At 48.7% G+C, this 138,353-nt stretch overlaps 8 protein-coding genes, 1 long non-coding RNA gene and 1 other non-coding gene across 17 annotated transcripts in view; 4 read left to right on the forward strand and 6 right to left on the reverse strand.

The window, feature by feature from the left end:
- Positions 1-628: 628 nt before the first annotated feature.
- On the forward strand, positions 629-24,641 carry MED24 (mediator complex subunit 24). 6 transcript variants are annotated; one of them, XM_055575964.1, is made up of 28 exons: positions 629-681; positions 1,102-1,290; positions 1,378-1,460; positions 10,192-10,230; positions 10,581-10,654; positions 11,018-11,250; positions 11,393-11,449; positions 12,899-13,010; positions 13,136-13,286; positions 13,592-13,705; positions 14,166-14,213; positions 14,819-14,901; positions 15,208-15,294; positions 15,582-15,693; positions 16,170-16,312; positions 16,828-16,865; positions 17,303-17,385; positions 17,717-17,895; positions 18,021-18,120; positions 18,430-18,605; positions 21,172-21,436; positions 21,692-21,873; positions 22,040-22,130; positions 22,433-22,532; positions 23,432-23,512; positions 23,783-23,931; positions 24,090-24,176; positions 24,329-24,641. In XM_055575964.1, exons 2-28 carry the CDS (start codon positions 1,161-1,163, stop codon positions 24,365-24,367), a joined length of 3,036 nt encoding a protein of 1,011 aa, XP_055431939.1. In that variant the 5' UTR covers positions 629-681; positions 1,102-1,160; the 3' UTR covers positions 24,368-24,641. The 6 variants fall into 6 exon arrangements, with proteins under 6 accessions (XP_055431939.1, XP_055431938.1, XP_055431936.1 ...); XM_055575963.1 differs by lacking the exon at positions 629-681 and adding an exon at positions 702-932; XM_055575961.1 differs by lacking the exon at positions 629-681 and adding an exon at positions 702-932 and having other exon boundaries at positions 1,152-1,290.
- LOC129651969 (small nucleolar RNA SNORD124) lies at positions 17,120-17,223 on the forward strand. Its single transcript, XR_008714458.1, has one exon. It is a non-coding gene; the product is annotated as a small nucleolar RNA SNORD124 (small nucleolar RNA).
- A 1,261-nt stretch (positions 24,642-25,902) lies between the features above and the next one.
- CSF3 (colony stimulating factor 3) lies at positions 25,903-28,139 on the reverse strand. Its single transcript, XM_055579621.1, has 5 exons — positions 28,127-28,139; positions 27,871-28,025; positions 27,378-27,485; positions 27,086-27,232; positions 25,903-26,857 (listed from the first exon to the last, which is right to left on the reverse strand). Exons 1-5 carry the CDS (start codon positions 28,137-28,139, stop codon positions 26,693-26,695), a joined length of 588 nt encoding a protein of 195 aa, XP_055435596.1. The 3' UTR covers positions 25,903-26,692.
- Positions 28,140-35,219: 7,080 nt separating this feature from the next.
- PSMD3 (proteasome 26S subunit, non-ATPase 3) lies at positions 35,220-48,753 on the reverse strand. Its single transcript, XM_055575967.1, has 12 exons — positions 48,356-48,753; positions 45,926-46,116; positions 43,983-44,120; positions 42,633-42,769; positions 41,583-41,773; positions 41,315-41,418; positions 37,811-37,925; positions 37,589-37,708; positions 37,150-37,253; positions 36,751-36,906; positions 35,786-35,836; positions 35,220-35,662 (listed from the first exon to the last, which is right to left on the reverse strand). The coding sequence occupies exons 1-12, from the start codon at positions 48,573-48,575 to the stop codon at positions 35,585-35,587; spliced, it is 1,605 nt and encodes a 534-aa protein (XP_055431942.1). The 5' UTR covers positions 48,576-48,753; the 3' UTR covers positions 35,220-35,584.
- Positions 48,754-55,025: 6,272 nt separating this feature from the next.
- GSDMA (gasdermin A) lies at positions 55,026-64,508 on the reverse strand. The gene is made up of 11 exons (XM_055579969.1): positions 64,295-64,508; positions 63,932-64,112; positions 61,538-61,703; positions 60,272-60,368; positions 59,592-59,639; positions 59,174-59,200; positions 58,627-58,647; positions 57,568-57,722; positions 56,988-57,102; positions 56,057-56,130; positions 55,026-55,541 (listed from the first exon to the last, which is right to left on the reverse strand). The coding sequence occupies exons 1-11, from the start codon at positions 64,506-64,508 to the stop codon at positions 55,299-55,301; spliced, it is 1,341 nt and encodes a 446-aa protein (XP_055435944.1). The 3' UTR covers positions 55,026-55,298.
- Positions 64,509-70,767: 6,259 nt separating this feature from the next.
- On the reverse strand, positions 70,768-73,642 carry LOC129651261 (uncharacterized). The gene is made up of 3 exons (XR_008714076.1): positions 73,522-73,642; positions 71,802-71,919; positions 70,768-71,499 (listed from the first exon to the last, which is right to left on the reverse strand). It is a non-coding gene; the product is annotated as an uncharacterized LOC129651261 (long non-coding RNA).
- Positions 73,643-84,156: 10,514 nt separating this feature from the next.
- LRRC3C (leucine rich repeat containing 3C) lies at positions 84,157-85,976 on the reverse strand. Its single transcript, XM_055579622.1, has 2 exons — positions 85,702-85,976; positions 84,157-84,958 (listed from the first exon to the last, which is right to left on the reverse strand). The coding sequence occupies exons 1-2, from the start codon at positions 85,974-85,976 to the stop codon at positions 84,157-84,159; spliced, it is 1,077 nt and encodes a 358-aa protein (XP_055435597.1).
- Positions 85,977-86,719: 743 nt separating this feature from the next.
- GSDMB (gasdermin B) lies at positions 86,720-117,906 on the forward strand. The gene is given in 13 exon segments (XM_055575973.1): positions 86,720-86,756; positions 103,961-104,047; positions 105,269-105,511; positions 107,728-107,820; positions 109,180-109,351; positions 111,200-111,370; positions 112,073-112,158; positions 112,678-112,716; positions 113,696-113,722; positions 114,570-114,729; positions 114,831-114,970; positions 115,338-115,408; positions 115,850-117,906. Coding segments are annotated over 11 exon segments (1,332 nt in total). The 5' UTR covers positions 86,720-86,756; positions 103,961-104,047; positions 105,269-105,282; the 3' UTR covers positions 115,994-117,906.
- ORMDL3 (ORMDL sphingolipid biosynthesis regulator 3) lies at positions 96,873-103,242 on the forward strand. Of its 3 annotated transcripts, none has more exons than XM_055575970.1 (4): positions 96,873-97,027; positions 100,169-100,368; positions 101,063-101,214; positions 101,636-103,242. In XM_055575970.1, exons 2-4 carry the CDS (start codon positions 100,195-100,197, stop codon positions 101,769-101,771), a joined length of 462 nt encoding a protein of 153 aa, XP_055431945.1. In that variant the 5' UTR covers positions 96,873-97,027; positions 100,169-100,194; the 3' UTR covers positions 101,772-103,242. The 3 variants fall into 3 exon arrangements, with proteins under 3 accessions (XP_055431945.1, XP_055431947.1, XP_055431946.1); XM_055575972.1 differs by having other exon boundaries at positions 96,970-97,101; XM_055575971.1 differs by lacking the exon at positions 96,873-97,027 and adding an exon at positions 97,350-97,576.
- Positions 117,907-131,407: 13,501 nt separating the features above from the next.
- The window catches only part of ZPBP2 (zona pellucida binding protein 2), a 10,350-nt gene continuing 3,404 nt past the window's right edge, over positions 131,408-138,353 (reverse strand). Inside the window, exons 5-8 of the mRNA XM_055575968.1 lie at positions 137,265-137,483; positions 136,361-136,443; positions 133,924-134,104; positions 131,408-133,210 (exon numbers count right to left, since the gene is read on the reverse strand). Of these exons, the coding sequence (XP_055431943.1) occupies positions 133,116-133,210; positions 133,924-134,104; positions 136,361-136,443; positions 137,265-137,483 (578 nt within the window). The 3' untranslated portion in view covers positions 131,408-133,115. The remainder of the gene's footprint in view (positions 133,211-133,923; positions 134,105-136,360; positions 136,444-137,264; positions 137,484-138,353) is intronic.

A 138,353-nucleotide genomic window follows, 5' to 3' on the forward strand; every position in this document is an offset into this window, starting at 1 on the left:
TCATGTCTCCTTAGGCCCTCTTGATTGTGACAGGTTCCTAGACTTTTCTTATCTTCGATTTCCTAAACCTCAGTTTCCTCCTTACGTCTCCCTTAGTCAAGCAGTTGGCTGGGCCAGGAGATTCCGAGAGAACTGCCAGATTTTAGGGTGAAGGGGTGGGTGAGGTGTGTTCAACTGACAGAGACTCAGTGTCGCTTTGGAATATAGTTGTGGAAAGGAAAAGAACTCTGGGAAATCCGGGGTTTCGGAGGAAAAAAAAAGCCAGGAAAGAGAAAACCTATGGATGAATTATGCCACACCCGTGTTGTGCCTACTAACTAGCGGGCAATGAAAGGGTGTCAGAATTTGATTTAAATGCTAGGTCCACAGTGATGTCACTGGAAGAAACTTAATTGCGGTAGGCCTTTTGAGAGCCTTTCCCCCTAAGCTTCCTGAGTCTCCGAGATCCTCAGCTCCTACTCGGCTTTCCCTCAAGGAGAGAAACAATGCGGGCTGACTAGCTTCTCGTAGCTTCCGAGCTAGCTGAGTCCAAGGAACTGCAATTCCCAGAAGACATAGTGGTGTGACCGGTGCCTCGCTGCCTTCCTATTGGTTCATGTTTGTTACTGTCAGCCAATAGAAAGCTAGCTCTTTTATAAGTGCCAAAATGGCGACACCTAGGATCTAGAACTAGATTGTCCGGTAGGCTTAAATTTGGGGAGGTGATGGATGGAAAGGAAATAGGGAATTATAGTTTCAGGGTTGGGGAGGGTGGAGGAAGTGGTGGGGAGAAATTTGGATTTGGGGTAATAGTGGCTGAGGGACGCAGCCAGAGCTAAGGGCATATTTAGGCAACCGGAACTGGCTTAACCCCTTACTGCCCATTTATTCTTTGTATTAAGCACCTTTGACACTCTCTTCTTATTACGCTTGTTTAAAGAAGAATGGTTCAGGTGGGAATAACCTAATAGGATCCCTGTTTTGCCCCTTTCCCCTTTTTTTCCTTTCTAGTTATACTTCCCTTGAATCTTCCTATATCGACTCCATTCCATCTAAGTCTGCGCTCCATCCCCCATCCCCGCGCCTGGTTCTTTTCCTCAGAATCCCTTTCCCTTTCTCTAGCTTGATTTCTCCAACCTCAAGGCTGACTGCTACCGGCCCGGTCTCCTCAGAGTGAAATCATGAAGGTGGTGAACCTGAAGCAAGCCATTTTGCAAGCTTGGAAGGAGCGATGGAGTGACTACCAGTGGGCAGTCAACATGAAGAAATTCTTTCCCAAAGGAGCCACCTGGGACATTCTCAACCTAGCAGGTCTTAAGTGAAGTAGGAAGGAAGGATGGGAGGGCTAAACCCAGAAATGTTGTAACACTGAGTCTTCCTTTGTTATTCTCCTTGCAGAAGCACTCCTGGAGCAGGCCATGATTGGACCTTCCCCCAATCCTCTCATCCTGTCTTACCTGAAGTATGCCATTAGTTCCCAGGTAAACTCTTCTATCTATTCCAGGCAGGGTTTGAAGGTGAAAGGCTTGGAATACAGTTGTCAGCTCAAATTTTCAGGTGAATTTATTTGAACACATCATTTCCCTGAGCCTCAGTTTTCTTGTGAAAATAATAATACTCCATTGGTTATGATGAATATTACATTAATTTCTCTATCAATAAATACTCACATATGCCCTGGGGATTTAGCTGTGAACAAGGTCTAATTCCAGCGCACAGGTATTGTGAGTAATATAGGTATGTGAATAAGCAGTCAATCACAAGATGGGATTATGATATAGGACAGAGTACTATGGGAGTACATGGGAGGGATACCTAATCCCAGGTTGAGCAACCAGGGAGGAAGTGATGTTTAAACCAAGACTGGAGTGTTGAGTGGGAATTAGCCAAGGAGATTGATGAGAGTGCACAAAGCAGAGAGAGAAGAATATGCAATGGTTGGGAGACAAACATCACATGATATTTAGGAATTGAAAATAATGTGATATGGCTAGAGTAGGGTAGGCTTCCCTGGTGGCTCAGTGGTAAATAATCTGCCTGCCAAAGCAAGAGACACCGGTTCGAACCCTGGGTCAGGAAGATCTTCTGGAGAAGGAAATGGCAACCCACTACAACATTGTTGCCTGGGAAATCCCATGGACAGAGGAGCCTGGCGGGCTACAGTCTATGGGGTCTCAAAAGAGTTGGAACACCACCTAGCAACTAAACAATAACAATGGCTAAAATAGCAGTTTTGGCCTTAGAACATTTTATACTCTTAAAAATTGAGACTCCTGCAGAGCTTTTGTTTATATGTATTATATCTATTCGTATTTACCACTTTAGAAATTAAAAAATTAAAAAAATACTTATGTATTTAAAAGTAACAAAAAAGTAAACCCATTGTATATTAGTATACATAACGTTTTAATGAAAAAGTAACCATATTTTCCAAAACAAAATGAGTGAGGAAAGTGGCATTGTTTTACATGTTTGCAGATCTCTTTAATTCTGGCTTAATAGATTACAGCTGAATTCTCATAGCTGCTTCTGCATTCAGTTGTTACAGTAGGCTGTTTCAGCTGAAGAAAATCTGGCCTTGCACATCAGATATTTAGTTTGAAAAAGGAAGAATATTTTAATAATTCTTTCAGATAAATGTGGATATTCTGAAAGGTTTATTAAAATATTCTTCCCTTTTAATTAACCTTGAGTTTTAGTAACTTTGTATACCTGTGTCACTAACATCCAAAATAAGATAGACCATTTCCATTCTCCCAGAAAGTTTCTTTGTGCCCTTTCTAGTCCATCTTCCTATAACCACTAAATGTTTTCTATTCAGTTCAGTTTAGTTCAGTCACTCAGTCGTGTCCGACTCTTTCCGACCCCATGGACTGCAGCACACCAGGCCTCCCTGTCCATCATCAACTCCCCAAGTTTACTCAAACTCATGTTCATTGAGTTGGTGATGCCATCCAACCATCTCATCCTGTGTCGTCCCCTTCTTCTCTCACCTTTAATCTTTCCCAGCATCAGGGTCTTTTCAGATCAGTCAGTTCTTCGCATCAGGTGGCCAAAGTATTGGAGTTTCAGCTTCAGCACCTTTTTCTATACCCATAGATTAATATTGCCTGTATTTGGATTTCATAGAAATGAACTTGTATTTAGTATTAACTCTTAATGCTCTGTCTTCTTTTAACATAAATGTTGTTGAGCTTTATGTTATTGTATATGTCAGTAGTTCATCCTTTTTTAAATTTGCTGAGTAGTATTCCTCAGTTGGCACGTAGTTCTTATGCTTCCTCTTTCCTCTTGGCATCAAGTCTCATTTCCATGTTAGCACATATTCATCTACTTTGGTTTTTTCTGGCTGCGCTGGGTCTTCATTGTGGCATGCTGACTTTCTCTAGTTTTGGCTCTCAGGCTTCTCTAACTGCAGAGCACAGGCTCTTGAGCACCGTGACTCAGCAGTTGCAGGCTCTCTAGTTGTGGTTCACAGGCTTAGTTGCCCCTTGGCATGTGGGATCTTAGTTCCCCAGCCAGGGATCAAACCTGTGTCTCCTTCACTGGAAGGCAGACTCTTGACCACTGGACCACCACGGAAGTCCCTACCTTGTTCTTTTTAACTGCTGTGTACTGTTCCATATATACTTAATTTCAGTTCAGTTCAGTCACTCAGTCGTGTCTGACTCTTTGCAACCCCATGAATCGAAGCACGCCAGGCCTCCCTGTCCATCACCAACTCCCGGAGTTCACTCAAACTCACGTCCATTGAGTCAGTGATGCCATCCAGCCATCTCATCCTCTGTCGTCCCCTTCTCCTCCTGCCCCCAGTCCCTCCCAGCATCAGGGTCTTTTCCAGTGAGTCAACTCTTCGCATGAGGTGGCCAAAGTATTGAAGTTTCAGCTTTAGCATCAGTGCTTCCAATGAACACCCAGGACTGATCTCCTTTAGGATGGACTGGTTGGATCTCCTTGCAGTCCAAGGGACTCTCAAAAGTCTTCTCCAACACCACAGTTCAAACATCAATTCTTCCACGCTCAGCTTTCTTCACAGTCCAACTCTCACATCCATACATGACCACTGGAAAAACCATAGCCTTGACTAGACGGACCTTTGTTGGCAAAGTAATGTCTCTGCTTTTGAATATGCTATCTAGGTTGGTCATAACTTTCCTTCCAAGGAGTAAGCGTCCTTTAATTTCATAGCTGCAGTCATCATCTGCAGTGATTTTGGAGCCCCGAAAAATAAAGTCTGACACTGTTTCCACTGATTCCCCATCTATTTGCCATTAAGTGATGGGACCAGATGCCATGATCTTCGTTTTCTGAATGTTGAGCTTTAAGCCAACTTTTTCACTCTCCTCTTTCACTTTCATCAAGAGGCTTTTTAGTTGCTCTTCACTTTCTGCCGTAAGGGTGGTGTCATCTGTATATCTGAGGTCATTGATAATTCTCCCGGCAGTCTTGATTCCAGCTTGTGCTTCTTCCAGCCCAGCATTTCTCATGATGTACTCTGCATATAAGTTAAATAAGCTGGGTGACAATATACAGCCTTGACGTACTCCTTTTCCTATTTGGAACCAGTCTGTTGTTCCATGTCCAGTTCTAACTGTTGCTTCCTGACCTGCATATAGGTTTCTCAAGAGGCAGGTCAGGTGGTGGTGGTTTTAAATTTTTTACCATTGTAATCAGCATTTCATTGTATGTTCTTTTTTTTCATTGTATGTTCTTATACTTAATCTCTCTGCATATCTGTCACTGTTTCCCTAGAATAGATAAACAGAAATGGAATTGCTGGTTTGAAGAGTGCGCATGTGTTAAATTATAATAGATCCTGCAAATTGCCCTCAAAAGATGATTCTCTCAGTTTACACCTGCTCCCTAGTGCTTGAGAGTATTTCTCCACACCTTTTCCAGTGTTGAATCTTTTAACATTTTTTTTTCCAGAGAAACAAAAAATTACAACATATTATAAGATGTATTTCCACGATTGTGATGATGAGTGTATTTTTTCAAATGCTTACTGGCTCTTTGTATATATTCTGTGAATTAGTTATGAATTTCATTTGCCCAGTTTTTTATCATTAGTTTGTTTTCTGTATTTTTTAAGTAACAATTTTGTGTGTGTACGTAAGTGGTAAGTCGCTTTAGTCGTATTTGACTCTTTACAACCCCATGAACTGTAGCCCACCAGGCTCCTCGGTCCATGGGATTTCACGGGCAAGAAGACTAGAGTGGGTTGCCATTTCCTTCTCCAGGGAACCTTCCTGACCCAGGGTTCAAACCTGCATCTCCTGTTTAGCAGGCAAATTCTTTACCACTGAGAAACCTGGGAAGCCCATAAATCACATACCATACATTTTATGCATTTAAAGTGTACAGTTCACTGATTTTTAGTGAATTTAGAATTGTGCAACCGTTACTGCAGTCAACTCAGACCATTTTATCACCCCAAGAAGGATTCTTACTTACTGATTTTTGTGTCTTTTAATATGTTGTATCTTGTAATTATTGTCTGTTATTTATGTTTTAAATTTTCTTTCTATCGGTTTTTAAACTTGTTTTCCTTTCTTAGCATGCAGAATTTTATCATATTTTTTGCGGGAGTGCAGTGCCACGTGGCTTGCAGGATCTTAGTTCCCCAAACAGGAGTTAAACCCAGGCCCTTGGCAGTGAAAGTGGAGAGTCCTAACCCCTGGACCACCAGGGAGTTCCCTAGAATTTTAAAAATGTATTTGTTTTCAGATTTAATTGCCTTTTTTTCTCTATATGACTTTTGTCTTTCATAAGGGCTTCCCTACTCCAAGGATCAAAATATAATCTTTAATTTCTGCCACGACTTCACTTTGTTTAACCCATTTAGAATTTATTCTGATATGAGAAAGAGATCCAAATTTATTTATTTTTCTGAATAGATAGACAATTAGCTTAACAGCCTTAATTGAATAACACATTCTTTTTTATATCTTAAATTCTCTGATAGACGAGAGTCTATCTCTTGACATTCTAGTATATTTCATTAACATATTTGTCTTTTCTTGGACTGTTGCTTTACTATTTTAATTACTATACCTTTGAAGCATTTTTGATGCTTGTTAGGCAAGTGTTCCCTTAGTTGTTTTATTTTTCAGAAATTTCTTGGCTGTTTTCAGGCATTTTTCTTTTCCAGTCAGATTTTAGAATCAAGTTAAATTCTTAGAAAAGCCTATTGCATTTTGATTGGAGTTTCCTCGACTTCGTGAATTTGGGGAATTCGTAGGGTAATTTTGGAAAGATCACTCCAGTTGTAGTTTGAAGAATGAGTTGGAGAGAGGTAAGACAGAAGAAGGCAGAAAGACAGTTTAGTGTGGCTTTTTTTTTTTTTTTCCTGTAAAGGACCAGATAGTAAATACTTTCAGCTTAGCTGGCCGTATGGTCTCTGTTACCACTGTTCTATCCTTATTGCTCAGAAGCACATACTGGTGACATATAAATAAATGGATGAGGCTGTGCCCTGACATAACTTTATTTACCAAAAAAAGGTGATGAACCGGATTTAGCTTGCAAGCTGTCATTTTCTAGCCCCTGATTTCTGCTGTTGCAGTGATTTAGGTAAAAGATGATACTGGCTTAAACTTGAGAAGTGGCAGCAGAAAAAAAAAAAAAAACAGATGAATTCAGGAACAATTTAGAAAATGGTACTAAGAGGATTTGGTGATTAATTGGATGAAGGGTGTGCAGGAGAGGAAGAAGTGAAGGCTAGTGTCTCAGTTTCTGATTCAGATATCAGATGGCTGATGGGATCTCAGGAGACAGTGGGAGAAGAGCAGGACCATTGTCAGGGTTTGGTTGCAGGTGAGGGTGGAGATGCCTTATTTGATTCTGGCCTCATTTCATGGAAGGTGCCTCCAAGAGTAGACACTCAGTACGCAGTTGAGCATCAATGTTGGAGACGCAAAAGGAGAGGTGGATGCTGGAGTGGCAGTTTAGGAATTGTCAGCCACAGGTGACAATGGAAGCTATGGGCATGGATGAGATTTACCCAGAAAGAGCGTGCAGAGGGAACAAAGAAGTGACCCAAGCCATATTTCTAAGGAACTAGTCACATTTCAGGAACATACATAGGAAAATAATTCCTCATAGGCATCTGCAAAGAAGGGACCAGTGAGGAAAGAAGGAAAGCAAGAAGGTGTGATATTAAGAAAAGCCCAGGGGGACTTCTCTGGTGGTCCAGTGGTTAAGATTCTGAGCTTCCATTCCAGGGGGCACAGGTTCGATCCCTAGTCGGAGAACTGAGATCCCACATGCTGTGCAACGTGGCCAAGAAAAAAGAGGAAAAGAAAAGCCCAGGGAAGGGAGGGCGGAAGGATGAGGAGGTGTTTCCTGGTGTGAGATGCTGCTGAGAGGTCAGTGAGATCAGAACTGAGAAGTATCTATGGGGTTTGACAACAAGTTTGTTGATGAGCTTAATGAGAGATTCACGCAGTGGTGGTGAGGACAGAAGTGATTGGAGTGGGTCACGTTGAGAACGGAAGCTGGGGAGGGGAAGGGTAGAGAACCCTTATGACTGAAGAGAGCGTGGTGGTTAATTGGAAGTATATGGTCTGCGGGAGGTTCTTGTAAAAATAGAAGAATCTTGAGATATGTAAACTGATGGGAAAGGCAAGAGAGGGTGGAGGCTGAAGTGCCAGTGAGCGAGAAATAAATATATTTGAAAGACCTCCCTGACTTACAAAGTGCAGTGCAAAATTAGTAATTTTTCTCCCCTCAGAGTCAAGAGGCTCTTTGGTCCAGTGCTATCTATGCATGTAGAGGGCACTTAGGAGCAGTTGAGGGCGTTGAATATGAAGAAGAGAGAGGGGATTAGAGAGCAGCTGCAGGGTCCCTCTGGGCTGGCCAGGTGTGCTCTGGGCCTTGTAGATGGGCTCCAGCCTCGGGGGCTGGTGGTAGGTTAGAGCTTCTGTGTTGATAGATATATTAGGACTGGGATAGGTTATAAGTCCTGCTGTGAAAAACAGTTCACCATGTGGAAAGTATTTTTAGGTCTCTGAAGTAGCAGGGCTGTCTTGATACTGTTAGCAGAAATTGACCGAACAGAATTCTCAATTTGGAGACCATAAATTCATAGTAACTGATGGCATCCCTTAAACGTACAGATTTGGGAGTTTCCTCTTGTAGTTTGGGGTCAGTTTCCAGTGGGAATGTCCAGCTCCCCCTTCAGGTCGGTATCCAGCAAGGTTCAGCTCACTGCCAAGCTCTTGCTATGGGGACATCAGTTATAAATAAACACACGCTCGCCTGGAACGTTACAGTCATCCTGCCCAGGCAGGCTCCCAACTCTCTGGCCACCGTCAGACACCAACTGTGGCTTCACGGCATGACCCGCTGAGAGTGGCACTAAACACCCATTTGTGTGCTTAAGTCTTCTGTGTGTTTTGCTCCTCTTTATCCAAGAACACTGGTTAAAAAATGTCTGAACGGGGAGCAGCCTGTTCACGTGATGGAGAAATTATACATGGAAGGCATTGCCAAGCATGTAAAATTCACCATACTGAGTCACTGAGGGTGACTTAGCTTTCTTTTAAATCTTTGGAAATTTCTCTTCTTCTATGAGGCAGGTGATTAGCCTGACAGTTTCTATCATTGTATTCTGCTTTTTATTTTGATATATTTTGCTACTGATTTTGAGTGTAGAGTTGGAACTATTTTCTGTAGTCTTATTCATATTTGATTAGCATGCTATAATTATTTTTTTAAAAATACGACAACTTAAAAGCTGTCGGTAAAATTTGGTTTCATTCAGGCCAGATTATTTCTTTTGAACTACGTCTCCGATCTTATAATGGTGATAAGTAGGTTTTACTAATAGAAAATTGTGTTAAGGTGAAAGTTTTTTTAGAATGCTAGTTACTAGAATTCGTCAATTGAAAGCAGTAAAAACTTCCTGAGGACCTACTATGTGATAGTCCTTGGGCTAAGTTCTGGGGAAACATAAATTTTAACACTGTTTCTATTCTCAGGGAGCTCACTGTTCAGGTGGCATTTTGCAAAACATGCCTTGCAGTTATGTTAAATGAGATTCCTTGGTCAAATAAGTTGGAAAAGTATTGCTTGCCTCACCTCCAGTGATCTTAGAGATTTTCATTGTGTACAAGTTACACTAATGGGTAAGAGGAGTCCTAAAGAAAGCTCTTTACTGAAAGAACCCTTTACTTTATTTAAAGATAGCTCTTTGTGTGTTTATTTCAGAGTTTCTCAAACTCATATTACACACAAGCTCTGTGTGTAGATGTATAAAATTTCTTAACATCTTGAGGACCCTTTGGAGCAACATCTCCCAGTAGAACTTTCTACAATGATAAAAATATTCTACCGAGTGCAGCCAAATAAATAAATAAAAATACTAAAAAAATGTTCTATATCTGCACTGTCCAGTACAGTAGCCACTAGCCCCATGTGGCTGATGAGCACCTGAAATGAGGCTAGTATGACTAAGGAATTGCATCTGTAATGTTATTTAACTAATTTAAACAGCCATGTGTGGCTGGCTGGTAGCTTCCCTATTGGACAGTGTGGCTTTGGAAGCTACTTTGGGAAATACTGCTCTGAGAGTGTATCTTTACTTATTCATTCTGCAGACATTGTAGAATGAAGACATGTAGACTGTCTTCAAGGAGCTTCTAGTTTGGTGGGGCAGCAGGTGTCCACGGTGTCATGACGGGTCTAAGGGGATTGCTTAGAGCACTGAAGGGAGGGTTTCAGCTCTGATGTCCCAGAGGCGTCCTAGAGAATGAGTGTGTATAATGAAATTCACTACCAATTTCAAAGTGTAAATGCTACCTGTTCATTGAGGGACCAGTTTGTATGTCTCCAGTTCTTGTCCAAATAAAATCACTCTTGGTAGGAGTTATAGCAGTATCATGACCTCACGTGTTTCCATTCTTCTGCCCACCAGCAATCAGACCTTGAACTGAGTGGTGAACAGTGAGTGGCAGGTGGGCATGAAACACGGCCCCTTTGACTCCCCCAAACGATCCCCCCATTTATGCTGGTGCTGTCAGTCACAGTGAGTTTGACAGAAGCAGGGATGGGCACAGTGCCTGGTGTTACTGCCTGTCTTTGGGGCTTGTGGAAGGCCTCTTGAAGGGGTTGAGATTTTCAGATAGCTGCAGCAACTTTAAGTGTCAATGTTTGTTCCTCTCGATTGCACACACCAGTTGTTTGAACTTTATCTTTCTTCTTTCCCTCCAGATGGTGTCCTACTCCTCCGTTCTCACAGCTATCAGTAAGGTACGACCACAGCCGCTCACAGCCTGGGTGGGGGGCAGGGGACAGAGATATGGTGGTGGTATATGGGGCCCCACCTCCTTGACTGCTCTGATCACATGACCTCTGGGCCTGGACCATGAGCATGCGTACCTCTGGCTGGCATGGCCGCCTCCCATTAGAGAGTGGGGGATCATGGCAAGTGGGGGCTGGCAACTAGGAGCCAATTTCCAACACTGAAAGGATGTCGAGTGTGAATCTTGGGGTTGGAGGAAAGATGAGTGGGGCTCCTGAAGGTGCCAGCTGCCTCGTGGGAGACAGGGAGGTGGGGTGGCCAGGACACTCTTATCGCATCGCCTCTGTTCTCTCCACAGTTCGATGACTTTTCCCGGGACCTGTGTGTCCAGGCTTTGTTGGATATCATGGACATGTTTTGTGACCGACTGAGGTAATGGCAGGAGCGAGGGGCTTGCAACCTTCCAGCATTATCTGAGTGTAAAGGAGAAGCTCCTGGCATGCAGGCTCAAACCATCTCTGTGGGTTCCCACACTTGTCCCCCGCTTGCTCTTCTGCACCCACCCATCCCCATCTTTTTCTACTTACTCTCTTAGGGCTAATGCCTCTGCTCTATTTGGAGTAGCTCATTTGAAATCTTATCCGGTGGAGGCCGACAGGGCAGTCTTCCCCAGGACTTTGCTAGCTTCCCAAGTCTCTTCCCTAGTAAGGGAGGGTCAGGCACTCTGGGGAACATGGGTGTGGGTCGGATTTCAGCCTTTGGAGCGGAGACAGATTTTGCATCCTTTCCTGGTAGCTGTCACGGCAAAGCGGAGGAGTGCATCGGGCTGTGCCGGGCCCTGCTCAGCGCCCTCCACTGGCTGCTTCGCTGTACTGCAGCCTCTGCAGAGCGGCTCCGGGAGGGGCTGGAGGCTGGCACCCCAGCGGCCGGAGAGAAGCAGCTTGCTATGTGCCTGCAACGCTTGGAGAAGACTCTCAGCAGCACCAAGAACCGGGCCCTGCTCCATATCGCCAAACTGGAGGAGGCCTGTATGTCCCTGGTTCCTTGAGCCCCACCCGCCATCACTCCCATAGCCGGGTCTTTAATTGAGAGGGGAGAGGCAGGATGCCATCCCACTTTTTTCCAGGAGGATCTGAAATCATCCCACTTCCTTTTTTTTCTCCCCATAAGCATTGCATACATCCCAGGGACTTGGGCAGGGTGGCACCCGAGCCAATCAACCAACAGGTATTTACTGAGCATTATTGTATGCCCAGCACTGTGCCAGGTGCTGGGGGTGGGGGGTGGGGGGCTACCAAAGGAGCATGTGGCAGGGTCCCTGCCCTCGACGAGCCTACCTGCTAGTGGGGAGCAAGGCTAGTGTCTAGTATACATGGGAAAAAATGAGCAGACAAGACAAGCACACCATCCATCCTTGTGTTTGTCTCCATGTGTTTGTACTCATCCTCTGAAAGCAAATGACGTTTGTGTTTGAGTGTTGCCTAAAAGATCCCTTTAAATGCAGTACCAGTCTGCTGTCGGGCCTGTTGTGCCATTTGCCTCTCAACTCAAGTGCAGATATTAAATCCTGGAACCCTCCAGAGCTTGGGGATCAGACAGATCACCTGGTGGGAGGGAAGACGGGTATTGCTGGACATGGGGCCCAGAGACCACAGTCTTGCTGATGAGGCTTGGGATCACGGAAGGAACTCTTGTTCTTTGTAATAAGAGTGCTGGAATGGTTTACACCCAGATAGATCTTTAGGACCTGGTTGTAGAACGAGTTCTAGGATTCGTGTATTTATCACTTCTGAAAATACGGTTTACTGCCTGTGAGAAGTCCAGAAAGATGATCACTATGAAAAAATGGGCTCTGTGGACGGTTTCTTATCTATCTTGAGCACTTGATGAATGTTTACTGGCTGAAAAATGAATGAATTTTTGACTTAATTTTATTGGCTCTCAGGTCTTATCTTTTTCTTCTTTTTTTCCCCGCTATGCTACATGGAGGTTAATGGGCTAGTTGGTGCCATTATTCATCATTTGACCCTCTGGAAGTGTTAACTAGGATAAATGACTTACAATTAAGAGCTAAACTATACAGTGTAGACCATGAGTTCAGGCATTTAGGAGTAGGAGATCAGTGGGTTGGACCAGTTGGGTAAGTTGTTAAAGGAGCTGGGGCTTGAACAGTGACTTAAAGGGTAGTGAGAGTGTGAGAGGCAGAGGTGAGTGGAGGGGCTTTTCGGAGGGGCCCAGCGAGAGCAAAGGCCCAGATAGGGAGTGGCTGAACACAGAGGCTGTTTAGGAATCCAGCTTGACTGGGGTGGAGAGCAGTAGCCACTTGCAAGGCTGGCCCACTCTTGAAATGACTCAGGGTCACCTTCTTGTTCCGGCCACTGGACTCCAAGCCCACTGGGCCTCTCTCCGTCACTGCCTGTGTTCTGTCGTGCCTAGTCTCTGAAGTCAGCTGCGGGTGACCCCTAGAAGTCGGGCCTCTGGGAATCATTTCTAGTGATTTCATCATTAGTGCTCACCCCCCTTCTGGAAACAGTGCATGCTGCCCTCAGGTTCCCAGCCTCCATGCCATCCTTAGGGGAAGCCTCCCCACGTGGTTCTGTGGGCCCTGGGGTTTGGGGCCAGTCTCTCCCTCTCCTCGGGTTCCCATCCTCCTCCGCATTTCCTTCTCTCTGCCAGCCTCCTGGACGGCCATCGAGCATTGTCTCTTGAAGCTTGGAGAGATCCTGGCCAATCTCAGCAACCCCCAGCTCCGGGGCCAGGCTGAGCAGTGTGGCACGCTCATTAGGAGGTACCCGTGCTTGGGGTGACCCTGGGGAAGGGAGGGAGGGAAGGCCTTCGGGGTGGGAGGGCAGATGTGGCCCCTGGCCCCCACCCCTCTGCCCTCACCGCGCCCCCTGCACTCTGTCCCCTCAGCATCCCCACCATGCTGTCCGTGCACTCTGAGCAGCTGCACAAGACTGGCTTCCCCACAGTCCACGCGGTGGTCCTGCTCGAGGGCACCATGAACTTGACTGGCGAGACGCAGCCCCTGGTGGAGCAGCTGATGATGGTGAAACGCATGCAGGTGGGAGGCCGGGGTGGGTTCTCTGTCCCCACAGCGGGCTGGCCATGGCGGGCAGGAGGAAGGAGTCTTCTGGTCTTCTCTGGGAGATACAGGGTTTCTCCTGCTTTGTGGCAGATCATGGATCCCCATCGTGGTGGTTCTGTCCGGTGGAATGGCTCTGCCATCTCACCTGCTGTCCCTGGCTCTCACTCAGGAGTCAGGGAGGTGCCTATGCTGCCTGGCTCTGACCTGCCGGATCCCCAAGGGTCAGGAGACTGGAGTGGGATGGGCACCCTCTTCTTCCTCACCCTTGGGTCTTCCCACAGCATATCCCCACCCCGCTCTTCGTTCTGGAGATCTGGAAAGCCTGCTTTGTGGGGCTCATTGAGTCTCCTGAGGGCACAGGGGAGCTCAAGTGGACAGCTTTCACCTTCCTCAAGGTACCTGGGCTATGGAAGCCATAGAGCCAGTGTTGGGATGGTTCTCAGGAGGGTCGGCAACCCCCTGGACCTTTGCCCCAGGTTTCTCCCCTCCAGCTTCATCCCTAGCTTGCCAGGTCCCCATTGTCCAAAAGCCCCAAGGCTCTTCTGCCCGCTTGGCAGGCCTCTTCTGTGTCTTGGCACACAGGTGCCATGAGAGCAGTCCTCAGGTTAGCATGGGGCAGCTCTGGGAGCCCACTCTCACAAAGGGTACTTCCTCATTGAGCCGTGGAAGCGAGGCTCCCAGGTTCTGAGGCTGAGCGCTGGCATGTCTGATCTGGCTCTTAGAATGCTGTCACTCCCAGGGCAGGAGCGGCCCTGTCTCCACCCAGAGCAGGGGGACTGAGGGAGTGTGCCTTTCGTTCTGGGTGAGAGAGAGAGGAGATTGAGCTTCCTGTTTTTCTCCCGCCTCACCCTCCAGATTCCACAGGTTTTGGTGAAGTTGAAGAAATACTCCCATGGGGACAAGGTGAGTTAAAGAAATGAGATGGTGGAACTTCCCTGGTTGTCCAGCAGGTGAGATTCCACACTTCCAATGCAGGGGACCCAGGTTCAGTCCCCGGTCAGGGAACTAGATCCATGTGCTGTAACTAAGAGTTTGCATGCACCACTAAAGATCCCATGTGCTGCATGTAAGACCTGGCGCAATCAAATAAGAAAAAAAAAGAAATGGGGAGTGGGCATGGGAACAGGTGAATCCTTGGTTCAGCTCTGAGAAAAGGGCCAGGGAAGGGTCGCAGGGCCCGAGCTGGGCAGCAGTGCATTCTTGTGAGGAGGCAGGCTGGAGGCGGGGCCTTCCCTGAGCTTCTGTGCATCCACACACAGAAGGCAGCCAGGCCGCGCTGGAGGCGAGGGTGCCCGAAATGCCTGGGGCCGGAGTCCCAGGGCCAGGGCGCAGGACACTGACGCCCCATACTATTCCCGTTCGGTCACTGGAAGCCAGTGGTGGCCACAGCCGACTTATTGGCTACTGTACCCAGCAGTGTGTCCTTGTGAGCCTACAGTGCAGGCCGTGGGTGGAACGGAGGGCCTGGAAGCCAGGTGGCGATCTCTGGCTTTACTTTACTCTGGCAGGACTTTACTGAGGATGTCAATACAGCTTTCGAGTTCCTGCTGAAGCTCACACCGTTGCTGGACAAAGCCGACCAGCGCTGCAAGTACGAGGCCCCCGCTCACCTGGCTCTACTGGAAGGAGTTCTGGCTCTCCCCCTGCCCTTTGTGCCCGTCAGTGCCAGGGGACCGTCTGCTTGTTTGCTGCCCTTGGCAGGGGCAGGAGGCAGCCACTCCGTGGTTGCTGAGTGCCCGAGCCCCTCTGCCTTCCCTCAGGCGCTCACAGTGTTCGTCCTCCTAAACAAAGGAGGATGTCTGGCAGGGCCTCATTTCCCACCCCCGCTGCCCAGTAATCCCTGCAGCATGCCCCAGGGATGTTGTATCCCATCCCCCATGGTCTTTTTCCCTCACAGCTGTGACTGTACAAATTTCCTACTGCAAGAATGTAGCAAGCAGGGCCTTCTGTCTGAGGCCAGTATGAACAACCTCATGGCCAAGCGGTAAGTGGGAACTCCCTGGGCTGGCCCAAGGGCCCCTTGACCACCCGCCTAGTGTCCAGCCTGGGCCACTGGGTGCCTTTTCTTTCCTGTCTAGAGTTTGAGTGTGGGTGACAGGAACCATGCCAAGGGTTGCCAGGGACAAGAGACACTGATTTCTGCAGACCAGGGTTTTGCACTGTTAGGGTTTTAACTCTCATCCTCCTTTGCTTCTGAACTGGACTAGGGTATGTGTCAGGAATTATCTCTGTTCCTCTTACCTTCTCTGGACCAACTGGTCCTGGCTACAGCAAAGCAGATCGGGAGCACGCCCCTCAGCTGAAGTCAGACGAAAATGCCAACATCCAGCCCAACCCCGGGCTGATCCTCCGCGCGGAGCCCACAGTCACCAACATCCTGAAAGTGAGCTCGCCCATCCCTGGCCACCAGGGTCAGCCCTTCCCTCTTTCCAGGTTCCCTCTACTGCCAGATGAATAAGCAGGCCCCAGACCTCTCTCTCTTCTATTTTCTTTGGAAGCTGAGAAAGGAGGAAGGTGAGGGAAGTGTCCTGGAAACGAGTGTGTGTTGAGCATCGCCAGTCAGCCTGGCGCTGTGGTGGGTGCTTTGCTTGCTTATGTGGAAACAGTGCCGAGTCTCCCAGCAGAGAGACCCCAGTCTGGCTCACACTGACCCCACTGCCCTCACCCCAGTCTAGTTGAGAAGGGTGGATCTGAGAGCAGAGGATTCAAGGAACAGATTTCCAGCTTGGAGTCAGTTGTAGGGTAAATTGCAGGTCGTGGTCTCCCATAGAATGGAGACAGGCAGAGAAAGAAACTGTGGCTAGGCTGCATCTGGGAAGTTCAGTGTTCTCCAGGACCAGTGTCCTGTCTCGTCCCCAGACGATGGATGCAGACCACTCCAAGTCCCCGGAGGGGCTGCTGGGTGTCCTGGGCCACATGCTGTCTGGGAAGAGCCTGGACTTATTGCTGGCTGCTGCCGCTGCCACTGGAAAGCTGAAGTCTTTCGCCCGGAAATTCATCAAGTAAGGAAGGTCGAGCCCCTGACCAGGGTCTGGGAGGCATGTCCAAAGGAGGAGAGGGCAGAAGAAGGGCAAGGTCTCCCCAGAGATGCCAGGGCAGAGAGCATCCTAGCCGGAGACTGGGGAAGGGCTGGTTTTCTGAAGTGAAGAGTGTTTTGCTTTTCAGCCAAGGCTGGTGCAGAGGAGGTGTTTCGTGAGGCCTCGAGGTGTTGAACAGTGATGGGGAGAGATGGCTTTCATACCCACTTAATAATAAGGAGCTCTCACATTCTGCTGACCTTTTGGATTGACCTGGAATTTGATGTATAGAACATGGCTCCATTCAGCAAGCAGTTCTCTAGGGCTTGGAATCTTTTAAAAATAGAAAGAGTTCTTGTCTCTGTAGCAGTGGTGTTCCTTTTAAGTTGAACCCACAATTCAGACTCCAGTGATCGCCTCTGAGTGGGCAGAGCCCCCGACCCCAGCCTCTGCTCAGCCCTCGCCCTGGTTGATGCCACCTGTCTCCATTCCTTCCACAGTTTGAACGAATTCACGACACACCGCAGCGAAGAGAGCAGTAAGTCAGCTCTGCACACTGCAGACCCAGGGGCGCCGAAGGAGGGGTGCAGGGGGAGAGAACAGGGGAGGAAGAGGAAGCCTTTGCTCATCCTGGGGAGGCTGTGTGCTCCCCTGGGGATGGCTGGAGCTTTTGGGGAGCCTCAAAAGAGGGTCATGCTGGGAAAAACATTCTTCCCAGACCACCGTCTATCTCTCTCCATCAGCATAATGATTTGGTCAGGTGTTGTGGGGGAAGGAGGGTTTAGGAGTCTTTGGTTCCAAGGAAGGGATGATGTTCCAATTGAAACTCAAGAAAAGGATTCTGAGCCTCAGAGCTTTGAAGGAGCCACTCGTTCCCTGACCTTCCTTGAAGTAGTTCCTGAGCCCCTGGCAACCCAGCCAAGGCCTTCGGGCCCGTGCCTGAGGCCACGGGGTCAGCCTTCTCATCCTTCACAGCCAAGGCGGCCTCGGTTCGAGCCTTGCTCTTTGACATCTCCTTCCTCATGCTGTGCCACGTGGCCCAGACCTATGGCTCAGAGGTGAGTGAGGGGGAGCGGTCAGGATTGGGGCACCAAGTGGATACAAAGGAAACATAAACAACCAATAACTTTTCCCACCTCACCCCTGCCCCCTGTCTGTGTCCCAGGCCAGTTAGTTCTGGTGGCAGAAATCAGGTGCCAGCGCCCCGAGTCAGTAGATGCTCCCTTGTCATGGCCTGAGTGCCACATGCACCACCAGGTGGCAGCAGAGCCCCTGTCTTCCTCCCTTAGACCAGTTAGTCCCCGGTTCCTTAGGCTGGGAAAGGGGAGGCCAGTGGGCAGGACACGAGGTCCACGAGGCGCTGCTGCGCCCCCACCCCTCCTTTCTCAGGTGATCCTGTCCGAGTCGAACACAGGAGGGGAGGTGTTCTTCTTTGAGACCTGGATGCAGACGTGCATGCCCGAGGAGGGCAAAATCCTGAACCCCGATCACCCTTGCTTCCGGCCTGACTCCACCAAAGTGGAGTCCCTGGTGGCTCTGCTCAACAACTCCTCAGAGATAAAGCTCGTGTCAGTGGCTGGGCGCCTGCTCCCTGGGTGCTGGTGGGGGCAGGCTTGGACCCTCTCCCTCAGCCCAGCTCACGCCCACCCCCTGCCCCATGGTGATGTTTTCTCCTGCCCCCACCCCCATGTAGGCAGATGAAGTGGCACGAAGCTTGTCTCAACATTTCAGCAGCCATCCTGGAAATCCTCAACGCCTGGGAGAATGGGGTGCTAGCCTTCGAGTCCATCCAGGTAGCCCCCCTTTTCAGCAGCCTTCCCTCTTCCCTAAGGCACAGCCAGTCTTTAATAGTTTGCTACATCTCATAAAAACAAAACGACCCTTCCTCCAGGAGCCTGTGTGTGGGCATTGGCCTCCCCTGTAGTCATAGTCTTAGCTACCCCCTCTCACCAGGTGACTTTAGGGAAATCAAACTTGTGGTGAAAAGAGGCGTGGACGTGGCCCCAGACCCCACTGCTCTGCTGAGTTGTTCACGGAGGCCGGGGCAAGTGATGGCCAGGGAGGGGGCGAGAGGCCCCAGTCACTCTTTTTCCCTCGCCCAGAAAATCACAGATAATATCAAGGGGAAGGTATGCAGTCTGGCAGTGTGCGCTGTGGCTTGGCTCGTGGCCCACGTGCGGATGCTGGGACTGGACGAGCGTGAGAAGTCGCTGCAGATGATCCGCCAGCTGGCAGGGCCACTGTACAGCGAGAACACCCTGCAGTTCTACAACGAGAGGTCAGTGGCCTGTCCCCTCCCTTCTTGAACTCTGCAGGTCTGTTGTGAGAAGTCAGCCCCTCCAGTAACCACTCTTCCTCCTCTTCTCTCTCCCTCTTTTGAAAAATCATTTTTTTATTGATTTAGGCTACACTAGATAAATTGGGTCTTCGTTGAGGTGCACAGGCTTTCTCTAGTGGCGGCGAGCAGGCGCCACTCTCTAGTTGTGGTTTGAGGGCTTCTCACCTCAGTAGCTTCTCTTGTGGCACGCACGGGCTTAGTCTCTCATGACATGTGGAATCTCCCTACACTAGGGATCAAACCCGTGTCCCCTGCACTGGCGGGTGGATTCTTAACCACTGCACCAGCAGGGAAGTTCCGCCTCTGCTCATACCTCCCCAGACATTCCACTCGCCTGCTCACTCACGTTCTCAATCACATCTTCACTCACTGACTCAGCAGTGCTCGTGTGTGTCTTCATGCTGGGCGTGTTTATAATCCAGCATCTGTGTTTATAATCCAGCATCTGCTGTGTGTGTGCCGAACTCCAAACCCCAAACGGCCAGGATTCCTGCCCTCAGCGAGCTTGAGTGCCAGGGGACTCGCTGGTGGGAACAGGGCTTGTCTTAGCTCTGTCCCTCTCTAGGAGCTGTAGAGCCCCTCTATAGTGTACAGGCTGTGGGCCTGTCCACCGCCTCCCTACCCTGCCCCCACCCCCATCTTCTGTGACTTTTTCTTCCCTGGACTTTTCAGAGACTTGAAAGACCTCACTAGCAACTTCAGCTATGTTGAGTTCAAGGGGTGTGTGTTTGTTTACTCATCCAGTAAGCTTTTTTAAAACATTGTGGTAAAAAAATACATAATCTAAAATTTACCACCTTAGCCATTTTTAAGATAACAGCTCATTTTTATTTTTTTGTGACTCTGCTGAGCCTTTGTTGCTGCACATGGGCTTTCTCTAGTTGTGGTGAGCTGGGACTACTCTTCATTGTAGTGCATGGACTTCTCATCGTGGTGGCCACTCGTTGTGGAGTGCGGACTATGAAGGGCGTGTGGGCTCAGTTGTGACTCTCAGGCCCTAGAGTCTGTAAGGCTTCAGTAGCTGTGGCGCACAGGCTTTCTTACGCTGAGACATGTGGAATCTTCCCAGCCCAAGGATCGAACCTGTGTCCCCTGTACTGGTGGGTGGATTCTCCACTGTACCACCAGGTCCAGCGGTACGGTTCAGTAGTGTGTTAAGTATATTCACATTGTTGAGAAACATCTCTAGAATGCTTTCATCTTGTAACTCTGAGCCTGGACCAACAACACCCCTTCCTGTCCTTCCCCCAGCCCCTGGACCCATTACACACCACCCCTTCCTGTCCTTCCCCAAGCACCTGGACCCATTACACACCACCCCTTCCTGTCCTTCCCCAAGCACCTGGCAGCCACCATCCTAGCTTCTGTTTCTGTGCATTTGACTACTTTAGATCCCCCATGTAAGTGGAATCATATCATGTTTACCTTTTGGTGGCGGGCATATCTCACTTTGTGTAATGTTCCTCAAAGTTCAGCCACATCATGGCACGTGTCAGGACTTGCTTGCTTTTTTAAGGCTGGATGACATTCCATTGTATGTATATGTTGTATTTTGCTTATCTGTTCCTCATCTGATGAACACGTGGGTTTCTTCCACTTCTTGGCTGTTGTGACTAGTGCTGCTACGAATGTGGGCTTACACCAAACCTTAAGTTATGAGTGATGACCCACAAGGTAGCCATCAGAATGTCTTTTAGGGGAAAAAATGGAAACACAGCTGACATGAGATCTGGAGGGTCTTTTCCCCTGCCTCCTTCTCTGTTCCTCCCCTCCTTCCTCATCCTCCTCCCACAAATCAGGGGCTGTTTTCTTTGATATAATTAATTCTGAGCACCCTCACTGCTGTCTGGGAAATCTGTGGCTCCATCCTGCAGGTGGGAAAAGTGGCCACGAAAGTCATGGTGACTTTCCCAGAGCCACGCAGTGTTCCCTGAACAGTTAGCTCTCAGGCCCAGGCCTGCATTCACCATCAGGGACTCCTGTCATGAGGAAATTCCTGGATGTACTTATATTTGCCCGGCTACCAAGGGCCGGGAAGAGTCTTGTGGGGCAGCCCTTGGGCCCCTGTCCTGGAAGTAACAGTTTACTCTGGGAGGAAGCCAAGGCCGGGTGGGGAACCCCCCTCAAGCACTCAGCCGAGGGAAGTGATTGTATTTATCAATATTGACGCCAGAGGATTGGCAGGCCTGGGCCTGGAGGGTGGGGGAAATTGGAGGGAGAGACTGAGAGAGAAAAAGGATGAATATGTTGCTGAAATGACCTGAGAGGCAAGTGCCCCACCGACCCCCCATAGGCTCGGTGCTGGCACAGGGCTGGTGGGGTCACATCTGCTCGGGGTTTGCAACTTCCTCTTGTCCCCTCCCTCCCTCAGCACAGAATGGGGCTGATTCCCCGGTTCGTGGTTCCGTAACCCTATCCTGGGAGGAGTGGGGCCTGGATGTTTCCGCCCCGACTCTCACCCTGGCTGTTGAACCTGCACCGCTGGCCCTCTCTCCCTCCCCCGCAGGGTGGTGATCATGAGCTCCATCCTGGAGCACATGTGTGCCGACGTGCTGCAGCAGACCGCCACGCAGATTAAGTTCCCCTCCACGGGCATGGACACCATGCCCTACTGGAACCTGCTGCCCCCCAAGCGGCCCATCAAGGAGGTGCTGACGGACATATTTGCTAAGGTGCTGGAGAAGGGATGGGTGGACAGCCGCTCCATCCACATCTTTGACACCCTGCTGCACATGGGTGGTGTCTACTGGTTCTGCAACAATCTGATTAAGGTACGGGAGTGCTGGGGGTGGGCTGTGGGAGCAGGCATCCTCAGACTGCCAGAGACAGGCCTGATGGGACTGAGCTAGGTCTGGTTGTCTGGCTCCCCAACCCCCAGCCTGGCGAATCCCAGCTCGAGAAGGTTCCTTGGGCTCCAGAGGCCAGTCCTCGCCTGGGGCACTCCTGGGCTCTGAGGGGAGCTGTGGGATGTCATTACCCTGTGTTGTGGGCCCTCAGCTCCTGGGTCCCCCTCCCCTGCCCCCCAGGAGCTGTTGAAGGAGACACGGAAGGAGCACACACTGCGGGCAGTGGAGTTGCTGTACTCCATCTTCTGTCTGGACATGCAGCAGGTGACCCTGGTCCTGCTGGGCCACATCCTGCCAGGCCTGCTCACTGACTCTTCCAAGTGGCACAGCCTCATGGACCCCCCTGGCACCGCTCTCGCCAAGTAGGGTTCCGTGTGGAGCCTCCAGTCCCCCAGCCCGGTGTTGGGCGCCCCACCTGGGCCCCACCCCGGAAGCTGGACTGTGGGGAAGCCCTGTCGGGTGGGGCCTGGTCAGCGGGCACAGAAGCCCCCTTTGATTTCCCCCCCATCTCCTGGACCCCTTTACCAGGCTGGCCGTCTGGTGTGCCCTGAGTTCCTACTCCTCCCACAAGGGGCAGGCATCCTCCCGCCAAAAGAAGAGACATCGGGAAGACATTGAGGTATGAGGGCACCCCTTCCCATTCCCTTGCCCACATATGTATGCTGAGCCTTTCTTTGAAAGAGGCGCCTTCCTGGGCACAGGCAGCCAGGCATGGCCCCTGCCCCTGGGCCACTGTGTTGGGTGACTGTGTGGGAGGGTTTCTCCCTAGGGTGGTGGGAGGGTGGCGAGAGGGAAGGTCCCCCTCCGGAGATACTGCCTGTGGCCTGTAGGGACTTGACTCCCAGCTGAGTTCCAGCCACCTTCCTCATCCTGGGAGATGTCAGGGTGCAGAGGTGGTGACGTGACTCCTCTGCCCCCCAGGATTACATCAGCCTCTTCCCCTTGGATGACATGCAGCCCTCGAAGCTGATGCGCCTGCTGAGCTCCAATGAGGAAGATGCAAATATCCTTTCGAGTCCCAGTGAGTGTGTGGACAGGGCCAGGTGGCCGCTTCCTTTCCGGGAGCTCACGCCTGCAGAGAGGCTCTCTGCTCCCTCTGGCTGGCCCAAAGGGGCATGGTGGGCGTTTTCCCCACTCTGCCCCCTCCGGCTGCTCAGTTTCCCACCCTGGAGACACTGGAGGCTGCTGTGATCTCTCCCTCAGGGTTGGCACTCTCCTACCCAGATCCCAGCCCAGCCCAGGGTGCACAGCTGACCCCTCCCCACCCCTCGGCCCCAGTGAGTTCACTGCCTCAGGCACAGACTGTGCCCTTGACTCAGCCCTGACCTTCCTTCCCCTGAAATGGGCCCTGAGGCCTGGAGCAGCCTGGGCTGGGGCTGGACTGCTCCCCACTCTTCCTGTCAGGAGAACAGCCCTCCCCCACCTGCTTTCCTAGATGTCCTCACGCCTCCCTGCCAAGGGGTCTCCTGTGGCATTTAGTTTTTCCTGTTTCCAGAGGTTTCTCCTGAGGCTGGGGGTTATCTGGGGCCTTGAGGGATTAGGGGACCAGTGTGCTTAAGGAGAGGAAAGGTGAAGGGTCTGCCACGCACAGACCCCTTGGCTAGTTAGTTGGCTAGTGACTCTTGGCTAGTTAATTAGCAAATCTTAGCCTCTGCTTCTTTGTCTGTAAAATGGAGATGTGAGGATTTATCGGTTTCACCTGTGTACAGCCTGCAGCTTGGTGCCTGGTGGTGCTGACCTAACGTTAGTTCTTCTCTCTTATCTGCTTGTGCCGGTGTCTGTATTTGGGGCCCATGTAACTGGACCCAAGGACCTTCTCTGGGTGGGCCCTCCACTCCTGAGGGGTGAGAGCTTCCCCTGGGACAGTGGTTTTGATTACAAGAAGCCATTTCCTCTATGCTCCCTCATTTGTCCCCACAGCCGACCGGTCCATGAGCAGCTCCTTGTCGGCCTCCCAGCTCCACACAGTCAACATGAGAGATCCACTGAACCGAGTTCTGGGTGAGGCCTCCCACCCCGGTTCCTGAACCTCGTCTCCTCTGCCTCATTCCCTTCCTCACCTCTGGCCCATCTCCCCTGAGTGCCAGCTCTCCTGTCTCCCCCAGGCCCCCATCGAGTCCTCTGGCTCGCCCTCAGCTTTCATAAGTACTTTTTCTCTTTGATGTCCCCATTTTGGGGACACCCTTGGCACTTCTTTCTTCTTCCAGAATCTGACTGCTTCCCAAGCCCTTCTCATGGGATTCTTCTCCTTCCCCCCTCTTTGCCACATAGCCAACCTGTTCCTGCTCATTTCCTCCATCCTGGGCTCTCGGACCGCCGGCCCCCACACGCAGTTCGTGCAGTGGTTCATGGAAGAGTGTGTGGACTGCCTGGAGCAGGGCAGCCGAGGCAGCATCCTGCAGTTCATGCCCTTCACCACCGTGAGTGCCCCCCGCCCCCGGCCCAGCCAGGCCCCGTCTAGCTCAGAGCGGGTCAGCAAGTCTCAGGAGAGCTCAGGGTCCAGTGGCCAGTGGGAAGGGCTTGTTCCCCCAGGCATCGTGCCCACCACCGCCTGGCTCAGCAGCTGTCTGTCTGACAGGTATCGGAACTGGTGAAGGTGTCGGCCATGTCCAGCCCCAAGGTAGTTCTGGCCATCACGGACCTCAGCCTGCCCCTGGGCCGCCAGGTAGCCGCCAAAGCCATCGCCGCCCTCTGAGGGGCTTGGCGTGGCCACGGGGGCTGGCGGGAGGGTTCCAGCCCCGCGCTCCTCTGAAGGGAACGCGCAGAATGATGAGCCATCGTTGCTCACATGCACATGACGTAGCCTCCCCTGGTCAGTTTCCAGATCTTCCCCTGGTCCTGACTTCTGATCTCTAAGACGGCTCCCAGTTTCTTTCATAATTTCCTGTCCCCGCTGCCAGTACCTTCTGTGCATGAGCAGCCGGCTTCCTTCACTCAGAGCAGGCTCGCTTCAACACCCCCCACCTCACCCCCACCCGCCTGCTTGTCGCCTTCCAAGAGTGGATTTGCCTCCGAGGAGCTTTACGGGTGTGGGGGGGTGTGTGTGTTTGTGTATATATGTATATATATTTTTTTACATGAGGTGTGTTTGCCTCCTCTCAGTTGTAAATAAAGGCTTCGTGGATCCCTTTATAGTCATTGGTGCCCGTGTCTGGCGCGGGTGGAGAGCGCTGTCTTCTCCTTGGCCCCGTGCAGTCTGGTGGTAGAGGAGGCAGGCGAGGAGTTCAGGGGAGGGCTGGGCTCAGCTTCCCGTGTTTGTCCACTCGGTAGGGGCAGGGCAGGGCACAGGAGCAGCTTCCCTTCCTCATACCTGCCAGCTGCCTCCGCCTGCTCGCAGAGTCTGATTTACTCTGCAAAGGGAGAGGTTTTGGCTGAGGCCCCGCTGGTGCTGGGGTAGGGTGTCTTGTTCGTTCTGATGTTTCCCAGCCCTTCGAAGCCCCACCCAGAGTCTCACTGGCCCGGAGCTTCCTCTCCGGAGGAGGACTGACTTGGGGGATGAGGGGTGAGGCGGGCTGAGGGACCACGGGGGTGAGGGCAGGAGCTCTGTTTAACCCTTCCTTGCCTGTGTCACACATCTCCAAGCCCTGGCTTCTTCAGGACCAACCAAGGGGTAGGGGGGCACCCTGAGCTGCACAGCTGGGGATTCTAGCCCTCTCAGCCCGACCCTGCTTCTGAGGAGCCAGTGGGGAAGGGGAGTGGGAGGTGACTCGAGCCAAGGATGGGAATCTTGGGAGGGGGCCCGGGGACTGGTTGGCTGTCTGGGTGTTCTGGGTCTGCTGGCAGCAGCCCAGAAGCACATGTGCGTCCTTGGCCGAGAGGTTTGCCTCGGACCTGTGCTGTGAAGCGGCCCCTCCATTCTCCCCAGATGTGAGTTCAGGCTGTGGGCTCCCTGCCAGGTCAGAAGCAGAGCTCAACGAGGGAGAGAAGTGCAGAGCCTGGAATTTGGGGTTGGATCCAAGCTGTCGCCCTGACCCTGGTCTGTAAAAGGCCGTTCATAATCCTATCTTTACGGGCAGCTGTGAGCACAGGAGGGTGAAGGTTTATGGAAGGTGGTAGACTGAAGCGAATACTAAATCTTCCCTTGCATCAGGCCCATGTCCATCTGTGTCTGGACTGTTGAGCGCCCCCAGCCCACTCTCCTCTCCCGGTACCGCTGACCTATCTGCTTCCTGTTCACCCGCTAGGCCGTGGCTCCACGAGGGCAGGGACCACGCCTGCCTCATTACCGCTATGCCCCAGCACCCGGCCTGGCGTCTATACCAAGTGGGTGCCAAGGAATGACCGCACCTCCTCTTCCCTCCCTCGGGCCTCGCCCGCCATTCAACTCCCCACCCGCAACCCTTGGCCAGGCACCAGCTGGACTCAAGAAGGAGGAAGGCCATTTACTGGAGACAAACACTTTATTATCGTGAAGTTTGGCTACAGGGAGAAAGTGGGGGCCCGGTGGAAAGTGAACAGTTGAGTGTTCTCTCACACCCCGTCACACAAGCTCCCTCATCTTTCCTTTCCACTTTCCCAGTCTCACCCAGCAAGGCAGAGACACACGACCATCTGCCCAGCCCGAAAGAGAGTCAGAATCCTGCCCCTAACCCCAGTAGGGTGGAGCAAGGTCATGACCCTCATGGCGTCTCTAGTGCATCCAGAAAAACAAGAGGCGTCACTGATGCCTGGGCTCCCCACACGAGGAGGCAAAATGTGCTTGAAAAAAGTCTTGAAGTTTCCCCAGCAAATCTGTGGGACCCCAGAGTCAAGCATCCCACTCCAGCTGCCTCTGCTGGGCTTCATGCCCAAATGCAGGGCCAGAGCCAGGGGGCAAGGACCCAGTTGGGGAACACTGCTGTTTAAATATTAAACAGAGCTGTCTCATCTCCCACTTGGGAGACTTCCCGATGCTTCCAAGGGCCCCGAGGTGGGCATCCTCAGGTTAGGGGTTCACTGCGGCTCTCCCCAGAACCCACCACAGAGCCAAGCCTGGAGCAGCCACAAGAAGTAATACTTGGTATTTACCAACTCCCTCCCAGTCCCAGTATGCAAGACGGGGAGTTTTCCCCACATGGAGGTGGAAGGAAGGACCCAGGAGCCTGGGGCTCCTTTCTGTGCTTCCCTGTCTTTAAATATTAGGTTTAAATAAGCATAAATATTAAATACAGAGATAAATACACGAGAGGGGAAGCGCTGTGCTCAGGGCTCAGCAAGGTAGCGCAGGCCACGGTATGCCAGCTCCAGGAAACGCTGCAGCTGGGAAGCAACCAGGACCCCTCCTGCTCTGCGTTGGAAGGCTGAAGTGAAGGTCAGCATGGCGCCCTGGGTGGGCTGCACAGCGGGGGCCACCCCCAGGTCCTCCATCTGTGGGGGAGGATGAGGTCAGCAGTCAGGGCGTGTTGGCACAGGAAGGGAAGGCCAGGGGCTGATGGGCTGTGGAAGGTTCAGGGTTCACGGTGGAGCCAGGACAAGAACCAGGTCCAGGGACTTGGTTCAGCCCTAGAGAACTCCAGGGCCCCAGGCTTGCAGCACCACCTTTGGGGACCAGCTCGGTTCTGGCCCTTAAAGCCTGCTGCTCCCAAGGAGACTCACCTGCAGCCAGATGTTGGTGGCAAAGTCGGTGACGTCCAGCTGCAGTGTGTCCAAGGTGGGGGCCAGCTCTGGGGAGATGCCCACCAGGGCCTGCAGGAGGCCCTGGTAGAGAAAGAGGCCGCCGTGTAGTTGGTTCAGGCAGCTCGTCTGGGGGGTCAGGTGGGAGAGTCAGGGTACGCTGCCTGGGGTGCTCCCCTCAGGGTCCCCGCGTGGAGCCTAGAGAACTGGGGAGTCTTCCAGGTCAGTCTGCCCTCCCGCCCCCCAATCTCCCTTCTCCCCTTGGGACACTCACCAGCTGCAGGGACTGGCTGGAGCAGCTGCTTAGGGGAGCCTGGGGGATGCCCAGAGAGTGCCTGAGCAGCATCAGCTCCTCCGGGTGGCACAGCTTGTGGGCGGCACACTGCGGTGGGAAGGATGCAGGGTGAGGGGCCAGCTCCTCCTCCCCGAGCGCCCCCACCTCTCCACCTCCACATCTCTGCCTCCCCACCCCTCCTGCCAGGCTTCTCAGCCCCCTTTTTCCATCCAAGCTCCCAGCCAACCCTTCCCAGCACTGTCGCCTAGAGGCTCTTCCCCCAGTTCTTCACCAGCTGCCCTCTGGGCTGGGCCTCTCCTGATTGTCCTTTTCCCCCAGTGTCCTTTCTCACCGTGCGTTCCTTCCTGCTGCCCTTTCCCACGCTGCCTTCAGCCCCGCTCTCTTCCTCAGCTCCCCCGTGTGCCTCCTTCCCTCCCTGCCCTGCTGGAGCATCTGTCCCCTCCCCGTCCCCGCGCTGGCCTCCCTCACTCACCAGCCTCTCCTGCAGCTCGGCGCCATCAGCCTGGATTTTCCTCACTTGCTCTAAGCACTTGAGCAGGAAGCTCTGGGGCAGGGAGCGGGCAGGGCCAAGGGGGGCGGCTTCTTGCACCGTCCAGAGCGCACTGTGCCAGAGGAGCAGCTGCAGGGCTGAGAGCAGGCGGGGCTCAGGAGAAGTGCAGACCTTTCTGGAAGCCCAGGCACCCCTGCCCGCTGCCGCAGCTCTCCCCTCCCAGGACCCAGACACTCACCCATCAGCTTCATGGGGCTCTGGGCAGAAGGCTCAGCCAAAGGTTTGGGTGGGGCTGTAGGTTCTGGGTTCTGTCAGGGACCAGCTCCTGGGGCCTTTATACTCAAGCCCATGGAGGTCTGGGAGGAAATTACCTGGTGCTGCGACTAACGCTTAGTAATAGCTTCCCAAGTTTTATGCAAATTGGTTGTCCAGGACAATGCAGGGGGGTTGGGACCAAAAAAAAGTGTTTGCGAAAGTTTTGTGAAATTGTGGAATCTCTGATTCTTCTTTGACGTCTTGCCCCTCAAACTCCCTTCCTCCCCTCAGCCCCACCCAGGTCTGAATTGCCCCAGAGTGTTTGAACTGAACCTCTGAACCAAACTGAGCTAATGATAAAAGCCCGGGAGGCTGGAGTCTGGTTGAACCTCAAGGAAGAGGCAGGCCTGGGGCCCTCCTCCGTCCCTCCCTCCCCTGGCATATCTCCTCGGTCAGCCCCATTAAGCCACTCTCTCTCGGGATCCTTAAGCCACCTGCTCCCCAGGCCCCCAATTTGGAGAAGGAAGAAGCTAGTTGCCTCATTTCTATCCCCCCAAGTCCCAGGCGATAGAAATTGCCTCTCTGCCCTCTTGAGGGGCCAGAGGCCTGAAGTAGGGACGTTGGGATCTGGCTGCCTGTCCCCACACCACACTCTGATGGGCATCCTCCTGGACTCCATCCTGAACTGATTAGCTGGGAACTCCCCAATCCCCCCATGACTCATCCCTTTGCCCCCGGAATCCTGGCAGGGACCAGAGGAAACCGGATGTCTGTCCCAGATGAAGCAAGACCCTTCGAGGCTCTTGGGCCACCTGACCTTGTCCCCGCTCCTCCTCTTGCACTGACCGCCCCCCACCCCCACCCCCTGCTAGTGCCTCAGCGCTTTGGAGTTGAGGGTCTGGGACAGGTGGCTTCCCTGGCGGGGTTCACTGCCAGCGGGCGAGTGTGTGCTGCCCAGAGGGGAGAAGGGCTGGGGTGAGAAAGAAGAAACCACCTGGCCTCAAACCCAAGAACCACACACTGTCCAGGCTGGGAGAACTTGGGCGTCTGTTCCAACACGGTGAACTGGGTCAGTGAGTGAAGAGGCTCGCCCAAGGTCATGGATAGCAGAGTCAGAGTTATAACCCAGACTTCTGCGTCGGGTCTGAGCGTTTTCCACAGGCCATGGGGCCTGCCTGGGGCAGTGTGGCCAACTGCATCTGAGACTGTCCCTTTCCCTCCCAGTTAACCCCCCCAGGTGCCAGAACAGTCTTGGGAAGAGGAGTGGGTGTGTCTGACTGGTCCAGGCCATCTCTGGGGTGGAGGTGCCCCCTGGTGGTCACACCTGGTAGGGCCAACAACTGTGAATCAATTCACGTCCTGCCTCTGGTCCTGGCCATGCCGGACAGCCCTGGCCCTGACTCTACCTTAGGCCAGGTAACTGATTAAGCCCAGTTCTATGCCCACCTTCATGGGAAGAGAGGGGTGAATTTAGCAGAACTGTTGAGAGGCAGGGCAAGAGTTCTCACAGTCATGCCTCCTCTCCCTCGCCTTAAGAACCTCCAGAGTACACAGCCCACCACAGATAATGTGTTGGTCAGTCCCCGTTGTTGTCGCTAAATCAGGTCAGACTCTTTGTAACCCCATGGACTGCTGCACAGCGGGCTTCCCTGTCCTCTGCAGTCTCCCGGAGTTTGCTTAAATTCTCGTGCATTGAGTCCGTGATGCCATCCAACCATCTCATCCTCTGGCACCCTCTTCCCCTGCCCCCAGTGTTTTCAGCATCAGGGTCTTTTCCAGTAAGGCAGCTCTTTGCATCAGGTGGCCAAAGTATTGGAGCATCAGCATCAGTCCTTCCAATGAATATTCAGGGTTGATTTCCTTTAGGATTGACTGGTTTGATTTCTTTGCAGTCCAAGGAGCACTTCCTGCACATTGGCAAATGCACTCTTTTAATAAGCCTTATGACAAAGTTACCAGAAATATCTCCCCCTTTACAGAAGATGAATCTGATCTTGAAGAGGTTAAATGACTTGCCCCCAAATAGCAGAGCCAAGGTCTGCCCTGTGCCAGAGTCTTCAGCTCTTAACTATTGAATCTCTGCGTTCTGCCTTCCTCACCTGTGACCAGGCCAGCTCGGGACCCAAACTTTAATTTTCACTTACAGTGCAGGTGTTTCAGATGTTGGGCTCAGAAAATGCTAATTCTAACAAGGGTGGCCAGAATGGTGAAAGGATTCAAGATGTTGATTTGAAAAAAAAACAGAGTTTTCTTAAAAAAAAAAAAAGTTTTTTGGTAAAGGGGCTGTGCCATGCGGCATCTTAGTTCCCAGACCAGGGATTGAACCTGAAACACAGAGTCTTAACCACCGGACCACCAGGAATGTCCGCAAACTGGCAGTTTTGTCTGGCAAAGAGGAGAGGGTTGTTGCATGGTTTCAGAGACCAGAAGTGGGATAGGGAGTGGACGCAATGGCCAGTCAATTTTCAGCTCAAGAAGAGAGTGTTCTAACTACCGGAGGTGTTGAAGGATGGGGTGAGCTGCTTCCAGAGAAAGTGGGACTGTCTGGCCAGGGAGGTGTTCTGGCCTCCATCCCACACAGAGAGAATCTGAGTGAATGCTGGCTGACAGTTACAGGGCACCTCTTACATGCCAGGCACCTTCCATGACACGTTCGTCTTTCATCCCGTCAACCGAGTGTGCATAGTCTCCATTACAGACAAGGGTTGGCTTCAGAGAAGGGAAAGGCCCAAGATCACAGAACAAATTGGGGGCAGGATTTGTGGCCACCCTTCCTGAGCCCCCGTCATTCTTACTACACGGCCTTCCTATTCAGAGAGATGTACTTTTTGGATGACAGCTCAGCCCAGGTTTCAGCCCCACCCGTGAGAGAGTAAAGAGCAGCCAGAGAGATAGTTACTGGTTCTGATACATGTGGGCTGAGCCAGACTGAAACGATCTCTCAAAGGGCCTGGCCCCAGAGACCCCCAGCTGTTATTCACCCTTCCAGCTTCCTCAGGGCTTTCCCAGTTATTTCTCAATAGCCAGAGCGGGTGATAGCTTCCACTCACACTTCCTGTTTTCATCTGGAACTGGGCTTGGAGCACTTCCCACCCACCCACCCCCCTTTATTTTTGGCCACAACACGCACCACATGGGGATCTTAGTTCCCCAACTAGGGATCAAACCTGTGCCCCAGTGGATGCACTGAGTCCTAACCACTGGACTGCCAGGGAAGCCCCAGAGAGTCTTTATACAGGCTCTGGAGTAATGCCTTTGCTGCAGACTTGGCCTGTGGGCCGAGATATGTACACCCCAAGTTGAGAATGAGTGTTACATTTTTTTAAATGGCTGGAAAAAAATCAAAAGAATATTTTATCACATGTAAAAATCACGAAAAGCCAGTGTTCATAAATAATTTGTTCAGGACTTCCCTGGTGGCCCAGTGATTAAGAATCTGCTTGCCAATGCAGGGAACACGGATTCAATCACTGGTCTGGGAAGATCCCACAGGTCGCAGGGCGACTAAGCCCGGGTGCCACGACTACTGAGTCTGTGCTCTAGAGCCCACAGGCCACAACTGCTGAGCCCACACAGCGCAAGTACTGCAGCCTATACACCCAGGGCTTGCACTCCAAGGCCAGAGTAGCCACCGCAGCGAGAAGCCTCTGCACTGCACCTGGAGAGCAGCCCCTGCTCGCTGCAACTAGAGAATGCCCCCTCACAGCAGTGAAGACCCAGCACAGCCCAAAATAAATAATTTGTTTACATATTGTTTACGTAGGTCCCCTTTCAAGAAGGGCAGAAGTGAATAGTTGTGACTGCGGATATGGCTCACAAGTCTAAAAAACGTACTGTCAGGCCCTTTAAGAAAAGTTTGCAAGCTGTGTACACAGGACACATGTACAAAGGGACACACAGAAATGTGCTCTGGAATGTTGTTTGTAACAGGAAGCCAATGGCCACCAGTAAATTAATAAATTGTGGCCCATTCACACCACGTGTGCCTCCCCACCCTTCCAGAATAAAAACCCACGAGGAAAGGGGTTTGTTTTATTCAGTTGTATTCTTAGTCCTTGGAACGGTGCTGGGTGTGGGTTTAAACATGATTAGACTTCAAAACCCATATTGAGTGAAAGGAACTTACTTTCAGGTGATACATCATTTACAAAGATTTAAAAACTCAAGACAATACTATATGTTGTAGTAAAAGTAGAAAAGTGTAAACCGGAAGGCTACCCATTGAATTTAGCAGAGTGGCTGTCTTGAGGGAAAGATGGGCTTTAAACTTATATTTAAAGATGGGCTTTAAACTTATCTCTAAAGATGGGCTTCAAAATTATGTCATGTTATTCTTTGTACTTCTCTGTAGTTTTCTAACTAAAAAACAAAACTGGGAGGTAGAGAACACAGTGAACTCTCCAAGCATAAAAATAACACTGAATTTCTCCAGGAAAAGAAAGCCAAGCCAATGAGGATGAATTACAAGAAACTTCCAGATACTGAGCAGACAGAAAAATGGCCCATAGACTCAAGGTGGGTGAGAACCAGGAAATCATGACAAATAACCCCAACTCTGTGAACAGGATTGATACACTCTGATGCATTACCAGCCAGGAAAGGGTCTGGGGCACTTTGGGCTGGTGGTGACTTCAAGACTTGTCATTTTGAATAATAATAATTACAACTAATTATCACACACTCAGAGTCATTTTATTTATTTATTTTTGGCCGTGCTGCATCTTCGTTGCTGTGTGGGCTTTTCTCCAGTTGTGGTGAGCTGCGGCTGCTCTCTAGCTGCGTTGCAAGCGCTTCTTATTGTGGTGGCTTCTCTTGTGAAGCGTGGGCTCCAGGGCGCGTGGGCTTCAGTAGTTGGGGCTCTGAGCCCTGGGCAAAGCCTCAATAGTTGTGACACATGGGCTTAGTTGCTCTGCAGCATGTGGGATCGTTCCAGGTGAGGGATAGAACCCGTGTCTCCTGCATTGGTAGGCAGATTCTTTACCACTGAGCCACCAGGGGAGCCCCAGAAAGTCATTTTAAAGGTCAGACAAAGTGGTCAAGGGCCAGAAGGACAGCAATGGGAGGACAAAAACCAACCAACCAGCAAGAAAACAGAGCCACAGGCTGAGACTGGAAGGCTGCACACACCCCACAGAACGGGACCCTCACTTGGCATCACACAGGCCAGGGTTCACAGCCCACCTAAGCCTGTCCTCACACCCTGGAAGGGCATGGGGGCGATGCTCACTGTCAGTCCTCATCCTTTCTGGAAGGGAACTAAAGATCTATTAGATTTTTGAATTGGCCTATAAAATGGGGAAAAGATTGAATCCTTAGAAAATAAAGTTTGGATGCAAGGAACTAAAGCAAGGCCAGTCTAAAACATGCCTTTGATGGGATTAGGGCTATCCCCAGATGAAAATGCAGTGCGTGCATGCCAAGTCGCTTCAGTCACGTCCAACTCTCTGCAACCCTATTGTATGGACTGTAGCCCGCCAGGTTCCTCTGTCCAGGCAAGAATACTGGAGTGGGTTGCCATGCCCTTCTCCAGGGGATCTTTCTGACCTAGGGCTTGAACCTGCATTTCTTTTGTCTCCTGCATTGGCCGACAGGTTCTTTACCACTACCACCACCTGGGAATATACAGCGGACCTTGCCTAACGAACAAGACTTTGTTCAACTCAGTGTGCTAAGCACTGGGCAGTCCTGGAGGCACAGATATGCCTCAAGTTCTCTAAGAGTCTGCAATCTAGTTGGAAAGATAAGGCTTTCATACAAACGACTTCCTAAGAGAAGAATTCCATTATCAGTAAGTGAGTGGTTCAGAAGCTGGGAAGCTGAATCACTAAGAGGCAGGATGTCTGGAAGACGTGTAGAGATCAGCAAGGTGGAGGGACTTCCTTGGTGGTCCAGTGGCTAAGACTTCCCACTCCCAATACAGGGGGCCTGGGTTCAATCTCTGGTCGGGGAACTAGATCCCACACGCCGCCACTAAGAGTTGGCATGCTGAGACTAAAGATCCCGCGTGTTGCAACTAAAAAGACAGATCCTACAGCTGCAGTGAAGAGCGAAGATCCTGTGTGCAGCAACTGAGACCCGTGCTGTGCTAAGTTGCTTCAGTCGTGTCTGACTCTGTGCAACCCCAGGAACTGTATGTGGCCTGCCAGGTTCCTCTGTCCATGGGATTCTCCAGGCAAGAACACCGGAGCAGATTGCCATTCCCTTCTCCAGATCTTCCAGACCCAGGGATTGAACTGGTATGTCTTAGGTCTAACCTGCATTAGCAGATGGGTTCTTTACCACTAGCGCCACCTGGGAAGCCCAGTACAGCCAAATAAATATATATAAAAAAAGAAAATTAAAGAAATCAGCAAGGTGGAGAGCAAGAGAGGGATTGCAGCCGAGGGAGAAACCCATGAGGCATCGTTCAGATAACAGAGCTGGCAGGAAGGTATGGCACACGTACGCCCCAGGTGCCAGCCCGAGAACACGAATGTTGCAAATGACCCGAGGGGAGCGCCACTGGCCGTGGCTGAAGACTTGGAGAGCCAGGCAGGCCCACTGTCTCACCATATGCTGCTGGAGCAGGTGGGGTGGGGGCCAGAGAGCCCCCTCGAGCCCGACCACTCCTCCCTGCTCTCAGGGAGGAGCCCATCCTCCTCCTCAAGGGCCAGCTGGGCAGGACCCTGCTCCCAACACGGTGCAGCCTTGCTGGAGACCCTTCTCTCCTCACTGAATCTCACCTGAGGGCCAGACTCTCACATTTTGTTTGATCCATTGGAAGCCTAGATTCCTAGTTTTAGAGCCAGGAGGTCACTGAGTATAATCATTTATTTGACAGATCTGGCAAAGGGGCCTGAGAGGTTTAGAGAGTTGCCCAATTATTTGAGAGCCAGTTAGATGCGTAAGGGTAAACCCAGGCCCTTCTGACCCCAGATCAGAGTCTCTTCACCCAGCCCCTGGCCGCCACCTCATCTACAGCAGCATCAGGTCCTCAGATCATGCCTGGGGCTGGCACTCCCAGGTCAGGAGAAAAATCTGGGCCTGTTAACACTGTACCTGTGAGGGCAAAATAGAGTAACTGATACACAAGGAGCTTTGGGGAAATTTTTATTGTTTAAAAATCATAATTGAGGCTTCAAAAAACATACAACCTAACACATGTCCCAGTTCTGGTGCCCCTGGAGGAGAGCGCTCCCCCATCGTGCTGCCCACACCACTAGCCAGGACCCTGCCCTGGGAGGCTGCCCGCCCACCCGCCTGCCCCCGTGTGCTAAGTCACCGGCTGAGGAGGGGCCCTGGGATGAGGTGGGGTGACCGGCTCCCTGCACCCCTCACCCCCTGCACATAGCAGTCTGTGTGCCCCACGTGGGAAGAGGAGCCAGTTCCCCGGGCAGGGGACCCCCGTGGGGGAAAGACAGAGCCAGTCCCCACTCACCCCACCCCTCCCCAGCCCCCCAGCTCAAGGGAAGCTGTCGTCGTCATCTTCTGCCATCTCCTTGGCAAACTCCAAGTCCTGCTGCTCCCGCTCTCGCCGCTCCTGGGGAAGAGGGCAGGGGGGCAGGGGCTGAGGACCAGCCGGGGGCTTGTGGTCTGCACCCAGCCCGACCCATCCAGGCTTTCCAGAAACTTCCCCTTCCACCCAAAGCAGAAAGCAGCTTACCTCTGCAGACTCCAAGTCCTTGTTGTAGGATTTGGGAGGAAACCTCATGGCCTGAAGCACAATGGAGAGAGGAGTGAGTGAAGAGGAGGCAGGCATCTGGGCGCCAGGAAATGTACCAGACAGGTGACACTCCCCAGTTTAGTCTGCTGGGGGAGCTAGGCATGGTGACTGACTAAAAAAGAAAATCCAGAGGGACAGACGACCAACCCTCCCAGTCAGGCAGGGAGGCGAACTGGCAGTGAGAAGGAGGAAGAACGGATGGCCTACAGGAGTGGAAGGAAGGGCATTCTAGGCAGAGCCATTCAAGGTGTGAGAGGTTAGGCTGGAGCTCAGTGGGGCCAGCTGGGAGGCGGGGAGAAGCGGGGGAGGGGCTGACGGGAGCGGTCCTGGGGAGTGAGGCTAGAGACACAGGGGGCCAGTCACCAAGGGCCTTTCATGCACAGCATTGGCCTGATTTCAGACAAAGTGATATCCCTGGTCTCCTGGGGGGAGAGACCAGGAAAAACGGTGCCCGACAGTACCAGCACCTGACCCACAGAGGCTTAGGAGCCTTTTGTGGACCAAGATGGTGGTCCTACCCTTTACACAATTCAGACTTTGCTAAGTGCCCCAAGACAGTGATTTCATCCAATCTCTACAACTCTGTGAAGCAGGCAGGGCAGGTAATACCTCACTATCAATCTCACAGATGGAGACATAGAGACTCAGAGAAGGTAAATGACTCAAATTTGGCACCAAATCCAGAACCGTGCACTCTAAACCCCAGTCTGATCCTTCCTGGCAACCAGACCCTTTAAGTCCACAGAGGCGTTGTGGTCCCACAAGCCAAGTCCTTTGCCCCTTCTGGACCGCCAGTGTTTTAGAGACTGGGAGCTGGGCCCCAAACCAAGCCAGTCTTCTCTAGGAGCCTGGGGGTGTGGCAGCGTGCTGCTGCCCAGCTGGCTCTGCAGCTCAGGGCCCCTCACCTTGACAGACATGTTGTGAATATCCAGGCAGAAGGAAATGCGCTGGTGGAAGGCTAACTGGGGCTCGCGGGTGGAATAGATGTCAATCATCTCCTTGGACTGGACGTAGCCCTTCTCGTGGTTGATGCTGGCCTCAATGACGCCATCTCGAATGGCCTGCAGGCCCCAAAGGGAGGAGAAGTCACCAGAAAGTCCATCTTCTAAGTCTGAGAACATCCCGTCTCATCTCTTTGTCCTCCCTGATCTCTCCTACATCCATTCGTGCACACACAGACACTCCCTCTGGCTTCACTGGCTTCCTGGCTTCACTGTAAGCTGGGCATGCCACCGCTTTAGCTGTCAACCCCCTCCCGCCCCGCGCCCGAAACACTGCATCTGTGGTCCCCAAACCAGGCCCACCTTGGCAACAATGAACTCTGCATCCTCTGGGCTATCAAGCTGCAGCTTCTGGGCGATGTCCGCCAAGGAGATGCGGGAATAGGAGAGGCTGATCATGCGCACACCTGGGAGGAGGGCCGTGGGGAGGAGAGGCTGGGCACAGACCCTTCACCCGCCCAGGCAGCCACAGCGCTGTCCCAGCCCCAAAGAAGCCAAGTCCTAGTCCTGCTTCCAGGGCTCCCTCAGACCCTGATCCACACTCGTCTTTTTTTTTTAAGTGATCAGGTTACCTTTTCTTTTTTCTAGTTTGGCTGCACTGGGTCTTCGTTACAGCACAAGGGCTTCTCACTGTGGTGTGTGGGCTTAGCTGCCCCGCAGCACGTGGGACCTTTGTTCCCTGACCAGGAACTGAACCCGCGTCCCCTACCCTGGAAGGTAGATTCTGAAGCCCAACCCACACCTGTCTTGATGACGTTGTGCCGCAGTCGGATGATGAGGGTGTAGGTCCCATCTGCTTGGAACTTCTCCCCAAACTGATCCAGGACCTGGTTGAACTTGGCTAGGTTTCCTGTCCTGACAGCTGCGGTGGGGAGAGGAGTGGGTCAGATGCTGCCCGTGGCACATACACCAGAGGGGACACAGTGCCAGGGGGCGGCACACCCTGGGAGGGGACCGGCCTTACCCTGGGTCAGAAGGAAGTAGGGCATGAGTGAGCGCTTGAGGGATGGTTGACGGAACTGCAGCCGGTCTGGGATCTCCCCCAGCAGCAACTCCACCACAATCAGAAGCTTGTGCACCTGGAAGGCAGTGGGCAGGGAGCCCCACAGGGTGGGAGGAGAGAACCAAGGGGGCTTCAACTCAGCCAGACACACTGGACAAGAAGGACAGCGGCACTGGACTGGGCCCATGGAGGGGAAAAAACCCTCAAGCTGTGCTGCATGTGGAACCAAAGCTCTGCCTTGGGGTCTGACCCTTTGACTACACCGGGCCTCAGCTTCATTTCACTTGGCCAGTCAGTGCACAAAGCTCCAAAATGGCAAAGCTCCAAATTACAGGCTGGATGGGCAGGTTCTATGGCTCAGAACCAGTGAGGAAGCAGGGCCCAGAGGCCTCGGGGATGGGATGCAAGTCAGCCTAAGATGCTGGTTACGGAGGTGAACCATATGTAAACTAGTCACATGGGTAGAGGAAGAAGCCCAGCAAAGGGCCTGCAGAGCCTTGGTGAATGAGCTGGGTATGAAGGACAGGGTTGCCTGGGAAACCGGGCCCCTCCTCCTGATGCAGCACCCTGCAAGGGAGACTGGGAGGAGGGGACAACTTCCCCCACAAGCAGGAGGGACAGGAGCACAGAGAGCTAAACCGTGGGCAAGCAAGCGTCACAAAGGAGGCCAGCGGTTAAAAATGGGGTGGGTGATGGTGCCCACACCTGGGCAAGGAGGGTCCTGCCTTCCGGGGTGGTCCCCTCGCTCACCACTACCCTGTCCCTCTGCGTACTCCATGAGTGAGGGGAAAGCCATGGTGATGGCAGAAATTAGCATGAGCTCTGAGGATTCTTTTAAGCAATGGCAGACTGGTACTTTTTTGGCCACACCTTACAGCATGCAGGATCTGAATTCCCTGACCAGGGACAGAACCGGTGCCCCCTGCACTGGGAGCACGGAGTCTTAACCACTGGATCATGAGGGAAGTCCCAAGCCTTGAGGATTCTGATGAAGCAGAAAAAGGAGGGAGAATGCCTCAGCTAAGGGGACAGGTTGGAGAAGAGGCCAGTGTACTTGAGGGAGTGGGAGGGCTGTCAGGTGAGATGCCTGGGGCATGTCTCGGGACACCCAGTTCTGAGTGCCAGGCTGAGTTCTGAGCTCGGAGACAGAATGCTAGTCTTTACTTGCCAGCTAGAAATGTCGAGTCTCTGGATTCCTCCTCCCTAGAACGGGTGTAATAACAGTAATACTACCTGAACTACCTGATCCACAAGACCCACAGTACTTTACTGGGTAAGAAATGGGAAAAATGTGAGCTTCCTGGACCAGGCAGACTGGCCAGGACCTCCACCGAGTCAGGCAGGGGAAGCTGGGCTGGTGGAGGGGAGGATGGTGACCAGCAGTGTTGGTGGCTTGAACAAGGGCACGGGCAACATCAGAGAGGAGATGACTACCAAAGCCGTCAGGGAAGTCAACAGGCGACTCAGTGATGGGGAAGGTGGGGACAAGTCCAAGATGACCCAAGGCTTCTATGCAGATCAGGAGAGCAAGAAGGACTGTAAAGGGCACACAAGCGGGTCTGGACAAGGTAAGCGTGAGGAGCCAGCAAGTATCTTAATGGAGATGTTTGTTGAGAAGTGGAATTTGCAGGTCTGGGTTCGTGAGAGGGCTCAAAACTTGTATTATGAGCTGAACTGTGAACCCCAGATTTTTATGGTGAAGCCCTAACCCCTGACTACCCCAGAATGTGACTGGATTTGGAGCTAGAATCTTTAAAGAGAATTATGAAGGGAATATGAAGTCATGTGAGTGGGCCCTTATCCAGTTATGATTGGGGTCCTTACAAGAAGAATTAGAGATACAGATATGCATAGAAGGAAGACCATTTGGAGACAGCAGAAGATGGACAACTCCAAGCAAAAGAGAAGCCCCCAGAACAACTCAGCCACACTAACATCCTGAATTTGGACTTCTCACCTCCAGAAATAGAACAAAATAAATTTCTGCTGCTTAAGCCAGCCAGTCTTGCTACAGCAACCAGGCAGATTAAGACAGATTAATGGACTTTGGTGACGCATTGTGGAGGTGAGAGCTAAGCTGTGAAAGCAAATGAGATCCCCCAAGACGAGAACGTGGAACAGTTATGGACGGTACACCTTCAGCCTGCTCTGCTTTAGATGCCACGTTAAAGTCCAGGACTGTCTCAAACCATTCTCACGCTCCCTGTTTTTACTTAAAGCCGGCTCTCCACTGGGGCTCTCTAGCCCATCCCGCCTACCTCTCCCCAGGCCTTGGCTCGTCACCTCTCTGCTTCAGCCTCTCTGGGTGGGAAGTTCCCCTACCTCTGCTTCTTCACCTCTCGAGCAGCCCTTCCACCTCTTTCCTGGCCCCTTCACCAACAGTCCATGGGCAAGACCTCACTCCAGCTCCCTCTGCTCCTTCTTGCAACCTGGGTCTACCACAGAAAACTCTGAAACCTTATCCATCCACAGCTAAATCTGGTTTGAAAACACTGCTTTACCCCATGACACCTCTCCCTGGTGTGCAACACAGCCTATATGTCAATTACGTGCATTTTTACTGATTTTTAGAAGGTTTAGTGTGTGTCCTACATTGTAAGCAATCTCACATTCTGCAATATACCTTATGTGTCTGAAAAACCACCCCTTTCTATGAAAATTCAACCCATCTTTCAAAAACCAGATCAAATATAACTGTTTAAAGATTTCTTTATTTTACCACAACTGAATTCGCCTTTCTCTGAACTGCTGAAATGAAACACACCAGAGCTCCTACCACACTGAGCTCGTCGGTGTACATGCTCATCCTGCTCTCTTTCAAGGGCTAGGAGGTATCTGTGTGTGGGAGCAGTCATCTGTGGCCGGGAAAGCTGGGTCCTAATTCTGGCTGCTCGGCTCTGTGATTTTACACAGCCTTCAAGCCATTCTGCTTCAGGTGTTCTGCATCCATCTCTCTGAGTGCAAATACCATTTCTAATCCTTCTTTTCTATCCCTCACAGTGCCCGGTATCAAGGTCAGCACTCAAGAAATATACCTGGGGACTGACAGCTCTGACATGGCCAAGGTTGACCTCCACCTGAGCCGGCCACCTTAAGGAGGGCCCTGGGTTCCCTGGCCAGACACCACTGCTCCCAAAGGGGCACCTGGGGGACTAGATAAGGAGTCCAGAGCTTATCAACACAAACAAGACCCTTGCATTAAAAAACTATAGGATCTTCTGCGGAGTCAGGAATATTTTAAACCTACCTACCAGGGAGAAGACTGGGGATATATACTGCCAGAGGTGCAGGCAGTGTCTGCCTACGGTGCCCTGAACAACGTTATGTGGAAACAGACACGCGATGCCACCTTTAGGGTGCGAAGACAAAGTAAGGATGCCTTCCTGGCTCCTCAGATGGGGAAACGGCACTAACATGGTATCAGATGAGTAAGGGGGTCAAAGGGGAGAGAGAGCTGCTGCTCACCGTCTGTTTGAAGCCGACAGCTGTGTGCTGAGGGGCCTTCCGAAGGGCGTTGGTCATTGTTCTTCGGGCCTCTGAGTACTCCAGCTGGATGGCTTTGATGCGCCCTGGGTGTGAGAAGAGGAGAGCTGATCAAGACAAGAAGAGCATTATCCAAACCTTGGTCCCCCACAAACCAGAGCGCCTCTTAGGCACCACGGGCACCACATTCTTAGCAAATTTGTGCCGAGTGAGCCTGAGACACCTCCCGGCTGGCGCGGGCCCTGCTCACCTGTGTAGTAGAGGTACCTTGCCCACTCGTTGTTGTTGGCCTGCTCGGGGAACACGGACTTGGACACCAGCTTCTCGGCCTGGTCGTACAGGCTGTAGTGCAGGTAGTTCCGCAGCAGGAGGTTCAGCAGCGTGGCCTGCCCGTCCGTGTCGTGCCGCAGGGTGGCGGTCCGGAGCCGAGCGTGCAAGAAGCTGCAAGGAGAGAAATGAGGTCAAGGCCTCAAATAACAACTCTGAATAGTCAACTAGTAGAGCACCAGTCTGGGTGCACAGAGGATGGAGCTCTGCTTAGAGAACCTGCACTCAGAAGGGGGAGACAGACAACTCTCATGATGAATAAGTGTACCGTGAGGATGACAAAGGGTGGGGGTGGGGGGTGACGCAGAAATCAGGGTAAGTGCGACAGGGGCGAGCAGGACAGGAGGGAGTTGTGGCTTTCAACAGCCCGGTCAGGGCAGGACTCACTGGGAAGGCTACAGTTAAGCACAGGCTTGAAGGACGCAGGGAGGAGGGCACTCTCGGCCAAGGGAGGTGTGCGCCCGTGGAAGAGCGAGGCGTCGGGGAGCGGGGGCCCAGACCCTAGGAGGCCTCAAAAGCTTTCATCAGGAGGGCTCTGGCTTTTCCCCGAGGGGAATGGGGAGCCACCACGGGTTCCAGGCAGAGGAGTGAAAGGCTTTCTAGCCTGTCCTTGTACTTTTTAAAAACAATCTTTTATTTATTTAATATTGGAGCACAGCCAATTAACAATGCTGTGGTAGTTTCAGGTGCAAAACAAAGGGCCTCAGCCACGCCGCCCTCGTACCTCGGACCCGCTGAACAGTCCTCCCTGACGTGCGGTGAGAGGAGGAGCCCAGGGGACAGGACTTAGCGGGCCAGTGGTCATCTCTGTCTCGGCCTCTAGAGCCCTCCCCCAGCTCAGGGCGTGTTAACCGTCACCCCTACTTCCTGCTGGGCCCTTGACATCCCCCAGGCCTCAGCCCTCTGCAAGTCCACAGCTCTGACCGTGCTGCTGACCCCAAGGGCCGCAAGCGAGACCCTTGGCCACTGGTACCTGCGCACCACATCCAGCTTATCCAGGAACTCATAGACCCGGGCGTGATAATAGTAACACTTGGCAGCCACAAGGTCCAAGGCCCGGCGGTTCTGAGTGCTGATCTTCTGCATCAGATCATCAGAAATCTTCTGTGCCTGGGGAGGCAGCCAAAAGAGAGTCAAGCGGCAGTGCTTCAAAATTTAAACACGGAGATACCACGTGAGCCAGCAAGTCCCCTCCTAGGCAGAGGTCCAAGAGAACTGGAAACATGTTCACACGAAAGCTTGCACACCAATGTTTGTATCAGCATTTTTCACAATAACCAGTAAGGGGAACTGGCCCAAGTGCTTATCATCTAATCAATGGTTAAACAAAATGTGGTATATCCATATGATGAAATATTACTCCTCCATAAAAACGAATAGAGTACAGATACACGCTACACCGTGGATAAACCTAGAAAACACTAAGCACGGAAAGAAGTCAGACACAAAAGGCACATAGTATCCATGGGACACAAAGTAATAACAGATTACTGGGCTGGGGGGAGGGGAGAACAAGGTGTGATTACTAACAGGTATGGTGTTTTTCTTTGTGGGGGGCGGTGAGGGTTGGTGGGGTAGTGATTAAGCTTGTCTGGAATTAGACAGGAGGGCAGTTGTACAGCCTTGTGAATATACAAAAAAACCCAATCAAGTGGGTGAATTATAGCTAAAGAGCAACCAATTAAACAAAAACCAACCAGTGGCAAAGCGAGGAAAAAATAAAACAGCAGACTGAGGCCTAAGACCTGTCACCTCCTGGGTGTGCCCCTGGGAGAGAAGCTGAGCCTGCCAGGGCAGCTGCCCCAGCTGGAGGCTGTGTTGGAAGAGTCGTATCCACAATGGAGCCTTTCAGATCCACAGTGAGAGCTACCATTTATTAACATGTTGGGAATGCTGACTTTGTGCGGGTCACTGTGCCAAGTATTTTTTAAATGTATTATTTTTTTAATACTAATGATAAACTTGTGAGAATGGCAGTTCGTCTTATCTTACACATAGCTGGGAGAAATCAATTTGCCTAAGGTACAAATGGGATTTGAAGCCAGGTCTTTCTGCCTCCAAATCTACTCTTTCCAAAGCATCCACTAGCTGGGGACTGTGCCACAGAGAGGTACAGAGTGACCATGGCAGGCCTTTCCCAGGGCCCGAGCAGGAGTTGAGGGGTCTTCCTCGGATGTGGGGCTGGGCGCATTCTCACGTTGGGGAAGAGTCTGGGGGGCAGTGAATGACCAATGATGATCTATTTCTTCACAAGAGGCCATCTCCCCCACTGACCCCACGCACTGCCTGGGGCGCGTGAGTCACACGCTCTGGTCTTGGATACCTCTTTGTAGCGCTTGCTGTTCATCAGGAATATGACCATGAGAAGCTGGAGGTAGGCTTCCACTTCAGGCAGGAGGGGAGCCGACGCAGCTTTTCCTGTTCGGGGACGGAACTGTAAATCGGCTTCTGTGTCCATGGGCTAGGAGAGGACATGAGTTATTGTGGAAGAGCTCAGTCAGATCAATCAACCAGGAATTTCTTAGGCACTCACTATTATTTCAAGAGATTTACTAAGTGCCCACTGTGTGCCAAGATTTTTCTGGGTGCTGGGGATACAAAAATACTGAAGGGAGTCAAAAAGGCTGGCGATAAAATCAATACAGAAAAGGGTTGCAGAAGTATAGCATCCTTATAGAATAGAACGGGGACAGAAAGGACGATGTAAGGACCCCTCAGAGGGCCTACAATATAACTAGAGATTAAACCACCATACCTGGAACCACTGCAAATTCTGTTTAATAAAGTGATATAGTTCTAGAGATGAGATCACGAATAATGAGAAGGGAGTGCCCTGGTGGTCTAGTGGCTGGGAGTCTCGGTTTCACTGCTGTGGCCTGGGTTTACTGCCTGGTCGGGGAATTGAGTTACGCAAGCTGTGTGGCTTGGCCAAAAAAGAATAATGAGACAAAAAAAATTTTTTTTGGTGGTAATAAAGAAATTTGGGGGGAAATTGACATATATATAGTATTTATTTTCAGATCTAGTCACTAAAACTGGAATAATGTGTAACAGATCAAAAAACAATCGTGGTGGGGGAACTTCAGAGATGTACAGGTTAAAAAATATTCCAGGCAGGGCTGGGGGAGGGTGCTTTTCCCCTTTCCCAGACAGTAAAGTCTTACTGTCCACCTCAGGGGATTCCCTGAGTTTTTCATCTATGAAACAGATTGTAAGCATACAGAATTTTAGGGAGATGAAGGTAGCTGAAGGGCCAATGAAGTTTAAGAAGGGGCAGGACTTGAACTGTACCATGGATGATAAGAGAAGTTTTACAGTCAGAAAGGAAAAGGAGAGGTTTCTCCTGGCATGGAGACAACTACCACCAGCAAACTAACGTCATCGACATGCACTCTGTGCCGCACACTGTTCTAAGAGCTTCCCCGTCTTCCTCAGCAACTGCCCTACAACGTGCCCCCAGAGCTGTTCATCACATACATCAAATCAAGTCCCCCACCACGATTGTTTTTTGATGTTACACATTATTCCAGTTTTAGTGACTAGATCTGAAAATAAATACTATATATATGTCAATTTCCCCCCAAATTTCTTTATTACCACCAAAAAAATTTTTTTTGTCTCATTATTCTTTTTTGGCCAAGCCACACAGTTTGCGTAACTCAATTCCCCGACCAGGCATTAAACCCAGGCCACAGCAGTGAAACCTAGAATCCCCCTAGAGCACAGGGAAGTTAGGCCCAACATCAAATGGTAAAGCTGGGGTTAAAAACTCAACCTTCTCCCAAACCTGGGCTCTTAACCACTGTTCTCTTTTGGGCGGGGCCACACTGCAGGGCATGTGGAATCTTAGTCCCCTGTCCAAGGATCCAACTACAACCCCTGCTGTGGAAGCAGGAGTCTTAACCACTGGGCCACCGGGGAAGTCCCTTAACCATTGTTCTCTACATCCTCCATGGTGAAGCTTCAGAGGCAAAGAGATGGTAGAACCTTCTCCTAGGCCCTGTGTTGGGAGTGGTGGGAAATGAATGTAGTTGGAAGGGTCCTGATTCTCAGATCCTTTTCCTGACTCAGAATACTGACCCTACTGGGCAGAAGGATGGTCCCCCTGTTAGAGGGCAAATGAGGGGGCTGCTTTGCTTCGTGTCTCTGCTGTGGCAGGTAATAAGACAGGTCTCCAGGATGGCACACAGCTACCCAGGGTGGAATGTGTGTCCCTGTGTGTCTCAAGCCAAGCCCACACTCCTGCGCTGGCCTGACTCCACTCACCTCTTCCAGGAAGGGTAGCAAGAAGTCTCGAGTGGCATTGTTGGAAGTGAAGAAGCCGTGCACGGCCTTGTACAGAACGTAGTGGTTGAGGCGGCGGGACGTGGAAGGCAGCATCCGTAGGGCCCGCAGCACAAACCGAGGCTCCTTGCCCGACACTGCCTTCTCCAGCTGTTTCACGTGCTCCTTGATGTCTGAGGAGGACCAGGGGAGGAAAAACGTGAATTGCAACTCCTCCTTCCCCTCCGCCACTCCAGCCAAGCAGTCTTAGGAAGCCGCTTACAAATGTCAGGATGTGGCCAGTCCCCTCTTTTATTCTAACAGGATTGAGCAATACTTATGGATGCCATATGCTGATTTTAAGACATAACCAAGAGACACAGAAAAATAAAGCTGGGTTGGAGAAGAAGTAGAGGGTGACATAAAAAGGAAAAAAACAAAACAAAACAATGAAAAACAAAAACACGTGGGAATTTAGCAGATCTTCAAATAGGAAAATACTTTCCAAATGCAAACAATGGGAGAAATCACGCACATACACACACAAAAGACTTAAAGAACTTCATAGAAAAAGCAAACAAATATGGGGAAGGAAATGGCAACCCACTCCAGTATTCTTGCCTGGAGAATTCCATGGACAGAGGAGCCTGGTGGGCTGCAGTCCATGGGGTCACAGACAGTCGGACACGACTGAGTGACTAACGCATATATAACACAGATATCCGACAAGGAACTACTGTATACAGCACAGGGAACTGTGCTCAGAATCCTGTGATAACCTACATGAGAAAGAATCTAAAAAAGAAGGAATACATGTGTGTGAATAATCACTTTGCTGTACACCTGAATCTAATGCAACACTGTAAGTCAACTATATGCCAATAAAATTTTTAAAAATAGAAAGAAAAAAAAAAAAAGAAAAAGCAAACAAATAAACAAAATCCTTCTAATAACTGTAGCAAAAGAAAAATATCTGCAACAAATGTGGCCAGAGATGCATATTCAATAAAGAGCTTGTATAAAGGATTAAAATAAATACAAATCAGTATGAATGGTTAATATGAAAGAGGAATGACAAATAGACACGAAAAAGGTTTCATTAGTATTCAAATAACCACAAATGAAAACATTTTTCAATAACCATTCTAACAGTATTTGAAAAATGATAACATACAGAGTACAGGGGTGACCAGGACATTTCTGTTTGCATAATGTAAATCAGTACAGTTTTCCTGGACATATCTAACAAAGACCTTAACAATATTTACCCTCTCAACTCAGGGATCTATACTGAATAAGTAATTATAGAAATAGATCAAATACGTGGGCAGAGATGATGGCTGCAAAGCTATTTATAATGGAGGAAAATGGAAACAAATGTCCAGAAATAAGGGAGCACCATCAATTGGTAGCTTCTCAGTTTCCCTTGTATTCATATTCCTTTGTATTAGAATAGGAGCTGATGCAGTCAACACTATCACATCCTCAAACCACCACCTAGGAGCATAACTTTGCTTATTTCAATGTTTTTGAGCTAGTATCTCATGCAGTTAAGCAGAGAGAAAATCCAATAAATAGTCCTCTCCTACTTGACCCAGAAGTGGGCAATAGCACCAGGGTCACAGTGGGGAGTCTTCACTCTACCCACTCCAAATATGGATAGGATGCTCTAAGTTGGAAAAGTGAAATATAAACTTGGAGAAACAAGAGGAGGTGGAAACTGAGAACAGGCACCAAGGAGAAGAGAAATGGGGGAATTGGTATATAGTTTAGATGGGAGGTGAGTATCAGGAACTTAACAAATGACAACTAAAAAGTTGAAAGTGTATCATGTGTTTAAACTCTTTAGAAACAGAGCAGGAGTAAGGGTTTGAAGGGAGAGAAAAACAAGATAGGATCGTTTGGGCAGTTCAATTAGAGCAACGAGGAAGCAAGATACTAAGCAGAAAGGGCTCTCTTAGCGGAGTTTTCTAAAGGTAGTTAAGACAACAGCAATCATTCTTAAAACACAGGGGTCAGTATTCTGTGTTATCCTTATCCCCCTTCAAAGATAAATACAGACACTGGTTTTTGTAGAGATCAGTCATGCATTGGGGTCACTAGAATCAGTCTGATGAGATATAAGTGGAATAATAAGGTAAGAGGAGAGAACTTAGAAGAGGGAGTCTACGGGCCCGGTGAGACCTAGTTCTAGATGCAATTCCCCGTGGAGGGAGGGTGTGTGAGAAGGGAGAAGGCCAGAGTCTAGAGAAACTGTTCAGTTATCCGGGCCACGGTCGGGAGTGTCAGGGTAGCGGGAGCAGGCACTGGGGGTGATCCCAAGGAACCCCCAAGTCACGGTGGTGGAGGCTACGCTGGGGTCCCAAGGAGAGGCTACATCATCGGGTGCTGTCACCCGTGATCAGGGCACGTCCCCGGCCCAAGCTCTCGTACCCTCCAAGGTGACGGTGTCCAGCTCTCGCTGGGAGTGCTCAGCCGCCGCAGCCGCCGTCTTGCCAGCGGTCTCCCCGGTTGATCCGCCACCTGCCGCCGCCTCCTCTTTCATCTCCACATCCTGGGGGGCCGGGGGCGGCGGTGGTTCTTGTTCCCCTCCGCCGGGCGGCGGCTTCGCCTTGTCCGCGCCGCGGCGCCGCGCCGAGCCCTCCTGCTTCATGGCGCCCGGGGTCGCGGCCTAGTCCGGGGACCGAGGCCGGGGCCTCGCGTAAACCCTCGCACCGGAGACCAGGAACCGAGCCGGGCCTGCACACGAGCGCGGGCTCGCGTCGGGCCGCACGATGACGGAGCAGCTGCAAACCCCTTCCCGGCGCTGGGCCTTCTGGGAAACTACAGGCCGGACTGGTCGATGGCCGAGTCATCAAAGGGGGAAAAAGTCAACCACCGAGACGCATGATGGAGGCGGATCTCCACGGAAGGAGCGGGGAGGAGCTTCTTTGCGTCTGTAAGGCTTGTTTTGGCGTGCTCCGCTGTGTTGATTTTCTTGCTTGCTTCTCTCGAGTGCACTTCCGTGAATGTCCACGAGAGGTCCACAAGCGGTCACCTCAGGCTCCAACTGGGTTACTGCGGAGCACCCCACCCCGCGAGGAGTGAGTAGGACCTACCGGAATGCAGGGCGTTTTGACGCCATCAGTTGCTGGGCGGGTTTCATGCTTAAACTCGCTCAGTTTGCCCCCGGCAGGATTCACTTTCGAGATCCACGAGGCTGGTCCTCAACCGTAGCCCGGTTAATCGGGCACGAGAGAAGAAAATAATCTGAGGAGGGTTGTGGAGCTAGGCTGTTGTTCAGTCGCTCGGTCGTGTCCGATTCTTTGCGACCGCATGAACTGCAGCAAGCCAGGCTTCCCTGTTAATCGCTGTCTACTGGAGTTTGCCTGGCGTACTGCTATCCATGGGGTCGAAAAAAGACTCGGACACGACTGAGCAACTGAGCAACAACAAATGTTCATTGAGTCGGTGATGACACCCAAACATCTTATCCTCTGTCGCTTCCTTATCGTGCCCTCAGTCTTTCCCAGCATCAGGGTCTTTTCGTGTTATTCGGCTCCTGGCATCAGGTGGCCAAAGTATTGGAGCTTCAGCTTCAGCATCAGCCCTTCCAATGAATATTCAGGGTTGATTTCCTTTAGAATTGACTGGTTTGATTTCCTTGCTGTACAAGGGACTCTCAAGAGTCTCCTCCAGGACCACAATTGGAAAGTATCAGCTCTGTTGGATTTGAAATAAAACCGAACTGGAGACGACAGAAAACCCTATGGGATTCAGACTTTGTCCGAGTTTGAAAAATAAAAGTGAAAGTCACTGGATTGGTAGCCTTCCCCTTCTCCAGAGGATCTTCCCAACCCAGGGATCGAACCCATGTCTCCCGCATTGCAGGCGGATTCTTTACCAGCTGAGCCACAAGGCAAGTGCATCTGTGTTTAGCTAGGGCTGAAAATAAAGCATAAAATCCGCAGCGGAGGAATGCGGATGGGGAGAGTGTCTATCAGTTCAGTCGCTCAGTCGTTTCCGACTCCTTGCGACAGCATGGACTACAGCACACCAGGCCTCCCTGTCCATCACCAACTCCCGGAATTTACTCAAACTCATGTCCATTGAGTTGGTGATGTCATCCAACCATCTCATCCTCTGTCGCGTCCCCTTCTCCCGCTTCAATCTTTCCCAACATTAGGGTCTTTTCAAATAAGTCGCTTCGTCACATCAGGGGCCAAAGCATTGGAGTTTCCAATGAATATACAGGACTGATTTGCTTTAGGATGGACTGGTTGGATCTCCTTGCAGTCCAAGGGACTCTCAAGAGTCTTCTCCAACACCACAGTTCAAAAGCATCAATTCTTCCGCTCTCAGCTTTCTTTATAGTCCAACTCCCACATTCATACATGACTACTGGAAAAACCATAGCTTTGACTAGACAGACCTTTGCTGGCAAAGTAATGTCTCTGATTTTTAATATGCTGTCCAGGTTGGTCATAACTTTTCTTCCAAGGAGCAAGCGTCTTTTAATTTCATGGCTGCAGTCACCATCTGCAGTGATTTTGGAGCCCCCCAAAATAAAGTCTCTCATTGTTTCCATTGATTCCCCATCTATTTGCCATTAAGTGATGGGACCAGATGCCATGATCTTAGTTTTCTGAATGTTTAGTTTTAAGCCAACTTTTTCACTCTCCTCTTTCACTTTTATCAAGAGGCTCTTTAGTTCTTCTTCATTTTCTGCCATAAGGGTGGTGTCATCTGCATATCTGAGGTTATTGATATTTCTCCCGGCAATCTTGATTCCAGCTTGTGCTTCCTCCAGCCCAGCGTTTCTCATGGTGTACTCTGCATATAAATTAAATAAGCAGGGTGACAATATACAGCCTTGACATACTCCTTTCCCGATTTAGAACCAGTCTGTTGTTCCATGTCCAGTTTTAACTGTTGCGTCTTGACCTGGGTTTCTCAGGAGGCAGGTCACATGGTCTGGTATTCCCATCTCTTTAAGAATTTTCCACAGTTTGTTGTGATCCACACAGTCAAAGGCTTTGGTGTAGTCAATAAAACAGAGGAAGATGTTTTTCTGGACCTCTCTTGATTTTTTGATGATCCAACGGATGTTGGCAATTTGATCTCTGGTTCCTCTACCTTTTCTAAATCCAGCTTGACCATCTGGAAATTCAAGGTACACCTACTGTTGAAGCCTGGCTTGGAGAATTTTGAGCATTACTTTGTTAGCGTGTGAGATGAGTGCAATTGTGTGGTAGTTTGAGCATTCTTTGGCATTGCTTTTCTTTGGGATTAGAATAGAAACTGACCTTTTCCAGTCCTGTGGCCACTGGTGAGTTTTCCAATTTTTCCGGCATATTGAATGCAGCACTTTCACAGCATCATCTTTTAGGATTTGAACTAGCTCAACTGGAATTCCATCACCTCCACTAGCTTTGTTTGTAGTGATGCTTCCTAAGCCCCACTTGACTTCACATTCCAGGATGTCTGGCTCGACAAGAGTGGTGAGTGATCACACCATCGTGATTATCTGGGTCGTGAAGATCTCTTTTGTATAGTTCTTCTGTGTATTCTTGCCACTTCTTAATATCTTCTGCTTCTGTTAGGTCCATACCATTTCTGTCCTTTAATGTGCACATCTTTGCATGAAGTGTTCCCTTGGTATCTCTAATTTTCTTGAAGAGAAGTCTAGTCTTTCCCATTCTATTGTTTTCCTCTATTTCTTTGCATTGATCACTGAGGAAGGCTTTCTTATCTCTCCTTGTTATTTTTTGGAACTCTGCATTCAAATGGGTATATCTTTCCTTTTCTCCTTTGCCTTTTGCTCCTCTTCTTTTCACAGCTATTTGTAAGGTCTCCTCAGACAACCATTTTGCCTTTTTGCATTTCTTTTTCTTGGGGATGGCCTTGGTCACTGCCTCCTGTACAATGTCATGAACATCCATCCATAGTTCTTTAGGCACTCTGCCTATCAGATCTAATCCCTTGAATCTATTTCTCACTTCTACTGTATAATTTTAAGGGATTTGATTTAGGTCATACCTGAGTGGTCTAGTGGTTTTCCCTACTTTTTAAAATTTAAGTCTGAATTTGGCAATAAGGAGTTCATGATCTGAGCCACAGTCAGCTCCCAGTCTTGTTTTTGCTGACTGTATAGAGCTTCTCCATCTTTGGCTGCAAAGAATATAATCAATCTGATTTTGGTATTGACCATCTGATGACATCCATGTGTAGAGTCTTCTCTTGTGTTGTTGGAAGAGGGTGTTTGCTATGACCAGTTTGTTCTCTTGGCAAAACTCTGTTAGCCTTTGCCCTGCTTCATTCTGTACTCCAAGGCCAAATTTGCCTGTTACTCCAGGTATTTCTTGACTTCCTACTTTTGCATTCCATTCCCCTATAATGGAAAGGACATCTTTTTGGGTGTTAGTTCTAGAAGGTCTTGTAGGTCTTCATAGAACTGTTCAACTTCAGCTTCTTCAGCATTACTGGTCAGGGCATAGACTTGGATTACTGTGATATTGAATGGTTTGCCTTGGAAATGAACAGAGATCATTCTGTCATTTTTGAGATTGCATCCAAGTACTGCATTTCATCTCAGACTTTTTTTCGGGGAGAGTGTATTTGGGTGTAATTACTTCAATGTAATAAAATTTAGGATTCTGGTCTCTATGAGACCCAGGGATAGCATATTTAGGGGGCGGGGTGGTAAAAAAAATCAGCTTCAGAATGTGGCATGCTGGAAGCTCTGCTCTGGGCTGTGGTGTATTGTGAGGCTGGAGGAAACAGAGAGGCTTCAGGGGTCCTTTGGGGAGATGATGTGCATCCAGACAGACACTGTAGTGAAATGGGGAACAGAATACTAGTGCGCTTAAGGAGCACCTGAGTCCCCTAGGGAAAAGAAACTGGATCTGAAACCCCGTCCACTCTTTCAAAGGACTCCTCCGGTGATTCTGCAGGAGTATACAGATTCCAACTTCCTAAGACACAAAAAGCAAAAAACTCCTCTCCTATCTTGGAACTTTTATCTCTTCTGTAAATGGAAGCTTTGCGTTTAGACCAGGTCAGACCCTGCAAGGCAACCTAGCCCTGCTGTAAGGTCCTAGAGGGCAGAGAATGTTTTGACCATATTCTCCTTTATATTTTTACAAAGAGAGGATATTCTTTGTATCCCTCCTTTTATACTATTGGAGTGAAGAGCTAGCTCCTTGTACTAAGTAGTGATTTCCTAAATGGAAAATTGTGTTCTCCAGTTTTAGTGAAAAATGATCAATTCTTCCCGAACTGTACCCTTGCGCTCTAGGGCTGGGAGATTGGATAACAGGACTTTTGAATCATCATTGGAGTAAACTCATTAAAATGTGTTCTTCTTCTTTTTTTTTTTTTTAATATCTATTTATTTGGCCATGCTGAGTCTTAGTTGAAGCATGCTGGATCTAGTTCCCTGACCAGGGCTGAAACCGGGGCCCCCAGCATTGGGAGCTTGGAGTGCTAGCCATTGGACCACCAGGGAAGCCCCTAAAGCATGTTCTTTATAACACCATATCTGTAACTGTAGGTAGATGAGAATGGCAAAGGAAGAATACAGATGGGCTTTGCTGTTCATCTTTATGAGGTTACCTTTCTGGATAGTTAGAATGTTAGCTCACTTCATTATTAAGTTTACATCACAAGGGAAAAACAATCAAGTTAGCAGATAACTGCCTAGTATGTCCTTGAGCAAGGCCTTGGAGACGCCCCAGCATGGGGGAGGATGGCTTAACACAAAGTTTTTGGCAGTTGGTCTTGAATTCTTGGTGAGTGAGGGAACCAGCCTGGAGAAGGGTGGCTAAGAAGAAGAGTCTGACTCCTGGGGCCAAAAACCTTGGAGAAATTATTCCACCCATAAAACTATGTTAAAAGAGATCAGTGAAAGATGTTAAAACCCAGCTTTAGGCAGAGGAGGCTGGTATAAACCTAGCAGTTTTATGAGACTGAATGTGTATGTTAACCCGTCCACATGCCAATTCTATCCACCTCACTTCCTCCTGCAACCACCCTAATTGAGGGCAGAAGAAGGAAAGGTGGAATGAGAAGATAATATTATATTTTCTTTTTTAAAATTTTGGATCAGTCTTATTCTTGTGTATGCTCCGTCCTGTCTGACTCTTTGCGGCCCCATGGACTGTACCCCACCAGGCTCCTCTGCCTGTGGTATTTTCCAGGCAAGACTACTGGGGTGGAATGCCATTTCCTACTCCAGGGGATCTTCCTGACCCAGGGATGAAACCCAAGTCTCTTGCATCTCCTGCATTAGCAGGTGGATTCTTTACCACTAGTACCACCTGGGAAGCCACCCAGTATTCTTGGGGTACCATTTATTTTTGACTTATCTGCATTAAAAAAAAAATATATATATATATAATATATAAATATATATATATATATTTTTTTTTGGCTGCATGGATTGTGGTATCTTAGTTCCCAGACTGAGGATAAAACCTGGCCCCCTGGCATTGGAAACTTAAGAGTCCTAACAACTGGAGAGCCAGGGAATATATGTATATATAAATATATATATTTATATATATATAATATATAAATATATATATATATATTTTTGGCTGCATGGATTGTGGTATCTTAGTTCCAAGACTGAGGATAAAACCTGGCCCCCTGGCATTGGAAACTTAAGAGTCCTAACAACTGGAGAGCCAGGGAATTCCCCTGCATTTTCTATTCAATAAACTTGGAAGTTGTCTTACTCTTGTGTTTGTACCACATATCTCTAGATATTCACCTTTTCCAGTCCCTCAACCCAAGTCCAGAGAATCTCAAATCTCCTCTTGGAAGACAAATTGCTTTGATGATCTTCTGATTCTAGAGTCTAGAGTCCAAATTCTACACCTTCATAGTTCTCTGAGCATTTTCTAGCTGGTCTGAGGACATCATAATAGTATTCATGTACATATAATCTGTATAGAGTATGATAATGTCTTTGTTTTTTTCTGGCACAAATTAAGAATTTCCTTAGGATAGATTCTTTAAGGAAAAACACCAAAAGACGTTTCACTCAAAGTAAAATAATGTTTTTTTCATCAATTCCAGTAAAGTTTGATTTTGGGAATCATAAGTGGGAGGGGTTGGGATAGGAAATTAATTAATTAATTTGGGATTTGCTGAAATGGTTCATAGTTTTTCAACTTTGAGTGTTTACTCTATTAGAGAATTTAAGCATCTGTGGATGGGCTGTGGAGCAATAGGGATGGGGGATGTACAGAGTTGGACAAGTGGGAATTGAGTGATCAGCTACAGTTTCCATTATCCTTAGCCTGGTGGTTCTGAAATGCCCTTGGGTGTTCACACAGGGTACAGTGAGGTAGGGAAGGCATTAAGGAAGCAGGAGTTGAGTGGAAAAGGCAAGTTAGGAGGCCTTGGTCAGTAGCTGCAGGAGGGAGAGGCCAGCGTACAGGGCACAGAGGCGGGGGAGGGTGTCTGGGTCCCATGTGTACTGGGGGCCGGATCTCTGCACTTCCAGGCCACTCAGCCCCACTAGGGCCTCTGTGAGGGTCAGTTCCTCTTCCCCAAGGGAGGAAAGCAGCTCAGGTCGCAGAGGGAATACACCCTCTTTATCCTGGAGGAAATTCTGTTCCATTGTGCTCTCCACCTGGAAGGAAGCAAAGTAGCATGAGAAGAAAGAACTGGAAACCTCTATTCCTTTCTCCCATCTCACAAAATCCACAAAGAGGGCTAACTTTCTCTCACTATAACCCCTTAGGTTACATTACATGACAACTCTGCCTGGGCTTTTTAACAGCCTTGTAGGAAGGGCAGTACATTTATTTTTAGGCCCCTTTTACAGAGGAGTGAATTGAGACTCAGAGACATTAAGATTGACTCACATCACTTGGCTAGGAATAAACCAAGCTAGAGTTTTCTGTCTCTTCTCCCAGGACCAGACTGAAAAACGCAGATAGTTGCCCAGAAATGCACTCCTCTACCTCTAGTTGCGAAATAGCAAATAGGAAGAAACATGGAGAGAAATGAGAAGCAGGCATGATCTCCTAGAATAAGACAGAGGCCCTGTAGGAGGGTTCTGTCATTAGGTTAGATTGTATCTTTCCGCCAGTTATAGCTGACTCCCTTCCAAAGTCTCCCTAACAGCTGCCATTTTTTTCTTACCAGCTTTAGCTGCACTGGTAGGATCTTTTTCTCCATGGATTTTACCAGCAGCTTCTGTTGGGCTTCACTTAGCTCTGGAGAAAAAAAGCAGAGGAAGAGATGTGTGTTGGTGCAAAGGGAACTACAAGTTCCAAGTGGGTGTACTTCCAGAATTTCAGCATTCACTGATTTATATGTTCACCCACGGTGGAATGCCTGTTCTGGGCCAGGCACCTTTGTTGGCCCAGAAAAAATCATGCTCACTCAAGGAATTTCTCCGCATTCTAGTGGAGAAGACAAAATAACGTGCAATTACAATGTAGGCTGTGACAGGAGCCATAGCTGAGGATCTACTTTGGTCTTGGTGTTTGAGGGCAGGTGTCTTCTTTTTTTTAAAATTAATTAATTAATCTGTCTGTGCTGGGTCTTAGTCGAGGCATGTGGAATCTAGTTCCCCGACCAGGGATCAAACCTGGACCCCCTGAATTGGGAGCATGGGGTCTTAGCCACCACCAGGGAAGCTCCTAGGGCAGCCTTCTTGAAGGAACAAACATCTCAGCTTACATGTGAAGGATCAGAGTGTTTTTCAAAGTGGGACAATGTTTCTTGCAGAGGGAAAAAGAATTCAGGGGTAAGATCAGAAGATGTTATCCTCAGATTAAAGCTATCAGATATTGAAATTAAAGTGATGAGCTTAGAGATATGCAGAAGTTTTAAATATATGGCTGATAAAACTAGGATTATTTCCCAACCTCTGTTAGCAAGACTAGGGTATGGCGACCATGTGAATCCTAAGGAATGAAACCAATTTTTTAGAATGAAATATAAACTACTTAACTGCAGTATAATTTGCCTGGCATTTATTTACTCATTCATTCATTCAAGAATTCATTTAGTGACTCATTCCTACTACTGAATAGGTGTATAAATGAAGACCTCATTCCCCACTTACCTGCTAGGGCTCCAAGGAAATAGAGGATGGCGTCCATAGCCCCCTTTGATAGCAGGACATTCTTTGGGAGTGCCTCCAGGGTCTCTTCATGTCCTTTGCCTAAAGCTTCTTCAAGCTGTGGGGAAAGCTGGGTGACTTAGGAGAACATGGGTAGAGCTCCCAGTGCCTGGCGCATGACAGTCCCTTGAGGTGTATTAACTCTCTCCATTTCCTTGTTTCTTTTTCAAGATATCAAGTCCTGAAAAGTATTAGACTCTTGGGTTCCTTGGTCCCTGAGTCTTGGACTCTGGAAAGGAAAGGTCCAGCCCCCTTCCAAAAGAAGGTTCTGCTGGCCTGCTGCCCACCTCTGTCGATCAGGGGGAAGCCTGGGAATCTGCACTGTTTGCCCATCTCCAAAGGGGCACAGGGCACAGTGGCGACCCTGGCAACCTGGGAGGGGGGCACTTGACCAGCCTTGGAGAAGGCATCCACTGCCGACTCCTCTGGCCACTGGCCATCTTCTGCCAGGTCTGTGGGATCCCCCAACAGCTCCCCCACCTCCATGTTCCCTGCATCTCCTGCCATTCCCTTGGGTCCTCACCGTCAGCTCCAGGTCTTGTAGCTCCTTTTTCTTCCCTAGGAGTTTGCTGAGGGAGCTGAGCAGGGAGCTCTTCCCTTCCAGGCTCAGTTTCTCCACTTCCTGGGTCTCCCTTTGAACCTCTTCTTTTAGGGTCCTGAAGTCCTCGTGTACCGCCCCTGTGGCAACAGCAGATGCGGCATCCTCTTCACCAGTTCAGTATGTGCGCTCCTGGCGGATCTCCTTCACTCAGCCCTGCTCAGGCCCCCAGGCTCTGCTCCCCCTGAGCTCTGCTCTCAGCTAGAGCCTGGCTTCTTTTTTTGCTTGACCAAGTTACACAGTTATAAAGTTATTCCCTAGACTTGACTTAAGGTGTTGAGTGGGGAGATGGGGAATCGAGGGGTGGGCCAGGACCCACAGTATCATCTAAACCAGGCGTTCATTCCCCCTGAGATTCTAGGCTCCGTCCCAGATCAGTAGACAACTGACTTCCCTTTCTCTAGGACCACCCCCTAAGAGTTGAGAAGGAAGGTCTATTTTCCCTTCTTAAGAGTCAGTTGACAAAGTGATTTTGGTGACTGGGTGAAGACCGGGAGGGGACTGCTCAGAAGTGTGTGCATGCTGCATGCCAAGTCGCTTCAGCCATGTCCAACTCTTCATGACCCTATGGACTGTAGCCCACCAGGCTCCTCTGTCCATGGATTCTCCAGGCAAGAATACCGGAGTGGGTTACCATGCCCTCCTCCAGGGGATCTTCCCAACTCAGGGATTGGACTTGCGTGTCTTATGTGTCCTACACTGGCAAGCAGATTCTTTAGCACTAGCAGCACCTGGGAAGCCCCAAGAGTAGTGGGTCTAAATCCAGGGACATGGGTCAGCTAGGGATAGCTCGAACCTTGGCCTGCCCCTCTAGGGGCCTGGCATCCTAGGAACATCCAGCCTGCTTTGGAAAGAGTGGGCTTCCTGGAAGTGGCTCCAAGCCCCACCACCAGGGACTCAGCACTTGTCTTCCTCTCCCTTCACCCCAAGGCTACTTCCACTGCCTTCCTGCCAACATGTAGGGAGAAACACAAATTTCCTTACCAACATCAGATGCCTGGATAACTGAAGGAAAAAAAAAAATCCAATTAGAAGGCAATCCTCCCAAACAGTAGCCATACCCAGGGAGTGGGACATGAATGGAGGTTAGGAAATACATCCTGTCTCCTGGGATGTCCCAGCTGACTTAAAGATACTCTTGTTCCATTTGTGGGAGGCAGAAATGGGGCAGCAGAGAAGCTAAGGCATTGTGAAAAGGGGCACTTGGATTGAGTTGGCATCACTGTGGCTCAGTGGCTCCCACCCCAGGCTCTGGGCAGCAGAGACGCAGACGTGCATGTGACAGGTTGTTATTACTAAGGCCTTGAGGACAGAGGTCGGAGGCATCTGACCACCTGGGAGTCTTGTCCAAAGACTTTCCCCCTTCCACTGCTTTTTCCTAAGCTATTGGAATCCCTGCCATGTTTCAGAGACAATAGTCTTTCTGAGATCTGCTCTGCCATATTCCTTTTCAGTCCCAGAGAGAAGGGAAGAAAAACATTAGAGTTTTAAAATCCTATCAAGAAAGTTGCCGTGAAATGACAGGAAACACTGGTGAACTTCTCGTCTTCTGGCTTTTCTGAAGACAGAAACAACACACATATGTCAGCATAAAACCTCTTTGTGCCTTTTTATCTAGAGCAGTTGTCAAGGCAGCTTTATCAGTGATCATTATAAAAACAGAGCTCATCCGCCTCTGCAATTTTGGGAACACACACTGTCTCCAGTATTGCTGCTTCTGATGGTGCCTTCCGGTCTCTTTCTGTTTCTCGGTCTCTCTTGGGCACATTTCTATGCCTCTTTCTGCCTTTCCTAAAGCTGAAGATGGATATTTTTAGAGCCTTGGGAAACAAAACCAGGGGGCTCCTTGGGGGCTTCTGGTATACCCTGTTAGAGGGTGCAGGATGTCAGCAGATAATGTCAGGGGTAGGGAGGAACACGTGGGGAACCAGGAAGCAATTTTTGCTTACCTCCGGGAGGGAAGGTGTGCATGTTATCATTGTAGATGTGTGGGATATCTGTAAGGAACAAGAGCGGGGAGGGCAGAAGGACTTTTAACAGCTGCCCCAACTTTCTTTCTCTGGCCTCAAGCCTATGAACTCTGCTAAAGGCTAAGAACCTGTCTTTGAATACCTCAACATTATCCCCGATCTGTCTCTACGGCTGGAAGTAATCTTTTCTTCCTCTGTAAATCTTTCCGTATGATATCACTATTTTCTACTTTGCATTCTAGTACTGGTATCTGTGTCTGTTTTCAGAACCAGACTTCTATTTTTTTGGCCACGTGGCATGCCAGATCTGAGTACCCTGTCCAGGGATCAAACCCAAGGCCTCTGCAATGGAGGTTCAGAGAGTTAACCGCTGGACCACCAGGAAACTGCTGGCCCCAGAATTCTTGAGAGCAGAGGCTGTGCTTGTTCATCTCTGTACTCCCTTCTCCCTACTAACAAAGGTGCCTAGCTAGCACTCAGGAGATGCTCAGAATCCAGGATTCCTCACTCCCAGAGCAGCCCCTACAGTTCTGTCTGTGGACGTTGGACCACAATACAATACAACCCCTTTACTCCTTCCCCAGTGTTGCCACAAGAGGGGAGCAGGATGCCTTAGGAGTGTGTGGGTAACTCTTGTCTGCAGGGGAAAACATGCTCACCCCACTCATCTTTGCCTTTGACCATCAGCTGTCTCACTCGAAATGCCAGGATGCAGCCCTTGGGGATGGTAACAGCCTCCTTGTGGTTTACGGATCCCTAGGAGTAGACAATGAGGATTTGTGAGTCAGCAGAGATCCTACATGTAAGATGTTGGAAGTGAGGGGGTAAAGGGCAAGTGGAAGGCCAGGCCCAAAAGCCTTTGGGGAGATAAGAAGTTAGGAACCCTTCAGTGCTGTCCCTGATCACCTTTCCATCCAGTGTGGAATGAGCTTCAGAGCTCTTCTGCTCATTTCTGCGGGTCACCCCTTTAATGACCTCTTTCTGTCTTCCGGGTTCAGACACATGAAGGAACTGGGCAGACCTGTTCATCACCTGCCTGCGCGTCCCTGTCCCACTTTAGAGCGTCCATCTAGGCCCTGGTTCCTTCTTCCTCTTGGCCATCTGTCCCATGATCACCTCCTTTAGGAAGCCTTCCATGATTAATCCTTACTCCTGGTGCCAACTCAGCCCTTGAATATTTACACAGTATGTTGTTATTCAGTTGCTAAATCATGACTGTCTCTTTGTGATCCCATGGACTGTAACATGCCAGGCTCCTCTCTCCTCTACTATCGCCCAGAATTCGTTCAAATTCATGTCCATTGAGTCGGTGATGCTATCTAACCATCTCATCCTCTACCACCTCCTTCAAAAGCCTTCAATCTTTCCCAGCATCAGAGTCTTTTCCAATGAGTCAGCTCTTTGTATCAGGTGGCCAAAGTATTGGAGCTTCAGCTTTAGCATCAGTCCTTCCAATGAATACTCAGGGTTGATTTACTTTAGGATTGACTGGTTTCATCTCCTTGCTTTTTTTTGGATCTATACTTACACAGCATAGATATACGTAAGTAAAGACTACTTATTTACATTGAATTTTCCAAGCCTGTATTCTCTGGCCTTTCACCTCTGTGTCTCCTTCATGAGACTGAGACCTTTCTGGCATCAAGGACGTCTTTCTTAAGACTGGGAGCACTGTAAGGGAAAACTGGTGACCGTGAGTTTCCCCTTCTCTTGTAGCTCCCTGTGGCAGCTGGCACAGGAATCTACCCAACCGGGCACCTTGACCATAGAGATGATTGGTTCCTGGCCAACTGGTGTCTGGATGTTGAAGAGCAAGGGGAGGGAGTGGGTCCTTTTCAGTATCCTGGGGTGAGGGGTACTGACTGGGCAAAGCAATGCAGCCTCTGAGGGTAAACTCAATGTAAGTGTGTGTGCGTGAAGCAAACCTGTAACCCCAACGGGGCAAAGAACGGGAGGGAAAAGCAGCCTTCGGCCCTGCCAGCTCTCTCCAGGGTCACCTCCTGCACGGCCTCCACTACTTCCATCACCACGAACAGGTTCTCTCCTCGCCTTCGCATCTCCTCCAGGAACGGGTGCTCTGCCATCAGCTTCCTGTGACAGGAGAAACGGAAGGGACCCGTCCAGAGCTTTTCCCCATCGGGGCCCTGCCCTTCTCTTTTCCTCTGTCATTCCCAGCAGTGAGGCACGGGGGTGTCGGGAAGCGTGAGGACTCTGGAGCAAGACAGGCTGGAACCCAGCTCTCCCGCCTCCTGGCAGGGCAGCTGCTCTGAGTCTGGGTTGCCTCATCTATAAAATGAGGATGATGACACCTACGTCCGGGGAGAGAGAGAGAGAGAGGGAGAGAGAGAGACTGGGGAATCCTCGGGCACAGCGCCTGGCCAAGAATGGGGTCTCGTGGTTGTTTCTTTCTCCTTTGGATTCCCCTCCTTTTCCTCCCTGTTCTTAGTTCTGTGCATCTCTCCTGGGGGGTCCTTTCTTTCTCTCCACTTTTATTTTTTAGCTTGTGCAATCTTAGTTCCCTGACCAGGGATTGAACCTAGGTTCCCTCCAATGAAAGCTCGGAGTCCTAACCACAGGACCACCAGGGAATTCCCTGCAATATAGAAGTATTAACACGGCCAGACGGCACATTAGATCTCTCCCAGGTGCATTTTGACAAAATCCTCTCCCTCACCCTGCCAAGTCCATCCACTCTGTTGTCCTCAAGACTTTGAGTCCATTCAGCCCTTTTCTTTCTGTCTGCTCCTCCCTACTGAGTTTATCTCTCTGATAGGCAGTGGAACAGAGTCTTGCCTGGTCTGCCTGCCTTCCCTGTTCTTTATCCTCTGACACACTTCCTCCGTCTGGCCAGATTAATCATGGCACATCAGAGCATCGTCAAGTCTCCTTGTACATGGTACAGCATAGATGTGTCCTTGGCCTGGGTCCTCCATGGTCTTGGCTCTCCCTACATTTCTCCCTTGTTTTACTCTTACCTGCTTCTGCCAAACTGGCTATTCATGGCCCCTATAGGTTAAAACAATTTTTTTTAATGGATGGATTGCATTTATTTATTTATTTTGGCCACGCTGTGTAGCATGTGGGATCTTAGTTCCCTGACTATGGATGGAACCCACACCCCCTGCATTGGAAGCTTGGAGTCTTAACCATTGGACTATCAGGGAAGTCCTGTCGCTATAGGTTTTGAGATTTCTCACCTGTGTGCCTTTGTAATGGCATTCTCCCAGCCCTGCAAGTCCAATTTCTGATAATCTTTCAAGGCCTTCCCTAGGGCTTCCCTGCTGGCTCAGATAGTAAATAATCCACCTGCAATGCAGGAGACCCGGGTTCCATCCCTGAGTTGGGAAAATCCCCTGGAGAAGGGAATGGAGAAGGGAATGGCTACCCACTCCAGTATTTTTGCCTGGAGAATTCCATGGAAGAAGAGCCTGGTGGATACGATTGAGTGACTAACACTTTCACACTTTCAAGGCCTAGGTTGTGGGCTGCCTCCTCCGTGAAGTCTGTTCCCATTTCCCCAGCACACAAAACTCAGGCAAAGCCCTCCTCTGGCACTTACATTTCTAGCCTTGGATTAGAGTTACTGTTGTACATGTCCCCCCACTCTGAAATCACAAGGCAAAGGTGTTCTCGTGCAGTCCAGCACCTAATAGAGTGCTTTGTACTCAGGCAGGTTGAGTTTAGTGCATGATTCCCCAAGCACCTCAGCCCTTTCTTTTTGCCTCCCCAGCACTCACCTCCTTTCAACCACCACTTAACTACTTAAAAAGTCAGTTCCCTTGTCAAGTCAAACATCTGAGGAAACCCAGCAGACACAGCAACTGCCACACCCCTTGTGCTGCTGGGGCAGCGTTCCTGAGCGCTGCTCCCTTCGGGTTGGGGCTGGGTAGGGGGCTTTGTTTACTCAAGGAGAATGGTGTGCTCAAGTCTCAGTAGGGAGCATTTAAGGTTTCTTCCCTTTTTAGTGTATTTTCATAGAATCTTATGGAAGGGAAAAAAACCCTAAAGAATTTCATCGAACACTTATCATTTTTCAGGAGAGAAAGCTGAAGCGAAGTGACTTTTCCAAGGCCACACAATTCTTAAGTGTGAAAACACTCATCCTCGGGTGTTCTCGTGAGAGTGGGGAGGTGGTGGAAGGATGGGGGTGGGGTTGAGGGGAGTGGTTAGGAAATGGCCCGGAAGCACCCACAGGCTGAAGGGTCGTCTTCAAGAGCTCCTCTGGGGTGACCATGGGTGAAAGTTCAGTGTGAGGGCCCTGCCCGTGGACTCAAGGCCCAGAGCACCCTTCCACCGCACAGCTTTGCCCCAAGTCTCACCGCTCCTGGTGCAAGGTCTCTAGAGCCTTGGGTGCCACACTGAGGGTCTGGACCTCCAGGGTGCTGTTCTGGGACAGGCCAGCTGTCCCCTTCACCTTGACTGTCTTTGGCACGTCCACCTCTCCCTCCACTCGGGCGTCCAACATATTCTTAAAGCCAAAGTTCCCGGAATCTGTTGGGTCTGCAGGAGGGAGAAGATGAAGGGGGCTGGGCTGAGAGGCGCTTCCTCCTCCCTGCCTCCTTCGAGAACTTTCTGGCTAGAGGATTCCCACCCCTGTCCGCTGGGCAGAGACAGCTTCAGGTCCTCCTGGTTGGCCGGCTCCAGCCCGTCCCTCGGTCCCCAAGTCCGTGGCCAAGGCTGACCTGAAGGAGAGCTGCCAGGTTCGAGAATGTCCAGGAAGGTGTAGTCGGTGCGGATATACCGGGCACCCCAGAAGAGGGTGCTCTTCCGCTTCCTCAGGACCAGGCAGAAGGGATGGAAGCGCTTGAAGTCTATGAGGCTGTCCAGGGGTGTCAGGTCCCCTCGAGGGTTTAGTTGTCTGGTCAGGGCCCGGGTGACATTTTCAAACATGGTCATTGTCTCTGTATGGGGAGGGAAAGTGACAAGTTGGGAGGAAGGGTGACATCTTCCACCAAGACAGGTCCATGGGCTCTGGGGTAGGGTATGCCCTTAAAGACGCCTGAATCCTCAGGATGTCAGAGCTGAAAGGGACCAGAGGAGTCTTCGTTTATGGTGAGGAAATGAGGCCCTGAGAGCTGAAACAACTTGCCCGGCTACAAGGCTGGCTAGAGGAGGCAGCCCTCCCCTCTCGTTGTGAAGGGCTCTTTGCTCAGTCCCTGCTCACTGTCTTCATGGACCTGGAGCCTGACTGGCACATCTCATTAATGTGGAAGTAAAGCTCCTTTCAGTCAGCCACGCCCACCTTGTCTCCCCACCAGTGAACCGTGAAAACCACCACCTGGGGAACCTGGGGGAGGGACGCAGCCACCCCTGGGGCCTAGGAGGACCCAGGGGACAGTGCTGCTCACCCCGTTGCTCTTTCTTTGGGTGGGAGTCACTTCCCTGTATCTTAATGTCGCCCTGCTCCTGGCTCACAGCTGTGGGTAGACCCACTTCCCTCCTGGCACCACTCAACAGATCCAGACATCTTGCTGCTCTTTGCTCTTGCCCCATCTACTTGTAATACCTCCTCTTCCATCTGGAATCCCTGTTTGTCCTTTAAGACTCACTTTGGGTTACTTTGGGTCACTCCTCTGTGACCCCTTCCTTCCCTGCTTCCAGCAGCCAGTGACTCTATCCCATGTCCCCAAAGCACTGTGTACATGCCCTTCTGAAACACCTGCCACCTCATGTGGCTGTGATCTGTTTACTTGACCCTCACCTATTTGACCGTGACCTCCCCGAGGCCAGGAAGTGGGTCTTAGTCATCTCTGTGGCCTCAGCTCCAAGCACAGTGCCCAGTGCAGACACGGAGCTTGACAAGTGTGTGTGGAAAGAATGAATGAAGAAATGCAGCCCTGTGGCTCAGATGGTAAAGAATCTGCCTGCAATGCAGGAGACACGGGTTTGATCCCTGGGTCGGGAAGATCCTCTGGAGGAGGGCCTGGCAACCCACTGCAGGATTCTTGCTGGGAAAATCCCATGGACAGAGGAGCCTGGTGGGCTACAGTCCAAAGAGTTGCAGAGTCAGACATGACTGAAGCAACTAATGCTGGGAGACATAAGCTAGGATCAGAGGGCCCTGGAGAGTGCGGGGCCTGCATTAGGTTCATGGCCTCCAGAGGTTCATGGCCTCTGGTCTCTGCCTTTGAGGTTCAAGTCCAGGTGTTTTAGCTGGTCAGCCAGCTGGCCCAGCTGAATTATCCCCAGGGGTGGAACAGGACATACCAGCTGGATGGAAACCACCTCATACCCGCTGTGGGAACCTCACAGAGTCAGGGAGGCCGGGGGCACACTCACAGGTACATGGGGCCATTCTGCCAACCATACAACCATGCTCCAATGTGCTTTTTTAATCCCTCATTCCTTGGAGGGCTCAGGTGGGACAGGCAACCTGGCCAGCCAGGAAAGTCTTGGGTGACTGCTGTCTCCTTCTCACCAGAGAAGTGCTCACGGGGCCACCTTTCCCTTCCCTCCCCAAGGCCAGTCAAGATTCCTACCCCATGGACTTCCCTGGTGGTCCAGTGGCTAAGACTCCATGCTCCCAATCAATGCAGGGGGCCCCAGGTTCGACCCCTGGTCAGGGAACTAGATCCCACATGCTGCAACTAAAAGATGTAGCAAGCCCCAGTGCAGCCAAATAAATAAATAAGTACTAAAAAAAAAAAAAAAGCATTTCTACCCCATTGGGCCCTATGGGACTCCTAGGCCCTTCCTGTCCCACCCCTAGAACCCCCACTGCCCTCTACCCCTGGTGTCATCAAGTTCTTACCAGGGAGCAGTGCTGGGTCCTGTCTGGCAGCTGGGTCTTGGGTAAAGGTCAGGAGCCCTCTGGGTCTGTGGGCTGAGAGAATGACTGTCCCTCACCAGGTCAGGCTGTGGCTTTATGCCTCTGTGGAGGCAAGGATGTAGGCTTCCAGGGACCCCGCCTGCCCCAGTGACCCCACCCCTCAGCTGCTCCACTTCCAGGAGAACAGCATCAACCTGTTCCACGTGCGCCCTGCCCCGGGCCCTGGCCTCCTGAGGGCTGAGGGGGTGGGTGAGGTGCTGCCAGGCAGGTGCCAGCGTGGGTGGGGGAGAGGTGGCGACTGAAGTTTGGCTTGACAGGCTGAGAACAGTGGAAGGAAGGCACCTTGGAGGGGGCTGCAGAAAGAGGCAGTGGGGACAGGCAGGGGTGTGTGTGTGTGTGTGTTCACATGCGTGTGTGTGATGTGGGACAGGCATGTCTGTTTTATCATCATGGTCATCAGGAAGCATCTAGGATTCATGATGAGGCCTTGTGGGTGTGATGAGGGGATAAGAAATCCTGTGTGTCTTCAGATTCCAACAACAAGCAGAGCAGCTAGAAAAACTGTCCTCTGCCTTGTTTGTCAAACAGGGACCTAACTATGGCACTGCTAGAAGCTTATGTCTGTGTAGGGGGAGACGGAGATACACCAAACGTTTCTCTGCGTTGCTTCCTGTTCAGCATCTCTGTACCTCACGTAGTATTGTACATACACATACGCATAGACAGAGGCCCAGTGGAGTTAATGGAAGAGCCCACAATGTGTATTTGCTGTGGGAATTCAGACTCCTCACCATTGGTTACTCAGGTCTTGCTCTCATCTTCTTTTAAGTGAAGTGTAGTTTTTGAAAATGTTATTGTATAGTGGATTGACAATGCTGTGCTGGTTTCAGGTATACAGCAAAGTGACTCAGTTATACATATATGCACATATTCTTTTTCGTATTCTTTCCCATTATAGTGTACTGTAGGATCCTGAATATAGCTCCCTGTGCTGTACAGTAGGACCTGGTTGTCTGTTTTATATGTAGTAGTTTGTATCTGCTAACCCCAAACTCCCAATTTATCCCTCCCCATCAAAGTCTTGCTCTTATCTTAAATCTCTGCCTGGAAGGAATTGTGAAGGAGACTTTACACACATGACAGGTCCCTAGATGACAAATCAAGACACTCACAAGCAAAGCTCCTATGTTGTTGGGATCTGTGACTGTCCATCCGCACGTAAATCTGAACACCACTGAGCCTTCATGCTCTCACCTCTTGGCTCTCCTCAATATCACCCACCAAAACTGAAATGTGACCTTGAAGGCCATGAAGAGTAAGTTAGGTCTTTACTGGAGGTTTTCTTGAGGGGTTGGTGGTGAATGGGAGAGATGAGATCACATCACCCTCAGCCAAGGTTTTAAAAACTTAACTACTTCACCTTTATCCCGAGAGTCTCAGTTAGTATGTCAGCTGCTCCCAAATCTCTCTCCTCTGGGTCCTGAAACAAGACAAGACCTTGCCCTTGCTAGGCCTCTGGTTCCTGCCTCCTATCTTTCTTTTTTAAATTGATTTTTGTGTATTGACTTTATATGAATACAACTTCGTTTTTGTTTTTGTTTTTTTTAATTATTACTTAAAAGATTTTTGGGCTGTACTGGGTCTTTGCTGCTGCATGCAGGCTTTCTCAAGTTGTGATGCATGGGCCTCTCATGGCGGTGGTTTCTCTTGTTGCGGTGTGCTGGCTCTCAGGGGTGTGGGGCTCAGGAGTTGCTGCACACAGGCTTAGTTGGCCCCCAACATGAGGGGTCTTTCTGGCCCAGGGATCTAACCTGTGTCCTCTGTTTTTGCAGGTGGATTCTTAACCACTGGACCACAAAGGAAGCTCCCAACCTTGTTTTTAAAAAACTTTTTGGCCGCAACCTGCAGCACGTGGGAATCTTAGTTCCCTGACCAGGGATCCAACCCACACCCCCTGTGTTGGAGGGTGTGTCTTAACCACTGGACCATCAGGGATGTCCCCTGCCTCTGTCTTTTGGTTTACCTCTTTTTCTACCTACCCACTCTCATCTTGTGTAGCTATCTAATACCTCCTCCTTCAACAGCTCTAACCATCATCACCTTAAGCAAACATCCCTTTCCTTAGGAGAAGAAAAGGTGGGAGCTGGAGTGTGTGGGAGGGCTGTCATTAGTCATGCAGTTCCCATCATGAGTGCACGTGTATGCAGAAATGTGTGTCTGTGTAATATCCTCTCCACGTTTCGTTTCCTGGTTCTTCCTGGATTTTCATCTTTTCCTCTCTATAGCTCTTATTCAGCACATGGATGTGATTCTATAGCAACCAGCATGTGGTCCTGGGCTGTGCAGTCTCCCATCCCTTAATAAGTTCCAGAGTAGGTGGCCCCCCTCCCCACCTTCTCAGCCCACCACTGTCTTGGCCAGACTTTGGGGAGTTTCTTCCTGGTGTCTATCTTCCTCCCACTGACTGCAAGTCAAGGTTCAGCTCGTTCTCCAGAGATTTGGAGAACAGTGGTTTCAGGAAGTCATGCCTGGGGACTTCCGTGGAGGTCCAATGGTCAAGAATCTCACACGTCTACTGCAGGGGGCACAGGTTCAATTCCTGGTTGGGGAACTAAGATCCCACATGCTGTGCAGCGTGGCCAAAAAAAAAAAAAAAAAAAAGTCACACCTGTATCTGCTCTTCCTGAGAACCCCCAAAATCCATCTAGCCAGCTTTCTCTCCTCGGGCCTAGCAGTATTGCTCCTTTATTTCTCATGCCATCCTTCTTTCATTCTGAACTCTACCAGGCTTGCTCCCACCGACCTCCATCCTATTGCTCCATTCCCCACACTGCCTGATGGTGTTGCAAGCAGGAGTCTTTGAGGGTTCAAGGCACAGAGAAGAAATAAGGGTTTGTGAGGCTAACCGGTTGAATGTCTTGTGCTTTTGGCATAAAAACATCTCTGTCAGCTCGTCCCCGTGCTGCTCCTCTCATCCACCCCAGGTATCCTGTCTTTCTGTCAACCTCCCCCTCTACCCCGCCCCCATCACTACCAGTTCCTCAAGAAAACCTCTGGTAAAAGCATTAGGAAGAGACCACAGAATTCCTCTGGGGCTTCTCAGGTGGCGCAGTGGTAAGGAATCAGCCTGCCAATGCAGGAGATGTGACGCAAGAGACCTGGGTTCCATCCCTGGGTCAGGAAGATCTCCTGCAGAAGGAAATGGCAATCTACTCCAGTATTTTTGCCTGGAAAATTCCATGGACAGAGAAGCCTGGTGGAGCATGAGCTGCAAAAAGTACAACACACACACACAGAATCCCTTTAGGGTTCAGAGACTTCTTTTCCTTAGAGTCCTTGTTTATGTTCAGGGGAATCTGGGACACAATTGTACTGGAGGAAACTTAAACTGTACTAATGTGTAAGAACGCTTTAGGTCAATTAAGAGAGATTTGTTGAAACAGGAGCCAGGGTGGGGCAGCTGTGCTGATGCAAGAAACAGGCTTTGCTCTCTATCTCCCTCTGGTGGTAAATTAGGGAAGGTAATGGGTGATAATCACCCCTGAGCTTTGCGCCACGCTTGTGATTTGTGTGTTTCTGCTAGGAGATGGAGGATCAGCCAAGGGGATCAGGAAAGGGAATCCACTTAGGGGAGGAAGCCCCAGCCACCTGTTCTCTGAAAACCTGAGCCACAGAGTGCACTGCAAACCCTGCAGACAGATACAGACATTGGGACAGGGCATTACTTCCTTATCCACTTTCTTCATTTATGCAATGTGTAGGTAGACCAGATGACTTCCCAGGTGGCGCTAGTGATAAAGAATATATCTGCCAATGCAGGAGATATGAGACACAGGTTCCTGGGAAGATCCCCTGGAGGAAGAAATGGCAACCCACTACAGTATTCTTGCGTGGAGAATTCCATGGACAGAGGAGCCTGGTGAGCTACAGTCCATAGGGTTGCAAAGAGTTGGACATGACTGAAGCCACTTAGCACACATATGTAGGCCAGAGCCCATGTATTGTATAGCTTGCCAGGATCCTCTGTCCTCCATTATTCCCAGAGTCTGCTCAAATTGATATCCATTAAGTCTGTGATGCTATCTAACCATCTTATCCTCTGCTACCCCCTTCTCCAAATTGAAGGCAAAAGGAGGAGGATTTGGGAAGGCTGGAGCATTTAGGGGAAGTGACCCCCTGCCCAGACATGCTTCTAGACCTTTGCTGAGTAAAAGGAGGTGGACTAGCTAGGGATGAAGGCAGGCCAGAGTGATGGAGGAACAGAAAAAAATGTGCCCCTAAGGCATCGTGTTTTATATTTCTCCTGGGAGGTTGGAAGTTTTGGGGTGCAGATTTCAGATTGTGAGATGAATGAAATAAAACCCCAGACTCTTTTCTTATCCCTTAAAAACCTTTAAGTTTTCTTCCCAAATTCCCAAATCAGCTTTGGAGCCCAAAACATCTCCCAAATTCTGGCTGAGCAGACATTGGTCAATGGCCTGTGATACTTACTCAAATCAAAGTTATGCTGAAGAACTGAAGAAACGCATCAAACTCAATGTCCAACTTTAAGGTGCCCTCGCAGCCCTCGCTGCCCCCAGCCCTCTGCTGCCAGGTTCCCTAACTGTCAGGCTGAAGATGCAGCTGCATCAAGGGCTGGAACTCCATCCATTCCTTGGCTGATGAAAGAGAAACTTTCCTCCTCAGTTGTGATTCCAAGGCTCTCCAGACGGGACAGAGTCTCCAGAGCCTGGTTAAAGAGACTGAGTCCCAGGTGGAGCCTTTGAAACTCTGCCTCCAGGAAAACTTGGAGACGAAGCTCCTCTCCATTTCTCCAGCTTCCTCAGATCTGTGCCAAGCCCTACTCTGTTTTCCCCTGTTCCAACTGGGAAAAGCCAGGTGTTGTTGGCCACACCTGAAAGATAGCAAGGATGGCACGGAAGACACAGAGCGGTGACGAGGCCCTGGGCTCCTGGGTATAGTGGGGTGGGGTCCATCCCTTTGTATGTCAAGGTTGCAGAGTTCAACCAGGGCTGGGTGACCTTCAGCTCCTCACCCTAAAAGCCCCTGGGCAGCTTGAAGCGAAGACAGAAGAGCACTGCCTCCTACTGGAAGAATTTGTTCCAGCATGGTCACCACCTGCATGGTAGAGAATAAACATCACAGGGTGCTTTGCATCTGGGGACCTACCAACTTCAGAGATAGTCTGCAGTAAAATTTTAAATTTCAGTCCCTGCCCCTTCCTTGACCCCTTCTACCCCTTTGTGAGAAGAAATGGGCATGTGTTAAGAATCTAGGGATCTGCGATCTGTAGAGAGCTCTGCCAAGGGCCTGCTGTGTGGCCTGGGAGAAGTACCCTCTGCTCTCTGGTCCAGAGTGCTCATCCTGAGAGAGGGGGAGGAACTGGGTGCTCCCACATCCTTTCTAGTGTTCAAGTTTACCTTTGTTGTCATCCCTGACATCCACTGTGCAATCCTCAGATCCTCACCAACTCTGCCTGTTGAAGGAAGACTTTTGCCATGGACATGGCCAGCAGCTGCTGCTGCTCTTGGTTCAGCTCTGCAGAGGGTACAGGAGTGGTGATGGCATGAGGGACAGGGGCATGCTCTCTCCCTCTCTGGTGGGCAGGGGATTGTAAGGCAGCTCTGGGAGTTGGGGCTTGCATGTGTGTGTGTGTGATGTGTGTGTTTGTTTGTTGGGGGTGCCGCAGATTCACTCCCCTCCAGGAGAGGATAAGAGGAGATTCTTAAAAGAATATATTCCCCTCTCCATTGGGAAAAATGAGTGGGAGTTGGGGTGGGGTAGGAAGACGTGCACCTCTTATTTTTCTTTGGAGGGGACAACTGGAGCTTGGACCCTGAGTCATTCTGCTTTGTTGCTTGGTACCACAGCTGGCTTGATGGGCATGCAAGCTGTGCACGGGTCCCATGCTTAGTTAAACTCTGCTGTTGTTAAGTTAGGGCTTCCCTGTTGGCTCCACGGTAAAGAATCTGCCTGCCAATGCAGGAAACATGGCTTTGATCCCTGAGCTGGGGAGATCCCCTGGAGAAGGAAATGGCAACTTATTCCAGTATTCTTGCCTGGGAAGTCCCATGGACAGAAGAGCCTGGTGGGCTACAGTCCATGGAGTCCCAAAGAGTTGGATACGACTTAGTGACTAAAAGGACAACAGTTGTCATCTTAAATAATAACCCAATAAATTTTTAACATATTTCTCATTTTGCACTGGGACTCGTAAATTATGCTTCAGGTCCTCCATCTTGGTACCACTGGGCCTAGTCCCGTAGGACCGTCAACCACATCAGTAACTCACCCCACTCCCACTCCCGACCCTTACAGCCCAGAGCCTCCACAGGGAGAGGATGTATTCAGCCAGTATGGGGCTGAGTTTGCCAGAAGTCTCCTACAGTCATTTGAGGACTGAGTCCCCGGGCCTGCCACTCGGACTCCCAGAACTTCTGGCTTGTTAAGATCCAGGCCCCCCTCATCCATATGGTAGAGAGGTGAGAACTGGTCAGCTAGATATTCCCGTAGTTAAGAGAGACAGGGAGTTCTGTGAGGGAGAAACAGGTCTCCCCACTGAGAGTGAGGGCTCCCTCGGGGCAGGAGTCTAATCTCCACCTTTGCATAAAGAAGCCTCCCTTAAATTGGATGTGCTTGCCGAGATCTCCCAGAGGAGGCCAGTCCCGCCCAATCCGACCTGCGTCTGGCCCCTGCGTCCCTAGCCCCAACCCAGGCCGCCCACACCCGCCTCAAGCTGAGTTAAGCCCCGCCCTCATTGCGTTGTCCCGCCCCCACCACCTGGCCCCGCCCTCAGCACCGAAGGTCTAGCCATCACCAGCACCCCAACTCCGCCCTCAGAGACCCAAACCTGGCCCCCAGCCGTTCTAAGCCCCGCCGTCCTGCAGTCACCACTGCAGCGTGCTCCGGAACTCCCGTGTCGCCCCATCCCCTACTACTACTACTAAGTCGCTTCAGTCGTGTCCGACTCTGTGCGACCCCACAGACGGAAGCCCGCCAGGCTCCGCCATCCCTGGGATTCTCCAGGCAAGAACACTGGAGTGGGTTGCCATTTCCTTCTCCAATGCATGAAAGTGAAAAGTGAAAGTGAAGTCGCTCAGTCGTGTCCGACTCTTCGCGACCCCATGGTCTGCAGCCTACCAGGCTCCTCCGTCCATGGGATTTTCCCGGCAAGAGTACTGGAGTGGGGTGCCATCGCCTTCTCCGCGCCCCACCCCCAGCCTCCCGCAATCCTGCCCACTCCGCCTCGGCCCCGTCCCCGAGAGCCCCGGCCCCGCCCCCGAGAGCCCCGGCCCTGCCCCCGGGCGCCCCGGCCCCGCCCCCGCGAGGCCCAGGGCTCCGGTAGCCTGTGCACCTGGCCCAGCGGCGCCAGCAGCAACTCCTCCACCTCAGCCTGTGGCTCCCGAAACCCCGTGGGCCCTCCGGGGAACGGCTCAGGCCCAGATAGAGCTTTGAGTACAGGACAGCAGTGACCAGAACCCTACCCTGTGTCTACTTCCATGAAACTTCACCCGAAAGGCCTGCCGCTCACAGGCACTTGAGTGTGGGGTTTGGTGTTCTGGTCCTCCCTCAAGAAGCCCTCCCCAGGGAAAGAGGATCAAATCAGGGCCTCTTGTGGGGTGACGGAGGAGCTCAACTCCTTACAGTATTTTTCGATGGGTGTTGAGGATCCTGCTCAGGGGAAAGGACATTACAGGCAACTGCAACAGAAGCAGAAGGACTGAGAGCCCTAAGGGTAGAAGCGTCCTCCTGCCCCGAGGTGCAACCCAGCCTCATCCTGCCTGGCCCAGTGGTGGTGGAGGCTGGGCGCAGGGAGAGGATGCACTTAAAGGCCCAAGAAACCCATGGCTGGGATTCCTGACGTCACTACATCCTGTCAAATCTGCGGGACCCCTCTGCATCCCAGCCACCATCACCCCAAGGGACTCTGGGAATGAGGTCCTCACTTGAGCAGTTTCTTTCCTTTGCTGGAAAAGGGGGGTCTTTGTGTCCCTCTCGCCTTCTAAGACTTTGCCCACCTTTTCCAAGCCTCCATCATATTATGGGGTGGGAGGGAAGAAAAGTCCTTCAATTTCTCTCACCTTCAGATGGGAACAACATCAGGTTCTGGTCCTTGAATAGGAACATGTCTGTAGGGATCAGAAATGGGGCACTGACTCCCTGCCTCCATCTTCTCTGTCCCACTCTCCTCGCCACATATACCCACATAGTGTGGTCTCGGAGAGGGGAGGAGTGGTGTGAGGTGTATGCTTTAGGGAGCTGCACAGAAAGAGTTGGAAGGGGCTGAGAAGGGGGTCTAAGGTCATCAGTTAGTTTGGGGAGCAGAATTTAAAGAGGAATGGAAGACCTCCACCTCCCAGATTTCAGCCCTGAGGCTGGGGGACCAGCCCTGGCTGCATGCCTCCCCTCTTCTCCTTCGTGTTCACCCAGCTTCCACCTGGCACACCCCCCACCCCCTTCCCCCTAATGACTACTGCTTGGGGCACGCTGAGGGTGGTGATGGGACCGAGAGAGCCCTGGGGAAAGACAGGCCATCAAGGGGCAGGTGGTGCAGGGGGGAACATGGGAGAGAAATGAAGACAGGGGAACCTGGCAGATGGGGTGAGAACTCTGGCAGGAGGTGGAGCTGTGAGGGGAAAGCACCGGTTGGCGGTTGGCGTCTCAAAGCCTGGGTTTTGCTCACAGATTCCCCACCAAGAAGCTGGTGACCCACTGGATTTTTCCCAGGTAGTTTCTTAAACACATGAAGTGGGGACTGCAGCAGCAATGTAGCCTAACCTCACAGGATTCCTGTGAGATAATAGATGGAAAAGTCCTTAGAAAAGAGGAGAAAAGAGCAGGGGAAACTTCCTGGTGGCCCAGTGGTTAAGAATCTGCCTTGAAATGGAGGTGACTCCGGTTGCATCCTTGGTTGGGGAACTAAGATCCTACCTGCTGCAGAACAACAAAGCCCAAGCGCTGCAACTACTGAGCCCTGCACTCTAGAGCCTATGTGCTGCAACTAAGATCCAATGCAGCCAAATAAATACATATTATAAAAGATGTGGTATTATAAAAGATGCCCAGCAGCAGTGAGGAGGGGGATGGAGCTAGCCCTCCTGTCTGGCTCCCTTCAGCATCTCACAGCCTCGGTCACCATGTACAGATAGGTTCTCCCCATGCTCCTGAAGCTTCTTCAGCTTCTTGAGCTGGGTGGAGTGGAGCTGGCTCTGAGCGGGTGGAGCTCTCTTCCTGTCCACGTCCAGCTCTCTCAGTGGCACCCCTGGGTCCACCCTTCCCTCAACCCATTCCCTGGGAAGGGAGTGTGTGTATCATCCGGGACAGGAGGCCTGTGGATTCTAGTCCTGGAAGAACCAGGACACCTCACTCTCTATGTGACCTTGGACAACCCACCACCCTTTTCTGGGCTGTGTGTATTGATGGCTGTGGTGCATGGGCTTCTCACTGTGGCGGCTTCTCTTGTTGCGGAGCGTGGGCTCTAGCGTTTGCAGGCTTCAGCAGTCACAGCATGCAGGCTCAGCAGTGGTGGTGCGTGGGCTAGTTGCTCTGTGGCATGAGGAATCTTCCCAAATCAGGCATGGAACCCATGTCCCTTGCATTGGCAGGTGAATTCTTAACCACCGGACCAATAAAGAAGTCCTACTGAAAGTATTTTTAAGAACTCAAAAAGCAACGCAGTAGGGCCCTGTAGTGTCATCTTTTCTTAAAAAAATATATTGAAGTACAGTTGATTTACAATGTTATGTTAGCTTCTAGTGTACATCAATGATTCATATATATATACATATACAATGTATAACACACATATATATATGTGTAGGCGTATATATATATTCTTTTTCATATCCTTTTCCATTATGATTTATTACAGGATGTTGAATATAGTCCTTGTACTATACAGTAAGACCTTGCTATTTATCTGTTTTATATATAATAGTTTGCATCTGCTAATCCCAAATTCCCAATCCATCTCTCCCCTACCCTTCTCTTCCTTGGCAACCACAAGTCTGATCTCTATGTCTCTAAGTCTGTTTTTGTTTCATAGATAAGTTCATTTGTGTCATATTTTAGATTCCATGCATAAGTGATATCATATGGTATTTATTTTTCTTTCTGATTTTATTTAGTATGATAATCTCTAGGTCCACCAATGTTTCTGCAAATGGCATTATTTCATTTAGTTCTTTTTTATGGCCGAGTAGTATTCCATTGCATCTATGTACCACATCTTCTTTATCCACTCTTCTGTCGATGGACGTTGAAGTTTCTATGTCTTGTTTATTGTAAATAGTGCTGCAATAAGCATTGGGGTGCAAATTACATTTTTTTTTTCAGATATATGCCCAGGAATGGGATTGCCGAATCATATGGCAATTCTATTTTTAGTTTTCTGAGGAACCTCTGTACTGTTCTCCATAGTGACTGCACCAATTTACATGTGAAGAAAGAAAATGAAAGTGAAAGTCACTCAGTCACGTCCAACTCTTTGCGACCCCATGAACTAGACAGTCCATGGCATTCTGCAGGCCAGAATATTGGAGTGGGTAGCCTTTCCCTTCTCCAGGGGATCTTCCTAACCCAGGGATCCAACCGGCATCTCCTTCATTGCAGGCAGATTCTTTACCAGCTGAGCTACCAGGGAAACCCAGCCATTTCCTTCTCCAATACTTTACATGTAATGTCTTCTAAATGGCCCTGTGTGGACAAAAGCTTCTTCCCACCTCAAAATGGCAAAAATGTGTAATATCAATCTCCTTGACTTTGAGTTACTTGCAAAAAAGGTTAAATCTTGGAGCGTTCACTCCCAGGGATAGGCAGCAGATGATGCATTTGAGAAAGTTTCCCTCCCATCGGGGCAGAATTATTAATGAAATGAAGATCTCTGCCCGCTCTGATAGCCTGCACTGCTTGGGGCGAGGGCATGTCCCTTGGTGCCAAACTCTTTGGCTGGCCTGCAAACTGCAAATTCATCCCTTCTTAGGTTTTCCAGATCATTCTTAATGCTGAGGTTTTGGGTGTCGAGGGAATTTTGACATTTGTTGCTGCCTGTGACAGAGATATTCACTGGGAGCCCTACGACTGCAGCTTTGTTGATCTCAGAGTCTTTTCTTGATTCTCCAAGACAGACACTATGCCTCTGTGATTTCCCCCACACATTCTTTGAGAGAACCTTTCCTGATGGCTTGACTTTGCATGATAGGGGTCCTTAACCCCTAAAATGAAAGAATAAAATGAATGAAAATTGAGGGCTGACCTCCGACGTTAGTTTTAGTATGGGGACTTGAGTTGCTGTTTTTAACATTCTAAAAGAGGAAGATAGTGATCGTCATAAGTGCAGAAGAGAGTAGAGACCGGTAGGAGATGAACTGGATTCCAGGGAACTGAAGCAGGTGCGTCGGTGTGATGTTGACCATGGGACATTAAACGGGGGCAGAGAAGGATCATGATGTTCTGACTCAGGTGCTGGAGAGGCATCTTCACTCACCTGAAGAGCTGTTCCAGGAGCGACTGGGCTCTCTGCACAGCCCCAGGGCAGGTCTTGGTCCCTTGGGAGGACGGTATGAGGATACAGCGCTGGTAGAATGAGCATTTTCCAATAGTCATTCTGCGTTATTTATTATAGACAGAGCCCAGGCAAGCAACAAAGACCCAGTGCAGCCATAAATAAATTAATTAAAAATAATACTTCAGTAATGTCTCTCCCTGCTGTCAGGCTGTTGATTTTCCCCGCTGTTGTTCTATCTGTGATGAGCTTTTTTCCTATTTCAAATAGGAATGTTTGTATGCGGGAACCTATTGTATGCAGGAAGCCATAGTTGCAATATTATTAGAACTCTATGTAAAAAAAGATTTTCAAAAATAGGCAAAATAAATGGGTTCTCTGTGAGTGCTCCTGTGAACAAAGTGCCTGAGCCAGAGTGAGTATTTGCTTTAGATGTCCCTTCTGGGCTCTCATGACCCCTGTTCATGCCTCTGTCATCACCAAGGGAAGGGAAAGTCGCTCAGTCATATCCGACTCTTTGCGACCCCACGGACCACACAGTCCATGGAATTCTCCAGGCCAGAACACTGGAGTGGGTAGCCTTTCTGTTCTAAAGGTGATCTTCCCAATCCAGGGATTGAATCCCGCATTGCAGGCGGATTCTTTACCAGCTGAGCCACAAGGGAAGCCCCCTTGTCATCACTAACTGATATGCTAATTGTCATCACTGATACATAGTCAGGTCCCCATGGATGGGCACCACGACTCCCTTCTCTTTGTACCTGCATCAATAAATGTTTATGAAATGAGCAAGTGGACTTGTGGCATTGTCTGTGGCAGCTCAGATACTTTGCACTGTCTGCGTGATTTTCTGCCTTCCTGGTTTGCGAAATCATTCCTCACAGGACGCTGAGGGTGCTGATAACAGAGCCTCAGAGAGATGAGGGGAAACCGTGTCTAAGTTGGAACTCCCCGTAGTCTAATGGGGGAGGGACTTGGAAGAAGGTGCCTGGTTCTCCCTCCTGGTTTTGATACCGACACTCTCTCATCACCTGGCTTCTCAGCTGGCGCTAGTGGTAAAAAACACGTTTGCCAATGCAGGAGACATAAGAGATGCGGGTTTAATCCCTGGTTAGGGAAGATCCCCTGGAGGAGGGCATGGCAACCCACTCCAGTATTTTTGCCTGGAGAATCCCATGGACAGAGGAACTTGGCAGGCTACGGTCCATAGGGCTGCAAAGAGTTGGACATGACTGAGCGACTTAGCAGCAGCAGCAGCTGCTCATTCAGGGTTGCATTTGGTAGGTCTGCACGGGAGGCCAGGACAGGAAGGGTGGGGCTGTGCCCCACCTGCTGCTTCTTAACTGTCTCCCTCAGTTCCCGTGAACTCAGTTTGTTCTCTCTCCACTTCCTTTGGTAGCTAACCAGGCGTTGTGTGGGCTTCGTCTGGGGGATGTCTTGGCCTCACCAGCATCTAAGCTCTGCAAAGAGAAAGGACCCTATTTCTTCCATTAGCCTAGGGGTTCCCTGAGAGTTAGGGTCATAGCTTTCCTCCTCAGATGGGGACTCCCTGAGGGTAGCGTCTGCTTTCTCTGCCGCTCCAGGTTTTGCTCTGTAGGCAGGAAGAAGCTGCTGATGGAAAGGCTGAGTGAGGGACTCTCCTGTGCTCCCACCCCCACCCACCGCCTGCAGGCTCCAGGATGCTGATTGTGGATGACAAGCCAGGACCTGCCTTCCTGGGTTCTCACATCAAAGGTGGACTAGGCATGTGGCTGGGCTCTCTCAGTACCTGGCAGTTTTATTCCTAGCTCCAGCACCCCTTGGAGGAGAGTTTGGTTTCAACAGAGCATGTCTCCCTTATCTCTGTACCAGGCAGAAGGGCCAGAAGCAGGGAACAAAAATCCGGCTGCCATGCCAGGGCCCCTGTGGCATTTTGGAACTCTGGCTCTATGACCTCTGGTCCCTGGTAGAGGTGAGGATGGGGGTGAAACCAGGTGTGCCACCACTTCCTGCCTGCTCAGAGGATACCCAGAGGCCAAGGTGCTGAGGAAAGGGCTTAGGGATTCAGTGACTGTTGTCTCAGCGGGTGTTTCTTGCAGTCTGTGGGTGCCCAACTTTGTTCAGTCGAAGCTACAGTGTTTTAAAAAATTATTCATTTATTTATTAGTTTTTGGTTTCACTGGGTCTTCACTGCTGTGTGTGGGCTTTCTCCAGTCGCCGTGTGCAGGCTTCTCAGTGCAGTGACTTCTCTAGTTGTGGACCACAGGCTCTAGGACATGGGCTCAGTGGCTGTGGTGCGTGGGTTTAGTTGCCCCACAAGATATGGAATCTTCCCAGACCAAGGATCAAACCCATGTCCCCTGCATTGGCAGGCAGGTTCTTTTTTGGCTGCGCTGGGTCTTAGTTCGTTGCAGCATGAGAAATCTCTTAGTTGTGGCATGCAGGATCTAGTTCCTCAACCAGGGATCGAACCCAGGGCCCCTGCATTAGGAGCTCGTAGACTCAGCCACTGGACAACCAGGGAAGTCCAAAGTTACAGCATTTGATGTTCCCCTTGCACCAAGTTCTGCCTCAGAGACCCTAACTGGCCTGGGTGATGGGGTCGCTCTCTGGGGAAGAGAGCCACAGCAGCCCCCCACCTCCCCACCCCTGTGACCTCCCCAGCCTGCCCCCCGTCTTCTGCCCCGGTTGTCCTCCCTTCCCTCCTGTCCTAGTTCCAGAGGGAAAGGAATTTGAGCCAGAGGGGAGCCATGGCGATAACTGGTGGGATGTTTACTATCCAGAGCTCCAGGACCGCTTCTGATCTGGGCTTCCCTCCTTGGATCCTTTCCCATCCTGAGCTTATCTCTGAGAGCTGGAGTTAGGGGTCAGGGTAGGGGAACACACTCTCTGAAGACCTTAAAGATGCTGTCTCTGCTGCTCAGGACAACAGGGATTTGAATGAACCTCCAGAAATAGGCACCAATGACTGGGACCCGGGGCCCCACCCGTCCCCTACCCTCCCACTCCCACAGGTCTCCACACTGTATTTCCCAGAACCCAGTGAGATGAGTCCCAGCTGATTCCGGAAGGGGATGGGTGAGCAGAGAGGGGGCAGATTCTGAGAGTGGTAGGGGAGGGACTGACGGAGGGTTTGGTAGGGATGGGGCAGGATCCTAAGGCCCAGGCCAGGATGTGGCTGGGGTGGATGGTCAAAGCCACAGCCTGAAACTCCCCACATTCAAGTTCTTTCCCCCATCCCCGAGCATCTCTGGAAGTGGAGACGGAGGCCATGTCTCCTGAGTAAAGAAGATGGGGGCCTGTCCCAGGTTCTTGTGACGTGAGTCGAATGGAGGTTTCCTGGGAGGAGGTAAGGAAGCTCAACCTTGGAGTGGTGGGGAGCCTCAGGGATTGAGAGAGGATTGGGCAGGACTGGAAAGGAGACAGGGAAGTCAGGATGGGTCAGAGGGACGAAGGGAGGTGATGGTTTCCTCTTTGCTGTTCATTGAGTGGCCTCCTATTCTGCTCCAGGCTCTGCCATAAGTTAGGTGGAACCCTGGTTCAGTGTTTCTTATCTTCAGTTTTTATTGGGGCTCCCAGGAGCTTTCCCAAAGTGGCTGTTTCCTCCACGGAGGCCACATGGGTGAATCATCCTCATAAGGACAAGGGACAGGGTGTGTTGGCACCTTTGGGTCCCGTGAAAAGCCTATTTTGTGATGGGGATGTCTCATACGGCCCCTTCCTTCAACCAGCTTCGTTTCTCCCCTCCCACTCTGTCCAGGCATTCTTTAATTAACTGTGGGGACATCTAGTTTCTCCCTACCCTCTACCCAGACTCCTGCTGAGAGAAGAGACAGATTGCTAAGAGAGTACTGACTTCCTCTTCCCGTGCTCCCTTAGTCTGGGCTTTGCCCTCCTTCCCTCCTTGTTCTCCCTCCCTGTCCCCTCCCATCACCTATCCTTCCATTCCATCATCATTAATGCATAGGCCCTGGCATCCGTGGCAGATAGACTCTGGTGTCAGGAGCTGGGAGGTAGGAGAGGAGAGAGGAGCTGGCACCAGCTCAGCAGGAGCACCCTCATCAAAGGAGTGCTGGGGGTGGAGGTGAAGGTCTCAACACCCTCCCACTCCTCAGTGCAGGGCCACACATGTTCAGTGAAATAAGAAAAAGATCAGGGACATTAATAAAGGGACTTTACTGAATTGTCCAGTGATGTTCTGTGGTGGGGATCAGAAACCTCCCCATCCCTCTAGCTCTCTAGTGATCCATCCCCAGTTCAGGTGGAGCAGAAACCACTTTTCTCCCAAGGGAAAGGGTTCAGGAAGCCCTTCTGTGTATAAAGGAGAGAGCAGAGAGCAAGGGAATCTCCGAAACAGGAAGCAGAGGACCCTAAGCCAGGGGATCCACAGTAGAGGGTAGAGGGAGAGGAGCCTGGGTCTGAGAGAGAGAGAGAGAGAGAGAAAGAGAGAGAGAGAGAGGCGGGTGCAGCTTTTCAGCAGAGGCAGAGGGAGAAGACAGGAGGAGCCTGCAAGGTCCCTCCTGGCCTCACTGCCAGCTGGGTCCCTCTGTCTCCTCACCCTCCTATATACCCTCTTCTCCAGCCCCCAGGTAAGTCTTGCCACTGCCCAGACGTTCCAAGTTGTTTTGTATCTTCTTTGCCCTGGTCCGCCACCTTTCAGCTGGGGACCTTCCACTTTCTGCAAAGCCCTCCTCATTCTTGAAGAGTCAGTTCAAACATCCACTCAGTGCCGCCTTTGAGACCACCTCCGCCACGCTCCACAGCTGCCTGCTCCCACCTCCGAGGTGGCACACGAGACCATTTGCCACCGTTCTCTGGTCTGTCACTCCTGCATCTCTGTGGACTCGGAAGCTCTGGGTCTCTGAGTCTAGCACAGTCCAGGCCCAGTGAAAGCGAAAGTCGCTCAGTCGTGTCCGACTCTTGGTGACCCCATGGACTGTACAGTCCATGGAATTTTCCAGGCCAGAATACTGAAGTGGGTAGCCTATCCCTTCTCCAGGGGATCTTCCCGACCCAGGAATTGAACCGAGGTTTTCTGCGTTTCAGGCAGATTCTTTATCAGCAGTGAGTGAGTGAGTGAAAGTTGCTCAGTCGTGTCCGACTCTTTGCAACCCCATGGACTGTAGCCCACCAGGCTCTCCTCTGTCCGTGGGATTCTCCAGGCAAGAATACTGGAGTGGGTTGCCATTCCCTTCTCCAGGGGATATTACCAAACCAGGGATCGAACCTAGCTCTCCTGTTTTATCTTCTTTTAGTTTTGCTTCCTTTTGGTCTTTACCCTACTGGGGTCTTTGGGAACTGTGCATATGTGTAATACCAGCATCTACCATACCTCTTCATTTTAGCTTAGGCTGGATTTGAAGAGCCAAAACAGGAAAACACTTTAGGAGACCTGAGACTCTCATAGAGAAATAAATTAGAGCTGCTGTTTCTTTTAGCTTTGCTTTCCTGTTCTTTATTATTAAAAAAAAATGTAATCTCTCCTTTTATCAACTTTCATCATTTCATATTGTAAGAAAGTGAAATCACTAAAGGCAAATAACCTTATGAACCTGCTGAGTGTGAAGAGAAAAGGCCATGGTATAGATGAATGGATTAGGAGGGAGACACCCAACTGTAGGGGCTTACAGTTGGTAGAAACTCAGGCTTTGTTGTACAATAAGTATCATTATGTGTTACGCAATGACTGGGTACTGATTGCTTGCAGTGACACAAGCATAAGCAGCCCTTCAAAATCAAGTATAAATATAACAAGGGAAAAAGCAATATGGAAAAATTCAGGAATGTCCAACTATTGCTATTTCTTGGGTGAAACTCTACTGAGTTGGGTTTCTCAGTAGAGTTGTTGGGTTCCCCAACAAAATGTGAAAACAAGAGAATTTTAGAAAGTAGCAATTTTAAAGAAATGAGTGCTATGCAAAATGCATCGCAGTCCTTCATTATATAGTTCATAAGTATGAAAAAAAGAATTCTAGACTGTTAATTAATTCATAATTCTGGAAAATATTTTTCCATGCAGTGAATCTATAACAATAACTGTTACACAGTCTCCCTCCCTCGCTCTTTTTATGAGAGACCAGCAGAGTAGGTACGAAAACTAGGCGATCAAACCCCCCGGCACTGAAGATGGTGTTGGTGGACTGAGAGAGATCAGGTGTTTCAGAGAGACAGAGGAGGAAGGGGATGGAATTGGGGGATGGGAAGGGGCTGCAGAGGAGGCAGAGGGGATCAGAAGAGAGGAGAGGGTATGGAGAGGGGAGCTGGGCGCAGACCCGGAGAAGTGTCCCTGGTTGTCAGACCATTGTGCTGAGGGTGGAGGAGTCCTCAGAGCGCACAGGCAGCACAGGGGCCCGCTTGAGGGGACGTCGGGTCTCGTCCCGGTTCTGCCACACGTAGTGGGCCAGATAAGCCACCACCAGCACCAGCCAGCCCCCCATGGTGACCAGCAGGGCCACGTCGGTGCTGCGCCGGGCCCCGCCCCGCCCTGTCCCACACAACTCTTCCTCCCCAACCAGTGGCAGAAACTCCTGCCCCACGAGGTCCGGTCGGGCTCCTGGGCCACACACGATGCCTGTCCCGGTGCCCGGGGCCAGCTTCACCCGACGGAGCACCTCCTGGAGGGCACAGTCACAGCGCCACGGGTTGGCAGACAGGTTCACTTGGATCTTTAGCCCCATGAAAGCCTCCACGGGCACCGAGGCCAGCTGGTTGGCAGAGAGGTCGAGGTGGCGCAGTGTGCCCGCCAGGCCCTGGAAAGCAGCCCCTGAGAGGTGGGCAAGGACGTTATGGGACAGATCCAGCTCCTCCAGGACAGGCAGGTGCTGGAAGGCACCAGCTGGCACCGACACCAGCCGGTTGGCATCCAGGTAGAGTTTGCGGGTGTCGTTGGGGATGCTGGTGGGCACGGCGCTCAGACCCGCCTGGCTGCAGCGGAAGGTCCGCTCCCCAGCTTCCTCTGCTGCATAGCAGCCCTGGGGAACCCCCTGGGGGCTGGGCACGGCCCCCCCTGCGTCTATCACCAGCAGCAGGGACAGGAGATGACTGGCTGGTGGGAACATGGCCACAGATTGGCATAGTCCTGGACTGGAGTAGAATCTGGGGAAGGAAAAGTTCCACAAAGGAAGAGTGAGTCGAGAGAATTCTGTTCCCTGCGGCCAGTGTTCTCTTCCTGAAGTCCGCCTCTGGATTCTCTTTGGGCTAGGGCCTCTCCTTTGGGAGCTCCCTCAGGCCTCTCTCTCTCTTTAGCCGCTAAGTCGTGTCCGACTTCTGCGACCCCATGGACTGCAGCCTGCCAGGCTCCTCTGTCCATGGGATTCTCCAGGCAAGAATACTGGAGTGGGTTGCCATTTCCTTCTCCCTCTCAGAGAGGGGTGGGTGGCTGGGTGGCTCTTTTGCTTCCTTGGAGTCTAAGACTCCTTACTGGGCCCTTGGGGTAGACGGTCCCCTGGGCCTGAGACTCTTCTAAGTTCTCTTTGATTCTGGAGGGCTAATCTAGGAAGTCTTTCTGCCCAATGCTCTGTTGGTCATTCTGGGTCTGGGGGCTCCTAAGCGTCTGCTTCTGCTCATGTACTGTTCTCCTTCCACTGGAATAAAGGACCTGGGTGGCTGCCAGATGGGCCAGGTAGGCACCAGAGAGCACTCGTGTGAAGGAGACAAGGAGGACGGATCAGTAATAGGACTTTATGGTATCCAGCCAGGCTGAGTGACTCAGGCCCCCAACTTCTGTGCCCATTCACCCCCTTTCCTGGAGCGTCCACCCCTCGGCCCATCCCAGCTCTGTCCTCTCCGCCCCACTCTTCCTCCCTGTTCTCTCCCTCCTCATCTTCCCAGCCTCTCACCCTGTTGCTGGGAGAGCCTTCTCCTGTGCTGCCCTCTTCCCGGAAGTAGCCTCCCTGCGGTGCGACTCTGGAGACCCACTTCCTCCTCCGGAGCCCTGCTCCCGTAGCTGCTGGAAGCTGGGGGCTGGGGCCCAGGAGTGTTGGGTTTCCTGGCATGTGACTCCGGGCCCCAGGTGTCGGATACCTGAGCCCTGGTCTGGCCAGGCGATGCCCAAGGAGGGTAGATCCTGGACCCTGATGAGCCCTGTCGTGGGAAGGCCAGGCCCCAATTCCATTCCCTGCCTCAGGCTCCCTTTCCAAAGCCTTGACATTGCCAGCCTGCATCCTTCCTCTCTCTGCCGGGGCTCAGACTCTGCCTCCTAGAACCTCTGCCTTCTGCCCAGAGCTTGGCTCAGTAGGAGGATCCCTGCTTGGCAGGCCTGGAGGGGGGGCCTCATCTCACACCACTGCCTTCAGCAACCCGTCTCCCCTCCTACTGTGCACACCTTCTTCCATGGTAAATAAGCTTCCTTCACCCTTTTTCTTGGAAAACTTGTCTCTCTTAGGAGGACCTCATCTTCTGGCTCCCTGAAGGGTGTCCAGCCTCCTTGCCAGGCAGGGGGCACTGTGTTAGTTCTCTGCACTGTTGGCAGATGGCCCCTTAAGGAGCAGGAGGGGGTTCTTCAAGGTTTCTGAAGTTCCATACGGTCATCTAGAAGTTTTTTCACTGGTTTTCTGTTCTGGATTGGAGCTGACTCATGTTCTCTTAGTTTGCTGGGGCCTTGAGCTCCCAAGTTGGTACCTTTAACTCTCCCTCATGCCCAGGAGCTGGGGAGAGCTTGGACGACTTATTCCCCAGGGTCTCTTGATCCCGACCATCATTTACAGCCGCATGGCCCCATCACGCCACCCTCTCCTAATGTAAGGGAAGGGAACAGAAGAGTGGGTGTCACAGAGAGCTGAGGTCATATGCTGTGGAGACCTTTCTGGGAAGGAGAACCTTGTTGGATTTTCTAAGAGACTACGGATGAACAGCATTGGACACAGAACTGCAGGCTTCAGCGCAAAATGACGACGTGGGTTCCTTTGTTCAAAACTTGGGAATTTCAAAGTGGCAACAGCAGTAGGTTGTAAAACCAAGTGCAGGGCCCTTCTGAATGGAGGGCATGGGGCCCTGCACAGGTTGCCACTCCCTGAGCCTGGCCCTGTAGGTGACCTTGAACGAGCATTTTCAGATGGGTAATGGAAGTCCGAATCAGAGGCTAGGATATGGGATGATGTTATCACTGAAGATGTGCTTGCCACTGACTCATTCCAGTGACATTAACAGGGTCATTTCTCAGACTGCATTGTCCACTGAATCCAATAAGACACATTTTCTACACTGGGGCAGAAGAAGTGGACATTTTGTCTGTGGGTTGCTTGTTCGTTAGGCCAGACACTCTGCTACTGAATACTTGGGGGTTAACTTTGGGATTGGGGATGAGTGTGGAAGAGGAAGCACATGGAACCCTACCCACCCCCCACCCCCCGCCACCCAGTGCTGTCTTGTCACACTGGGTGGGGGCTTTAGCTAAGGCACAAGAGGGGAGCCTGGATGTGGATGGAGAGAGTTATCTACTTCAACTAGGGCAGCTGCCAAGTAAGAGTGGGACTGGGGTGTCTGGCATGGCAGCTGTCAGAGAAGCAGGAAGTCTGTGCACCCGCTGGCTCACGACGTCATTCACTGAGGGTGATTGAATGTGATGCTCAGTAGAGATGAGAAAACAGAGAGGAAGGAGGAACAACCCTCAGAATGGTGCACAGTACAGTCTGAGGGTGAACGAGGCTGAAGCAGAAGTTCTTCTCCACCGTTCTTTCATTTATTCATTTGTTCATTCAGGAAAGATATCCTGTGAGTCCCATGTTATAAGTAGTGCTGTGCTCAAGATTCAGCCCCTGTTCTTTTAAGTTTTTTTGTTGTTGTTGTTGATGAGGACCATTTTTAAAGTCTTTATTGAATTTGTTACAATATTGCTTCTAGTTAATTTTTTTCTTATGTTTTAGTTTTTGGCTGTGAGGCATGTGGGATCTTTACTCCCCGACCAGGGAGCAAACTCACTCCCCCCTGCATTGGAAGGTGAAGTCTTAATCGCTGAACTGCCAGGGAAGTCCCCAGCCCCTGTTTTGAAGGTCTTAGATAGCAGTGGTTAGCCCAGTGGTTCACCCAGTCTGCCCATTAGAATCACTCTGGGGAATTTCTAAAATTAGTTATGCTTGGGTGTACCTGGACCAATTAAAATCTCTGTGGATGGGGTGTATGCACTGGTATTTTTCAAAATGCTCTCCAGGTATTTCTAATGTTCAGTCTGAGTTAAGAACTGCCGGTCTGGAGGGAGACACGGACATGTTAACACACGTCTGCACAATGCCTTTAATGTGATGTCTGCCAGATGATGTGTGAAGCCAAGAGAGAGGTTAAGTCACCGTGGCAGAATCTGCTGGTGCTCTAGGGGAGGCAACAGTTTCCCCCTGCCCAATTAGGGCTTTTCAGCTGGGCCTGAGAATTGAAGTGACATAAGCAGATTAACAGGAGAAAAGCATACACATTTATATGGATGAGGAGGGGTAAACTTGGAATTTGGGATTAACAGATACATACCACTATATATAAAAAAGATAAATGACAAGGTCCTACTGTACAGCATAGGGAGCTATATTCAATATATTGCAATGAATCTGAAAAAAATACATACATATATGGGTGTGTGTGTGTGTGTAACTGATTCACTTTGCTGTGCAACTGAAACATTATAAATCAACTAGACTTCAGTGGGAATTCCCTGGCAGTCCAGTGGTTAGGACTCCACACTTCCACTGCAGGGGTCCTGGGTTTGATCCCTGGTCAGGGAACTAAGATCTTGGAAGGCATGTAGTACAGCCAAAAAGAAAAACCCCAACTATACCTCAATTAAAAAAAAGTTAAAAACAAATTTATATTAATGACATGTGAACCTTCACAAGGAAATGAAGACCCAGAAAAGTGGCAAAACATTAATACTTTTATTCTGGGTTGAATAAAAAGAAGCAATTGTGGAGAAGTGACTAAAATATATGGGAAGCCTAGAGGAAGATATAAATTATTTTAACAAAGTCTGTTTGTGCAGCATTCTCTTGGCCTTAACTCCCCATTGAAGAATTTTCTTTTCTCCTGATATAGGGAGAGCATCTTTCTTTCATGTGGGGAGTTTGCTCTCCTGTTTTCTGGAAGAAGAGCTTCTCTGGTGACTCAGATGGTAAAGAATCTGCCTGCAATGCAGGAGACCCAGGTTCGACCCCTGGGTTGGAAAGATCCCCTGGAGAAGGGAATGGCAACTTACTCCAGTATTCTCACCTGGAGAATTCCATGGACAGAGGAGCTTGGTGGGCTATAGTCCATGGGGTCACAAATGGTTGGACACTACTGAGCGATGAACACTTTGACTTTCTTTTCTGGAAGAAAAGAGGAGGTTAGAATCCCCTTCTTGCATCTGCTCAAAATAATCCTTAGGCCCAAGTGACATATTTTGGGGTGGTGTATTCTGCCACCCTTCAGTGTCTGTTCCTGAGCTCCTTCCTTGATAACACACACTGATTTGGGAGGAGCAATCTTGGCAGCTGGGTGTGGCTCACTATGACCAATGACATCTAATCTGAAGTTGACTGAGGGGTTTCTAGGACAGTCTTTGATTTGCTCATACAAAGAGGATGGACTGAACCCTCCCCTTCTCTCTACAGCTTTCTTCAGGCATTGGACATGAAGAGTCAACTACAGCCATATTTTGATCTTGAGGCAGCAAAGCAGAAAAGAAAGGTCAAGAGTATCACTGAGACCTGGCCTGGATATGGCTAAGCCGCTCAGCCAACACCAGCAACTGCCTACTTCTGGACTCATTATATGAGAAAGATAACTCCTGCCTCAGTGCTTCTTAACTTAGCTGCACATTAGAACATGGGAGGTTTTGAGAATTACAGATGCCTGGGTCCACCTCAAAGATTCTAATTAAATTGGTCTGGCATGTGTACAGTGATGGGGACTTTTTAAAGCTCCTTAGGTGACTCTTTTAAATATTTTTCATTTAAAAATATTTTTGGCCATGCCTCATGGCACAAAAGATCTTAGTTCCAGGGATCAAACCTGCATTCACTGCACTGGAAGCGCAGAGTCTTAACCATTGGACCACCAGGGAAGTTCCTCTTGAGGTGATTCTGATGGCAAACCAGGGTCAGAATCATTCCTTTGCTTGGGTTTTCTGTTGCTTTTAACTGAGAGCATTCCTACCTGATAACTTTTCCAAGATCTCAGGGAAGGCTATACCAGGGAGGGACATTTGAGTTGGGTTTTAAGGCTGAGTTCATCAGGTGGAGCAGCAGAGTATATGCAGGAACAAGGGAGCATCAGAAGGCTTGGCTTCTCCTAGATGTAGAGTTGAAGGGGTGGTGGCAAAGGCTGCAGTTAAAGTGGAAAAGGTCTAGATCCTGGGGCCTTGTATACAAGGCAAGAATTAGGACTTGTTTCCATGGCTGATGGATGGAAGGTATTAAAATTAGCTTTGAATGTGGATCATGCCGCTGGCCGTGTGGAAGATGTATTGGTGAATGTGAGACCAGCTACTACACCAGTCCGGGCGGGAAGTGATTAGGGATGGGCGACTGAAGGAGCTATGACTGGAGGAGCTCAAGGCCATCAGACATTCGTGCCAGTGGGCACGTCCTTCCCGATTCCCCTGGGGCTTTGGTTCTCTGGAATCTTGGCCTCCGAACACTTCCAGCCTGATGTATCTATGATGATGTGGCAGGGAAGAGGCTGCGGCACGGCAGGGCTTGGCTCCCAAGTTCAGGGCCCTGGAAAGTAGGCCCCGAAGGCCCCCACCCTCCATGGCCTGAGTCACAACTCTTCCCTCCAACGACAGTAACTCCACGCCCCAGAGATGTGACTTCGGAGGAAGGAAGTTGAGCAGTCCTCTAGGGCCCTCCCTGCCTGATATTGAAAGCGCCCCTCAGGCTCAGCCTGGGTAGAGAGGGACAGCTGAAAGGAAAGGAGGAGAGCTGTCTCCTTGACCCAGCAAGTCAACCAGGGACCCATCTAACACCAGTCTCTTGGGCAGTTTGGGCTTTGGGGGCAACAAAGTCCTCTGCTCTTTTGTGGAAACTGACAAGGGTGTACATACCTCACGCTCCCATCCTCAGATGTACTCTCTCCTTAGTTCAACACATACCTGCTGGGCATCTTAGGCATTGGGGATGCAGAGAGAAGAAGAACAGCCTTCAGACAATAGAGGAAGATGGGTGTGTGCGCAAATTTGGCCTCTTGATGGCCTAGGGGTGGGCTGTAGCTGAGGCGTCTGCAGGCGTCAGAGAAGCAGCGGGTTCTGTTTGGATAGTCTCCTTCACAGAGAAGGAGACAGGTGAGGGGTGGCTTTCTGGGACAAATAGGAGTCTACCAGTGGCACAAAGGCACTGTAGGCTGAGACAAGAGCAAGAGAGAGCCAGGTGTGGTTAGGCGAGAGTGGTTAGGGGCTTGATGCAGCAGTAGTTTGGGAGGTGTGCATCTCAGCTAACATTTCCTGAGAACCTATTATATACAGGAAATGCAAATATGAGTAAGAAGTATGGAGCAAGCAGCCTCCAGGGGCAGTGGATGTGTAACAGATAAATACAGCACTCCCAGGGCAGGAGAGAAGTCTTTATAAGGCACTGATGCAAACATGAGGGACACATGGTTGCAAGAGTGTGTGTGGCCAGGATTGAATTTTGGGAGAAATGCCATTTCCTAGCGGTATGACTTTCGGCAGAATATTTAAACTCTTCCTATGGCAGTTATCTCATTTGCAAAGTGGAGATAATAATACCTACTGGGGCTTCCCTGGTGGCTCAGTGGTAAAGAATCTGCCTGCCGATGCAGGGGACACAGTTCCGATTGCTGGTCAGGGGAAGATGCCATGATGCCGATGCCATCGTGGAGTAACTAAGCCCATGCTCCGGAACTATTGAGCCCGTGCTCTAGAGCTGAGGAGACGCAACTACTGAAGCCCACATGCCCTAGAGCCCGCGCTCCCCGACAGAAGCTACAGCAATGAGAAGCCCGTGCATCATCACAACTAGAGAGTAGCCTGCTGACTGCAACTACAGAAAAGTCTGAGGAGCAACGAAGACCCAGAACAGCTAAAAAACCCCCAAAACAAAGCCCTATCTATCTACCCATATACCTATCTCACAGAGTTGTTTGAACGATGAAGAGAGTTGATGTAGGTAAGACCTTTGGCCCAGTGCCTGGAACAGAGCAAGCGCTAATAATAGTGGCTGTGATTACCCCTGAAGGAGGAGCTGTATTAGGAGGGGAAGGCAGAAGCTCATCTGGGGCAGTGTGGCCCAGAATTCCTAAAGAGGTGGGGCCTGCCAGGGGTAGTCATGAGACTGGAAAGAACCTAGGGGGGTTTTTCTTAAAGCTACTGTTTTTATATCCATTGCCTTTTTGATCTGGTAATATTTACTGTTTTCTAAATTTTTTTTTTTTTTTTCTCCCCGCATAGGGGAAAGTCTCAGTTGTTTGTATCAGAGAATATGCAGATGGAGGGGTTCCTAATGAGCAGCCTGCTCTTGGTTCCCAGAGGGAGGTTCTGGTTCCCTAGCCTTGATTCTGGCCCAGGAGGCCCTGGCAGGCTCTGCCCTTTCCCTCTGCAGCCCAAAATAGCCAACCACAGGGCTGGGCGAGGGGAGGAGAGCAGAGTGCCCACTGGCAACTCGGCCTGTCCTGGCACCTCCTCCTGTTTCTCATCAACTTGGTAAACTCACTCAGGTCTCTGATGGCTCAGCATCACTGCCCCCTCCCTTCTGCTGCCACCACATGCCCGGGGTGTCCCCCCACCCAAACAAAAACAGCTGCGGACATAAACAGCTCTTTGCTTCCTTGCACTTGCTCTGGGTGTGACCTCAACACCTCCCCTTCTGGAAGGAGGGAGGTGAGGTGGGGGGAGCTGGAGAGCAGCAGGAATGAATTGGAGGGGAGTAGGAGGTGATAAGAGTGGAGGGCTCAGTCATTCCCCCCGGGGTCCGGAAGAAGGGGTTCTGTTTCTTGACATCCCACCTCCTCACTTCCCACCACTGCCAGCACCCCAGGAATGTGTTCCCAGCTTGTTACCCCGCCCCTGTTTGCTATCTCGGCCCACACGGTGTATCTGTGGCAAGCAGAAGCCACACCACCCCGCCAGATGGAAACACCCCAAGGCTGGGAACATGTCTACTTGAGCAGACTAAGGAGCTCCCAGAGGGCAGGGAGAGTCAGTGAAGATGACTCACTCTGTTTTAAAAACATAAACACTTTTCATAAAAAATTTAAAAGCGAATAATCTCACATTACACAAAGTTTAAAACTAGGGAATGAAAAAATCACCCCCAACCTCTCCATCCTAACACAAAATCTGTTTTTATTTTATTGGATTTCCACAGCCTAGTGAAGTAGATGATCAAATATCACTCAAATGTGGAATGGATTAATAAAAGTCGATAACGATTCCTGTGTGTCTGGACTTGTTCCAAGTGCTTCACATGTAGTGACCCATTTAATTCTCTCAACAGCATGTGGCAGGTATCACCATGAAGATAACATTCTTCATTTCTAGGAACCACAGAACAGAGAGGTCCAGTGACTTGCCTAAGGTCACACAGCTGGCAACCACAGGAGCTGGGAGTTGAACCCTGGCAGTCTGGTGCCAGGATCTTACCAGTGTTGCTCTGTCTTGTCACATCATAATCGTTAATGCATTTGCAGGTTTATAAAAACTTTTTATTATGGACAATTTCAAACAAAAAAAAGCATAGAAAATAATAGAAGTAATCTCATGTCCCCATCTCCCGGTTTCAATAATTATCACCTCATGGCCCAACTTGCTTCTTTTCTTCCTCTCCCCCACCCCTAGCCCAGATTATTTTGAAGCAAATCCAGTCATCATATAATTTCATCCACATATTTTAGCATATATGTCCAGAAGATAAGAAGGACTTTTTTATTGAAGAAATTACAGTACCATACCATGCCTTAAAATGTATATTTCATTAAAATCATCAATTCGAATAGTTAGCATTCAAATTTCCTCAATAATTTAAATATTTTTTTAAGTTGGTGTACTTTAATGAGGACCCCAATAAGGCTTTTGATTGATAGATTTCTTAATTTCCTTTCATTTTAAGCCTCCCCCTCTCCCTTTTTTCTTCCAATTTATTTGTTGATGGAGTTGGGTGTTAGTTTTGCTGACTGCATCCCTGGGGTGTGCTCAGACTTTTTTTTTTTCTTGCCAGGCTGCATGACTTTTGGGATCTTAGTTCCCTGACCAGGGATTGAACCCAGGCCTACAACACTGAAAGCCCTGTGCCTAACCACTGGACCGCTAGGGAACTCCCAGCACAGGCTATTTTGTATCCTGGTCTTTTCATTTAACATCTTCTTAGTCACCGTCATTTACTATATGGCTTCCTTCTATGGCACTCAGTGGATATGGTACTATAACTTTTTTCTTGGGCACTTGGGATGGGGAAACAGTGGAAACAGTGGCTGACTTTATTTTTCTGGGCTCCAAAATCACTGCAGATGGTGATTGCAGCCATGAAATTAAAAGACGCTTACTCCTTGGAAGGAAAGTTAGGACCAACCTAGAGAGCATATTAAAAAGCAGAGACATTACTTTGTCAACAAAGGTCCGTCTAGTCAAGGCTGTGGTTTTTCCAGTGGTCATGTATGGATGTGAGAGTTGGACTATAAAGAAAGCTGAGTGCTGAAGAATTGATGCTTTTGAACTGTGGTGTTGGAGAAGACTCTTGAGAGTCCCTTGGACTGCAAGGAGATCCAACCAGTCCTTCCTAAAGGAGATCAGTCCTGGGTGTTCATTGGAAAGACTGATGTTGAAGCTGAAACTCCAGTACTTTGGCCACCTGATGTGAAGAGCTGACTCATTTGAAAAGATCCTGATGCTGGGAAAGATTGAGGACAGAAGGAGAAGGGGACAACAGAGGATGAGATGGTTGATTGGATGGCATCACCGACTCAATGGACATGGGTTTGGGTGAACTCTGGTAGTTGGTGATGGACAGGGAGGCCTGGCGTGCTGCTATTCATGGGGTCACAAAGAGTCAGACACGACTGAGCGACTGAACTGAACTGAACTGGGTTGCTTTCAGTTTTCTATTATTATAGATAATGCTGGAATGAACACCCTCACACATAGTACATGGGCTGTACTTCCTCAGAATATGCTACCAGAAGTGTAATCATGGCTCCGAGGCCTGAACAATTTTTTAATCTCTTAGCATATATCAGCAATTATTTGTCTGAGGGGTTACACACTGGCCAGCGCCACATAAGAGTGCTGTCACTCATTCTGAACTGTGCTTAGGGCTATTCAAGGCTGAAGGATGTCTGGTTAAGACATGGTAATTACAAGGGCAGAGGGCCAGAGGAGAAGGGTGATGACAGGGACTCAGGCTAAATTAAGCAGAAAGCGATCCACAATTCACCACAAACCTAGAGTGAGTCAGGACTCTGTTCATTCTCATTGTAGAAAAAAAAAAACCACCCCTGATAACAGGAGCTATTAATAGGGCATGGCATGTCCAGTAATCTTTCTGTTAGACTATGCATTTAGTCAGACTCTTGTTTGAGGCTTGGAACCAGTCTGGGTCACTGAACTTCAGACAGGAAATTGGCAAAGATCAGAGAGCTTGATCAACTATGGGGAGCATGAAAGACTCCCAGAGAAAAGTGGAAGGAGTCCAGTAGGCGCATTTTGGGAAAAATAAGAGATTTCAGTACTGGGGAGGCCTCTATGGAAGGACAACACGCAGTTTTTGCTTATTTCTTCAGAAGGGGCCTCCACCAACCAGCAGGAACTTCTGTAAGGCCCAGGCACAATTGTTTAAGACTCTGGGGTGACTATTCAAGTCTTGGGCTAAGTGCTCTTGAGCTACTGGCCCTGGAAATATTTCAGAAGCTGCCTGTTCTTCTGCCCTGAGTGGTTCAGATATCTACCTGTTGGGTGTCCAATAGGTCCCTCAGGGGCCCACTCCAGCTTTATGACAGCTGTTTCCTGGCAGCCGCCTGGTGAGAGGGTGGGTGAGGTCACAGGGAGTGCTGCCCAGGTTCCCTGGACCAGCATTCTCCTTTCTGTTCCCTCACCTTCATTCCAGTGTGTGTTCACAGCCAGGCAGGTTGGCCAGTCGTGACATCACCTGATCCTGCTATTCCAGCCCCACCGGGCATAGAGTGGACTTAGAAGCTGGGGCAGGGGAAGTAGAAACTATTCAAACAAGGCCCTCTTGGTGACATGGAGAGTGGGAGTGACCCAGGAGACCTCAAGAGTCCTTTAGTTCAGCCTCCTACAGAAACAACTTCCTACAATATAACAGTCGCTTTACAAACATTCTTTTGAATTCCCACAACCTTAGAGGTAGGTTTTCACAGGTATGGAATTGGAGATTAAGACAACTTATTTGCTGAGGGTTACGCTGCTGGTGAAGCAGTGCCTGCTTAGTCTACCTGGCAGGAAAATCTGTGCCCTGGCCGCAGAGTTCTGAGCAGAAAACTGCAGACCCCAGAGCCACCCCAAACCCACACCGCTGACCTGGGACTGGGACTCAGGGACCTGGTTATTCACCAGGGTGGTTTCCCAAGTCACATGTCTTCTTCCCACGTCTCATGTGGGAAGGCCAAAGATGAGACCTGGCCCAGGCCCGCCTGGGTCAGGTGTAACTGAGCAGCAGACAGGCTGTGGACTTAGTTCTCTGACCTCCAGACTCTCATACTAATCAATATCGCGAAAAACCCACTTCCAGGAGGGCCCGACAGGGGCTGAGCCAGTAGTTGTCTGGAGGGCCAGAGGCAGCGAGGTGTAGTTGAAAAACTCTGACTTGGGGTCAGAATTTCTGGGTTTCAGTCCAGGCTGGAACCCAGCGGGGACCTATGGCAAGTTACTTAAAACTTAAAGTTTCCTCATATGCAAAACCGGGCAATAGTAAACTCCACAAGAAGCACGCTGACGCCAAAACAGGCATTGTTGTGCGTCAAAGCAATACCAGCTGACCTTTGTGTCGCGCACTGTTGAAACCTGCGGGCGGGCCCAGAGAGCCCTGGGCTGGAGCAGGGGTAAATACTACAACTCCCAGGAGGCTGCGGGCGGCCCGGCGCTGGGCGGTGACGTAATGGGGGCTGGCGCGGGGCGCTGATTCGGCCCGAGCTGCCAGCGGAGTGGCTGCCGCCGCGGCTCATTACAGCTGCTGGAGCAGCAGCGGCCCCCGCCCCCAGGCACCCTTCCCGGGCCTCGACCTCCGGCCCCACACGGTGAGTCCAGTCGGGCGGCCTTGGAGTGGCCAAACCGGGAGTATCCTGGGGCTACAGGAGAGACGGGAAAGGAGGTGGGGGCTTGTTGGGGAGGCGCCCGGGGTTGGAGGGGATCGGGACACGGCGAGTGGAGGTGGCGGGGGTGCATCAGCCGCGGGGTGGAGGTGCATCAGTCGAAGTGATGCCCAAAGGGGAAAGTGGGGGCAGGAGGCAGGGGATGGGGCGTAGAGGAGAAGCCCTTGGGCTGGGGATGGGGGCGGGGAAGAGGCTGGGCTTCGGGGATAAAGGTTTGGCCGCTTCCAGCTGGGTGAACGTGTGGGGGTGGGGCTCCGGACGAAGCCAGGCTCCGAGTGCGAGGTCCCAGGCTGGGGGGTGGAGCGGAGACCCCCACTTCGTCTCGAAGTCCCACTCTGTAAACCCCAACAATAGTGCGGACTCCGCCTCCTCGCGTCACCCTCTCCCCGTGCTAGTAGGGGTTCGCTCCTCTTCTCGCCTTCTTTCCATCCCCACCGCCCTCCCGAGTCCGGGAGGAAGAGCTGAAGCTAAGTGGTGAGCGACGGTGGTGGCCCTGCCGGTTGTGGGGGTGGGCAGAAAGTGGCTCTGTGTCAGGGACTCTCCGCTGGGGTCCAGGTTGCAGGCTCCTATGCTTTGTGCTCCTCACCCAGATGGCGAAAGATTTGCTGCCCTTAGTTGGGGGAGAGATTAGGAAGCAGCTCACCTGGCCGTTGGCACTGTGGTGTTGGCTTAGGTGTCTGACAGACTGGGCAAAGATATTTGTGTAGGAGCCAGTAGGAAAAGGGAGGGAAGGAGTGGGAAAGAGCTGCCAGCAAGAAAGTAGTTAACAGAACAGAGTTGCTGCAGGCTTTGGTTTGAGTCAGGTTATGAAACCACCTCGGGGACTGACGCGGGCAGCCACCTGCTAGTTTAGCGGCAGAACTTTTCAGCCTCAGCTGCTGTGAGCTTACTTTGTGTCTGTCAGCTTCTTCTTCCCATTTCTCCCCTTCTGGGCCAGGGGCAGTTAGGTTACTTCACTAATGGAAGTGGTGTGTACCCTTAGTCACACAAAAGTCTCAAGAGAGCTTTTCTTAGTTTATTGCTGCCAGTCTTTCCCTTAGTTTATTGACTTTTCTATCTTTTTTGGGGGAGGGGGAGTCTCCTGGGAATTTCTGCTCTCAGGGCACCTGGTGTTCAGGCTGCAGAAAGAAGCTTCCCTTCAGAAAGGGTGTCAGTTGAAGCCATAAGTCTGAGCCCCCCCGAGACGCCTCAGACTTTGCTGGGTGCCCTGTTACAGCCAGAAAGGAGTGTCGAATCATCTGGGACTCAGCCAGGCTCTTGGCCCTCCCGGACAAAACAACTCTGGAGGGCTAGAGGTCTTGCTACTCCTTTATCCTTGTAGGTCTAGGTTAGGGAGACGTGGGGAAGGGAAGAAGTTTCTGGTCCTACTTGGGGAACTCTCTCCCTCTTCTTCCTCAGTAGTTAAGCCCTTCAGGCCGTCTACTGACGATCTCTCCACCCTCCGCTCCCTTTCCACCAGGTGGAGGCTTTTGTGCAGTAGGTTTCCCAGGAGCTGTGTTTAGGTAACTGAAGCCCTAAGGCCCTGGGAAGGTAAACAACCGAGCCAGTCCTGGTTTTCTAGTTCCCTGGGTTTCTCTTAGGCCCAATTATCCAACCTAATGGGTTGAGCTCATGGGCCCCAGGAGCATGACTGCTTTGGAGCCTTCGCATGTATGTTTGTATGTTGGGAAGGTGTGTTGTGGGTCTCATTTCCCCTGAGGTCTCTAAGCTTGGAGCCATCCAAGAGGAGGAAACTTGTTCCCATTGTCCTGGAAGTAGGGAACTGATCCTTGAGAATTCCAGCTCCTATGCAGTCTCTGTGATCCCACCCAGAGATAGAGGGAACCAAGTTGGGGGGTGGGGGTGGGATCATCGCAGCAGAGTTGGGGGATGACCTTCTGAGCACTTCCAGGATACCCTCATCTGGAACCCCTTTCTGTATCCCCAGGAAAGATGGGGCTGTTACCATGGTGATGACCTTAGGGTCTTTATTGGACAGGATCTCCCCTTAGCTTAGGAGGTGAGCCAGTACAAAGATGTCATCTGTTCCCACCTCCTGCTGGTCAGAAGGCCCTCAGAGATCTGGGGACAGCTGAGCTCTGGACAAGGGGCTGCTCGTTTCCCTCCTTACCTGCATCCAAGAATGGGCTGGGCTGCATGGTTTCATGGGCAGCCAGGGAAGCCCTCCGGGTTCCCCTTGCTAAAGGGCCTCTGCCCTTGGAACTGGGCATAGGAAGGCATGGTACTAATAACTTACACTTGGAAACAGATACTGGGAAAAGAGGCCCAGGTGAGGATGGGTAGGCAGAGAGGGAAGAGGGCAGGAGAGCGGCTGTAGGTGTGTCCCTGGGAGAAGTCTGTTGATGTGGGCTCCAGGCGCCCATGGGCACTGTAGACATTGGTCATGTTCGCTGTCCTCACCCCTCCTCTGGTAGGGAAAAGGGCCGAGGTGGTTTGGCAGGAAAACGGGTGGCACCAGGAGGGCTAGCCTGAGTGGCTGCTAAATGGATAAAACATCTGGATGGGTGGTTTTGTGTCCCCAAGAAGGCAGCTTCCAGGTCTGGGCAAAGGTTGTCTCTTGTCTGTTTTTTCTTTTCTTCCTTTTCTCTCTCTTTCTACCCCCGCCAATCCTACTGAGTTAGGGTGCAGGGAGACCCAGGATACTTCATCCACTACTGCCTGTTCCTTCTCATAGGGAGAAGTGGGTTCAGGGGTGGAGATGTGTTATATCAGACCCTCAGTGAGACGGAGTACAGCAGGGGGTATTGCTGAGTGATTGTTAGGGCACAGGCCTCTTCTCCCCTACCCTGGGCTTCTTGGGCAGAAGGCTCCCCAGAGGGTGAGATTGCAAGACAGGCAGTGGTTTCTTTGCCCTGGGGCTGGATGCCTGTTGATGGCCTGTCCACCCAGGCAGTTCCAGTGCCTGGAAGGGCACTGTCCTGATTGGATGATGTACAGAGCAGCCTGGTGCTCAGCCCAGCACCAGCACCGGGAAATGGATAAAGTCTGCCTCCCTGCAGGAATTGGAAGGTGTGAGGGAGCAGGGAAGGTGGTGTGACCTGTCTTGCCTGTGCTGCTTGTTTGTAGGACAGTGGCAGGAGAGGGGCAGCAGGATGAACGTGGGAACAGCACACAGCGAGGTGAACCCCAACACGCGGGTGATGAACAGCCGCGGCATCTGGCTCTCGTACGTGCTGGCCATCGGGCTTCTCCACGTCGTGCTGCTCAGCATCCCCTTTGTGAGCGTCCCCGTCGTCTGGACCCTCACCAACCTCATCCACAACATGGTGAGGGCCTGCCCGCTGCCTGCCTTTGGTGGGGTGGGGGTAGGGGACCCTCCCCCGAGACGTGGGCCAGATGTCAGGGTGACATGCTGACTTCAGTCACCAGAGTTCTCTTCTTTCTGCCCCACCCCCCGTTACTGGAATAAAATCTGCAGGTATGGCCACACCTCTTGGACGGGGTGGCTTATGGATTGGAAGAGAGGGTCATCAAGAGCTGAGCTAAGGACCCCAAAGAGTCTGCAGCACTTGGATGCCTAGCCTGGGGCAAAAATGCCTCTTTCCCCAATCAGGATCTGAGTGTCCTTCTCTCTTGCCCCTCTGTGCTCTTTCACTACCTGCTTGCTCCCTGGTACTCTTGGTGGGCAAGCAAGACCTGGTTCCTTTCCATCAGCTGGCCTCCCTGCAGCTGGCGCAGGAAGCCTAGCCCTGGGCTGGAGAGACGGCGTCTCCTTGCTGGTTCTATATTTGACTCCTCCCCGGGAATTCTCCTCATGCCAGGCCTGCCCTCTCACCCAGTGGGTCTCCTTATTCTCTGGCCAGTCTCCCAGCTGCTCCAGCCTGACCTCCGGCCCGCATCCCCCTGCCCAGTAGATGGGGCTCCGAATCACTGGGAGCCCATGTCTGTGACTGGGGCAGAGGAGCTGAGCTGGAGGGCCTTTGGCCTTCTGTGTCCTCTAATGAAGGCCCCTCTCTCCAGGGCATGTACATCTTCCTGCACACAGTGAAGGGGACACCCTTTGAGACCCCGGACCAGGGCAAGGCGAGGCTGCTCACCCACTGGGAGCAGATGGACTATGGGGTCCAGTTCACCGCATCTCGGAAATTCCTGACCATCACACCCATTGTGCTGTGAGTGCCTTGGGCAGAGGAGGATGCCAGTGGAAAGGCCAAGGCCTGGGGAACCCTGGGGCCCTGCGAGGCTTAAACCCCTCGCCAACTGTGGCCCTTGGCATAGGAATGACCAGAGGCAGAAAGGCTGGGGTGCCCCTGGGTCTCATGCTGGGCTCAGGTTGTGACTCCCTGGTCCTGTCTGTCCTCCGTTGAAGCTTCCTTCCTGCCACTGAGTTTGGTCCTCAGGTCTGGGGTAGAACTCGGGGCCTGGGTCAGCAGGGGGCTTCTGTAACTGGGGGGATCTTACCACCCTACTTCAGTTCTAGGGGGTCTTTCCCATAACCTCTCACTGTCAGAAATGTCTCCCTCAACCATGGAGGGGGGAAGAAAGGGACCTTTCAAACAGAGTTTTATACCTCCTCCCAACCTCCCCCTACAGGTACTTCCTCACCAGCTTCTATACCAAGTACGACCAGATCCATTTCATTCTCAACACTGTGTCTTTGATGAGCGTGCTCATCCCCAAGCTGCCCCAGCTCCACGGAGTCCGGATTTTTGGAATCAATAAGTACTGAGAGTGCAGCCCCTTCCCCTGCCCGGGATGGCGGGGGAGGGGTAGAAGCCTGGGCTGCGATGCTGAAGACAGAAGGAGCCTCTGGTAGCCGCCAGAGATGAGGGTTGAGCCTCTGGGCCCTAGTTTTCCCCTCACTTCCCCCAGTGGCAGACTTGAAGTAGCTTGTAGTGGGTTGGGGTGGGGCCCCCTGGGGCTCTGACCCCTTCTGATTCTTTTTTTATCTTTTCCTTTTGCCTTTTGGATAGAGACTCTGTGGGGGTGTTCATGAAATGGGCTGGGCTTCTGGGCTGAACACAGACCTGTGAGGTTGGGGCAAGAGAAGCCCCCTGCTCACTTGCTCATCCTCAGACTGCTAAAGCACTTTAACCCCTGTGAGCGGGGCAGAGGGGACGGTACAGCTTCTAGTTTGTTTCACTTTAATTCTTAAGTCTTTAGAATGACACTTCGTGTGTGCTTGTATCTCTCAAAGCAACCGTGTGGCGGCACCTCATCGCTCTGTGTAGAGAATTGTCTAATCAAGTCAGATGGCTCTCGCACGACCCACCTGGGGTACTGGGTAGGAGTGGGGAGGGTAAGGAGCAGGATGGCGGGCTGGATGTGGGTGGCCTGGTCCCAGGGCTGAGGCGCCAGGGCTGCAGCCATCCTGGCCCTGGGGGAGGGAGTTGGGGGCAGGGGTGGGATACTGAGTTGAGTCTTAGAAGAATGGGGCCACGTAGCAGCTGGGATTGGTGTGAGGGGGGTGGGTGGTGGGGACAGACCCAACCTCAGTCTTTCAGAAGTGGTCTGGGAGGAGGGGCAGACTCGGAGGGATCATCTACCCCCCGTGTGGTGGGGCGGTGCATCGGTAAGGAGGCTGCTGCGGCTCTGCAGCTCCAGGTGGCGTGGCGGGGTGGAGTGGGGGAGAGGCCCCTGAGTCATCGTACGCCCAGGTCCAGTGTGACACGTCTCTGCGGTGGTGGGGCGGGTGGCGTGGGGATTCTGCACAGCAGTGCTGCAGCCCTTCCACAGACCTGCTCACACAGACAGGGCCTGGGCCGGGGCCTCCCATGTGGCATGCACCTGTGGGGTCATCAGGTCACCGCCAAATGGGTTTGGTAGGCTAGAGAGTCCTGCATGGTCCCCGCCTAAGCAGGACAGTGGAGGGAGCAGGGAGTGACCTGTGGGGGCTGTCCACTCAGGCTGAGGAGGCGAGGCGGGGCGGGACCAGAGGGGAGCTGCCTTCTCCCCACCCCCGCCATCTGACTGGGGTCTGTGTTACTTCTGAGGTGTGGGTACCAGGGCCTTGAGGGAGCAGTGGGGGTTGAGGGGGGGGGTCACTGGCCCTGTTTTCTGCCTCTTCGTCCCCCCAAGCCCCACCCCATGTATCATAGGGAACTTTCACCTCAAAATCTTTCTAAGCAAAGTGTGAATAGGATTTTTACTCCCTTTGTACAGTATTCTGAGAAATGCAAATAAAGGACAATGTGTTCCTATTTCCCCGGAGTCTGGCCTCTGCTTCGTGGAGGGCTCTGGAGGAGGGGCGGGGGGAGGGCAGTGTGGCGCATGGGTCCGACCCTCTGCCTGGATGGTGGGAGGGCCCCTGGGACCAGCAGAACAGGGTGAAGGGGCTGGTGGCGAGCTAGCTGAGGCAGCAAGCTGGCCAGAGTGCAGCACTCTGCTCTGGGACTTCGCCTGGCTGGTCCTCAGACAGAACTTACGCCTCTGGGCTTGGTTGGCTGAGCCAGGCCGGGCTGGCAGAGGGAGAGTTTGTGCCACAACCAGGGAGGGTGTCAGTTCAGCCACAGCTTCATAAAGAAGCCAGAGTCCCAAGGGGTGCCCAGTCCTTTCCTCTGAATTCCTCCCCCTGAATTCCTGTCACTTCCCCTGCCTTGGAGGGCGGCTTCTCCCCCTTGGCCTCTCTGTCCTCAGAGGAAGCTTCCTGCTTCCTCCTCCCTCCACAAGCATGAGTGGGAGGGAAGAGGACGTGAGGCTCACCTACCAGGGAGGGGCCTTTACAGCCTGTTCTGTGCAGTATCATCTGTGTCTGTCTGTCTATCTCCCACCTTCCTGCTCCCTGGGTCCTTGAGGAGGGAAGAGTTGTTTTCTTACCTTTGACCTGTTGTCCAGCCATAATGTGTCTTACCTAAAACTCTGAGAGGTGGGGTACCTAGCTCTCCAGTTCTTTTTTTTTTTTTTTTTTTTTAATTTCAGTTCCCATATTATATAGTCCCAAGACACAGTGGCCAGAAACTGTGCAGAGACCTTACACAGAGGGGATTCTTACAACCTCCATTTTTGGTGAGTAGCTGAGGACAAAAACGAGGTGTGTGGCCCCTGAGATGGATCCGTAGGCCCTGGGCACACCCTTTCCATAATCCCAGAAGGATTCCTAGGTGGAGAATGAGTTGAGAGGATCACCATTACGGGGGCAGGGGCAGAGAAGGGAACATGGGTGAGGGGTGAGCAGGTGCCAGGGTCAGCCAGAAGGGAATTAGGGGAAGGTGGCCAGGAAGCCTGTGGGGTGTGGTCTGGCCTCAGGAGGGTGGCAGAGGAGCCTGAAGAAAGGGGGAAAGATCTGAAAAGGAAGGAGAGGCAGAGTGACTGATGGAAGAGGAGAGAGTAGGAAGGATTTGGAGGGAAGAGAGCCTAAGGGCTGCAACGTGGTGGGGATCAAAGAACTGCTGCTGACAAGAAATGAGGAGGGGCAGCCGTGTCAGGCTGGACTGGTGGTGGGCCTATGGAAGGTCCCGCAGGGCCGGCGAGTGGGGAGGCACAGGGGCCAAAAGTAGGCCAGGGAGAGGGTGAAGCAGAGAGTGGGTGGCGGGAGATGTCCCAGGTAAGGTTTTGGGATTCATTTGCTTTTACCAAGTATGAGGGGATCCTTCAGAAGGTGACCAGAAACGGAGGAGATAGGACTTGCGGGTGGGGGGCTGTCCAGGATATCCAGCTGCAAGCCACTGTTTAAGTATAAAGGTAGGGTTTCCTTCTGCGATCAGTTTATCACCATCTTACTGGGAAATGGTGGGTAGGGGCACCCATCCAACTGCCTTCAGAACAGGAAGGGAGGGAGGCCCAGGAGTCAGAGCCAAGGGAAGAAGTCGTCTGTTGGGGTTGGTAATGTGAGGTCTGCAGCCAAGCCCTTCATCTCTTCCTGGTTCCTCTGTTCATCAGCACTGGTAAGGTTTGGGGATGGTGGGCCTGCCTTCCCACCCATGGGGTCCCTTTGAGCAAGGGGCAACTCTGCTGTGGGAGACTCAGAAAACAGGTCTTACTTTCCTTTTGGGGCAATCGCCATTCCAGCTTTCCTCCAGAAGGGTTCTACCAGCCGTGAGGAGAGTCTGGCATTTGTGATGGTCATTCCATCTGTGTAGTAAATGCCACACCTTCTAGAAACAGGGAAGCCAAATCATTCCAAGTGCTGATTGGCCTAGAACTTTTGGATCGGCCAAAAGTAGAAGATCAAAAAACCTGAACCAATATCCCCCTGCCCCCAAACTTCAATTGGCTTCCTTTCCCCAGTTGGTCCAGGCACAATGCCCATGGTATTTGAGTCAATCTCAAGAGCTGTGGTTAAAGAGATAGACGCCAGTGGAAAGACGATTGCCGTCAGAAGCCTCAGCGATGCTGACAGATTCCACCGCTTCTATTTGGTGAAGAAGAGGAGACGTTTCTTTGGATACCAGTATGACAAGACAAACCTCACCCTGAAGGACATCCTGGAGCGTGAAGTACCATTTGATATGGTGGTTCCTGAGTTCCAAGGTCAGTATGAGATGGTGAGAGACTTTGCCCACTCCTACTCTACCCGTCTCTCAAGGCCCCATTGCTATCAACCAGGTCAGCCAGTTAACAAAGAAACCGTGGAATTTGTCTTTTTTTCTATTTTTTCCCTTTGTAAATAATTCGCTTTTAAATTAGCTAAGGTCTTCTCATGTGTTTATGAAATTAATCATTTAAATGTATAAATAAATAGAAACAATTTGCTTACTGGTTAAGAAAGGACTCAGGCTTTAGAACTGGGGGGCATCTGACTTCAAAACCTGGCTCCGCCACACTTAGCAGCTGGGTAACCTCTGGACAAGTTGCCTTCTCTATGCTTGTTTCCTCATCTGTCAACTAGAGAAGAGGGCATCTGACTTCAAAACCTGGCTCCGCCACACTTAGCAGCTGGGTAACCTCTGGACAAGTTGCCTTCTCTATGCTTGTTTCCTCATCTGTCAACTTGAGAAGACTGTTGCAAGAATCAAATGAGGTAAATTACATAAATCATTTACCACTGTGCCTGCAAGAAGGAGCGTTCAATCAAAGTTCGCCCCAGACTTTCAACTGGTGGCAGTTATTATTAGCCCTTCCTGTTCCCTGGGGATGACAGTTGAATGGGAAGTTGCCGGTCAGCAGAACTCCGTAAGGGTTCAGAGGCCTTAGGAGAGAAGTCTGTCCCATTCCCCTGCTTCCAAGCTCAGCGGTTCCCAATTCCTGGGGTTTCTTGGGTTTCAGAAGCCCCAGGAGAGGTGTAGATGAACCTTCTCTTGGAGACTTTATTACAGCGTCTCACGCCTCATGGTGAGGAGTTTTGCAACTCAGACATCTCTACCAAAATCCTTTTGGTTTTCCCCAAGAGATGGAAAAGAATTCTAACACCACCACTGTATAGTTCTAGAGCACCTGCCACGTATGACTGTTATGTGATCAAGAACAGTACCCAGATTGCTCAGAGGTGGTGGGCTTTTCTGCAAGTGGAGTTTAATTCAGCAAGCAAGCAGCTTTAGGAAAATTTCAGATTAGCATTTTCCAAAGACTCTGAGTCGACTTTCTGAAAATTGAATTGCCAAGAGTCAATTTACTAAAAGCTAGTTCTCAAAAAAATAAAAATCAGGGACTTCCCTAGTGGTCCAGTAGATAGGACTCTGAACTTCCACTGCAGGGGGCACAGGTTCGAGCCCTTGTAGGGGAACGAAGGGCCTTCATGCCGCTCAGTGTGGCCAACCCCGCCAAAAAAAAATCAGACAAGTTCTTTGAAAAAAAAAAACAACACAACTTTAAAGCAGGACTAGGATGTTTTGCAATGATCGTATTATTCTCCAGGGGCAGGGGCAAGTTTAATTATGGAAAATTGATGAGGTTAACTTCCTTTAAGGGAAATTCTATCTGTTTTCATAAAAAATTCAAAGACAGAGGTGAAACCAAACTTTAAAAAAATTCTTAAGAATGAGGTGAGCTGATCATTTAAATTGATTTTTAGCAATTTGACCTGCTTCTTTTTGAAACATTATTATTTTAAACTATTTGGTGTGGATGGTGTACATAGGTTTTTTAAAAATTAAAGTCCATTACCTGATGTGAAAAGCCAACTCGTGGGAAAAGGCCCTGATGCTGGGAAAGACTGAATGCAGGAGGAGAAGAGGGTGACACAGGATGAGATGGTTGGAAGGCATCACCGACTCGATGGACATGAGTTTGAGCAAGCTCCGGGAGAGAGTGAAGGACAGGGAAGCCTGACGTGCTGTGGTCCATGGGGCCGCAAAGAGTCAGACAGGACTGAGTGACTGAACAGCAACAAAGTTATACCCAGATTTCTTTAGTTTTATTCAGAGATCTTTGTTTTCATCCAGTGCCCTTTTGCTGTTCCAGGATCCCATCCAGGACATCGTGTTACGTTTTGCTGTCGTGTCTCCTTAGGCTCCTCTTGGCTGTGACGGTGCCTCAGACTTTCCTTGTTTTTAACAGCCTTGACGGTTTTGAGGAGTACTAGTCAGGCATATTATAGGATGCCTCTCTACTGAGATTTGTCTGAATTTTTTTGTCTCTTAGACCTAGGAAATGAGTTTGGGGGCCGGGGAAAGATTACAAAGGTAAAGTACTATTCTCACCACATCATGTCAAGGATTTGCTGCTGTTGTTGCTTAGCCCACTGGGCTCCTCCATCCATGGGATTTCCAGGTAAGAATACTGGAGTAGATTGCCATTTCCTTTTCTAGGGGACCTTCCTGATTCTGGGATCAAACCTGCATCTGCTGCATTGCCGGAGGATTCTTTGCCACTGAGCCACCTGGGAAACCCTCATATCAAGGGTACATATTGTCAACAAGACTTATCACTATTGATATTGACCTTGGTCACCTGGCTGAGGTAGTACCTGTCAGGTCTCTCCATTGTCACGTTATTCTTCTGTGCTGCCCCTCTCCATACTGTGTGGGCTCTGTTGCATGGCTTGTGGGATCTAGTTCCCCAGCCAGGGATCAAACCCATGCTCTCTGCAGTGGAAGTATGGAGTCCTAACTATTGGACCAGGGAATCCTCCCATACTGTAGCCTTTGTGTGCATGAGGTTTGATTTTTCTTTCTTTCTGATAAAGTACGCCAAATTTTACATTACTCAAGAAACAAATGGGCCCTGAGACATTAGCATCACACACACAGGACTGATTTCAGGCATTGTTTCTAGGTCTGGCATGTTTCCACCAGTTTCAAAATGCATTTTTTTCTCTAGAAATCCAGGCCCACCCCTAAAATGCAGCAGTAGATGCTCTCCTGCCTCTGTAGGCTCAGAACTGGGAGGTCTGAGAGAAAGGCACTCAGCTTAGCAGCATCTCCACACACTCGCCACTAACTCCGGGGCAGCAATGGACTCGGACTCCAGGCCCTTACACAAGGCCTTATGCAAGGCCGGGCAGAGTCCATGCCCCTGGGCAACTTTCCAGAGTTGCCGTACTTTACACCTGCTCAGGTCACACAAACACAGAGAGTGAACTCTGCTTAATTTTTATTTCCCAAAGGTTGTGTTCATTCCCTCAGTCGTGTCCAACTCTTTGTGACCCCATGGTCTATAGCCCTCCTGGCTCCTCTGTCCATTATTCTCCAGGGAAGAACACTGGAGCGAGTTGCCATTTCCTACTCCAGGGGATCTTCCTGACCCAGGGATCGAACCCGAGTCTCTTATTGTCTCCTCTATTGGCAGGCGGGTTCTTTACCACTAGTGCCAGCTGGGAAGCCAGGTGGTCAGGGGCTCCTGATTCTTTCACTTTACTTTTCTTTGTTTCATTTCAGCCTCTCAAATGGTTTAATAGGACTAATTCACATTTATTGAGCATTTAGCAATGTGTTAAGTGCTTAGCTGCATGATTTAATCTCCTCAAGCACTGGAAGTAGGTACTATGAATATTCTCCTTGTATAGATGAGGAAACAGATTCAGAGGTAAAGTGACTTACCCAAGGTCATTTGGTAAGACTGTGGCAGAGTGGGCTCCAACCATGATAACTTCCGGGGTGAACAGCATTGGCTGGAGAACCATGGCTGGAAGACTTGCTCGGAAGAGAAGAGGATCATGAGGGGAGCCCAGGATGGGGTGCATCAGCAAGGATCTTCTAGAGAGAGAGCTTTTGGGTCAGCCTCAGTGATAACGACATTGAGACCTCTCTTTCTCTTTCCAGGTCAAGGTGATAACTTTGAAATTCTGGACATCGTAGACTCAAAGGGAAGTTTGGCAGTGAAATTTCACCCCCAAATAACATTTAAAATAGCATTCCACATTTTCCAGGAGAAGAATATCAAGTTAGAAAAGAGCGAGATACCCCAGGAATTCCTGGATTCCCTTAAGAACAAGTGAGGCTGGAGGTGGGTGGTAAGGGGGAAGGAGGGAGGGAGAAGCCCATATTTTGGGGCACCTAGGCCATCGGAGGTGGGGAGCCCTGGCTGGTGCTGCCTCCCACTCCCTACTCCCAGTACCTGTCGCCCCTGCAACCCAGTCCTTACTCAAGCATGCCCTCCTCTTCTCCAGCCTTTGCAAGCCTTCTCATTCGTCCAGAACCAGCCTCCAGGAGCCCTTCTTCTGAGGTCCCCAATTCACTTACTTTCCTGCTGTTCTCCAGGGTAACTGATGACTCTGACTTGGCGCAAACTGGCTGGTTTCGAGACCACTCTCCTCTGTTTTCTTAAATCGTGTTACCCAAATCTTCATTTTGTGCTTGTTTCACTTCGCCTTGTGGCAAGTCAGTGGTTTCCATGTACCTGTCCTTCACTGCACTAAGAACAACTTGTGGCCAGGGACCGTCTTTACTAACCTCTCTGTTTATCCCCAGCACATGGTAAGTACTCAAGAAGCGAGATGAGGTGAAGCACAGGGAAATCAAAGCACCCCGGTTGAACATTTCCTGCACAGGAAGTGCCATCACCCCACCCCACCAGGGTGGCACCCATCAAGTGCTACAGACATTCTAATAGCTGAGGGCATGGTCCTTCCAAGGGACTCCACCAGCCTTCCCCCTCAGCAGTTATGTTGTGGCTGATATTGGTGTCTTCTCCCTTAGCTGGAATTGTTGGAAAGTGTGGATGGTTCAGGGAAAGGGGCCCCTCTGTTTTCCTGGGCTAGCCCTCCCCCAGCAGGGTGGATGCCTTTTGTTTCCCCTTTTTAATTAAGAACTGAAAGGCTTACAGTGAAATTGTACTGGTCCTTTGAGCTGCTCCTACCACCACAGTCTTGCTGGGGAGGGGCCTTTGCCGAGGGAACTCTTTTTTTTCTAGAATGCATTGTTTCTAGGGTGAGGCTATGTTGAGTGTATAAATAGAGTTGTGTGGGGGCAGGTAGGTAAAGGAAGGTCACCAGAGACAAGGATGTAGGTAGGTCTTTTGGCTGCAATACCAGAAGTTCCATCAGACTGTTTTAAGTCACAAAATGAATTTCCTTGTGTGTTGGTAGCTCAGTCGTGTCTGACTCTGCGACTCCATGGATTGTAGCCTGCCAGGCTGCTCTGTCCATGGGATTTCCCAGGGAAGAATACTGGAGTGGGTTGCCATTTCCTTCTCCAGAGGATCTTCCCGACCCAGGGTTTGAACCCAGGTCTTGTGCATTGCAGGTGGATGCTTTACCCTCTGAGCTACTAGGAAAGCCCACGAATTCCCTTATGGAATCAGAAATGGCCCATGGACCCCAAAGGTGGACAATGCACAACCAGGTCCCAGAGACCCGTGTAGGGAGCTGGGACCGCTCCTGAGAGAAGGGGCTGCTGTGGACTGGGCACATGCCCATCTCAGTGCCGTGAGAAGGACACAAGCTTGGGACTTACACAGACCAGGGCTTGAATCCCAGCTCTGTGCTTATTTGCTGTGTGACCTTGGACCATTCGTGACCTGTCTCTAAGCCTCAGTTTCATATGAAAAACAGATGCAAGCCTGCCGATATCATAGGGGTGTGGAGAGGATTAAGTGAAATGACTTGTGAAGTATTTCACTGTGCTGCCATACTCTAATCTTCCAGAGATGCTAGTGGGTTCCCTTCCCACTTTGCACCCCCTTCCCCCTCCATGGTGGGTTAAGTGAACTTTGACAGGGGTTCCACGTTCCTTGGTTTTCCGGCCTCGGGAGCACTTACTCTCAAATAAAGAGTAACTGGTGGGGAGGGAGAAATGTGCCTAGGAGGTGGGGCCCCACTCATTTCCCCTTTACTCCCTCCAGGAAGCTGAAGAAGGAACTGCCTCCTTCATTCCAATCAATCCAGGCGAAGAGAGAAGACCTGTATATAGTGACAGAAACTCTGAAGACAAAAAGGACTGAAACCCTGAAATATGAAACACAATTTGATGTTCAGATCCTGTTGAAAATGTTTGGTTTCCAACGTGAACACGAGGTTAGGATCTCTGGAGACAGGGACTGTGGGCGAGCCAGCTTGGCTCACACACTCCGGTCAGGGGCTGCCAGCCCAGACACCAGGCTCCTCATCTCTTCCTCTAGACTTTTCTGAGCAGTCTTGCCTGCTCCTTGGCCTTCTTACAACTTCTCTTCTTGCCCCAGAAGGGTATATAGCATCACACAGTCTCCCCTTTGACTCTCTGGCAATGCTCTGTTTTCATTTGCTTCATAGCGCTTCCCATGGCTCATAATTACACAGGTATTTCTTGCTTGTTCTTTGTCTTCCACCCATTTTAGGAGGCAGGACAACAGGAGCCATGATGCCTGGAACAAAACAGGCATGTTTTGTCCTCCATAAATTTTTTTTTTGGCCACACCATGTGGCTTGTGGAAATTTAGTTCCCCAGGCAAGGGTCGATCCCAGGCCCCTGGCAGTGAAAGTGTTGGGTCCTAGCCACTGGACAGCCAGGGAATTCCCCATAAATATTTGTTGAGTGAAATGGAAATGAAGTCAGACGTGGATTCAAATATCAACTCTGCTGTTGTGAAATGGGCTCATCTGCTGACCCTCTCAGAGCCTTGGTTCTCTCATCTGTAAATTGAGGGTAATAATGTCTACCTCCCAGGATTGTTTGGGAGATCAGGCACGGTAATTATGTCAGGAACTGAGGGGTCAATCTACATCGCTCCTTTTTCCTGGCACCAAAAGGAAGTGACCATCACCCCTGAGAAGGTCCTGGCCTATCGGGTAAAGCAGCTTGTCTTCCCCAGCGCAGAGAGGATGGGTAAGCTAGGCCTGGTAGGGTGGGGGGGTGAGGTAGGGGAGCTGAACACATGAAGAAGGTGGGGGTCAGTTCAACTGGGGTTTGTGTCAGTCTGTAGGGGTCCTGGTGGCCTGGACGGTGGGAGGAAGTTTCAGGGACTGGGAAGAAGGATGGAAGTTGTTGTTGCTTAATCACTAAGTCATGTCCAGCTTTTTTACAACCCCATGGATTGTAGCCTGCCAGGCTCCTCTGTCCATGGGATTTCCCAGGCAGGAATACTGGAGTGGCTTGCCATTTCCTTCTCCAGGGATCTTCCCAACAGGGATCGAACCTGTGTTTCCTGCATTGGCAAGCAGATTCTTTACTGCTGAGCCACCTGGGAAACCCAATTCTTCCCTAGAGGTGTTAGCTCCTGTCTCTCTCCCAGAATTTATTTTTCCTGTTGGGTGGGGTGGGAAGACGGGGGAGATATTAGAGAGAGGAACTTAGAACTGGGCTTTCTAACAACTGATCTCTCTTTCTATCTAAAAACTGGTTTAGATATTTGTTTCTTGGACAAAACCAGATCCTTTCCAGAAGGTGAGTGAGTGGGCCTCCTGTTCATCATTCTAGAATGGGCAAGGATACTGGTTTTAAAAAGAGGATAACAAATGACCTGGAATTATAGAGTCATCAGTGCTGAGAATGTAACAGGATGCACTCAAGTTTGAGCCAAGGTGAGGGCAGGAGGAAAATCTGCCTGTTGGAGAAGTAGGTTGGATTGCATGCTGGCCTAGGGTTTCCAGGCTCCGCCAACTCTGACCTGCTCTGTGTAGGCCAGTGCGCTGGATCCTGGGTTCACAGCCCTTACTGAAGGCCTGTTGGCTTACAGAGCACAGTTGAATTGCCTGGCCAGTTCTCACACAACAGCATGAGCACTGGACTAGGAGTCAGACAGTCTCAGGGTCTTGTCCTGGCTCTGCCGCTCACTAGGCCTACAGCCCCCAGACTCATGGTTGTACTAACCTTAAAATGAACTAGGACTAGACCAGGAGACCTGTATGATTCTGTGTGTGGCTTCCTCTGGCCTTTCAGTCTTTCCCTGAATCCCATAAGGGTTGTACTGCCTAAGATCCCTTGTGAAGGAGTGGAGCGAGGTCTAGGTGGAGTAGAACACTCGAGAGAAATTACTGAAAATTGTAGAAGCTGCACGTTCAGTTCTGGCAAGGTCTTACTAGCTCAAGTGAGATTCTCCATCACAGAAGAGTCCAGTTCCTGCCGTCACCCACATTTTCTGAGTGGCTAAGGGCATGGTGCTTCTCTCTGGACTTCCCTTTCTCCTTCAATCATCTTAGGCATATGCCTATGGCTGCCTATCTCTGAGTGTAGGAAGGGGTCTGTAAATATAGTACTTTGTCATTTATACACCATGATGAGGACGCAGGCTCCCCAGCATAGGCAGTGAGGGCTCAGAGTCTAGAATTGAGAACCCCCACCACTGGGACAAGAATGTCCATGGGGTGGGCTGGGGTGGAGGTGACCTGAGGACTTGCTGAGATTATTCTTCCTCTCTTTGCAGAGAAAGATGGCGGTTCATTTTGGTTGGGTAAGGATGGGGAGGCCAGCTATGTTCAGGGTAGCTGCACTCCTCACCTTTGAGCCCTCTGGTCCCAAGGAATGCAGCTCAAGTGGGGCAGCTGAGTGTGTGTGCGTGCGCGTGTGTGTGGCAGTAGTAGCGGAGAATGTTGGGAGGAGAAGGGTAGTGCGTGCTCAGTCGCTTCAGTCATGTCCGACTCTGTGCGACTGTAGCCCGCCAGTCTCCTCTGTCCATGGGATTCTCCAGGCAAGAATACTGGAGTAGGTTGCCATGCCCTGGAGAAGGGTAGGGCAGTGCCAAAAGTAGGTTTCCACTTTAGAGGTTGCATCTGTCTCCTCTGAACACAGTGATTCTCACTGGTACACAGATATCACCTGAGGGAAATGTTGAAAGTAGTGATCACTGAGTTCCACCTCTGGAAATTCTGATTTAGCTGATCTGGGGCTGGGGCCTGGTCTGGGCACTGGGAGTTTTAATTACTCTGCAGGGGATTCTCATGCACAGTGAAGACTGAGAACCACTGTTCTAACTTCCTCTAAATCCTCATTACTCCTACTGTGGTCCAAAGCTTGCACTTTGAATGGCAAGAACTACATAAGCTTTGATTTCCTGGCGGTGGAGAAGAACTGGGGGTTGGTACTAGACTGAAGTGAGCTGGGAGGTGGAAGTGGGGTCAGCAGAAGGCAGTGATGGCGGGTGTCTATCTGCTTCATGTTAACAGAAAAAGACTAGAAGAAGGGAAGTTATAGAGAGGTGGTCTCCAGAAGAAAGATAGATCAAGAATGGGGTCTTGGGGGCCTTGGTAATGGAGCTTGCTAGGCTGGAGGGATTGGGTTCTTAATTTCTGCCTCTACAGGGAAGTCCTTGAGTTTGGAGAATTTCTGAAGCATAAAAGAGAGAGTTCAGGACATGGTGCGAGTCCTCCAGGATCTCACTCCGGAGGAGCAAAAAGAGGCGCTAAACTGCTTCACTAAGTGCCTCAGCAGTGAAGAAGAGCTGCAGGATCTAGAGCAGAGTAAGAGGCCTAAGGAAGAAGAGGGCAGAGAGAGGGAGGGACGAGTGGGGAGACAATCTACTCTGATGGGACTGGGCTCCTCTCTTCCATCTCCTGGTCCTAGGTGTCTGAGGTCCAGTGCTCCGGGGAGCTACAGATGAACAGCCCAGCGAATTCTCTCATAAGCAGTCTTTTCAACGCTGCTGGGGTCTTGATAGAGGCACGCGCAGAAACCATTTGGGATGTCCTGGATGCCCTGATGGGTGAGGAGGGGCTTGGATATAAGCTGGCATGGATATAAGCAGAGGGACCTGTGGGGAGTCAACTCTTGGGAGGAAGGGGGTATCACTGCCTTTTACATTTTTTGGGGCACAGACTTCACACTTCACAAACCAGCCATCTTCCCCAGGCCAGGGATGGAGGGACTGCCTCCTCTTTCCCCATGGTGCAGTCTCCGACCTCCTACAGGCTAAAAGGAAAGCAGAAACCCAGTGGGAATAACCCCCGTCTAGCCATGCTGGGGTTCTCTGGAACCTCCTGTGATGCTTGTCCCAGGTCTGATCAGACAGCGAAGCCCGGTCCCACTGTGTGCCCTGCCTCTCTGCTGACCACCCCCTCTCTTGTCTCCAGAGCTGTCTGAGTACCGGCAGTTTGTTGCTGAGGTCCTAGATAAGGGGGAACTGCGCCCCGTGAAGTATGAGGTAAGACAGCTGAGCGCCCAGGTCCTAGTGGAAGTGACTGCCCATGCCCTCAAGGGACCCAGAAACCTCAATGACCAGTCCCTTCCTATTTCATAGTCCACTGCCAGCTCACGTCTATGCAGCTGGTTTGTGGCAATTCCCTGGACATGTAGTTTTCAGGACAATTCAGGATGGGGTCTTTAGGCTCTGTTGTTTGCCTGTGGGCAAGAGAGGGGGTGGGAAGCTACTAGATACAGGAGGGCAACTGGCCCCATGTTGATGCATCAGCAGTGTCTATTACCATTTGGGAGTATGAGGCTCCCCAGGCTCTGCAGGAAAGTGTGCCATGGTGGATTACAACCTCTGCTATGGACTCAGGACTAAGGGGTATGGCCACATAGTTGCCATTTTTGGTATATTTCCTTGTTCTCAGCTTTTACAGTCTGGTGGGTTTCCTTTCAGGTGGAGTCCATCCTGGAGGAGAACTGGGGTGAGGGGCCCCTAGATGTGAGCTGTGATCCTGAGGCATGGACTCTCTGTGCCCTCTATGTTGTTGTCTCCATCCTGCTGCAGCTTGGTGAGAAGCCCACCTCTGTGTCTTCCTAAGCATTCTCCCCACCAGCCTCTGAGTGTTCTCCTCCCCAGTCCGTCCTCATCATCGCTAATCTCAATCACCAGAATGATGTCTTTAAAACGAGCTGCTATTCTTTGATACATCCCATTCACTACGATACTGTCCAAAAATCAGCTAGATTGTAGGCATGAACTTCTGATTAAAAGTGGGAGATTGATCATATTAATTACCTCTCTCTCTTCAAATTTCACTAAATGACAATAAAGTGATGGAAATGATAGAAACCCACAAGGAATAAAGAGAATTAGGCAGCTGATAAGGGATTTCAACACATCTTTGGAAGCAATTAAAGGAGTGGTAAGCTAGGAGCCTCGCAACTGAGTAGTGTAGAGGAGTATAGGAGGAGCCTGCTGGTTTTCATCATAAGCCTTTTAGTTCTAGTTAATATTTTTCAAGACAATAATTAAAAGAAATATGTACTTGTTGTAAAGCATTTCAGATATTGCTCAAAGTCAAAGGTAAATGTACCCCGTGATCTCCCTTCTCCCTTTAATATAACCACTATGCACATTTTAGGGTATGTGAACATTTTTTTCTGTTGGGCAGTTTTAAAAATGGTAACTTAAACAAACTAGGATGAGATGGCATACATCTGGTTTGAATATATCTTTTGAACTATTTATTTTTACATTTACATTTGTAAAAATATTATATGCAACAGGAACTCTTATAAGTGCTGTTGGAGTGTAGCTTGGTCCACTAATTTGGAAAACTTTAACAATATCTACTAAAGCTAAACATATGCCTATGACTCAGCAGCTCCACTTCCTTGGCATATACCCAAGAGAAATGAGTGCCCGTGTTCACCAAAATACTTGCATGTATAAAAACATCAAAATAAGGGCACTAAGCTGCAAACTATTCAAATGCCCAGTGCCATTAGGATGGATACATATATTGCGCTATACTCATGCAATAGAAGAGAACAAATTACTGCTACATGTAACAACGTGGATGGCTCTCACAGACAGAATGCTGAGCAAATGAAGTCAGCACAAAAATGCACATTTGTGTTTGGGTCCTCTGAGAAGTAGGTGGAAGCAGATATGCAAGAGACTTATTAGGGGAAAAACTCGTGAAGAATAAAGGGAGAGGGAACAGGAATAGATACGGCAAAACTTCAGATCACATGATCTAAAACCTGTGAAAGGAGAGGAGGAGGCAGAGACTGAGTAGGAAGAGTCTCAGATGACAGCACAGTCTGAGGGTCTCTGCCAAGCCAACCAGAGCAAAAGCGGTCTGCCAGAGGGCTCCCCATCAGGCAGGAGGGCCAGGCGCTGGGACCCCATGCTCAGCCTTCGGCAGAGAGCTGCTCAGGAGAGGCTCAGGAGGCAGATCTATAGTAGGGTGGGTTAGAGGTCCGTCATCAAGCTGCTTCCTACAGCAGGTTCTCCTAAAGAAAATCCGGGTGGTGCCCTCTGTGAGACTGTATGATTCCATTTATATGATGCTCAAGAACAGACAAAACAATGGTGGTAGAAGTCAAAATAGTGATTATCTTAGTGGGGACATTATTGCCTGGGAAGAGGCATGAGGGAATCTTCTGGAGTGCTGGAAATATATCCAGATTCACTGAGCCAACATTTAAGATCAGGATATGTTAATGGAAGTGTATTACACATCAATAAGAAAGGCTTGAAAAAGTACATATTATATAGCTCCATGTAAATGAGGTGAAAACAACCAAAACTACACGGTGGTGGAAGAAGTCACCACAGTGGTGGTCTCGGGGGGTGCAGTATGTCTGGGAAGGGGGAGTACTGAGAGGCTCTTCTGGAGCACTGGACATATTTTATATCTTGATCTGGATAGTGGTTACATGGATGTATAACCACGTTTACATGTGTAAACGTTTATTAAGCTAAACACAAGATCTGCACACTGTACTGTGAATTTTTATCTCAATAAAAACTTTAAAAATATAATGAGAACACATGAGAAGAGATTTGAGCAGTACAGAGGAATATAAACAAATGAAGTAAAAGTTTCCTCTCAAACCCCTTAACCCTATCACCTGGTCCCACTTCCTTGTGAGAGCCATATTAACAATTTTAGTGTTTATTACAACTAAAAATGATATTCTTTTATTTATTCTTGATTTATTAATTTTGAAAGAAAGTGAAAATGTTAGTTGCTCAGTTGTGTCTGACTCTTTGAGACCCCATGGACTGTATGTAGTCTGCCAGGCTCCTCTGTCTATGGAATTCTCCAGGCAAGAAAACTGGAGTGAGTTGCCATTCCCTTCTCCAAGAGATCTTCCTGACCCACGGATCAAACCCACATCTCCTGCATTGCAGGCAGATTGTTTATCATCTGAGCCATGGGTAGTATCTATTGATTGCCCAGGATTAAGGATGAATGTTGTGAAAAAACAGACACTGAACAAGAAGTTCAAAGTAGGAAAGTGTTATAAAAAATACAGGGTCCTATGAGAGTGTTTAATAAAAGGTAACAGGGTGGTCCCATCTTACCTCTGACAGTCTTTTTCCCTTTTCCTTAAATGCTGATTCTAGCCATGCTAAACTATTGGTCTTCAATTTGAATATGACACGCACTTTTACAATGCTGTGATTTTTTTAATACAGGTTGCATTCTTCCTCTGCCTGGATTACCTTCCCCTACCATATCCACCTCTTAAGCTAAGGCTTAAATATCTCTTTTTCCGTATTTATCCCAGTTTCCCAAAGAATTTGGTTACTTCTTCCTCTGATTGACCCAGAGCATGTTGAATACATTTCTATTAAGGCCTCATTATACCATACTGAAATTATTAACACATATGTCTGTTCCACTGATGTGAAAGCTTCTGGAGAATAGGCTTTAAATTTTACTTTTCTTTACTGAAAAAGTGAAAAGTGAAAGTCACTCAGTCGTGTCCGACTCTTTGTGACCTCATGGACTATACAGTCCATGGAGTTCTCCAGGCCAGAATACTGGAGTTGGTAGCTCTTTCCTTCTCCAGGGGATCTTCCCAACCCAGGGATTGAACCCAGGTCTTTAACAGCTAAGCCACCAAGGAATCCCAAGAATATTGGAGTGGGTAGCCTATCCCTTCTCCAGGGGATCTTTCCAACCCAGGAATCAACCTGGGGTCTCCTGCATCGCAGGTGGGTTCTTTACCAGCTGAGCCACTTTACTAGGGCCCTTTTCAAAAGTGCCTTTGAGTTGGGGGAAGTTTGGGAGACACATTCACAATTTCATGAGGCTGTCTCAACCAGTTGTCATTAAGATTTTTTTTTTCCGTCCTCTTAGAGTGCAAGCAAGGGACTACTTGTCTAAGGGAGATTAAACTAACCCAGAAATCTGAGGTTCATATTTGATCTGCTGATTTCTCTCCTTTTCATCTCACATTTCTGATTCCAGAATGAAACTCAATACATTAATTGCTAAGTCTGTAAGGAATTTCCTGCTCCAGAAGCTGAAACTGGGGAAGGGGATGGTTTTGAAATGCGGACAGTTAGAATAGTCATTATTTGAGCTTGGAGGGATGTGAGAGATTCCACTAACTCTTACTCATTCTTCTGAACTCTTAGCTCAAGCAGTATCTACTTCTGACAGTTTCAACATCTCTCCAATCTGAGCTAGAGACCCTGTTGGGAAGGAAACCATTTTGGAAAAATGCAAGTTTAGCCACCTTGGGATAGATAGAGTTGGATGTCAACAGGTCTTGGAGAAGAGGGAAAACTACCTTGCAGGTAACAAATTGAGGAATTTATTGATTTTGCTCCTAAAATGGAGGAGGGGAACACTGAAAGGAGAGAAGGGAGCTAAGGAGAAGCACAAGAAAGGCAGAGAGAGACTGAGACTAGATGAAATAATAAAAACTTCTTGATGTGGAATAGGTGAAAAACACTCAAGAATGGTGATACCAATCTTGTTTCTGGTAGTGGCAAGCTAGGTTATTTATTATCCTGGTAAAAATATGGTTACATCTAAATGAGCAGTAATTATATACAGAAATAATAAAACTATTAATAGCATCTTTTAATGTTAAATACAGGATAATAATAATAAAATAATATAATATAATAAATTTAAAGTGTTCTAAAGGGTTTTATCTTATTTGGGAAAAGAGAAAAGATATTGTTTACTTTTAGACTTTGATGATATTGTATGTATTCTATAATTTTTAAGGTAACCATCAAAAGACTAGGGAACAGATGAGTGGAGGGAAAAAAGCAGAGTGATAAAAAGATTATCAACAAAAAGAATACATGAAACAAGAGAAAATGAAACCTTAAACAGGTGAAACAAAAAACCCAAAAGAAAATGGTGGAATGAAATCCAAATGTATTAGAAATTACATGTATACAGGGCTAAACGATGCAGCGACAATGTAGTATTGTCAAAATGGATAAATTTATCTATTTACAGTTTGTAAGACATCTAAATAACATACAGATATATAATATTGAAAATAAAGTGCTGGGAAAACATTAGCTTTGTAAACACTAGCCAAGAAGAAACTGGTATAGTTACATTAATATTAGGCAAAATAAACTTGACGCATTAAGCATTATTAGTGTCAAAGAAGGCCACTTCACAATGATAAAAATTTCAATTTACCAAGAAGATACAACAATTTTGAATTGCTATGTACATAATAATATAATCTCAAAATATAGAAAACAAACATTGACAGACAACAAAATAGTCAAGTACAAACCTACTGTGAAGATTTTAACACTCCTCTTAGTAATTGATAGAATAAGCAGCTAAAATGTCAGTAATACAGATGATTTGAACAACATAATTAACAAACTTGATCTGATGGACATATTCAGAAAGCTATACCCAACAATAACTGAAGAATAAAACTTTTAGCAATAAAAGTATACATATCAAACTTGTAAGGTGACTTCCCTGGTGGCCCAGGGGTTGAGAGTCCCCCCGCAAGTGCAAGGGACATCAACTGGATCCCCAGTCCAGGAACTAAGATCCTGCATGCTCTGGGGCAACTAAGCCTGTGCGCCACAACTATTAAGCTGGCGCTCTAGAGCCCTCACACCGCAACCACTGAGCTTGCAGGCCACAACTGCTGCAGTCCACGTGCCCGACAGCCTGTGCCCTGCAACCAGAGAAGTCACCACAATGAGAAGCCCAAGCACCACAACTAGAGAAGGCCCAAGTACAGCAATAAAGACCCAGGGCAGCTAAAAAAACCCCCCAAACTTGTACGATTAGCTAAAGGTGATATTTTAGAGAACAGAATATGTATGTATAACCTTAATTGTTTATGTGAAAGAAGAAAAGCTTAAAAGAAAAAAAGAGTTAAGTATCTATGTCAAGGAGCTAAAAAAAATATATTAGCAAAATAAATCCAAATAAATGGAAGGAAAGAAAATAAAGGGCACACCAAATATAAAGTAGTAAATAAATAATAAAGAGGTTCAATAAAGACAGATATTGGATCTTTGAAATCAGTAATAAAATAGACAAACCTCTGAGAAGAGTGATAAAAAGAAAAAGGGAGAAAGAGCACCTATAATCAATTTCAAAAATGAAAAGGAGACAGTACTATAGATGCTATGTGTGTGTCAGTCGCTCAATCATGTCTGACTCTTTGCGACCCCGTCCCTGTCCAACAGGCTCCTCTGCCCATGGAATTCTCCAGGCAAGAATACTGGAGTGAGTTGCCGTTCCCTTCTCCAGGGGATCTTTCCAACCCAGGGATCGAACTTGGGTCTCCTGCATTGCAGCAGATTCTTTACCATCTGAGCCACCAGGGAAGCCCACTATAGATGCTACAGGCATTAAACAGATAAAAGGATATTAGAACAACATTGTGCCAATAAATTTAAGATTTTAGATTAAATAACTATCCTAGAAAGGTATAACTGCTAAAACTAACCCAAGAAGAAATAGAAAATATGAAAAATCCTATAACTACAAAGGACATTATGTCAACAGTAAAATATCTTCTCACAAAAAATTCTAAGTCCAGATGGTTTCTCCAGTAAATTCAATGAAGTATTCAAGAATAAAGAATTCCAACATTATACACACTCTTCCAGAGAATTAAAAGAGAGGCAACACTTTCCAAATTGTTTACAATGCTAGCAAAATCTAACAAGAACAAGAGAAAGAAAAATGCAGGCCAGTCTCACACATAAACTTAGATGTAAAAATAGAAAATGAATAGCAAACCAAATAAAGAAATAAAAAAAATAAGACTACATTAAGACTAAGTTAGGTGTGTCTAGGACTTCAAGGTTAGCTTAACAGTAAGAAATCAATTTATGTAATTCATCACATTAAAAGTTTAGGAAGAAAGATGACATGACCACCTCAATAGATACAGAAAAAGCACTGGATAAAATTAAATTTTCATTCTTGATAAAAATGCCTAAAATGCACCTAGAGATTATCATACAAAGTGAAGTCAGACAAAGACAAATATCATATACTACCACTTACATATGGATTCTAAAAAAATGATACAAATGAAATAATTTACAATACACTCACACACATAGGAAATAAATTTATGGTTACCAAAGGAGGAAAGAGTGGGGGAGGATAAATCAGGAGTTTGGGATTAGGAGTAGCTACATACTACTATATATAAAACAAATAAACAACAAGGACCTACTATATAGCACAGGGAACTACAGTCAATGTTTTGTAATAACCTATAGTGGGAAAGAATCTGTAAAGAGTAGATATATATTTCTGGAATGTATATAACTGAATCACTTTCCTGTATATCTGAAACTAATACAATACTGCATATCAACTAGACTTCAATAAAGGGCTGTTTGCTTTAACACCATATACTATCACTTATATGTGGACTTTGAAATATGACACAAGTGAACTTATCCACGAAACATTCATGGACACAGAGGACGGACTTGGTGGTTGCCAAGGGGGAGGAAGGGATAGGAGAGGGATGGATTGGGAGTTTGGGATTAGCAGATGCAAACTGTTATATAGAGAATGGATGAACGACCAGGTCCTACTATATAGCATAGGGAACTATATTCAATATCAATATATTCAATATATTGATTTTAATATATTCAATTCAATATGTTCAATATCCTGTGATAAACCATAATAGGAAAGCATATGAAAAATGATGTACATATGTGTGTATAATATATATATATATATATATAACTGAATCACTTTGCTGTACACCAGAAACTAATACAACACTGTAAGTCAACTATACTTGAATAAAATTTTTTAAAAGTTGTTTGTTTTGGAGGAAAAAAGTGCATTAAAAATTCCTACTAGAAAAACAAGAATAAAAGAGATGTCTTTAATCTGATACACATATTATAAAATACCTACAGTAAATATCATATTTAATGGAGTGAAATGTTATAAGTTTTCTCTCTCAATCAGAAGCAAGACAAGGATGCCTACAGCCACTGCCTTTATCAATTTGACATTACGTAGATGGTCTAGCAAGTATAGGAAGCCAAAAGAGAAACAAAATAGGTAAGGTTACTGTTTTAAAAAGAAAACTGTATTACTTGCAGATGATCTAATTTGTATATAGTAAGTCCAAAAGAGTCTGTGGCTGCTGCTGCTGCTAAGTCACTTCAGTCGTGTCAGACTCTGTGCGACCCCATGGACTGCAGCCGACCAGGCTCCGCCATCCATGGGATTTTCTGAGCAACAGTACTGGAGTGGGGTGCCTTTGCCTTCTCCCCAAAAAGAGTCTAGAGATTATTAAAAAGAGTAAGATAATTTAGTAATTTGCTAAAACATATATAAACCAATTGTATTTTTATATATATCAGCAACAGAAGACATGAAATTTAAAAATACCAATTATAATAGCACCAAAAATGTGAAATACCTAGGAATATATCTAACAAAAAGCCTGAAAGACACATTAAGTTATAAACTCTTATTGAGAGACCTAGGAGACTTAAAGAAGGAATACTATGTTGAAGAGTTAGAAGCCACTATATTGCAAAAATGTGAAATCTTCCCAAATAATTTATGGATTCAATGCAATGTCAACAAAAATCCCAACATTTCTGTGCATATAACTTAATAAGTTATCCACTTCCACTTATATGGAAGTGCAAAGAGGCACAAATAGCCATGATACTCATGAAGAACAAGATGGAAAAACTTGCTCTACCAGATAAAACTGTAATATTTTGGTGTAGCATTAGAGCTGCTGCTGCTGCTACTAAGTCACTTCAGTCGTGTCCGACTCTGTGCGACCCCATAGACGGCAGCCCAACAGGCTCCCCGTCCCTGGGATTCTCCAGGCAAGAACACTGGAGTGGGTTGCCCTTTCCTTCTCCAATGCATGAAAGTGAAAAGTGAAAGTGAAGTTGCTCAGTCGTGTCCGACTCTTTGCGACCCCATGGACTGCAGCCTACCAGGCTCCTCTGTCCATGGGATTTTCCAGGCAAGAATACTGGAGTGGGGTGCCATCGCCTTCTCCGAGCATTAGAGCAGGGAGAGACAAATAGAAAAATAGAAGATACATCTCAGACATAGCTTCTCATGCATAAACGGACACGTGCTATATGAGAGAGGTATCATTGCAGAGCGCTGGGAAACGGCTAGATTTTTCAGTAAGTGGTGTCAGTACAATTGAGTAACCACATAGATAAAAAATTATAAACGATGCCTAGCACACATCATATATAAAATTAATTCCAGTTAGAATTTAGATCTAAATGTGAATTTAGATAAATAGATCTAAATAGAGTTTAGATCTAAGGCAAGTCTATATTAACATTAAAAACGCTTGTTCAAGGTCATTCCCTGGCTGTCCAATGGTTAGGACTCTGCACTTTGACTGCCAGTGGTGCAGATTCAATCCCTGGTCAGGGAATTAAGATCCCACAGGTTGAGCTGTGCAGCACAGCCAAAAATACGTAAATAAATTTTTAAAAACCCCAAACAAACAAAACAAAAACATTTGTATATCAAAAGATATCATAAAGAGGTGAAAAGACAAACTATAGCATGGAGAAGATATTTAAAACATGTAACTTACAAAATAATAAGATCCAGTATAAGGAGCTTGTACCAATCAATAAAAAAGACGACTCAATACAAAGAGAGTCAAAAGTGTTCTAAAGAATATTTGGAAAAAGAATCCTAATGGCTAACAAACATGAAATGATGATTAGCCTGATTAGTAATCAGAAAACTTAAATTAAAACCTCCAGGAGATACTATTACTCAATTACCAGTCTGGAAAAGGATTAAAGGTCTCACAGTACCAAATGTTGGTAAGTATCTGAAACAATGAGAACTTCCATATACTACCACTGGGAAGATAAATCAGTACAAACTCTTTGAATAGCAGTTCATCATTACAAATGGAACACTGACATACCCTATAACCCCAAAATTTGACTGCCATCTATAAACTCTAGAAAAACTTGTGAACATATGCATTACATGGTATATAAAGAATTTTACTTAGAAGGATGTTGTAACAGTCAAAACAGAAACAACTTTAGTGTTCCCCAACAACAGAATGGATAAAAAAACTGTGGTATATTTATATAATGGCAGAGTACATCATGAGAAACACTGGGTTGGAAGAAGCACAAGCTGGAATCAAGATTGCCGGGAGAAATATCAATAACCTCAGATATGCAGATGACACCACCTTTATGGCAGAAAGTGAAGAGGAACTAAAAAGCCTCTTGATTAAAGTGAAAGAGAAGAGTGAAAAAGTTGGCTTAAAGCTCAACATTCAGAAAACTAAGATCATGGCATCTGGTCCCATCACTTCATGGGAAATAGACGGGGAAACAGTGGAAACAGTGTCAGACTTTATCTTTTGGGGCTCCAAAATCACTGCAGATGGTGATTGCAGCCATGAAATTAAAAGACACTTACCCCTTGGAAGGAACGTTATGACCAACCTAGATAGTATATTGAAAAGCAGACACATTATTTTGTCAACAAAGGTCCGTCTAGTCAAGGCTATGGTTTTTCCAGCGGTCATGTATGGATGTGAGAGTTGGACTGTGAAGAAAGCTGAGTGCCAAAGAATTGATGCTTTTGAACTGTGGTATTGGAGAAGACTCTTGAGTCCCATGGACTGCAAGGAGACCCAACCAGTCCATTCTAAAGGAGATCGGTCCTGGGTGTTCATTGGAAGGACTGATGCTGAAGCTGAAACTCCAATACTTTGGCCACCTCACGCGAAGAGTTGACTCATTGGAAAAGACTCTGATGCTGGGAGGGATTGGGGGCGGGAGAAGGGGACGACAGAGGATGAGATGGCTGGATGGCATCACGGACTCGATGGACATGAGTTTGAGTGAACTCCGGGAGTTGGTGATGGACAGGGAGGCCTGGTGTGCTGTGATTCATGGGGTCGCAAAGAGTTGGACATGACTGAGCGACTGAACTGAAATGATACTATACAGCAATGAGTATAAATGAACTAACTCTATGTGAGAGTAATCTTTAGAAAGAATCAAGGCATAAAAGAGTATATCCATTATGATTCCATTATATTCAAAAACAGAAACTTTATGGTTTAGGGATCCAACTTTGGTGGTAAAACTCTAAGAAAAGGCAGGAAATAATTACTATCATTCCTCCTCTATTATAAGATCAGGGACAGGCACATGGGAAAGGGGTGGGTTTTGAGGATGTAGAAATATTTTATTTATTCACTGGGTGGTGGGTATTTCAGATGTTTATTTGATAATTATGTTAAACAGTAAATTAGTGTTTAATGCACTTTTCTGTATGCATGTTGTATTTCACAATAACAGTGGTGAAAAAAAAAAGAGAATGGTGATGCTTATCGTTTCATTTTAAGCTTTTTGTGTATTGAGGCAGTATAATCCTTCCTCTGCCTGTCTTCTGAAATCTTCCTTCAAATCTACCAACTAAACATCCAAAGGACAGAGCTACTAAGTCACAACGGCCTTAATTGCAGTGCTTTATTTGTCTCAGACACTAGTCTGGGCCCTTCCTGGTGACAGAGACCGAAACTACTGAACACTGGACCTATAGTAAATAAAAGCTTATTGACAGAATGTATGCAAATTACCAGTCAACGCTAAAGGAAATCAACCCTGAATATTCATTGGAAGGACTGATGCTGAAGCTGAAGCTTCAATACTTTGGCCACCTGATACAAAAAGCTGACTCACTGGAAAAGACCCTGATGCTGGGAAAGATTGAAGGCAGGAGAAGGGGATGACAGAGGATGAGCTGGTTGGATGGCATCACCGACTCTATGGACATGAGTTTGAGCAAACTCTGGGAGATGGTGAAGGACAGGGAAGCCTGGCATGCTGCAGTCCATGGTGTCACAAAGAATCGGACACAACTGAGTGACTGAACAACAATAATGCAAATTATGGTGAAAGCTCTAGATTCCTAGCTGTGTAGAATTACTTCATTGTTTATCACAGGCCCACAAAGGAGGAGTGACTGAGCAACAACCACCACCACAAAGCTAATACAGAGCCTTAAAACTGTTGGTGTTTTATGGTCTACATAGCTCTTTCATATAAATGATAAGATTACATAAAGTTATATTTTAAGAGGGGGGTTGAGCCTGGTATTAATTAGTTTCCCTACAGCAGGGATGAGAAAATGGTCTTTGCCAAGATAGAAAATGATCGAGTCAGGACTAGAATCAGAAAGCCAGGGTCTTTCAAATTGTAGACTGCAGACATCTTTCTCACTTGCTTTCTGTCACTCAAGGGAGACATAGTTTGCAAGATGCTTTGGACACTGGACATTAGACTTCATCAGCTGGGCCATAAGAAAGAAGAGGGAGGCAGACACACATACCTCCATCCTCAGTTTAGTCTTTCCTCTGCATTTAAAAATTTGGTTGACTTTCTTCTGCTTGAGTCACATTCCAGATAACTTCCACAGAAATGAGGTAGGGTCCAGGAACCTAAATTAGAGCTCTCCAGCCCAAGTTTTGTGCTTAAAGCCACTTTCTTTTCTTTTTGCTTCCCGATTTCCTTATCGTCTTTGTTTTCCAAATACCTTCACTGTGGTCTATTTGTTTACAGATTCTGATACTAGGTATCAATGTGTTACCCTGGGATGACCCAAAGTGATAGTACTGTATCTGTTTATCCAAACTTCAACTCACATATCTAGCAGTCTTCAAAATAAGCACTGCCACTCAGCAACCATACTTTGGCACCAATCATGTTTCTGCAACCTTAGGGTCCTTCAGACCTACATAATTCATTACTGTGCAAGAGCTGCAGCAGTTATATTACTTTGTGATAGTTACAATCTCTGGCCCAGTGAGAAATACAAAAATTCTTTCCTTGGCTACTTAATTTTCAGTTCTGAGGTATGGGTTATTGGTGAAATAATAAGCCTGCTGTGATAGAAAATAACTTCCACTCTAGGCCACTGACACCTGCACAAACCTGGTAGTGATATGTTTTCCCCCATTATTGTAACTTAAAATTAATGTTTCTTGAGATCAGGTTTTGCTTTTGAATATTAAACTATTTATACTCATAGAGGTAATCATACTAATCTGTCAGTTTATCTATGTTCTTCCTTTCAAGGGAATGAAGAAGCTTCTGAAACTGAAGGAGGAAATCAAGAGGTGCCTGAGAAACATTTATCAGATGCATGAACTATGCGGTAAGGGAAGCCTGCTAACGGTGAACAAAGTTAAGAAGCAAATATAGCAGCAACCTAAAGAGTACAGGGGCCCTGGAGGATGTAAAACAAAATATAAAAGAGAAAATTGCTTTCTGGCTTAGGAAAAAAAAAGAAATTCTCCAACTCAAGAGCAGTGGCTACACGCTGCAGGATTTTCTAAGGAGAGGAAGGGAAAGCCAAACTGAGCTGACATCGAAAAGCAGCAGGTTGTTCCCTTGACAGGCCCCTGCAGCACGTGCAGTGTCTCCACCGGCCACATCCTGCGGTGCACAGTGGCCAGCAGCTTCACCGACCCTTCTTCCTTGTGTGGTTTTGTAGCAGAGTCTTTAGGGTTTTCTACATCTTACTATCCAAGTCCTTGTTATTCCAATCCCGTTATGGTTAACAGTTCTTTATATTAAAATTTCCCTGTTCAAATTGCTTCATGTTTTCTGTCTCCTGATTGGACCTGACTGACACACATACCTACAATGTTAACACTAACAAAAAATAACCCTAATACTAAAACACAGATAATGGTATCATAAGGAAAACTTCAGACTAATATGTCTCATTAAATAAATGCAAAAATCCTCAACAGAATATTAGCAAATCAAATCCAACAATGTATAAAATAACTGTACATTATGACTAAAAATTGATGCTTTTGAACTGTGGTGTTGGAGAAGACTCTTGAGAGTCCTTGGACTGCAGGAGATCAAACCAGTCCATCCTAAAGGAAATCAGTCCTGAATATTCACTGAAAGGACTGATGTTGAAGCTGAAAGTCCAATACTTTGGCCACCTGATGCGAAGAACTGACTCAGTGGAAAACATCCTGATGCTGGGAAAGACTGAAGGCAGGAGGAGAAGGGATAACAGAGGATGAGATGGTCGGATGGCATCACTGACTCAATGGACATGAGTTTGAGTAAACTCCGGGAGTTGGTGATGGGCAGGGAGGCCTGGTGTGCTGCAGTCCATGGGTTCGCAAAGAGTCAGACACGACTGAAAGTTGAACTGAAGCGATGACTAAAAACGATTTATTCTGAATACAGAAGAATAGTTCCAACATTTGAAAATCAATTTATCTATCAATATCAACAGTCTAAAGATGGAAATATCATATATCAATCAATCAGAGGACTAGAAAACGTCCTCAACAAAGAACATCTATTAAAAAACAAACAAACTATACCTAACATCACATGTAATAGTGAGAAACTGGAATGCTTTCTCTCAAAGATTAGAAACAAGACAAGGATGTGCCCACTCACTGTTACTATTCAATGTCATACTGGAAGTGCTAGCTAATGCAGTAAGACTAGATAAGGAAGTAATAGATATACAGATTGGAAGGAAGAAATAAAACTGTTTTGTTTGCAGGTGACATGGTTGTCTAAGTAGAAAATCTCAAAGAAACTACAAAAAACTTCCTGGAATTAATAGCAGTTAGAGAAAGATCATAGGATGTAAGGTATACAAACGTTAATTGCCTTCCTAAATACCAGCAATAAACACTTGGAATTTGAAATTAAAAATACAAGACCATAGACTTCCCTGGTGGTCCAGAGGTTATGAATCCACCTGCCCAGGCAGGATACATGGGTTCAATCCCTGGTCCAAGAAGATCCCACAAGCCACAGAGCAACTATGCCTGTGTGCCACAACTACTGAAGCCTGAGTGCCTGGAGCCTATGCTTTGCAACAAGAGAAGCCACTGCAGTGAGAAGCCCAAGCATCACGACTGGCGAGTAGCCCCCACTCACTGCAACTAGAGAAAACCTGTGTGAAGCAATGAAGATCCAGCAGAGCCAAATAATAAATAAAAATTTTTTTAAAAGTTTGTATAAAAAGGCAAAAGATGATAACTAACACCATACTGAGGAAGAACTAAGCCAGGGGACTGATACCAACCAAATGTAAGCCTTACTATACAGTAATCAAGGTAGATCAGTCCTGGGTGTTCTTTGGAAGGAATGACGCTGAAGCTGACACTCCAGTACTTTGGCCACCTCATGCGAAGAGTTGACTCATTGGAAAAGACTCTGATGCTGGGAGGGATTGAGGGCAGGAGGAGAAGGGGACGACAGAGGATGAGATGGCTGGATGGCATCACTGACTTGATGGACATGAGTTTGAGTGAACTCCGGGAGTTGGTGATGGACAGTGAGGCCTAGCGTGCTGCGATTCATGGGGTTGCAAAGAGTCGGACATGACTGAGCGACTGAACTGAACTGAACCATACTGAGGAAAGATTACATAAATTAATAAATAGGGAACCCAGACACAGACCCACACAAATGTAGTCAACTGACCTTTGGCAAAGGAGCAAGGGCAATTCAATGGAGGAAGGACAGTCTTTTCAACAAATGGTGCTGGAACCATCCATAGGCAAAAAAAAAAAAAAAAGAATCTAAACATACAACTTATATTTTTCACAAAAACTAATTCATCTTAGACTAAATGTAAATCACGAAACTAAATAACTTCTTAAATACAACAGGAGCAAACTACATGACTTTGGGCTTGGTGATGAGTTTGTAGATATAACATAAAAAGCATGATCTATGGAAATATATTGGTAAACTATACTTTTATTTATTTTTGGCTACACTGGGTCTTCCCTGTTGCCCAGGCTTTTCTCTAGTTGGGGCGAGCGGGGGCTGCTCTCCAGTTGCAGTGTGTAGGCTTCTCGTTGCAGTGGCCTCTCCTGTTGCTGAACGTGGGCTCCAGGGCACACAGGCTTCCGTAGGTGCAGCGTGAGGGCTCGGCAGTTGCGGGTCCCTGGGCTCTACAGCACAGGCTCAATAGTTGGGGTGCGTGGGCTTAGTTGCTCCACAGCATGTAGGATCTTCCCAGACCAGGGACTGAACCAGTGTCTCCTGCTTTGGCAGGGGGATTCTTTACCAGTGAGCTACCAGGGAAGCCCAAAATTGGTAAACTGGATTTTATTAAAATTAAAAACTTCTGCTCAGTAAAAGACATTGTGAGAAGAAGAGACAAACCACAAAATTGGAGAAACACATATCTGATAAGAATCTGTATCTAAAATATACAAAGAACTCTTGGAACTTAACAATATGAATGAAAAATTCAATAAAAACAAGGAGAAAGATTTAAATGATACACAGATGACAAATAAACACATGAAATAATGCAGAGACCAGATGTCATTAGGGGATTTAAAATTAAAACAATAATGAACTATCACTGTATACCTAATAGAATAGCCAAAATAAAAAAACTTAAAATACCAAAAGCTGGTGAAGATGAGGAACAACAAGAAACACATCCATTGCGGTGGGAATGTAAAATGGTAAACCAATTTGAGACACAGTCTGAAAATTTCTTACAAAACTAGACATTATCTTACCATACAACCCAGCAATCATGCTCCTAGGCATTTACGCAATTGATTTGAACACTCATGTCCATACAAAAACCTGTACACAGATATTTATAGCAATTTTATTCATAATCATCAAAAACTTGAAGCAATCACGATGTCCTTTATACACCCATGATATGAAATATTAGTCAGCAATAAAAAATGATCTATCAAAGCCATACAGTGACATGGAGGAATCTTAAATGAATATTGGTAAGTGAAAGAAGCCAGTCTGGGAAGTCTACACACTGTGCGGCTCTAAGTTTAATCTACTTTGGGAAAGGCAAAACTGTAGAGACAGTAACAAGATTGGTGGTTGGCAAGGGCTGTGGGGTAAGAGAGAGAGAAGACTAGATTAAACAGAGGGCATTTTAAGGGTGGTGGAACCATTCTGTGTGAAACTGTAGGGGTGGACACATGTCAGTATGTACTTGTCAAAACCCACAGGACTGTACAACACGCAGAGTGAACCTTAATATAAACTATTAACTATAGTTGATAATAATGTATCGACATTGGTTCATTAATCGTAACAAATGTATCACGCTAATGCCAGATGCTACTAATAGGGGAAACTGGGAGGGGTGAGGGTGTGGGCTGAAGCAGGCATATGGAACTCTGTGTAATATCTGCTCAATTTTTCTGTAACCCTAACTCTATACTAAAAAATAGTCTATTATTCTAAAATAAATAGACTAAAAGCAAAGAGACTAAAAGAAATAACTTTTTTGGTTCTAATTATAAAGGTAATACATATGCCTTTATATCATATGAGTGATATCAAACAAAATAATATATGGAAAGTACAAAATTTTATTATATTATACTTGCCTACTCTTCTTGACCTTAACATAGTTTTAGGTACAAAGAAACAAGATTGTTTGTAAGCAACAAAACATATTTCATTAAAAATCATCCACTGAGATTAAATGCCTTCTTAGAAATACCATGTTGACTATCTTTTTACGGTTTTTACAATGTACGTTTTCCAATGTTTTGGTCTTACTGATCTTCCTTAATGAAAATATCTATGACACTTTGGGATGTGAACAAATCATCTTATGTCTTCCACCTCCACAAGCAAGTAATGATGCTTTCACCCCTAGTCTTCATGTTGAAATTTACTGGCATGATTTAGCTCCGTAGATTTGGACGGAAATGCAGGTCTGACATGTAACATCAACATCAGGACTAAAAGTCCCAGGACTACAAACCACTGCAGAGGAAAATACAATGGAGCAGATATTATAATTTCAGTTAAAGGTATTTTATACCAATAATACAAATTGCCATCAATGTCACACCATTGACATTCTATACCTATGTTCTACTACCAGTAATGTTCAACCAATTAAACTGTGAAAGATTATTTATGAGTTGTTTGTTTTCTTGGCTCTGCTGAGCAGGTTGTAGGATCTTAGTTCTCCAACCACGGATTAAACTCGGAGCCTTGGCAGTGAAAGTGGAGTCCTAACCACTGGACTGTCAGGGAACTCCCCATTTATGAGTTTAAAATGTTGTTATCTGGTGATCTTAGGTAACACTGTAAAAGAAAGTTAGAATCTTAGCTACTTTTTCCTTTAGTAGCATCTTCCAATAACTTGTGCATTGCTCCATTTATGAGTTCCTATTTCTTGTTTTCTAGTTCCTATTTCTAATTTCTCGGCAGGACCATTTTGTTTCCTTTCATAGTACAGTATCTCAAGTCAGAATGCTATAGAGATATTTTGTAATACAAAAGATTATACTAGGCAGAATTAATATCCGTGAAGATAACTATGTTTAGAAATTTGGGGTTCGAATTTTTACTTCCCTTTAACTAAATACCTTTCTTTGGTAAGAAAATCACTATATATATTCAATTCAATTATGCTAAGAGAATTCTGACTATATAACTTAAATAACTAGATATGTGTATTTTATAATTACCACAACAGGTAGCGCAATTGCTGTGTAGACCTTCATTTTTTCCAAAGCCTGGACGACAGCTATCCATACGTACTATTTGAAAACTGTGATCCACAAAATGCATGGCTGGTAGAGTTTTATTTAGATCATGGTTGAAAATATATGCTTGGCTCCGGAAAAATTCTTCTATTCGATTTCTTGCCTAAGATTAACACCAGAGAGAAGTACAATTACTAAACTGTGAATCAAATTTCTTCTCCTATATCAGAGGCAATGAAACGCAATACAAGCATGGCACTGCTTTACACAACAGATGAATTCTTGAAAAGTTGCATGTTAATACCAAAATTAGTTTAGCCTGAACTTATCAATTATTGTCAATTTTTATGTACAACAGTTAAGAAGAATTAAAATGAGGTTAAAAAGCACTTGTTTTGAATTATTTGCAGCATGTCTATCCCATACGTAGATAACTGGGAGTTGATTGTTTCTAACTCCAAAGAGCCAAACAAGATGGAAACCAAAACTTTAATTAGCATTACAGACTAATGGTGTAAATTTTATTTTTTGAGCACAGGGCTTAAATAGTAACTAATAATAACCCATAAACCATGCACAATGTTAAGGGTATGGGCTTAAGGACTAGAGGAGGAGAATGAAGGTATTTTTTTAGACTATGTCCTGAGCCTCAAATAAGGCAGAGGAGAGAGCAACTATCATGATCAATAAAGACACAGTTTTGGAAAAACCAATGTTTTAACCTAGAATGACATGATTATAAGGCTGTTCATTATTTATTTTTATAAGGCTGTTTATTTTTTTGAAATGATTTATTTTTGGCTGTGCTGGGTCCTCATTGCTGGGCAGTCTTTTCTCCAGCTGCAGAGAGTGGGGGCCACTCTCTAGTTGCAGTGTATGGGTTTCTCATTGTGGTGGCTTGTCTTGTTGCGGTGCTTGGGCTCAAGGGTGCAGGGCCTTCAGTAGTTGCAGCACGTGAGCTAAGTAGTTGCAGCTCCTAAGCTCTAGAGCACAGGCTCAGTAATTGTGCTGCAGAGGCCTCAGTTCAGTTCAGTTCAGTCAGTCATGTCCGACTCTTTGCGACCCTATGAATCGCAGCATGCCAGGCCTCCCTGTCCATCACCAACTCCCGGAGTTCACTCAAACTCACGTCCATCGAGTCGCTGATGCCATCCAGCCATCTCATCCTCTGTCGTCCCCTTCTCCTCCTGCCCTCAATCTCTCCCAGCATCAGAGGCTTTTCCAATGAGTTAACTCTTTGCATGAGATGGCCAAAGTACTGGACTTTCAGCTTTAGCATCATTCCTTCCAAAGAACACCCAGGACTGATCTCCTTTAGAATGGACTGGTTGGGTCTCCTTGCAGTCCATGGGACTCTCAAGAGTCTTCTCCAATACCACAGTTCAAAAGCATCAATTCTCCAGGGCTCAGCTTTCTTCACAGTCCAACTCTCACATCCATACATGACCACAGGAAAAACCACAGCCTTGACTAGACGAACCTTTGTTGGCAAAGTAATGTCTCTACTTTTCAATATGCTATTTAGGTTGGTCATAACTTTCCTTCCAAGGAGTAAGCGTCTTTTAATTTCATGGCTGCAGTCACTATCTGCAGTGATTTTGGAGCCCCAAAAAATAAAGTCTCTGTTTCAATTGTTTCCCATTTACTTGCTATGAAGTGATGGGACCAGATGCCATGATCTTAGTTTTCTGAATGTTAAGTTTTAAGCCAACTTTTTCACTCTCCTCTTTGACTTTCATCAAGAGGCTCTTTAGTTCTTCTTTGCTTTCTGCCGTAAGAGTGGTGTCATCTGCATATCTGAGGTTATTGATATTTTCCCTGGCAATCTTGATTCCAGCTTGTGCTTCTTCCAGCCCAGGGTTTCTCATGATGTACTCTGCATATAAGTTAAATAAACAGGGTGACAATACACAGCCTTGACGTACTCCTTTTCTTATTTGGAACCAGTCTGTTGTTCCATGCCCAGTTCTAACTGTTGCTTCCTGACCTGCATATAGGTTTCTCAAGAGGCAGGTCAGGTGGTCTGGTATGCCCATCTCTTTCAGAATCCATAGCATGTGGAGTCTTCCTGGATCAGGGATCAAACCTGTGTCTCCTGTATTGGCAGGTGAATTCTTTACCACGGAGCCACCAAGGAAGCCCTGTAAAGCTGTTTTTCAAGCTGCTGCTTGGTTACATTTGGAGAACAAAGACCAGTGATCCATCCTTCTTCTATCATAGGAAAAATACATAATATTAACCTGGGGAGTTATATAATATTCCAAACATACTATTCCAAGACAAAACATTTTAAAATAGCTAAGACTCTCACAATCTCAGTTTATAAAACTGAAACCAATATCAGTAATATTTCATGCTTAAGTTTTTAAACAGCTTTGTTTACTATTCAAATACTTTCCCCCTACACTGAAATTCTCACCTGGAGGATATTATGATTAGTGGTATCTTCACAGTCAGTAGACTCATTGCATGTACCTTTCCACCCTGGTGCAAAAGGATTAACTGGAGGGGGGAAAAATGACATCTTCACAAAACAATTCCAAAAAGTTCCAAACATTCCAAGAACGTTCCAAATGCTGAATTCAGTATACATGTGTGCATGTGTTTAATCTATGTAATCCTAGAAAGGTGCACAATTTGAATACTTTATACATTATGATTTCACTCCATCTGGGGGCTAATGGAGGTAACTACAAGGCTTTAAAATGAATAGAAATAAATTTGGTTTGGTTTCCCCCTTTTGTCAAGTTCTCAAAAATACAATTTAAAATTCTATAAGAAATTATAACTTAAATATTAGCTGCATAGTTAAAGGCCATATTTATAAAATGCTATTGACTTCTCAAAAATAGGCAACAATATATCATGCTGCTAAGTCACTGCAGTCGTGTCCGACTCTGTGCGACCCCATAGACGGCAGCCCAACAGGCTCCCCGTCCCTGGGATTCTCCAGGCAAGAACACTGGAGTGGGTTGCCATTTCCTTCTCCAATGCAGGAAAGTGAAAAGTGAAAGTGAAGTCACTTAGTTGTGTCTGACTCTTAGCGACCCCATGGACTACAGCCTACCAGACTCCTCCGTCCATGGGATTTTTCCAGGCAAGAGTACTGGAGTGGGGTGCCACTGGCTTTTCCTAATATATCATAGTTGAAGGCAAATAATTAATGTGTTAATTTTTAAAACCACAATCAGGCTAAGAACAACAGTAGATTTTAGTGCTTAACAAGCATTTAAAGCCTACTACTTATTTCTCATATTAATATGGTAATTAATTCTGTAATAAGATTAAACTCATGAATTTAAAGAAATATTAAAATTTTTTACCTTGAAAGGCTATAAATAGCTCATGAATGAGGCCATGTTTTGGAACTTTAACAAAATGGCATTTATATGATGGTTCTATGATATGGCATGACAAATCAAAGATTAAATTATCCAAGATTTTCTTCAGGACTCGAAAAAGCAGATCATTATATTTTCCTACACAAGATTTTGTGGTAAAACGTACAGCCATCTGATATGAATAGTCAGGTTCCCGATAGGCTTTAAAAAAAAAAAAAAGATGAGAATAAAACAATTGTGCCTAGCATCAATTTCCAAGTAACATGTAATATTAAATACCATCAATCTTACAAACCACCAAAGAAGCTTAATTTATCTAATAAAATGTTTTAAGGGCTTCTCAGGTGGCACAGTGCAGGAGTGGCCAACGTGGGAGACGCAAGTAGATGCAGGTTCGATCCCTGGGTAAGGAAGATTCCCCTGAAGAAGGAAATAGCAACCCACTCCAGTATTCTTGCCTGGAGAATCCCATGGACAGAGGAGCCTGGGAGGCTACAGTCGATGGGATCTCCAAGAGTCAGACATGACTGAGCAACTGAGCACAAAATGTTTTAACAATTTGTCCTCATGAAGAGATGCAAAACTAATGACTTTAATGAAAAAGGTTATTTTGTCTGATACATTATCTACTCAGTACAAGAGAAGATATAGCTTCTGTGGGTGCCCTATATATGTAAGTTAAAAGTATCAAGGAAAAAATAAGATTTTGGTGGGGAGAGTCTTAGTTTACAGAAGTATCATTGGTGTCAGCACTATCCAGGGAAAAGGATCATTAATTTGCTTTTATGGAATTAAACATCAATTTTTAAATTACCTAGCAAAACTGTGATAATGCTGATTGTGCCTGCATACCTAGACAGTGAGAAGTGGGAGGCTGAAAGAGGATTATTTAGGACACACTATTTTGATGTCAATTTGAGGTTCCTTGGTCAGACACATTTCAGTTCAGTTTAGTCACTCAGTTGTGTCCGACTCTTTGCGACCCTATGAACCACAGCACACCAGGCCTCTTTGTCCATCACTAACTCCTGGATTCTACCCAAACCCATGTCCATTGAGGCGGTGATACCA

Source organism: Bubalus kerabau, chromosome 4 (genome assembly GCF_029407905.1).
Source record: "Bubalus kerabau isolate K-KA32 ecotype Philippines breed swamp buffalo chromosome 4, PCC_UOA_SB_1v2, whole genome shotgun sequence".
Taxonomy (NCBI): Eukaryota; Metazoa; Chordata; class Mammalia; order Artiodactyla; family Bovidae; genus Bubalus; species Bubalus kerabau.

What these genes read in the sequence shown, in the direction of transcription:
- MED24 (XM_055575961.1), top strand. An exon ending in TGATGGTGAAACGCATGCAG is followed by an intron (nt 13,287 to 13,591) that starts GTGGGAGGCCGG and finishes GTCTTCCCACAG; the next exon opens with CATATCCCCACCCCGCTCTT. An exon ending in CCTGGCACCGCTCTCGCCAA is followed by an intron (nt 21,874 to 22,039) that starts GTAGGGTTCCGT and finishes CCCCTTTACCAG; the next exon opens with GCTGGCCGTCTGGTGTGCCC.
- CSF3 (XM_055579621.1), bottom strand. An exon ending in CCAGCCAGTCCCTGCAGCTG is followed by an intron (nt 27,233 to 27,377) that starts GTGAGTGTCCCA and finishes CTGACCCCCCAG; the next exon opens with ACGAGCTGCCTGAACCAACT. An exon ending in CCACCAACATCTGGCTGCAG is followed by an intron (nt 26,858 to 27,085) that starts GTGAGTCTCCTT and finishes CCTCCCCCACAG; the next exon opens with ATGGAGGACCTGGGGGTGGC.
- PSMD3 (XM_055575967.1), bottom strand. Translation starts at nt 48,575, where the DNA reads ATGAAGCAGGAGGGCTCGGCGCGGCGCCGCGGCGCGGACAAGGCGAAG. An exon ending in CTACTTCCTTCTGACCCAGG is followed by an intron (nt 37,709 to 37,810) that starts GTAAGGCCGGTC and finishes TCCCCACCGCAG; the next exon opens with CTGTCAGGACAGGAAACCTA. An exon ending in CAGAGTTCATTGTTGCCAAG is followed by an intron (nt 36,907 to 37,149) that starts GTGGGCCTGGTT and finishes TGGGGCCTGCAG; the next exon opens with GCCATTCGAGATGGCGTCAT.
- GSDMA (XM_055579969.1), bottom strand. Translation starts at nt 64,508, where the DNA reads ATGACCATGTTTGAAAATGTCACCCGGGCCCTGACCAGACAACTAAAC. An exon ending in ACCTGGCAGCTCTCCTTCAG is followed by an intron (nt 64,113 to 64,294) that starts GTCAGCCTTGGC and finishes TCCCTCCTGCAG; the next exon opens with ACCCAACAGATTCCGGGAAC. An exon ending in GAGACCTTGCACCAGGAGCG is followed by an intron (nt 61,704 to 63,931) that starts GTGAGACTTGGG and finishes CTCCTGTCACAG; the next exon opens with GAAGCTGATGGCAGAGCACC.
- LRRC3C (XM_055579622.1), bottom strand. Translation starts at nt 85,976, where the DNA reads ATGGAATTGGGGCCTGGCCTTCCCACGACAGGGCTCATCAGGGTCCAG. An exon ending in AAGGCTCTCCCAGCAACAGG is followed by an intron (nt 84,959 to 85,701) that starts GTGAGAGGCTGG and finishes TTCCTTCCCCAG; the next exon opens with ATTCTACTCCAGTCCAGGAC.
- ORMDL3 (XM_055575970.1), top strand. Translation starts at nt 100,195, where the DNA reads ATGAACGTGGGAACAGCACACAGCGAGGTGAACCCCAACACGCGGGTG. An exon ending in CCAACCTCATCCACAACATG is followed by an intron (nt 100,369 to 101,062) that starts GTGAGGGCCTGC and finishes CCCTCTCTCCAG; the next exon opens with GGCATGTACATCTTCCTGCA. An exon ending in ACCATCACACCCATTGTGCT is followed by an intron (nt 101,215 to 101,635) that starts GTGAGTGCCTTG and finishes CTCCCCCTACAG; the next exon opens with GTACTTCCTCACCAGCTTCT.